This window comes from Lolium rigidum, chromosome 7 (assembly GCF_022539505.1).
Source record: "Lolium rigidum isolate FL_2022 chromosome 7, APGP_CSIRO_Lrig_0.1, whole genome shotgun sequence".
Lineage (NCBI taxonomy): Eukaryota > Viridiplantae > Streptophyta > Magnoliopsida > Poales > Poaceae > Lolium > Lolium rigidum.
The window spans coordinates 14,231,805-14,353,056 of NC_061514.1; the positions used below are offsets into that span (position 1 = coordinate 14,231,805).

The 121,252-nt window shown below is 42.8% G+C and overlaps 4 protein-coding genes, 1 long non-coding RNA gene and 2 pseudogenes across 5 annotated transcripts; all 7 read left to right on the plus strand.

Annotated features, from left to right (window-relative positions):
- Positions 1-12,485: 12,485 nt before the first annotated feature.
- On the plus strand, positions 12,486-15,938 carry LOC124678294. Its single transcript, XM_047214206.1, has 8 exons — positions 12,486-12,602; positions 14,220-14,287; positions 14,366-14,471; positions 14,552-14,656; positions 14,722-14,858; positions 14,951-15,184; positions 15,336-15,431; positions 15,523-15,938. The coding sequence occupies exons 2-8, from the start codon at positions 14,222-14,224 to the stop codon at positions 15,607-15,609; spliced, it is 831 nt and encodes a 276-aa protein (XP_047070162.1). The 5' UTR covers positions 12,486-12,602; positions 14,220-14,221; the 3' UTR covers positions 15,610-15,938.
- Positions 15,939-22,215: 6,277 nt separating this feature from the next.
- On the plus strand, positions 22,216-24,839 carry LOC124675813 (cell division protein FtsZ homolog 1, chloroplastic-like). The gene is made up of 6 exons (XM_047211886.1): positions 22,216-22,443; positions 22,578-22,677; positions 22,864-23,093; positions 23,713-23,880; positions 23,952-24,185; positions 24,363-24,839. Exons 1-6 carry the CDS (start codon positions 22,216-22,218, stop codon positions 24,609-24,611), a joined length of 1,209 nt encoding a protein of 402 aa, XP_047067842.1. The 3' UTR covers positions 24,612-24,839.
- Positions 24,840-29,316: 4,477 nt separating this feature from the next.
- Positions 29,317-30,760, plus strand: LOC124675814. Its single transcript, XR_006993430.1, has 2 exons — positions 29,317-29,422; positions 30,563-30,760. It is a non-coding gene; the product is annotated as an uncharacterized LOC124675814 (long non-coding RNA).
- Positions 30,761-36,518: 5,758 nt separating this feature from the next.
- LOC124670932 lies at positions 36,519-90,101 on the plus strand (annotated as a pseudogene).
- Positions 90,102-93,864: 3,763 nt separating this feature from the next.
- LOC124670933 lies at positions 93,865-94,970 on the plus strand (annotated as a pseudogene).
- A 12,816-nt stretch (positions 94,971-107,786) lies between these two features.
- LOC124670934 lies at positions 107,787-114,895 on the plus strand. Its single transcript, XM_047207390.1, has 4 exons — positions 107,787-107,844; positions 109,843-110,082; positions 110,168-110,241; positions 114,555-114,895. Exons 1-4 carry the CDS (start codon positions 107,787-107,789, stop codon positions 114,600-114,602), a joined length of 420 nt encoding a protein of 139 aa, XP_047063346.1. The 3' UTR covers positions 114,603-114,895.
- Positions 114,896-115,213: 318 nt separating this feature from the next.
- Positions 115,214-117,728, plus strand: LOC124673794 (beta-fructofuranosidase, insoluble isoenzyme 7-like). The gene is made up of 5 exons (XM_047209833.1): positions 115,214-115,439; positions 115,570-115,578; positions 115,837-117,115; positions 117,201-117,294; positions 117,370-117,728. The coding sequence occupies exons 1-5, from the start codon at positions 115,280-115,282 to the stop codon at positions 117,607-117,609; spliced, it is 1,782 nt and encodes a 593-aa protein (XP_047065789.1). The 5' UTR covers positions 115,214-115,279; the 3' UTR covers positions 117,610-117,728.
- Positions 117,729-121,252: the final 3,524 nt, after the last annotated feature.

Genomic DNA, 121,252 nt, shown 5'->3' on the forward strand with positions numbered 1-121,252 from the left:
GAGGGGGCCCATGGCGGCCCTCCTCGGCTCCCCCTTCGGCTCCCTTCGTCATCCGGAAAAATAGGATTTTTCATATAATTTCCGTCAACTCGTTGATCTTCCGAAATATTGCATTCTGACGGTGCTTTTTCCAGCAGAATCCTGGCTCCGGTGCACGATCCCCAAATAATCATGAAACATGCAAAATAGATGAAATAACATAAGTATCATCTCCAAATATGAAATATATCAATGAATAACAGCAATTATGATATAAAATAGTGATGCAAAATGGACGTATCAGAAGCTCTGAAGCCAAAGCAAGCAGCTGACAAGTAAACAGCCGTAGGCCGACCAAGAGGCGTCACCAGACAAGGGACACAGAGGGGAATGTCACGGCCTGAGCCAAAGAAGCTTTATAAAGTAGGCTTAGCTAGGCATAGATTCCCTTAGGGTTCCCCTTGTAAGCCACCTCTCCCCTATATAAGGAGAGGGGCATTCCCCTTGTGCGGGGACAGCGCCGTAGTCTATACCGTACACTTCATCTTCTACCTTCTATTCTTCTACCTCTGGCCATTGGCTAAGTTCAAACCTTGTAGCTCCCTGTTGAGATCATATACATACAGTATGCAGGAGTTATACGTCTCCAACGTATCTATAATTTCTTATGTTTCATGCTAGTATATGACAATACCTACATGTTTTATTCACACTTTATAATGTTTTTATGCATTTTCTGGGACTAACCTATTAACAAGATGCCACAGTGTCAGTTCTCGTTTTCTCGCTGTTTTTGATTTCAGAAAAGTTAGTTTACAAATATTCTCGGAATTGGACGAAACAAAAGCCCACGGCCCTATTTTCCACGGAGTGTTCCAGAAGTCCGAAGAAGAGTCGAGAAAGGCCAGCAGGGGGGCCACCCCATAGGGCGGCGCGACAGAGGGCCCCCCGCGCCGACATGTGGGGAGGGAGCCCCCTGGCTCCCCCGACGCTGCCCCTTCTCCTATTTATTCCTTCATCTCGGAAAACCCTAGTACCGGGAGCCAAAATACGAGAAAAGTTCCAGAGACGCCGCCGCCGTCAACCCCATCTCGAGGGGTTCTGAAGATCTCTTCCGGCACCCTGCCGGAGAGGGGAATCATCACCGGAGGGCTCTACATCCCCATGCCCGCCTCCGGACTGATGTGTGAGTAGTTCATCCTTGGACTATGGGTCCATAGCAGTAGCTAGATGGTTGTCTTCTCCTATTATGCCATCATGTTTAGATCTTGTGAGCTGCCTATCATGATCAAGATCATCTATTTGTAATGCTACATGTTGTGTTTGTTGGAATCCGATGAATATGGAATACTATATCAAGTTGATTATTGATCTATCATATATGTTATTTACGATCTTGCATGCTCTCCGTTGCTAGTAGAGGCTCTGGCCAAGTTGATACTTGTAACTCCAAGGGGGGGTATTTATGCTAGATAGTGGGTTCATGCCTCCATTGAATCCGGACAATGGATGAAAGTTCTAAGGTTGTGGATGTGCTGTTGCCACTAGGGATAAAACATCAATGCTTTGTCTAAGGATATTTGTATTGTTTACATTACGCACAGTACTTAATGCAATTGTCTGTTGTTTGCAACTTAATACTGGAAGGGGTTCGGATGCTAACCCGAAGGTGGACTTTTTAGTCATAGATGCATGCTCGATGGCGGTCTATGTTCTTTGTCGTAATGCCCTAAGTAAATCTCATAGTAGTCATCATGATATGTATGTGCATTGTTATGCCCTCTCTATTTGTCAATTGCCCAACTGTAATTTGTTTACCCAACACGTTATTTATCTTATTGGAGAGACACCACTAGTGAACTGTGGACCCCGATCCATTCTTTTACATCTGAAATACAACCTACTGCAATCATTGTTCTCTTTTGTTTTCTGCAAGCAAACATAATTTTCCACACCATACGTTTAATCCTTTGTTTTCAGCAAGCCGGTGAGATTGACAACCTCACTGTTAAGTTGGGGCAAAGTAGTTCGATTGTGTTGTGCAGGTTCCACGTTGGCGCCAGAATCTCTGATGTTGCGCCGTACTACACTCCTTCACCAACAACCTTCACGTGATCTTCATCTCCTACTGGTTTGATAACCTTGGTTTCTTACTGAGGGAAAACTCGCTGCTGTACTCATCATACCTTCCTCTTGGGGTTCCCAACGGACGTGTGCTTTACCGTCACAAGCAGCTACTTTTCTGGCGCCGTTGCCGGGGAGATCAAGACACGCTGTAAGGGGAGTCTCTCACACCCAATCTCTTTACTTTGTTTATTGTCTTGCTTTATTTTATTTTCTGTCTTGTTTGCTTTCTTTATATCAAAAACAAAAAAAATAGTTACTTGTTTTACTTTATTTAATTCGGTTTTGCTTTATTTATTTTTATTATTGCTAAAATGAATACTCCTGAGAACACTAAGTTGTGTGACTTCACTAGCACAAATAATAATGATTTCATATGCACTCCTATTGCTCCACTCGCTTCTACAGCAGAATTTTATGAAATTAAACCTGCCTTACTAAATCTTGTTATGAGAGAGCAATTTTCTGGTGTTAGTACTGATGATGCTGCTGCCCATCTTAATAATTTTGTTGAACTTTGTGAAATGCAAAAGTATAAGAATGTAGATGGGGATATTATAAAACTGAAAGTGTTTCCTTTCTCCTTGAGAGGAAGAGCTAAAGATTGGTTGCTATCTTTGCCTAAAAATAGTATTAGTTCATGGACTAAATGTAAAGATGCTTTCATTGGAAAATATTATCCTCCTCGCTAAAATTATATCTTTGAGAAGTAGCATTATGAACTTTAAGCAATTGGATAATGAACATGTTGCCCAAGCATGGGAGAGAATGAAATCTTTGGTAAAGAATTGCCCTACCTATGGACTAACTACTTGGATGATCATCCAAACCTTTTATGCAGGATTAAATTTTTCTTCAAGGAACTTATTGGATTCAGCTGCTGTAGGTACTTTTATGTCCATCACTTTGGGTGCTGCAACAAAGCTTCTTGATGATATGATGATCAACTACTCTGAATGGCACACTGAAAGGACTCCTCAAAGGTAAGAAGGTAAACTCTGTTGAAGAAACCTCTTCCTTGAGTGATAAGATTGATGTTATTATGTCTATGCTTGTTAATGATAGATCTCATGTTGATCCTAATAATGTTCCTTTAGCTTCATTGGTTGCTCAAGAGGAACATGTTTATGTGAACTTCATTAAAAATAATAATTTTAACAACAATTAATGCTTATAGGAATAATTTTGGTAACAACAACTATAGGCCATATCCTTCTAATAATGGTAATGGTTATGGTAATTCTTACAAAAATAGTAGGAGTGTACCCTCTGATCTTGAAGTCATGCTTAAAGAATTTATTAGTACACAAACTGCTCTTAACAAATCTGTTGAGAAAAAGCTTGGTAAAATTGATGTTCTTGCTTCTAAGGTTGATAGTCTTGCTCTTGATGTTGATCTTTTAAAACTGAAAGTTATGCCTAATGAAACTAAAGATATTAAGTCATTTGCTACAACAAATGCTATCCAAGTTCGAATTAATGACAATATTACAATGATGGCTGAATTGCATGCTAGGTGGGAAAGAGAAGGAAAAACTTGCTAAAGAGAATAATATAGCTAGAGTTTGGACTATTACCACCACTAGTAATGTTGATGCTTCACATGTTTCTAAACCTCCTACTATCAATGGTAAAATAATTGGTGTTGGCAATGTTTCTACTTCTACTACAAAGCGTGCAAAATTGTTGAAACTGTTTGTGATAAAAGTGCTGAAAATTTTCAAAGTGTTGGAGACAATGATCCCATTGCTTTAGATCATAATGGTTTTGATTTTGATAATTTTCATATTTATGAAGTTATTAAGTTATTGCAAAAACTTGCTACAAGTCCTAATGCTAGTGCTATAAACTTGGCCTTTACAAAACATATTACAAATGCTCTCATTAAAACTAGGGAAGAGGAATTAAAACTTGAAGCTTCTATCCCTAGGAAGTTGGAAGATGGTTGGGAGCCCATCATTAAAATGAAGGTCAATGATTTTGATTGTAATGCTTTATGTGATCTTGGTGCAAGTATTTCTGTTATGCCTAAGAAACTTTATGATATGCTTGACTTGCCTCCTTTGGAATATTGTTATTTGGATGTTAATCTTGCTGACAATTCTATAAAGAAACCTTTGGGGAGAATTGACAATATTCACATTACGGTTAACAATAACCTTGTCCCCGTTGATTTTGTTGTTTTGGATATTGAATGCAATGCTTCTTGTCCTATTGTTTTGGGAAGACCCTTTCTTCGAACCGTTGGTGCTATTATTGATATGAAAGAAGGAAATATTAAATATCAATTTCCTCTTAAAAAAAGTATGGAACACTTCCCTAGAAAGAGAATGAAGATGCCTTTTGATTCTATTATTAGAACAAATTATGATGTTGATGCTTCTTCTCTTGATGTTACTTGATTTTCACTTTCTGCCTAGCTGAAAGGCGTTAAAGAAAAGCGCTTATGGGAGACAACCCATTATTTTATTTATGCAATTTTTGTTTTATATTTGAGTCAAGGTGCTTGTTACTACTGTAGAAATACCTTTGTATCTTTATTTTATTGCATTGTTGTGCCAAGTAAAGTCTTTGATAGAAAGTTGATACTAGATTTGGATTTCTGCGCAGAAACAAATTTTTAGCTGTCACGAATTTGAGCTGTTCTCTCTGTAGAAAAATCTAAAAATCTTGAAAAACTTCATGAGTAATCCTCAGATATGTACGCAACTTTCATTCAACTGGAGCTTTTCCATCCGAGCATGTTAAATGCCTCGAAAAATTTGTCTTTACGGACTGTTCTGTTTTGACAGATTGTGCCTTTTATTTCGCATTGCCTCTTTTATCGTGTTTGAGTGGGTTTCTTTGCTCCATTAAATTTCAGTAACCTTGGGTAATGCCCGAAGTGTTGGGAATGATTGTGTCCTTGCTGAACATGTGAATTTTTGATTATGCACTAACCCTCTAATGAGATTGCTTTGAGTTTGGTGTGAAGGAAGTTTTCAAGGATCAAGAGAGGAGGATGATATAATATGATCAAGAAGAGTGAAAAGTCTAAGCTTGGGGATGCCCCATGGTTCATCCCTGCATATTTCGAGAAGACTCAAGCGTCTAAGCTTGGGGATGCCCAAGGCATCCCCTTCTTCATCAATAACTTATCAGGTCACCTCTAGTGAAAGTATATTTTAATTCCGTCACATCTTATGTGCTTTATTTGGAGCGTCTGTGTGCTTTTATTTTCGTTTTGTTATTTTCATTCTCTGAATAAATCGGATCCTAACATGCTTGTGTGGGAGAGAGACACGCTCCGCTTTTTCATTTGAACACTGGTGTTCTTCGTTTTACTTTTAATGTTCATGGCAAAAGCTGAAAGCCGCCGCGTTTATTGCTATTTGGTTGGAAACAAAAAATGCTTCATGTGGTAATTGGTATATTGTCTTGAATAATTTGATACTTGGCAATTGTTTTGAGCTCTCAAGTAGATCATGTTTAAGCTCTTGCATCATGTAGTTTAAACCTATTAGTGGAGAACTACTGTAGAACTTGTTGAAATTTGGTTTGCATGATTGGTCTCTCTAAGGTCTAGATATTTTCTGGTAAAAGTGTTTGAGCAACAAGGAAGACAGTGTAGAGTCTTATAATGCTTGCAATATGTTCTTATGTAATTTTTGTTGTACCGTTTCATACTTGTGTTTGCTTCAAACAACCTTGCTAGCCAAAGCCTTGTACTGAGAGGGAATGCTTCTCGTGCATCCAAAACCTTGAGCCAAAACCTATGCCATCTGTGTCCACCATAACTACCTACTATGTGGTATTTTTCTGCCATTCCAAGTAAATACTTCATGTGCTACCTTTAAACAATGGACGCGTCTAGCGGGCGGCCGCGTGCCTGTTAGTGCATCCGAGCGGGCAACTAAAAAAGCAAGCAGGTTAACTTTGCTAGTGTGAACGCCTTCCATAAATAGCTTTGCCAGTGTGAACGTCTCGCCATTTATGGTTATACATACAATGATCATAGCACATGCGATACGATGACATCATGCACATTAATTTTTCCTTTTCAAATGTTCAAAATCATATAACTTTTGCACCGGATGTCAAAATTGGGATCCGCTTTCACTTTTGAATTTCTTGCGGTGAGCTCTTCAAAACTAGATCTCATTTCTATGTATTTTGATGAAGTTTTTTTAAAGCAACTTCTACTTGCGACAAAGCAATTATAATGTGAGACGATGCAACTTTAGTGCGGGGCGAAGCAACTTTGCCGTACAAGTGTAAATCTACATTCAAAACGAAAGTTGCATCGCTGAACACCAAAGTTGCTCAGCCATCTATCAAAATTTATTCAGTGGGCACCAAAGTTGCTTCGCTGGACGCTAAAATTGGACCGTCACAAACAAAATTTGCTCTATCGAGTATCAAAGTTGCTCTGCAGGACACTAAATTTGCTCGATCGGGCGCCAAAGTTGCTCTACACGGTTCCAAAACTGCGTCGCCGAGCACTAATGTTGCTCTGCAGGGCACTTAAGTTGCTTCGTCACACATTGAAATTGCTCAGATGGAAACCAAAATTGTTGTCGGGCACAAAAGTTGTGCTTTCGTGTACCAAAAGAGTGTACATGTTCGTTGCACACCAAAGTTGCTTTTTCGCATACCAAAGTTGTTTTGCTGCACAATAAAGTTGCTCCGTCGCGCATCAAAATTGCTTGTAAAAAATTTCGTCAAAACATATGAAAATGTGGTCTAGTTTCGAAGCTCTCATCGTGGGGATTTTAGAAGTGAAAACGAATTGTAATTTCGCCGCACGGTTTAAAAGTTATAGCTTTTTTAAAAATGACACCTAATATTAGCTAGCCTACCATTACTGCTTTGATATCCGGATGCAACAACTGTCGTCTAGTGCATGTGCCCAGCAAGTCCGTCTGGCACGCGCCCGCTCTTAAGATTTCAGGTTAAACAATTCAAAACTTTATTACTCCTTATTTGTGTCAATGTTTTATAGCTCATGAGGAAGTATGTGGTGTTTTATCTTTCAATCTTGTTGGGCAGACTTTCACCAATGGACTAGTGGCACATCCGCTTATCCAATAATTTTGCAAAAAAGCCGGCAATGGGGTGCCCAGCCTCAATTAATTAACTTTCATTAATAATTCTCTTCACATGTTTTGCCCCGATTTATCAGTAAGCAACTTAATTTTGCAATAGACACTCCTCCATGGTATGTGAAATGTTGGAAGGCACCCGGGGATTCGGTTAGCCATGGCTTGTGAAAGCAAAAGGTTGGGAGTAGTGTCATCTATAAATAAAACTAAAATACATGTGTAAACAAAAGAGAAGAAGGATGATCTACCTTGCTGGTAGAGATAACATCCTTCATGGGAGCCGCTCTTTGAAAGTCTGTTTGACAAGGGGTTAGAGTGCCCACTACCATTGTTGACAACAACAAACACCTCTCAAAACTTTATTTTTATGCTCTCTTTATGATTTCAAAACTTGAAAAGCTCTAGCACATGATTTAATCCTCGCTTCCTCTCGCGAAGGGCCTTTCTTTTACTTTATGTTGAGTCAGTTTACCTACTTCTTTCTATCTTAGAAGCAAACACTTGTGTCAACTGTGTGCATTGATTCTTACATGCTTGCTTATTGCACTCATCATATTACTTTGTGTTGACAATTATCCATGAGATATACATGTTGAAAGTTGAAAGCAATTGCTGAAACTTAAATCTTCCTTTGTGTTGCTTCAAAACCTTTTATTAAGAATCTATTGCCTTATGAGTTAACTCTTATGCAAGACTTTTTGATGCTTATCTTGAAAGTACTATTCATGAAAAGTTTTTGCTATATGATTCAGTTGTTTAGTCATTATCTTTTTGTTAGCAAACTATAGACCATTGCTTTGAGTCACTTCATTCATCTCATATGCTTTACAATAGTATTGATCAAGATTATGTTGGTAGCATGTCACTTCAGAAATTATTATTTTTATCGTTTACCTACTCGAGGGCGAGTAGGAACTAAGCTTGGGGATGCTTGATACGTCTCCAACGTATCTATAATTTCTAATGTTCCATGCTAGTTTTATGACAATACCTACATGTTTTATTCACACTTTATAATGTTTTATGCATTTTCTAGGACTAACCTATTAACAAGATGCCACAGTGCCAGTTCCTGTTTTCTGCTGTTTTTGATTTCAAAAAAGTTAGTATACAAATATTATCGGAATTGGATGAAACAAAAGCCCACGGCCCTATTTTCCACGGAGTGTTCCAGAAGTCCGAAGAAGAGTCGAGGAAGGCCAGCATGGGGGCCACCCCATAGGGTGGCGCGGCAGAGGGCCCCCCGCGCCGACATGTGGGGAGGGAGCCCCCTGGCTCCCCTGACGCTGCCCCTTCGCCTATTTATTCCTTCATCTCGGAAAACCCTAGTACCGGGAGCCAAAATACGAGAAAAGTTCCAGAGACGCCGCCGCCGTCAACCCCATCTCGGAAGGTTCTGAAGATCGCCTCCGGCACCCTGCCGGAGAGGGGAATCATCACCGGAGGGCTCTACATCACCATGCCCGCCTCCGGACTGATGCGTGAGTAGTTCATCCTTGGACTATGGGTCCATAGCAGTAGCTAGATGGTTGTCTTCTCCTATTATGCCATCATGTTTAGATCTTGTGAGTTGCCTATCATGATCAAGATCATCTATTTGTAATGCTACATGTTGTGTTTGTTGGGATCCGATGAATATGGAATACTATGTCAAGTTGATTATTGATCTATCATATATGTTATTTATGATCTTGCATGCTCTCCGTTGCTAGTAGAGGCTCTGGACAAGTTGATATTTGTAAATCCAAGAGGGGGTATTTATGCTAGATAGTGGGTTCATGCCTCCATTGAATATGGGACAGTGACAGAAAGTTCTAAGGTTGTGGATGTGCTGTTGCCACTAGGGATAAAACATCAATGCTTTGTTTAAGGATATTTGTATTGTTTACATTACGCACAGTACTTAATGCAATTGTCTGTTGTTTGCAACTTAATACTGGAAGGGGTGCGGGTGCTAACCCGAAGGTGGACTTTTTAGGCATAGATGCATGCTGGATGGCGGTCTATGTTCTTTGTCGTAATGCCCTAAGTAAATCTCATAGTAGTCATCATGATATGTATGTGCATTGTTATGCCCTCTCTATTTGTCAATTGCCCAACTCGTAATTTGTTTACCCAACATGTTATTTATCTTATTGGAGAGACACCACTAGTGAACTCGTGGACCCCGGTCCATTCTTTTACATATGAAATACAACCTACTGCAATCATTGTTCTCTTTTGTTTTCTGCAAGCAAACATAATTTTCCACACCATACGTTTAATCCTTTGTTTTCAGCAAGCCGGTGAGATTAACAACCTCAGTGTTAAGTTGGGGCAAAGTAGTTTGATTGTGTTGTGCAGGTTCCACGTTGGCGCCGGAATCCCTGGTGTTGCGCCGCACTACACTCCTTTGATAACGCGTGAAGCACACGTCCGTTGGGAACCCCAAGAGGAAGGTGTGATGCGTACAGTAGCAAGTTTTCCCTCGATAAGAAACCAAGGTTATCGAACCGAGTAGGAGATGAAGGCCACGTGAAGGTTGTTGGTGAAGGAGTGTAGTGCGGCGCAACACCGGGGATTCCGGCGCCAACGTGGAACTCGCACAACACAATCAAAATACTTTGCCCCAACTTAACAATGAGGTTGTCAATCTCACCGGCTTGCAGTAAACAAATGATTAAACGTATGGTGTGGAGAATGATGTTTGCTTGCAAAGAACAACAGAGAACAATGATTGCGTAGATTGTATTTCGGATGTAAAAGAATGGACCGGGGTCCACAGTTCACTAGTGGTGTCTCTCCAATAAGATAAATAGCATGTTGGGTGAACAAATTACACTTGGGCAATTGACAAATAGAGAGGGCATAACAATGCACATACATATCATGATGACTACTATGAGATTTACTTAGGGCATTACGACAAAGAACATAGACCGCTATCCAACGATGCATCTATGCCTAAAAGTCCACCTTCGGGTTAGCATCCGCACCCTTCCGAACATTAAGTTGCAAACAATGTACAATTGCATTAAGTACCGTGCGTAATTTAAACAATACAAATATCTTTGGACAAAGCATTGATGTTTTATCCCTAGTGGCAACAACACATCCACAACCTTAGAACTTTCTCGTCATCGTCCCGCATTCAATGGAGGCATGAACCCACTATCGAGCATAAATACTCCCTCTTGGAGTCACAAGTATCAACTTGGCCGGAGCCTCTACTAGCAACGGAGAGCATGCAAGATCATAAACAACACATATATGATAGATCAATAATCAACTTGACATAGTATTCCATATTCATCGGATCCCAACAAACACAACATGTAGCATTACAAATAGATGATCTTGATCATGATAGGCAGCTCACAAGATCTAAACATGATAGCACAAGAGGAGAAGACAACCATCTAGCTACGCTATGGACCCATAGTCCAAGGATGAACTACTCACGCATCGGTCCGGAGGCGGGCATGGTGATGTAGAGCCTCCCGATGATGATTCCCCTCTCCACGAGGTGCCGGAGGCAATCTTCAGAACCTTCCGAGATGAGGTTGACGGCGGCAGCGTCTCTGGAACTTTTCTCGTATCGTGGCTCTCGGTACTAGGGTTTTCGCGACGGAAGGATTATATAGGCGAAAGGGCGGAGTCGGGGGACGCTCAAGGGGCCCACCCCATAAGGCGGCGCGGCCAGGGGTGGGGCCGCGCCCCCCTATGGTGTGGCCGCCTCGTCGACCCTCTTCGTCTCCTCTTCGGACTTCTGGAAGGCTTCATGGAAAATAAGACCGTGGGCTTTTGTTTCGTCCAATTCCGAGAATATTTCCTGTGTAGGATTTCTGAAACCAAAAACGACAGAAACGAGAACCGACGCTTCGGCATCTTGTTAATAGGTTAGTGTTGGAAAATGCATCAAAATGATATAAAGTGTATATAAAACATGTGAGTATTATCATAAAACTAGCATGGAACATAAGAAATTATAGATACGTTTGAGACGTATCATCCTTCACCAACAACCTTCACGTGATCTTCATCTCCTACTGGTTCGATAACCTTGGTTTTTTATTGAGGGAAAACTCGCTGCTGTACTCATCATACCTTCCTCTTGGGGTTCCCAACGGACGTGTGCTTTACCGCCACAAGCAATGAGTAGGGGTGTTACCTCCTCACGAGGGCCTTGAACCTGGGTAGATCGCCTTGTTCGTGTGGGTTCGTGTGTTTCTCTCCTTAATCCTCCCCTCCTCCGGTCCCCTCGGTACACATCGGCCCAAGTTAAGCCTACCCATGGTATCTGTTTGTTCACCACGACGATAAAAACACTCCTACTTGCATTAGTAGGTTTTGTATAAGTATACTCTAATAAAAGTAAACGAATTTTGCACTTGCAGTCATCAACATATCGTTCGTCGTACTCGCTTTGGTTGGAGTTGCAGCCGAGCATGGGCAGCCCGACCCAAAAATCCCGGGCCGGGCGGGGCTGGGCTTGCATGTCGGGCCTGTGGTTCAGGCCTGAATTTAGATCCTGGACATCAGGCCGGGCTAGGATCAGGCTTACGTAAAATAGGATTTACACCTAGTTCGGGCCGGACTTGCCGGGCAGGGTTGGGGCCTAATTTGCAAGCCCAAAGGTCGGGTCGGGCCGGGCTCAGGCCTGTAAATTTAGGTTCAGGCTTTTCTAGCCCGGCCCAAAACCCGGCCCGGCCCGAGGAATGCCTATGTGTAGTTGGAGTCACATGGGGCAACCAAAACATGATCAAATTGAAATTATGGGAGAACTTCGTTGGTATTTACAGGTTTAATGGTTTGGTACCTATTTTCCGGTGCTAAAAATAGAAAAAATTATGTTTGGAAGAAGAAAAGCTCAAAACTTGGAAGATTTGCTCTATTTTTTGAAAACTTTATTTTGTAATCGCTGGAAACAGCCCGTGTGTCTCTGCCATGTGGGCCCAGGTTTGCCACCCACCCGCCCTCTCCCGCCCACAATTTCGCCCCACCCGCCAAAACCCGCACCACCATCCGGCTACCACAGCCGCACACACGCAGCAGCCAACATTATCACGCCACGCGTCCAGTTTAACGCTGGCTGTCCTCCCCCACTACCATGGGTAGCTTCTCCGGTGCGCATAGTAATTCCCCGAGAACAAGCGGTGGGTGCCCAGGAAGGATCTGAACCGTCTATCTCAAAACTAACGGACAAGATCCGCGTGCTCGCGATGCGGAGGAGTGCCGAAGGCTACAGTCCCCGACCGACTTGCTCGCATTTGCAACTTGAAGGCGGAAACCCCCTCAATCTCGGCTCCTCCGCCTCGCATTCGTTTTTCACTTTTTTTCCATCCATATCTGGAAGGCGAGGAGGAGGAGAAGGGGGCAACCAGAGCGAGGCGACGGGCAGACGGAGAGGGCTCCCTATCCTCCGGCGAGCGCTGGAAGGTGAGCTCGAATCTGCTCGCCCTCCTACCGCTGGGTTCCCCGGCGTTTGATTCGATCTGGTGTGGGGTTTTGGCCTTTTGGGGATGTTCGTCGCCCGTACATGTGAGATTGGGTTCTGCGTAAGGCGCGTGTTTGAGTTTGAGGGTTTCCTGTCGCTCCGATTCAAGGCGGAGATGTCCGCGTGGTCGATCTCTGAGAGCGAACTCCGTGGGCCGTGTGGTCTTCTCGGTTTCACGGCGCGTTTTCGGTTCGATTCGGTACGTCTTTTGGGGTTCCGTGTAATGTACTAGGGGTTTATGGTTGCTCGGCTTGTAGGTCGTTTGCTTTCGATATGTTTCTACGGTCGATCTCTGAACCCGGTGCTTGCGCTCGATCGGTTCCATGGCTCCTGATTGTTTCGGTTGGGGGATTTGGGGGTTCTGCTAAAATATACGGTTCTGTGATATGGCAGACTCTGCTCCGAGACGATTGAGATGTGGTCGTGTGATTGGGCGCGCTCCTAGACGATTGAGACTGTCATGTGATTGGACGATATAATTCTATTTGTGTACTTAGTTCTTTTTTTTTTTCCCTTGGTGACCAGATGGTGTTTGGTTCATATATCGTGATCGAACTGCTTGTTCAACTGTGCATGCCATTTACAATTATTTCGGTTTTGCAAGGGGATTTCCTTTATTATTGCTGTAAGTTTTTTTCTAAAAATAGATGGGAACATTGGCTTGAATTTTCATTGTGTATTAATTTCATATTTCTTATGGATCATACTTGGGCGCAATTGATCACAGTGTTGTAATGCAAGTAGGGCCTTATGTTTCTTGGCTGGCTGTGCCCACCAAGTAATTTTCTGATGAGCGTGTGATCATAGAGAAAGCACTGGGATGGCTTCACAATTCTCCCGATGTGTCAATATTTCCGTTCTGTTCCATATAGGATTAGGCAGTAACTAATTGGGTATTTTTATGGAGTTACTTTGGAATTGTACTCTTGTTATTGAACAATTTTCTTATCGTCTTGTGCTCAAATCATGGGTGGAAGTCACTGGAAGTAGTTTTTGGGTGTGGGGAAGCTTCCAATCATTGGGTCTTAGCAGTGGCAGGTGAGGTGCGTTGATATATGTAGGGTTGTGTGTTTAGAAGAGGGGCACCCTTGGACCTGAATAGTAAATGTGCACCATCTAGACACTCCCTGGAAGTATCACTAAGCTGTATAACACTACCTTTCACAATTGATTGCATTAATGGTAATCGAGTAGTACCATGCATAATTCAACAATAAAATTTTGATGATGCTTTAACTTATTTATGTTGCTCCTGCCTCTTACGAGTTATTGAGTGATGTTTGAAATCCTATCTAGTGATCTGTAGACATTATCTGATAATACTTCTAGCGCATGAAGAAGTCATACTTTTTTTCTTTTGTAAAATTCTTGTTTGGTGGTGAATTTGTTGTAGCCATCTATCATATGCATGTAATCTCATCCAGGATGCCCTTTTTGGTTTTCTCAGTACTGCAACTAAACCTTATTTAGTTTCATTGCCAAGGCAAAGATTTGTTTTGCTCGTTTCACCACCTTGGTTAAATTTATTGATTTTGAGCGCAGTTCTCTTCTTTTCGCAGGTATGGAGCAAGAAGCACCTGTTGATCCGTTTTGGTGGGCTCTTCATGTACCCGAAAAAACAGGAATGGTGAGTATTTATTAGTTTAACTATCATCTTCTTTTTCCTGCACTTCATAGTTGCATTCCACTAATAGAACATTTTCAGGGCAAGACTTTGGCCCTTGTCTTACATTCCATGTTCCACTCAGCATCTGGCTTCGGGAATTTCATTGACAATATGCCACATGGGGATACCCAACATCCCTCCAAAGGTAATACTTTGGTGCTGAGGTTCTGTTTACATGAGGCGTTTCTGCCCCTGTTACTAATGCTAAATGTCTGTGCATTTCAGGTTTTGCTTGCTTCAAATGCATGCTGAAGGCAATGCACCTAGCTACTTATGTGGCAAAGAATGGTGATCAGATGATTGAGCTGTTTGTTGAGATATGTGACAGATGTAAGTTTCAGTCTCTTTGTTCTTTGTAGTATAGGATGCATGGTTGTCTGATTGTCTATCTTCAGGGTCTGTAGACGTGAACATAGAGAGTGAACTTGTGTGGTACTTGTTGACGGGATTTGAGACTTGGGCCAAAGAACATGGAGAGTCAGACTGTGAAAGCAATTTCTATAGATTGTTTCGCTTCGATACCCACGTCAAAGTAAGAAAAACTTTGTGTATTTCCATTTTAATGTTCTGGTTGTGAGAAATTCAGTTATCAGATTGCTCATTTCAATATTTATTTAATTGCAGTGGGGATGTTACCATTGCAAGGAGCACTTCAGCTCAAGCAGCTCACAATATTTGTTTGAGGTTGGTGGTAGAACCCTTCACTTGTACTTAACGCAACTGACTACCGAGATATGGAGAGCATGCAGCAAATGCAAAGTTGAGACTGGCTATGACCGTGTTAGCTTGGGTAGGCTTCCCCTTGCTTTGGTCTTTGCTAACGCTAGGTCTCCGTTGGTGAATCTGAAAATTGAAGAGGTGAGTCACAAGTCTTATGTTTCTCATTCAGCATTGTTTTTATACTGTATTTTTTTGTTGTAGAAAATAGCAACTAGCCTATATTTGTGAACTTGAGTTGTAACTTGGAACATTTCATAAATCTTGTCATTTGAACTTGTGATATATTCAGGCAGAATATGTGCTCAGCATCGTGATACCAAATGTCTTGAAGCTGGAGGCCTTTGTTTTATCACAGGAGGGAGGATGGCTTCAGATAAGTCTTAAGGTACATAGTCTCTTGATTGTAGTACTTCTCATAGCAAATCGGACGTTGACTTCGTTACTCTTACTCCTTATGTCTTAATAATGTGAACCAGGGAGCGCCTCAAATATCAAATTTGAGACCTGCACAAGTAGATTTCTTGGCTGGAGTGATGGACTACACCTTCTACTCCAAGATCTGAAATGTGCATCTATTAGCTTTCACTTGTTTCCCAGGACGTTGTTTGCTGGATGTTAATTTGGGGTCTGCCGGTCTGCTCCAGTCTTTATCTTAGGTTAGGTACCAGGCCGATGAAATGGTTTGGCCGGTGCGTTGTTACATTGATTTGTAGCTGGCTTTCCAGTAAACAGTTTCTTTTGCTTTCGAGCATTCTAAGACTCTTATCACTGCTGTTCAATAAATTGAACCAAGCACTTGTAACTACCATTGTCCCTTTCAAAACAACTGCTACCACTTACCATTTATTTACTTTGCTGCTTGCTTGCTTAGCTAGGCAGCAACGGAAGCTCTTACCTAGTTCATGATCTTGCTGGATGCACCCAGAACGTTGAATCTTGGCAAAAGCATCCTGTGTTTGTAGAAACAACCAAGTAAATAGACTCGTATATAGCTAGGCACGACCAAACCATAATACCCTAATCAGTTTATGCCGAAATTACCATTGTAGATGGGCTAATTTCCCTCACTTTCCTTGAATCGTTGGGCGACACGTCGGCCTCTTCACGATTGGTTCCTTATCTCCCCGTGGTTTGTGATAGCTTTGTGATATTTTGCCCGAATTCTATTAGCACCGGTTCAGCACATTGTTTCTGAACCGGTTTGTGATAGTATGTGCCAGAGCACGATCTGTCTTAGCCGGTGCCCACATTGTTTCTTCGTTGAATTCTTTTTTTTAAGAGCCACCACGTATTTCACTTTAATAGAAAAACAAGTTACATGAGTAAACAAAGGTGGAAACTACTAGACAGACTAGGAGTAAACCAATGTCATGAAAACTTTGCAGAAAAATCCTAAAAGATAGAAAAATACAAAATTATTCCTAGGATTTCCTGCACTCGTCGAAGCCAGCAGCCGCCGCCAAACTCCAACACCGCCTAGACGCGCGTTAGAAGAAATGCCGAGCCTCCACCATTGCCAGACCCAAGATAGCACCATCACTAACGAGGCTTTTTGTGAGTCGATGAACTGGCCCGTTGCATGCAGCGAGCCACATGTTGCTGTGGCATGTCAACCGGGATCGTCCCCATGCTATCTTGGACCAAGATCCACCGCATCCCATCGACGAAGTCGAAGAATAACGACATATCCACCACCTTCGGACAAACATCCTTGCTCCAGAGCATCCACCTCGCCCCGGCCCCCAGCGTCGCCGTGGATAACAACGAGCGGCAGCGACACGTCGAGAAACAGATCTCGCCAGATCTAAAGAAACATCGAAAAGACCACGCTGTCAATCTGAAGGATCGACAAGCACATGTTACCATCAACTCTGAGACGCTGGCGCTAAGGCCATCGCCGGTGTGGGCCACGTGATGCCCCTTTAGCACCGGTTGGTTAGCCGGTAAATATGGGCTTTACCAACCGGTGTTAAAACCCCGTTTTCCACTAGTGAGAGTAGAGTTGAGGTATACTTATTCGCAGTGGCGGAGCCAGGAACAAATTGGAGCCTGGGCGAACCGTAAACTAAGCCAAAAAGCGAGAATAGCAACCGGATATTTAGATATATTCATATACATAATCTAAGTATAAATACTAAATTTATTACTAAACATTCATAAATAGTTTATAAACATGGAATTGAAATCAAATACCCGCTCCATCCATCAAAGGATGTCTGAATTTTGTCAAAATTTGGTAGTAGCTCACTAACAATATGAGTCACAAATAAAATTGTTTTTATGCCGATGCTTAACAAAAAACCTAAATGGCATATGCAACATAAAAAGAAGTAAAACGAACTAGCAATTCATAGAGGTTCAATGACTTACTTTTTTTGAGTGTTCAAAGACTTACTCAGATTAGAATGGTGGCACATACCCTTCACATACTAATAACGTCTCGGCGAAATCTCTTTAAAATTCTTGAATGGTTGGCACATACTCACTACTAGGAAAAGGCCTATAGGTGGAGGCAAGTGGTGCCAGCGCACCACCTTGGACGTGCACCGGTGGAACATGTTGCCGGCGCACCAAATAAGAGCCGCGCCGGTGATGGAGGCTTACTGCCGGCGCACAAGCAAAAAAGATGCGCCGGCGATAAATTTCAAAGAGGACCAGACCAGGCCGGAAAAATCGAGCCCCTTACTGCCGGCGCACCACCATGTTGTTGCGCCGGTGGTAAGTTTCTTATTGCCGGCGCTGGAGTATAATGGTGCGCAATTCAAAAAATAAAATCCTTTGAACTGCCCATGTATTATGTAATCTAGCTTTCATCAAAATTGGAAAAAATGAATTTCGTTATATTATGCAAAATGGCGTCATCTTTCGGTAAAACGGGATTTCTGGTTGCATACGACCTCCGATGAAAAACTTTTTTATATCAAAATCGATCTACTCGAAATTTCCTATTCGAATTCAACTGCCTACGGCCGTTTGGAGAAAAAATGGATTCGTCAAATTCAAAACAGAAACAGGACTTTTTTCAGATTTAAGATTTGGGAGAAAAAAGAAAAAAATACCCCCGCGCACCACCCTACTTGGTGCGCCGGCAAGAACTCCACACTATATAGTCAAGCCGGCCCTCATCCCTCTTCTCCTTCCTCACTTCTTCCCCTTCTTCTCTTTCCCTCCTACTCTTCTCCTTGCAATACTCACGCCGACGGCCTCCGAAGACGACTACTACTCCGGTGACCTCCTCCTACTCCGGTGACCTCCTCCTACTCCGATGACCTCCACCTACTCCGGTGAACTCCTCCTCCTCCGGTAACCTCCTCCACCTCGGGACTCTACCTCCATCTCCGTCTTCTCCTTCTCCTCTTCCACCACCTTCACCTCCGGCCATCTTCTCCTCCTCCTCCTCCTCCTCCTCCTCCTCTTCCTAAACCACCACCACCTCCGGCCTCCTCCTCCTCCTCCTCCTCCTAAACTACCACCTCCGGCCTCATTCTCTCCCTCCTACACCGGTGCGGCAACGACGACACGGCAACGCACGGCCACTGTTTTTAAGGTCCCGAGCTAGATGAACCCGAGCTAGATCCAGATCTAGATCTAGATCTGGCTTTTTTTTTGAATTTCGAAAAAACATACCGCCGGCGCACTAGGCCTGGTTCGCCGGGGATAATTCATCTTACTGCTGGCGCACTCGGCCGGTGCGCCGGCGGTAACTCATTACCACCGGCGCGTTCCCACCGGCGGGCTCGTGGTGCGCCGGCAATAGCCGTTTTTGGTGCGCCGGCAATAAGGCTTTTCCTAGTAGTGACTGTTCATTCTCTGTGTTGGGGCTTTGCACTCATTCCAGGATCTAGGCTTGCTCAATCCTCTGGCCTGACCCTTAAACCAAATACCTCCTCAATTTCTAAAATTGAAGATTCAATAAATATATAAAATGATTCAACAACACAAACTACTTAAAAGTGGTCATCCTTTCTAAGAGTTCAGGTGGGTAAGTAGTAATGTAAAGATGAACAAACCTTTTTTTCCTCAGTTCGTAGATTGAAGTCAACCCTAGATCACAACTGCCGCTGCGACAGCTTCTAGGCAAGGAAGCCAGCGGGCGCCGCCGGTCACCGTCCCGTTCTGCAAGCTGCAGGTTGAAGCGGAATCTTAAGAGCCATGCCGCCGTCGGCCGTCGGCCGTCGACTGTGCACGCGTCGGCGTCGGCGTCGGCGCATGTTTGCTGCAGCCCCCGTACGCCTGGAGGAGTCAGGAGACGAACCACTGAATCACGAAACGATCGAACTGCCCTCGTGACTTTTGTTTTTTTGAGAATTCTGTTCGGACGTTGCCTAGGCCTGTTTGCCACTTGGGCTAGCTTCATGTGGGCTTATCTCATGCTAGCTATTTCATTGGGCTGGACAAGAAAATTGGAAAAGACCCATATCGGTGGACTCGTTGCCCGGGCAAACAGCATCCATCGCCTTATCCTCTCGCTAATGAACGCCTAATGACACGGTGTTTGCGCCCTTGCCGGACGAAGCCGAGCCCGGGCAGCTGCCCGGGCATGCCGGGCTGAAGCTCCGCCCATGCTTATTCGCTCGAGCGCCCCTTCCATCACCCAACAATACACCACAGCAACATGTGCTCCCCTGAGCAAGCCTCGACTGTTTCCATATAATCGGATTCAGCTATAATATTATTGCATCCCATTCTGTTTTGCAAGGTATAGTCCTTCTCTCATTGCCAAAGCTTCTGCCAACACAACTGTAGACACGCGAGGGAGATATTTAGTAGAAGCTGCTACGAAGTTTCCTTAAAAGTCAGGGAGAATGGCTCCCGTAGCTCCTGAACAAGTATCTTCGTGATGGCTAGTCTTTTTTTTTTTTTGCGATAATCGTGATGGCTAGTCTTAGCATGACTCCAATCGGGAACCGGATACAACCCAGAGAAAAAGCCTCCATGCAAGCGGCGAGGAGTATATGTAACGTACTACTAGAAAAGACTGAACTTTTTTTTTTGAGATCAGAAAAGACTGAACTTATTAGCCTGCTGAAGTCTCGATCACGTCCGAGTTGCCGCCTCTGCTCGCGGCTCTCCCGTGTGTGCTACTGGGCTCTCTAGCCTTGGCCGTATGAGGCCATCAGATTCAGTCGGAGGCCAATTAATCCAGTTAGCGGTCGTCGGATACTGCTCCATATCTTGCCGGTTGACCGACGCCGAAAGAACAACCCGTCGCTGGCGAATGCTTTATCTCATTGGTGAAGTAGAACATTTGGCGAATGCTTTCTCTCATTGGCAAAGTAGAACATTCGTTTTACGGGAATAATTGATCGATTGATTCTGTAGTATGGTCCTTTGAGGGTGCGGTGAATGAAAGGCTCATGAAGAAATGGTGTTGTTGCTAACGTTAGGCAGATTACTGCTCACCAAAAAATAAAAAATAAAATTCAAGCCAAGAAGACGACGAACACGTGAACATACGACATGTATTTCAGATCCTTCAAAAATAAAAATAAACATCGATGATGAGGAACACGCTATCAGATCGCATACAATTTCAGATGGCACGTAGACACCAGCTCCACACCTCTACCGTGTGGTTCTCATCGCCCTAGGGAGCAATTCATCTTAGTTTTGCTGTCACATAATCACTGTGAAGTGCAAGCTGAACCTGAACAAGGAACCCTGAGTTTTTTTTTTTAACTCATGTTATTATTCTGATGGAGTAGCAGCTTCCGGTTCTGATGGAGACAATTTAAACTGTTGATCTATCGAAAATGGTGAATGGAACCTGGGTGCGCGCGCACCCATTTACGAAAAGTTCAAAAAATGCTATTTAAAAGTTTCCAAAAAATGTGAAGTAAATTTTTGCATGTAGATATTATGTTGATACTTACTCATGTGTGTTTTCACGGAAAAATACCATTGTGTGTGACCTACACAAAAATGACAAAATGCAAATTCCTATTCCTGTGAATAGTACAAATTCCTGTTCACTATTCTCATTTGGACATTTTGTCATTTTTATACAGGCCACACACAATGGTATTTTTTCGTGAAAACTCACACGAGTAAGTATCAACATAATATGTACATGCAAAATTTTACTTCACATTTTTTGGAAACTTTTAAATAGCATTTTTTTGAACTTTTCCGTAAATGGATGCGCGCGTACCCAGGTTCCATTCCTCCGGGTCGGTTGATCTATGCACTTGACACATCTTTCCTCTTCGACGGAATGCAATCCGTTTTGTAAAATTTTCGTGTATATTTTTAATTCTGGCATGGTGTCATTCTATTTCTTTTCTACTTTAATAGAGAGGTGACTTCGTTTCACAAACTAAGTGGAATCCTGTGGCGTTAAGTATTAAAGAAATAACAAATGCGACTAGGATGCCGCAAGAGCGAGGACATCGTGAGACAACTAGAGGGTGCGAGGCATGGTCAATTGATCTCAGACTCCATAGAGTTGTACTCGGGGAGGAGGACGGCATTGGAGTGGCGGAGGGAGGGCGAAGATGACACAAATATGTCAACGTCGGCACGAATCTGGTGGGTACTCATGAACCCTATAACTTGATGGCCTTCAAATTTGTATTTCTAGTGCTACAAAAATTTCACAAATTTTATGCGGGTAGCGGCCGCAAGTATGTATGCTCGTGCCATTTTGCATACCTAAATTTGAAGGTATGTAGTCTAGGCAAAAATCATAAGTTTCAAACAAACAGTGAAAGTCGTTTCCCTCCCAAAATTTCTATGATTTAGTGGTCGGACAACTATATACCTTAGTAAGGAGTAAGTTTACCCATACCTAGAAATTCGCTTTACTTATTATTCCACATTTTCATGCTCTTTCGAACTTCTTTTTACACTGTATTAATCCCTCCGTTTGAAAATGTAAGATGTTGGAGCATTTTGTTTGATCCATCCACATTAGTTTGTATCTAGTCTACTTTGGTTCATTTACTTTAGCTTGTATCTAGTCTATTTACATTAATGCACAGAAGGGAGTAGAGGAAAGGAAAATAGCAGCCCAATCAGGAGGCAGATCGACATTGGGATATTGGGTCGAATTGGCAAACCGGCTCAGCAAAACCCTCCAAAACCCTAGAGCGAAGCAGCACACTACACACCAGATCCCCTCTGCTTTCCTCCCATCCCCATTCCCCCCGCACCCGCACCCGCAAGGCCAAATGGCGCCCTCCACCTCGTCGGCCGCCACGCTCCTCCACATCCCGGGCCTCCCTCCCCGCGGGCCCCAGCGCGGCGGGTGCTGGGGCCAGCCGCGGCGGCGCCACGCGGCCGTGCGGTGCAGCAGCTCCTTCTCGTTCGCGCCCGTGGAGACGGCCAGGATAAAGGTCGTGGGCGTCGGGGGCGGCGGCAACAACGCCGTCAACCGCATGATCGGCAGCGGCCTGCAGGTACTGCGCGCGCGGTGCCCCCCCGCCTTGCTTCGACCTGCCCTCCCTGAACCGGGGTTCCTTTCTCTGTCCTGCTCGGCGTGTAGATCCATTTCGTAGTCTGATTCGAAATTTTAACTGAATTATTATTTCAGGGTATCGAGTTCTATGCTATCAATACAGATTCCCAGGCTCTTGTGAACTCGCAAGCGCAACATCCTCTGCAAATTGGTGAACAGTTGACTCGTGGGCTGGGTAATACTCCCTCCCTGTTTTCTTCTGACTGAATGGTGTCTATACCAACGGTTTCCACGCAATGACACCACCTGCAGACTGATAAACACAACGAAAAATCAAACAGTTTACAGGGTGCAGACTGTAAATTCCATTGTAAATAGCACCTACACTAACTAGACTGCCTAACTATGCTTGTGCAAACAGGTACTGGTGGGAATCCTAATTTGGGAGAACAAGCTGCCGAGGAATCAAGGGAAGTGATCGCCAATGCCCTGATAGACTCGGACCTTGTCTTCATAACAGCTGGGATGGGAGGTGGTACTGGATCGGGTGCTGCTCCAGTTGTTGCCCAGATAGCAAAGGAAGCGGGTTATCTTACGGTTGGTGTTGTCACCTACCCATTCAGCTTCGAAGGACGCAAGCGCTCTCTGCAGGCATGTATTTGTACCTAAATATAAGGAGCTACATTCAACAATATTTGGTCATCTTGGTTTAGCTGAGGGTGTATTTATAGTTTAAGTTGGTGATTCATCATTCATCTATGGACTGTTAGGATAGCCACTGTAGCTCCTACAAGAGCTAGCATTACCTTGAGTCTTTTCATTTTCAGTTCCTAAACTAGTGCTGTCTGTTGTGCACTCTACTTCTGATGCCTGTTAACTATTTCCCAGCCATTTACCTGAGGGTGTATTTATAATCTAGACTGTTAGGACAGGCACTGTAGCTACAAGAGATTATCCTTGGTCGTATCGTTTTCAGTTCTTATACTAGTTGCGATGATATAATACTCATGTGATTGGTCTTAACTTAAACAAAGTTATGATTTATTCACTTCCCCTGATGTTGCTGTATACTGTTTGTCGCTATTTTCTTTATGGAAATATCCCAAAACGTATTTGATATGTTTACCGGTGATGATTTGCCTGATGTGAATTCATTTGAGTTTTGGACACTAAAGTTCTATGTGCAGCCTTTTTTATTTATTTTTTGACCACTCCTGCTTAAGTTCTTTCTGTTTTCTCTAGTTAATTTAATTTCTCGTCATCATTTCAGGCACTTGAAGCATTGGAGAAGCTGGAAAGGAGTGTCGACACACTAATTGTGATCCCAAATGATCGGTTATTAGATGTCGCTGATGAAAATATGCCCCTGCAAGACGCGTTTCTCCTTGCAGATGATGTCCTTCGTCAGGGTGTCCAAGGAATATCAGACATTATCACGGTGGGTTTTCCCCCTCCTTGTGTTGCAGTAACTAGTTGCAATGATATAATACTCATATAAGAACTTTGCAGATACCTGGGCTTGTGAATGTTGATTTTGCTGATGTGAAAGCTGTCATGAAAAATTCTGGAACTGCCATGCTCGGTGTTGGTGTTTCTTCCAGCAAAAACCGTGCACAAGAAGCTGCTGAGCAGGCAACTCTCGCCCCTTTGATTGGGTCATCCATCGAGGCAGCTACCGGTGTCGTGTACAACATCACTGGTGGGAAGGACATCACTTTGCAAGAAGTGAACAAAGTCTCTCAGGTGCGTAGGCTTCCTTCTTGTTATCTTAATGCTCGAATCATTTGAATGGCCTTTGAAGTATTCAGGAAGGTCATGTGAACATTGAGACTTCTTGTTTTCTGAAACTGAACATTGAGACAGTTGGTAGAACTAATACTTCAACAGTTTCGGCAGTAACCATTTCTTTACTTCCCGCAGATCGTGACAAGCTTGGCTGATCCTTCGGCGAACATAATCTTTGGTGCCGTTGTCGACGACCGTTATACCGGCGAGATCCACGTGACCATCATCGCAACAGGATTCCCGCAATCGTTCCAGAAATCTCTGTTGGCCGATCCGAAGGGAGCTCGGATACTGGAAGCAAAAGAGAAGGCTGCTAGCCTCGTATCAGCTGCCGTGCAACAACCGGCGGCCGTCCCAACATGGTCCCGGAGGCTCTTCTCCTGAGCACACGGGGCTGTGCATGGCATTAGAGACTAGCTGTTTTTTTTTTTGGATCTGTAAACACTCTGAGAACTAGTTTCATGTTGTGATTAGGTTGGCAGCCTCCGTTGTATGTATTGTTTAGACATTGGCTCGGCTGTTTCAGCACGGTCGGTTGTTTGTTTCGGCGACAGCTCTAAGAATGCTGGCTGTTCGTTGACTGATTGGTAACCCCATGCTTGTCCTGTTTAATTTTGTGGGTGTTTATGGGTGGTTGCAGATCAGTGGATTTATGTTTTCTTTTTCTGTCATCTCAATCGTGTGATCAGGAGCCGTGTTATGGTCTGCGAGGACAAGCACATCTACCTGCCTATCACTGATGACATTGCTATTGATAGTTTGACATGCACTAGATTTTGTCCATGTTGATCCTGCCCACGAAATATACTCTCCATGCATGCATCTGCAGCAAGTAACGAAAATAATATAACCTGCCTGATCGATCAGTGGGCGTCTGATCGACTTTTGTTGAGTAGAGATATATATATATAGAGAGAGAGGTCACCAGGTTTAGCACTAGGCGAGCATCTTTTCCTCCAACAAAAAGGAAGAAGTGGAAGCCGTGCGTGCTTTTTTTTTTTTTTTGAGACAAACCAGCTAAGCTTTATTGATTCATAACAAAGTTTACAGGGAAAATTTCTGAAACTGGTACACCAAGCCAAATATGGCGACCAACTGCATGCGATAACGAATACTTAGCTAGGTTGTGGGCTTCGAAATTCGAAGCTCTACCTTCGTGGACGAAGGTGCAGCTCTGGAGATTTGTTGAACGGGCCTTGATCTCCTCTACAATCATACTATAACTTCCCCTGGTACCTTCATTGATATCAACGACGACTGTTTTGCAATCTGATGCCACATGCACACGCTGCAATGTCAGGTCTTCTGATAACGCCAATGCCTCTCGACATGCCATTGCTTCCAGGCTCGGCGGGTCGTTCAATCCTGCGAAAACAACAACAGATGCTCCCAGGTATAGGCCACTGCTATCCCGGCATATCGCCGCCGCCACTGCCCTGTCTCCAGATCTTGACACTGCCGCATCACAGTTTATTTTCGCCATGCCTGTCGGTGGTGGGATCCACTCCGCCCTCTCCTTTCTCCTTGATTGTTGACCCACACTAGTGTTTTTTGAGGGTTTTGCAATTGCGTTCAACTCTGAAATGTAAGAGTTAATGAAGCCAAAAGTGGACAAAGGCGATTGGTAAATTTCTTCGTGGATTGCCTTCCTTCTTGCTGTCCAAATCGACCACAAAGTGATGGCTACCCTGATGAACTGATCATGTGGTAGGGTATCGATCATTTCAAACAGCCATAGTCTAGCATTGGGCTCTTCATTCATTGTCAGATGTTCGACAAGAGTTTCGTCTGTCAACGCCCAAACACACCGAGCCATACTGCAATCCATAAGTGAATGCCTCCAAGAATCAACATTGCCGCACAAAGAACAATTACTGTGTGTGGCCATATTGCGATGATCAAGAACATCCGCTGTTGGCAAAGATTGCTGAGCCGTGCGTGCTTCTAGTAGCTGCCGGTAGTATCAGCAGGCCCAGAAGCCCACTGGGTTACCCGGCATTTTCCACCTACACGCCTCTACACAGAATAAGAGGCACTTTAACATAGCTGAACATCCCGAGTTAGCCTTATAATTAATTAGTAAAACTCTAATCCTCTATCTCTATACATCCAATCTAAAATTCTTGCTCCGCCCCTGTAAGTTCCGTTTCCCCGCTAAAACATTTTTAATTTTCTTCTATGACTTCTTGGCTCAATCCTTGGCATTTTGAATATTCTTCTATAACTCCTAAAGCTTATCATTCAACTTCATGTTTACATCTGTAACACTTTGCAATTGCTTTTTGTTGTTCCTAACAATGTTCGAAACTTTCCCATTTAATATTTGAATCTGATAGTTCAGTTTCATGTTGTCAGCAGTACAAGCCAGGGGCACCCCCAACCTTGGACCAAGTTTTGAAGATTATTTCTTATTTGTATGTGATGTGGATTTTCTCGAGAATATATGTACGTGTCTAGAGTGGGGCTCGGCATACCGACAAGGTCTGTAGACCGTACGTAGACATTTTGTTAATGTTGTTCGCACAACGGCACAGATTCTTGTAAAACACACACACATGCCCGCGTGTGATCTTTTTTGGTAAATTAAATGTACGGAGTACATCCATGTCCCTCGATCCCTCCTAGAGAAAAATGGATAAATCAATTATTAGAGCATGTTCCGCACTCGCAAGCATAGCGAAAGCATCTACAATCTACATGCATGGAAGCAATTTTGGCAAACCATAAGTTTCCTCACCCTGTCACATACAATCCTACACGACTTATGGTCGCACTTTTCTTCCATGGTGATAACTGTATAGTTACACCGTGCTTCTGCCAAATCTGGAAAGAAAATGGAACCATGAAAAAATCTATCTACACTACTTAAAAAGCACGAATGTGTTCCTTATTCTGCCAATAGGTTTGCCCTTTCGTCGTTCCGGCTTCGTCCGCGCGAGCGTGCACTTGGGCCAAAGCCCAGCGAAACTCACTTCCTCCTTTCCCTCGTTCAGTCGTCACTCTGGCCGAGGAAACCCAGATCCTATCTTCCCCTTGATGATCGGCCCTGGATCCCAACACCACCACATCCCCTGCATGTGCCCCTTCACCTCCGCCGCCCCCCTGCCCGATAACCACACACGAACCATATTTTCATTGCTGGAATCAAGCCCCTCGACCGACCACGTTTGGTTCTGGCTCAAATTGAATCGAGGACCGCGCGGATCGGCCGGCAGGAGCCCTGGCGGAGTGGAGTGCAGCGCCACACGCGGACTGTTTTCCTTTGTGAGCAATTCAATTCTCCATCTCTGTAAGCTGCCATGGATCCATATCTCCACCGCCGCATGGATAGTCTCGATTGGGGATGTGGCGACATGGGGACGAGGGGCCGCAGGTTTGAATCGGGGGGCGAGCTCGTAGGTGCGGCGGCCTCGATTGGGCGGCGGCATGCGTGAATTAGCAGGAGGCGCAACAGATTTCAGGTCAGTAGCCACAGTCCACGACACCTCCCGATTTGGCTTTGACTCGAACTGCTTGCGAGAAGCCCTACCTGGTAGCCTGTCAATCTCTTGTCGTCCCTCTCTCTATATATATCTTCTGATTTACTACCATAAACAATACACTGCCTAAGTCCCCGGCCGGCCGGCGCGAATTCACTTCAAGTGAATGGCACTGCCTACGAGTGACCTCAGGTCAGAGTCTGAATTATTTTTAAGCACTCTGTATTTCGATGTGGTGATGAGAGTTACCAAGTCGACGTACTTCCCCTAAAGTATGAGATTACTTCTCATACACATTTACCTCACCTTGAACGCTTGGTTCTTTTCGTAAGTTCAGGAGATCTTAGTCAACAACGATTTGTATTGGTTGTACATTGATTATTGTATCTGTTGATATGTCTGCAGTCGACTTTCTCTTTTGCTTCTCTTGTATTGCAACTCCAATCCCAATTTTATAGTAGAGATGACACTGAATCAGTACACATTTGGGCCACCAGAAAATAACATCTGAATTTCTGCTACATAATTAACACAGGTTAATGAATAGATGCATCTTACAAGTAGTGATGGCTACAACATATGGTAACCATGTGAGCATATTGTCGAAGTGTTTTGTTTTAGTTTTTAAAACAATATTAGAGTTAAATAGAATAAGTAGCAAAGTAAATTGTTGTGTAGCATGCATCAATTTCTTAAATTCAATGGAAATATGTTGTTTTAGATGGGGTGATAGAATAGTACATGCTCTGAATTATTGTCCTTGCATAAATATTTGTTGCAATTATAGTAATTTTACTACTCCCTCCGTCCATAAGTAGATGTCTTAGATTTGACATCTATTTATGGACATACTAATACTATGCAACTCATGAAATATCTAGATTTTTTTGAGTAACCTAGAAGAGGCATCGCGTGGCTAATAACATTGTTGGGATTTTGGCCTGGCTCGTGAAAGTTTTACTTTTTCCTATGGATTCGCATATAGTGATTTGCTTGTTGCACTAATACTACTATTAGCTATTTCCCCGCATTACTAAAATGTTCCTATCTAATGGTTTTGTTTTGTTTGGTCTCATTTTCAGGTTCATTTCTTTGGAAAATTCTCGGATATGTGGTTCTTATATATTGGTTTGGGAAATCTACACCTGACATTTTGCAATGGCTAATGGTGAGGATAGTTTCTTCAATTTTATATCCCATTCCTTAGTACTTTAATATGTAACTAGCAAATGGGAGGGCATCAACTCTACTCACTCTTTGTAGAGAAGAATATCTTTGTCAATGTGTCAAAATTGATACGGAAATGCATTTCTTGATTCATGGGCATTCACTTTGACCACGGACAGTCGGATCAGCAGCAGGCCAGAGGCGGTTGCAGCAAGGGCGTCTGCGTGCCTGACCTATCTCTTAAAGTTTGCTCCATCTCGAATTCTCGATGCCTTGTATTACTTGATTTATTATGTAAGCATTTGTCTGTAATGTGTTGAGTACAATTATGTTGAATACATTTGCTCCAGGCAAGCTATAGTTTCTAAACTGGATTGGATCAGCGACCCTAGGGTCTGCTTGGAGTGTTAAAGGAGAAGAGATGGCGCGGACAAGGGGCCGGTCGATGCCGAGATAGACAAGGAGTGCAGGGTCGGCATGGAGCTGAACAACAAGGTCATGCTGCACAACTGTAGCCACACGATGTGCATCAAAGTGCTATCGTCAATGGTTAGAACCAGAACCGAATCGCTTTAATTTTTCTACCATGTTGAATCAGAGCACATATGTTTTGTTTAATGCGAGTTTTAAATGTAGCGTAGCCCATGCTTCATTTTGGTCATGTTAAGTGCTCAAAAGACTGGTTATGAAAGCGATTTCATGTGCTATTTTGTTACCATTCACCCATTTATTTTGCATTGGTTTTAAATTTTATCTTTTGAGATAGGAGCTAGGGAACTAATTCTGACGTGAAACCTGACTGACATGTATTAAATTGTATAAAAGAAAGAAGATAATGAAACCTATGATATTTCAGTGATACAAATTACAATGATTCTACGATGAACACGGTATCGATCATTTTAGATCTGTTGAAACACACATGCGTTTTTTCCATGATATAAATATCACTTGTTCTCTACTTTTGTCACTCAAATGTTCCCCAGACAAGTTCCTATTTCTGAAGAAAAAAATGTGGGGGTTCGGAATTAGTATTCAGAGTGAAATGTTCATATGATCATTAGATTCTACTAACGCTCTCTTACTTCTCTTAGGTAAAAAGTTGCTACAGGTTGAGGAACAAATGAATAATTATACGTTCACAATAAGGCATAGGCAATCTTATTGCAATAGGCATAACAAACAAGACTTGAGTTGATCTGTATTGCAAATATATCATCTTATTGGTTATCCGTTCATATATAGTTGCATTATACTTTTTCTTAGAGCATCCCCACTCGTTGGCGCTCCCCACGTCCAAATCCGGCGAAATTTTCGTCCGGATTGGAGGAAGATTTGGCGTGGGGAGGAGTAGTTTCCCAGTCGTGTGCTCCCCAAGCGGCGTTTCTCGGGAAAAAGAGGATGGCTCGGGGAATCCGGACGAAAGAGGAGACACGTGGGCGTGGGCGGTTGGTTTAGCTTCATCCGGAGTCCCCGGGAGACCCCCGGGAAACCGAGGATGGCATGGGGAGTCCGGACGAAAATAGGCTCAAATCCGGACCAAAACGAGGAACTCGGGGCCTGACTGGGCCGTTTTTCGCCGTCCGGATGAAAAAAAGTGGCCGTGGGGGGCTCTGTGGGGAGACGAGTGGAGATGCTCTTACTCCCTATAGTGGTTGATATATAGTCACTTGTGCCACACTTTTTCAGATTTCTAAAAGAAGTCTGTAAGGAGGAGAAATCACAGCTAGCATCAAGAAGATCCTAAATTGCTAATTATTTGATTTCATATTCAAGGTATGTATTTGTGGGATTTTGTATTTCATTTTTCTTGTGGGATGCTCCTCTGTCTGAAGTCACGTGTGAGTTTTCTGAAAGTTTATTAGAAAGATTTTTGGTGAAAGTTTATTTTTTTGACACCTTTACCATAAGGGAATCCCCTACAGTGTAATTTTCTATATATATGTCCCACAGACTCTACAGGGACAAAGCGTCCAAAAGTTTAAAAGTTTACACCAAGGTGTAAATAAATGAACAACGAAACACATTTAAACTAAACAAGAACAAACAACACCCAGTGAGCGTCCAAAAGTTTAAAAGTTTACAACAAGGCGTAAAAAAAAGAACAAGGAAACACATTTAAACTAAACAAGAACAAACAACACCCAGTCAATAAGTGGTTGAGTTGCCTTAATTTACTCTGAACTGATGCACCAGAAGATCGCTTTGAGAACCCCTTCTCCACCGAATAAACGAAGCTGGAATTTCTTGGAAGATAAGATCGTTCCGCATCTTCCAAATATTCCAAGACACACAAGCCACCACTTCCAAAAAACAGGGCCCTTGAATGGTATCCTTAGCCAGGCGAAACATGTCCGAAAAAGGTAAATTTGGGGACCATTGAATATTGACCGTATTTCAGCAATCAACAGCAAAATCACACTAAAAAACAGATGATTCCTCGTCTCAACATTTGTAGCATTGCAAAGAACACATTCCAGACCTGAATCCACTTTCCAATTCTTACGAAGCATGATATCGTGGGTGTTCATCCGATCATGCATTAGTAGCCAGAGGAAAACCTTGAGTTTAGGCAGAGCTTTAGAAGGCCAAATTGCATTAAGAGCTTCATGTACAGTAACTTTCCCAAACAGAAATTTATTAGTAGTTGGACGGAGTGTATTTAGCTCCCAACACAAGGACCCTCTGGTCCAACGCAGAACCATCAATGTTTGTTGTCTCCACAAGCTGGATCGCCTCATGGAGTTCTTGGAACTCTTCAACAGAGAGTGGTAGAGAGAAGCGAGAGGTAATATCCTCATTTGAAGCCAACAAGGCAATAGTGGTGAAAACTTTTAAACTACCTCCAATTCTATAAGTTTATTAGGAAGTTTTCTGACAAAAGTCAACTATAGCATGCTGTCATATATGTGGATAGACTATTGCTTGCTTGCTCTCATATATGAGCGAAATTGCTTGCTTGCTCTCCTATGCATTGTTGCCTATGGAGCTTAAATAATATGATGACAACTTTAAAACTATGGAAAAGCATTTTATTGATAAATTGTGAAATATATGTGAGAAGAATAATTTAACAAACTTATAATGCTTAGTGAACATGAATAGTTTTGTGCGGGTTCGCTTTACCCTCTTCTTCCTGCTCTGCTACTATTACCGATAGACAATGTCCATGATCTGTAAAATTTTGAACTGCAGTCCTACTTCCTTCGAGAATAGGTTCATCATATCATATCTAATGTTATCCCCTATAGTTAAGAATGAATTAGGTAACATGCTTTCACAGTAGATAAGAACTGAGTTGTAATTCTCAAGTACTTACCTCTGCTAGGAACTTCACTTAAATATTGCAGCTATTTGTTCGCCAAAAATAATTTAAGTTGCTCAAAAAACTGCAGCTGAGATGAAGATCAGCAGGATGGCTGCTACGGTCCCAGCTTGGTATTAGTTATTTCTAAAAAAGTATAAGTTTTTCCTAGATTCAAGTCCATCATGTCATATTTTACAGGTGTCAGCCAAACATAAATCAATTTAAATATGTTATTTTAACCATTTTTAGTGGCGCCACAAATGGGTAGGATGCACCACCTGAGAGGAAGCATTTGAACCAGAGCTCCTCATGACAGAGATGCATGGTCAGCAAAAAATGACGAGCAACATTCTCGTTTGGTGATATGCATTTCTTACAAGTGTAATAGTTGTGAGTTGAGCTACCATCTGATCCAGGTAAACAACATCTTCATCGAGTTACCTACTTTCAGTACGCTAATTGTTTTTGGTTGAACATTTGTAAAATATAACTTCTCTGGCAATTTGTCCTTGAATACAAAAAAAAAACTTATGCATGTGTAACTTTTTTGTACGAACTCTTTGACGATTATGCTTCAGATGAGTTTCTAAAATGTTCAGAGAAGCTGACTTTTTTTTGGGCACGCGGTTGTAATGAAGGGAATGAGTTTATTGAGGCCAAGAAGAAGAGTACAGATTGTAAGCTGCTCATGTGCACATCACGACAGTAGACAGGTAACCTCTCAATACATCTACAAATACTATTAGATATCTTTTATAGTTTTACATCTCCAGGTAATTTCAATGCACTTTCTACTAATACTTAAGAATGATGAAGTTGTATTTTCTCAAGTCTTGGTTTGTTGATTAGGCATATGGTTTCGGTCCAAATATAAGGAAATCCTAAAATTATTTTTTAGGTTCCTTTCCGCTTCAGCATCATAAAATTATTAGATTTATTTTTGAAATTGTGATGTAATTAGGAAAAAACAATACATTCTGTTTTATGGAGATAGTAACTAAGTTCATTTTCATAAATCCATATAATTAATTTTGATTTTTTAATGAAATTCATGGAAAACGAATAGCAAAAGAAGTAAGAAGGCGTGAGTCCATTTGTGATGATCCTAAGGAGAAGTAGTGCTTATTTTCTTCTATGTACTGTAAGTGAGGAAGGGCTTAGAGCTCCCGGTGTGGGCGATGATGACCAGATCTCGGTGTTGTTTCTCCTGCTTACAACGTTCCATTTCCCGTGGCTGATTGGCTGACTGCCAAAACAGGAGGTCGACAAGATTTGTGCCGCCGTATCACCGGTGTTTATTCATACAAGTGTGCTTCAGTTGATTATTGTGGACTGATAATGCTTCTATCATGTGTAGATTAGGCTACTGGAGTTCTAAATGCTATCGTCAAGTGATATTTTCATCTCCAGTTTGCATTTTGTCCCAAAATTTCATGTTTGTTCCCTTTTTTTCAGTTCCCTTCAGGCTTATATTAGGTAATACATCATCTTTTCTTACCCTTTCCACTAGAAGAATGATGAGGACCTCAATCTGCCGTTAAAAAAAGCAATGATTTGACAAAGATGCGCGGAGTCCAGACAAGATAGCAATGATGGTGCAAAAGGGAGTGCGGGGGAGCCAGGAACAACAAAATTAGGTAACTTCGCAATGGTAGTAGAGAAGATGTATTTGAGGGTGGAAAACAAGCGGCAATCAGAAAAAGAATTGGAGCACCCATGTACATAACAACATGCCATCAGAGAAAAAACTGGAGAAATATATGTATCCTTGTGTACATGATTTTTTTTTCCCGTGGCAACGCACGGGCATTTGTACTAGTATATAATTAAATTGTCATACATCACGCCCTGATCTGGGATTGATAAAAATATTAAGAACGTACACACACAACAATGGAAGGAATACTGAAGTACCTACAGGATGAAAACATGGCTAAGGAGACGGTCAAAAGAAGCATCACGGTTGTAGATCTCATCAACATCTTTGTCATATATATGGGGGGCTGATTGACAGGAAATGTAGTTCTCCTATATGGTTGGTTATTTTACTTGTGGGTTGTGAAAGAGAATGACCTCTTATAATGGATGTGACATGTATACTATAGGAATAGGTAGCAATTAAGGGAATTAATTTTGCTATATATATTGTTAAGGGCAGTCATAGATACGGAATATGTATTCCGGCCCAGCTCACTTCATGCAATCTATTTTATTTATAGAAGCCCATATATTAATTAGAGTAAACTTTCTCTTTCTTCGTGTTAGAGTAAAACAAGATAGGAATCGATTGAATGAATCTAGGGCTGCATTTCATCGATCAACATGGTATATATACAAGTGGAAGAGGTGCCTCAAGATGGCACCGACATGAGGAAGAGCTGAAGAGGCGTCTGTACGGAGAGTGGCGGATCCAGGATTGGATGAAGCCCCAGTCCAAAAACTAAACGCAAAAAAATCTAACAAAAAATCACAAACAAATTGGTACGATTTTTTTGGGGTGCAAATATGAACATATATATTCAAATCCACAGTTAATGGTTCAAGAAAGTAGATAAGAGATGATTAAAAACTAGAAATAGTAATACGAGGATACATAGTAGTACAAATCAATAGTTCAGTTTCTTCTAGCAACACATTTGATGTTTAGGCCGAACTCCTAAATAGGTGTCCTAAAACTGGGATCCGACAATAACATCCGTACGGAGTATGAGAAGAGTATTGGCATTGACAACATAATATGAAAGGTTGCCACTTTTGCTTCGGTTGAGTTGATTCAGTTTGGGTAGTTTCTTCGACCTGGGAACTTCTTCGGTTTAATAATTTACCTTTGTTGATTGGTTCAGCTTTAAAATCGCTGGATAAAATTTCTTCATCTTTTGTTTCTAAAACATGAAATTTATTACAACAAACTAATATTTAATCAATGAATCCGTTTAATTACAAATAAATCCAACCATCCAATTGAAATGGTGAAGAAATAAAGCCCTAGCTGAGGTAGCTAGGAGTCTGGAGGCGGCAGCCAAGCAGGCCAGTCCAGCACGGGTGGGCGGCGCCGCGCAGAGGACAGGCATGGAGAGACGAGGTCCGAGGAAGTGGGAAGGTCGGGGGACGGGTGCGGACTGCTGGTGTGGCGGCGCCGTCGCGATCTCCTGGTTTGGCGAGGAGACTAGTCGTCAACGAGAGGAGGCCGAAGGGATTTGCCGCAGTCAAACGAGGAAGGACCAAGCGGAGGCCACAGTGAGTTGGGCCAGACATGGGCTGCGCCCCAGGCCAAAATCTTTTTTTCATACATGGTAGGCCGAAAATATTACTGCCCCCCGGGCCATGGCCCTGGTTGCCTAGATCCGCGAAATTTTTTAAAAATATTTTTTTCGTTAATTTTATAAATAATACTCGATTTTGAATTTTTTTCAAAAATAGTACACCGTCGGGTTAGTGTTCCCCAATTAGTACTAATCGGATTCCCCAAACCGAAGGTGTATTATTTTTGAAAAAAAATAAAATCGAGTATTATTTGTAGAATTAATGGGAAAATGATATTATGAAATTTATTTTCGCTAGATCCGCCCCGGGGACACAGATGTCCATACGGGTTCTGCTAAAAAAAGATGTCCATACGGGTGAAGGGTTGCGACCATGTACGGCGCTTGGATAGAAATAAGTATAATATAATTCTAACACTTCCATGTTGCGGTGGAGTCGAACGGAGGAGAATCGGTGATCAATTTTCTTTGTGATGACCGCTCCTAGGTTCGACTCCATCTATGCATGAGGAAAGAAATAGTTTGTTCTAATTAATATATGAGCCCACGATATATGCAACAGGGTGCATGGAGTGAGCTGGACAAATATACATTTTATTTGCCGTATCTGAGTGACACTACGCTTGCCCTAAAGAAAAGATATGGTACATAATGAATGCACTTAATTGCTAAATACTTTAGCAAATCTTATAAATTCTATCGCATTAATTTCATTTTAATATTATAGAAATTAGTATTCATGTCACATCCATTATAAAAAGGTCTTCTCTTCCGCAACCCACAAGATTACCAACCATATACAAAATTTTCTATAGATCACCCACCACCCATATGACAAAGATGTTGATGAGATCTGCGGCCGTGATGCTTCTTTTGACCCTCACCTTCGTTATGCTTTCATCCGGTAGGTACTCAGTACTTCTTCCACTGTCGTGCACCTATGTTGCTTAATTATTTTTAGCAAAGCCTGGCCAGGAAATGTTGTACGACTATTTAGTTGTATATTCTTTATATGGTTCTATATATACATTTTGCAGATTTGGCGGAAGCATGGTGTAACGCTCGAATTATCCCCATGACAGAAAATTGCAATGACAAATCTTGTGGGATGGTGTGCCAGAAGGAGACGGAGCGTATGCCATGCCCAAAATGCGTCCATGTAAGCGGCACCACGTGCATTCACGATGCTTGCGACTGCGAAATATGCTCAAATAATTGATCTATCTATCTTTTCTAGTAGGGATCAAGGGACGTGTACGAATGCTTAATTTTTTAGAAAAGTTATATATAAAGCTTCCTTTGCAACAAATGAATAAATATATGGTTGTCCTCCATCAATATACTCTCTCCGTCCCGGTTTATAGGGCTTACTCGTATCCCAAGATCGTTAATTTAATAATATAATATAATATTTATGCTATACAAATTATACCATTAAAAAATATAACATCTAAACTTTCTAATGATATATATTTTGTGTTATATTGGTTAAATTTGCGATCTAGGGATACACGCACGACCCGTAAACCGGAACGGAGGTAGTACAACTCTTATGTCCTTAGAATTATTGTTTCCAACAATCCGGGCAGATAAGGTTAACAAAGATCCACCCATGGAACAGCTGGGCATGGGCATCCCGACCCGAAAATCCCGGGCCGGGCCGAGTCAGGCTTGCATGTCAGGTCGGGTTCGGGTCTGATTTTGGAGCCCGAACGTCGAGCCGGGCCGGACTCAGGCTTGCAGAAAACGTGATTTAAGCCTAGTTTGGGCCGGGCCGGGCTGGGCTTTTCTCTGCTCGGGCCGGGTTCAGACCCGATTTGTATGCCCGAAGGTCGGCTCGGGCCGGGCTCGGGTCTGGGAATTTAGGTTCGGGCTTTTTTGGGCTTGGCCCGAAACCCGGCCCGACACGAGGAATGCCCATGTGTTTTGTATGTAGGTCGAGTCCTAGGACATTTGGCGTGCGTGTGCAGGGTCCACCATGGTGATCCGTAGAAGGATGGACATTCGCATGTGACAGTTCGTCACTTTTTTTTGTGTGAATTCGGAACTTTATTGATTACTCGGTATGATTAAAATCACTCCTAAAAGTACTAGAAAGCGCCATGAATGAGTTGTTCCTAGAGTTAGCTAATTATTTAAAAAATTATACGATTTTTTATTCATTTCCACAAATAGTACATGATTATGGGATTTTACAAAAATCCTACAGCCTCGGCCACCAAGACGCCGACTAGAACCTATCGGCCATGGCGATACCGAGCATGCCCTTGTCGGCGTTGCTTAAGCTGACGGGCTTGTCGGCGGTCACATCGACTCACAAGTCCTCATCGTTGACGCCAACATGAACCTATCAGTGTTGGCGTGGCCATGGCCGACATGGTGCTCTTGGCGTGGGCAAGTGCGAAGTTGCATGATCAATGCAATATGTCAGTGGTTACCCTGATTTAATCAGTAGTGTGCACCCTAGAACCCCGCTTCAACAGTTCCCGCCACTTTCTCCCTCCATTTATTGTCCCGCCACCATTTGCCGCTATTTCTTGCCACATCTTCTATAAAATCAGGCGTCGAACCAGTGCTCCTACCCCTTCTCTTCCTCCCGCCAACTCTTATCCACCATGAGTGTGCCTAGCTCGTACCAAGGCTTTAGGCCGAGGAAGATGAAGGATGCAAGCTTTCACTCGGGTGCGAGAGAGGAGTGATAAGTGGAATTTATGTACACTTTATGCATAATTACCACTCGTCTCATGCTCAAGCTACAACTATGCCTATTATACATGATTATTGGTTTTGATTTATCTTCGTACGAGTTTTGCACAACTAGTAGTTTAGGTAGAATTTTATCACTTTTCCTTGTCTTTGATATGCGTAGGTGTTATGGAAGATTCAGGATAAACATAAGAAGAGGAGTAAAGAGGACATAATATGGAGGAGCTACATGTGCCAGACTTAGCCATTTGAGGAGTGGGAAAATGTGATTTTTTTCATCATCTCAAAATGAAGATCTAATACCATAGTATTGTAGCTCTCTTTCATACGAGTCCAATGAGTCAAAGGAAACACCTCAATCAGAATTTGTATGAGGAAATGGCAGCCAAAATACCAAAGCAATCAGAGAGTTTGACGACCATTGGTACGGTCACAACCTGGCCATACCACGGTTTCTAGGCGACATAAACCTTGCGAGCTTACGCGTCTCTTCACATAATCTACCCTGATTGTTCCTGGATCTTCCCTAGGTAATTAGGACGGTATAGGTGGCTATTGGGGACCCTCCTAGGCCTATATAAAGGAGGGGGGGCCAAGGGAGAGGCCATCACCCCATCCGCGCCATCACGGTGGAGCCCTGCCGCTCCACCACCTCCATTGATAGATCTTCAAGACCATCACCATCAAGGCATCTGAGGAAGAGGAGGAGAAGGGGTACACCGCCATCACAATTGGGCACCAACCCTTGGCTGCGTGCTCCGGCCATCATAGCCATCTCCATTAGTGCCTCCATCTCTCTCTCCATAGTTTGTGTATTTGTAAGATCGAACATGGTTTTGATATCAATAATATATTCATCTATGTTTTGTTGCTCATCCATGTGTGATTGATTGATTTGGTTCTAGGTTAAGGTACGATCTACTCCGCTAAGTTAGAATCTATGGTGATATAGTATTTATATACATGAGTTATAAAATGAGTTCACAAGATCCTTTGACCCGGAATTGTACTTTTGCCTTGCGAGTGACACACGAGAATTACATATAGCACACATAGTGTAACAACCCGGTAATCAAATGGGGAAAATTAATTTGTCTAAAGAATCTCTTGTAATAATGGATCATACATATATTCGTACGCCCATCTAGTACTAGTGAGATCGAAGCCTAGAAACCACATTTCATTTCATTCAGTCCTACAACCTACAATCTCTTAAAATTGAAATTATTGGTCTAGTTTAATTTCAGTACTTTGTTTAAATTGTTGTTCTTATCCACAACTAATTTATTTAACTCTCTTGTTGATTATAGTAGCTCCGTAGTAACTTGTAGAGTAGGCTACTTCCAAACCACAGTTTGGGTGTGAATATGGTTGCATTGAGAACGCAGTTGCGGGGTTGTGTAGTTTCCATCCTGCAAAGCTCCCATGAGATCGATCTTATAATAAATATTTTGCTGCTACAAGTATTGCAATAACCCTGTCTTGGTGCAGGAAACCGGTCATTAAATTGGCGTCGTTGCCGACGAGCAAAGCGCTTGATCATTATCTTCCCAATTACACATAGTTTATTAAAACTTTTGTATTAAATTGCTATTTGTATTACTGTATTCATTTATCTTCAAACAACTAAAAAATTATAAAACAAAAATTTAGTAAAACTTTTTCTACTAATCATGTCTTCCAAGATAACTATTTTTAACAAAAAATAGTGCTTGCAATGGAGGAGACAAGGGATAAAAATATTTCAGGTTTGAGAAAGAGTTATGCCACATTAAAAGGATCACTGATTTGGGTGGACAATTGTTTAACCATGCTAAGCGTCTCTTACATATTAGACTGTTTACTGGCGATCATTTGCCTGATGTGAATTTATTGATTTTTGGACACTAGAGTTCTGTTTGTAGACTTTTTTCTATCTATTTTGCGACAACTCCTTCTTAAGCTTTTCTGTTTTTTCTCTTCACCATTTCAGGCGCTCGAAGCATTGTAGAAGCTCGAAAGGAGTGTTGACACACTAATTGTGATCCCAAATAATCGGTTGTTAGTTGTTGCTGACGAAAATATGCCCTTGCAAGACGCGTTTCTCCTTGCAGATGATGTCCTTCGTCAGGGTGTCCAAGGAATATCAGACAATATCACGGTTGGTTTTCCCCTTCCTTGTGTTGCAGTAACCTATTTGTGATGATATAATACTATCGTGACAACTTTGCGGATACATGGGCTTGTGGATGTTGATTTTGCCGATGTGAAAGCTGTCATGAAAAATTCAGGAACTGCCACGCTCGGGGCTGGTGTTTCTTCCAGCAAAAACCGTGCACAAGAAGCTGCTGAGCAGGCAACTCTTGCCCCTTCGATTGGGTCATCCATCGAGGCAGCTACTGCTGTCGTGTACAATATCACTGGCGGGAAGGATTTTTTTTTTGAAAGGGGGGCAAAAGCTTTGCCCCAATCCATTAATTAAGAAGAGAATTGTCCAGTTAATTACCGGGAAACTGGACGAAAAGACCGTTACAACGACACCACCAACAGCCACAAACACCAGCAACACCAACAACACAAGAGACTACTCCCAAGCCAAGCAACTCCTACAACCATAAACTTTACAGACAAAATACATCCATCAACCAACTGCGGACTCGTTTCTTGTGGCGCCACTTTTACGCTTACGCTTTTGAGGTACTCTTTCACCTTCTGGATTTTGCCCCTCGAAGACTTATCCTCTAGGAGGCGAGCAATCTCCTTGCTAGATCCTGGACTAGCCGCCTCCAACCTAGCAAGAAGGTCACCAAGCTCCCTAGCAAAGAGCGCATCAGAGTTAGGTGCCAAAGCGCTTGACTTGATGACCTTATCACCACAACAGCTTGCCTCCACCGGTGGTGGTGTGGAAGCCACCTCCGAGGTCACAAGCGAGTCCACCTGCAAGTGAACCATCGATAGAGGAGGGGAGAGGCCCTCACACAGCTCCTGCAGGTCGGGCATGATCTGGATCACATGCATGATCACATCGATGTCCTCGCACTCAGAGCCAACTAGCACATCAGGTTGCGGCGACGGGGATGCCCGAGGGGAGAAACAACCAAAGAAGCATTCCTCCTCCCCAACCATATTCGACTCCACATGGGCCGTGTCATCAATGGCTTCATCACCAGTCTTTGACGCCACTGCAGCGACTGCATCATCATCAACAATCACATGCGACTCATGCTCAGAGGACTGATTGCGCGTAGTTAACACGTCCGTTGGGAACCCCAAGAGGAAGGCATGATGCGCACAGCAGCAAGTTTTCCCTCAGTAAGAAACCAAGGTTATCGAACCAGTAGGAGTCAAGAAGCACGTCGAAGGTTGATGGCGGCGGGATGTAGTGCGGCGCAACACCAGGGATTCCGGCGCCAACGTGGAACCTGCACAACACAACCAAAGTACTTTGCCCCAACGAAACAGGTGAGGTTGTCAATCTCACCGGCTTCTGCTGTAACAAAGGATTAGATGTATAGTGTGGATGATGATTGTTTGCGAGAAAACGAGTAGAACAAGTATTGCGGTAGATTGTATTCAATGTAAAAGAATGGACCGGGGTCCACAGTTCACTAGAGGTGTCTCTCCCATAAGATAAATAGCATGTTGGGTGAACAAATTACAGTTGGGCAATTGACAAATAGAGAGGGCATGACCATGCACATACATGATATGATGAGTATAGTGAGATTTAATTGGGCATTACGACAAAGTACATAGACCGCTATCCGGCATGCATCTATGCCTAAAAAGTCCACCTTCGAGGTTATCATCCGAACCCCTTCCGGTATTAAGTTGCAAACAACAGACAATTGCATTAAGTATGGTGCGTAATGTAATCAATAACTACATCCTCGGACATAGCATCAATGTTTTATCCCTAGTGACAATAGCACATCCACAACCTTAGAACTTTCAGTCACTGTCCCAGATTTAATGGAGGCATGAACCCACTATCGAGCATAAATACTCCCTCTTGGAGTTAAGAGTAAAAACTTGGCCAGAGCCTCTACTAATAACGGAGAGCATGCAAGATCATAAACAACACATAGGTAATAGATTGATAATCAACATAACATAGTATTCTCTATCCATCGGATCCCAACAAACACAACATATAGCATTACAGATAGATGATCTTGATCATGTTAGGCAGCTCACAAGATCCGACAATGAAGCACATAAGGAGAAGACGACCATCTAGCTACTGCTATGGACCCATATTCCAGGGGTGAACTACTCACTCATCACTCCGGAGGCGACCATGGCGGTGAAGAGTCCTCCGGGAGATGATTCCCCTCTCCGGCAGGGTGCCGGAGGCGATCTCCTGAATCCCCGAGATGGGATTGGCGGCGGCGGCGTCTCCGGAAGGTTTTCCATATCGTGGCTCTCGGTGCCGGGGGTTTCGCGACGAAGACTATATGTAGGCGGAAGGGGCGGGTAAAGGGGCGTCACGAGGGCCCCACACGCCAGGGCCGCGCGGCCAGCACCTGGGCCGCGCCGCCCTGTTGTGGCGGCGCCTCGTGGCCCCACTTCGTAAGTCCTCCGGTCTTCTGGAAGCTTCGTGTAAAAATAGGACTCTGGGCGTTGATTTCATCCAATTCCGAGAATATTTCCTTACTAGGATTTCTGAAACCAAAAACAGCAGAAAACATCAACTGGCTCTTCGGCATCTCGTTAATAGGTTAGTGCCGGAAAATGCATAAATATGACATAAAGTATGCATAAAACATGTAGATATCATCAATAATGTGGCATGGAACATAAGAAATTATCGATACGTCGGAGACGTATCAGCATCCCCAAGCTTAGTTCTGCTCGTCCCGAGCAGGTAAACGATAACAAAGATAATTTCCGGAGTGACATGCCATCATAACCTTGATCATACTATTGTAAGCATATGTAATGAATGCAGCGATCAAAACAATGGTAATGACATGAGTAAACAAATGAATCATAAAGCAAAGACTTTTCATGAATAGTACTTTCAAGACAAGCATCAATAAGTCTTGCATAAGAGTTAACTCACAAAGCAATAAATCAAAGTAAAGGTATTGAAGCAACACAAAGGAAGATTAAGTTTCAGCGGTTGCTTTCAACTTATAACATGTATATCTCATGGATATTGTCAATGTAAAGTAATATAACAAGTGCAATATGCAAGTATGTAGGAATCAATGCACGAGTTCACATAAGTGTTTGCTTCTTGAGGTGGAGAGAGAGATAGGTGAACTGACTCAACATAAAAGTAAAAGAAAGGCCCTTCGCGAGAGGAAGCATTGATTGCTATATTTGTGCTAGAGCTTTGGTTTTGAAAACAAGAAACAATTTTGTCAACGGTAGTAATAAAGCATATGTTTTATGTAAATTATATCTTACAAGTTGCAAGCCTCATGCATAGTATACTAATAGTGCCCGCACCTTTTCCTAATTAGCTTGGATTACCGGGATTGTCATCGCAATACACATGTTTTAACCAAGTGTCACAAAGGGGTACCTCTATGCCGCCTGTACAAAGGTCTAAGGAGAAAGCTCGCATTGGATTTCTCGCTTTTGATTATTCTCAACTTAGACATCCATACCGGGACAACATAGACAACGAGATAATGGACTCCTCTTTAATGCATAAGCATGTAGCAACAATTAATGTTCTCATATGAGATTGAGGATATATGTCCAAAAGCTGAAACTTCCGCCATGGATCATGGCTTTAGTTAGCGGCCCAATGTTCTTCTCTAACATTATGCATGCTCTAACCATTAAATGAGTGGTAAATCTCCCTTACTTCGAGACAAGACGAACATGCATAGCAACTCACATGATATTCAACAAAGAGTAGTTGATGGCGTCCCCAGGAACATGATTATCGCACAACAAGCAACTTAATAAGAGATAAAGTGCATAAGTACATATTCATTACCACAATAGTTTTTAAGCTATTTGTCCCATGAGCTATATATTGTAAAGATAAAGAATGGAAATTTTAAAGGTAGCACTCAAGCAATTTACTTTGGAATGGCGGAGAAATACCATGTAGTAGGTAGGTATGGTGGACACAAATGGCATAGTGGTTGGCTCAAGGATTCCCTCTCGATACAAGGTTTAGGCTAGCAAGGTTATTTGAAACAAACACAAGGATGAACCGGTGCAGCAAAACTTACATAAAAGACATATTGTAAACATTATAAGACTCTACACCGTCTTCCTTGTTGTTCAAACTCAATACTAGAAATTATCTAGACTTTAGAGAGACCAATTATGCAAACCAAATTTTAGCAAGCTCTATGTATTTCTTCATTAATAGGTGCAAAGTATATGATGCAAGAGCTTAAACATGAGCACAACAATTGCCAAGTATCAAATTATTCAAGACATTTTAGAATTACTACATGTAGCATTTCCCGATTCCAACCATATAACAATTTAACGAAGAAGATTTAACCTTCGCCATGAATACTATGAGTAAAGCCTAAGGACATATTTGTCCATATGCAACAGCGGAGCGTGTCTCTCTCCCACACAATGAATGCTAGGATCCATTTTATTCAAACAAAAACAAAAACAAAAACAAACCGACGCTCCAAGAAAAGCACATAAGATGTGATGGAATAAAAATATAGTTTCAGGGGAGGAACCTGATAATGTTGTCGATGAAGAAGGGGATGCCCAAGGCATCCCCAAGCTTAGACGCTTGAGTCTTCTTAAAATATGCAGGGGTGAACCACCGGGGCATCCCCAAGCTTAGAGCTTTCACTCTCCTTGATCATATTGTATCATCTCCCTCTCTTGATCCTTGAAAACTTCCTCCACACCAAACTCAAAACAACTCATTAGAGGGTTAGTGCACAATTAAAATTTACATGTTCAGAGGTGAAATAATCATTCTTAACACTTCGGACATTGCACAAAGCTACTGAAATTCAATGGAATAGAAAAATCCATCAAGCATAGCAAAACGAGGCAATGCGAAATAAAAGGCAGAATCTGTCAAAACAGAACAGTTCGTAAAGACGAATTTTATTGAGGCACCGAGACTTGCTCGGATGAAAATGCTCAAATTGAATGAAAGTTGCGTACATATCTGAGGATCACTCACGTAAATAGGCATAATTTTCTGAGTTACCTACGGATAATTAGGCCCAGATTCGTGACAGCAAAGAAATCTGTTTACTGCGCAGATAATCCAAATCTAGTATGAACCTTACTATCAACGACTTTACTTGGCACAACAATGCACAAAACTAAGATAAGAAGAGGTTGCTACAGTAGTAAACAACTTCCAAGACTAAAATATAAAATAAAAGTACTGTAGTAAAAATATGGGTTGTCTCCCATAAGCGCTTTTCTTTAACGCCTTTCAGCTAGGCGCAGAAAGTGTATATCAAGTATTATCAAGAGACGAAGTATCAACATTATTTTCACAATTTATCCCATTGGGTATCTTAGATGATCCCTTATCTATAGTGGTTTTAAGGGCTTTATCAATTTTAGGCCTATAATAGCTTTTTGGTTTAGGCCCCTTAGAGATATACATGAACCTTTGCTCCTTTCCCACATAAGCTTTCTCTCTAAACTTTATAGATGAAAAGGTTGAACCCAATGTTCCCATAGCCTCTTCAAGTTCACTAATCCTTTGGGTTTGATTATCATGAATAGCACAAGATTCTAAGATGGCGATTCTCTCATTAATTCCACCTAGAGATTTATCAAGTTTATCAGTGCTATCAAGTAATGCTCCCAAAGTAGTATCAATACTTGGAAGGTTTTGCTCTATGGTTTCCAACTTTTTCATGACATCTTCAAGAGAGGTTTCAATTTTAACTTCGTTAACAGGTGGTATTCCAAATAAACTCTCAATAATGCAACTAGCTTCTAAAACAGGAGCGCCTAGGAAGTTACCTCCCGCGAGACAATCAAGAACATACCTATTCCAGCTAGAGATACCAACATAAAAATTCTCGAGTAGGATAGTGGTGGAGTGTTTCTTAGTGCACCTATTATGGGCATCACTGATTCTATACCAAGCATCTTTTAAACATTCTCCCCCTTGTTGCTTAAACGAACGAACTTCAACTTCAGGATTACTCATTTTAGCAGTAGTAAATAAAGCAAACTAGATAAAATAAATGCAAGTAACTAATAATTTTTTTTTGTGTTTTTGATATAGAGTGCAAGACAGTAAATAAAGTAAAGCTAGCAACTAATTTTTTTGTGTTTTGATATAATGCAGCAAACAAGAAAGTAAATAAAATAAAGCAAGACAAAAACAAAGTAAAGAGATTGGATTGTGGAGACTCCCCTTGCAGCGTGTCTTGATCTCCCCGGCAACGGCGCCAGAAAAAGAGCTGGCGTGTAGTTGACGTGGGAGTTAGAAATCTTTGTGGTGTAGCTTTTCTTCGATCCCCAGCAACGGCGCCAGAAAAAGAGCTTGATTGCGCGTAGTTAACACGTCCGTTGGGAACCCCAAGAGGAAGGTATGATGCGCACAGCAGCAAGTTTTCCCTCAGTAAGAAACCAAGGTTATCGAACCAGTAGGAGTCAAGAAGCACGTCGAAGGTTGATGGCGGCGGGATGTAGTGCGGCGCAACACTAGGGATTCCGGCACCAACGTGGAACCTGCACAACACAACCAAAGTACTTTGCCCCAACGAAACAGTGAGGTTGTCAATGTCACCGGCTTGCTGTAACAAAGGATTAGATGTATAGTGTGGATGATGATTGTTTGCGAGAAAACAGTAGAACAAGTATTGCAGTAGATTGTATTCAATGTAAAAGAATGGACCGGGGTCCACAGTTCACTAGAGGTGTCTCTCCCATAAGATAAATAGCATGTTGGGTGAACAAATTACAGTTGGGCAATTGACAAATAGAGAGGGCATGACCATGAGTATAGTGAGATTTAATTGGGCATTACGACAAAGGACATAGACCGCTATCCAGCATGCATCTATGCCTAAAAAGTCCACCTTCAGGTTATCATCCGAACCCCTTCCAGTATTAAGTTGCAAACAACGAGACAATTGCATTAAGTATGGTGCGTAATGTAATCAATAACTACATCCTCGGACATAGCATCAATGTTTTATCCCTAGTGGCAACGAGCACATCCACAACCTTAGAACTTTACGTCACCGTCCCGATTTAATGCGGGCATGAACCCACTATCGAGCATAAATACTCCCTCTTGGAGTTAAGAGTAAAAACTTGGCCGAGCCTCTACTAATAACGGAGAGCATGCAAGATCATAAACAACACATAGGTAATAGATTGATAATCAACATAACATAGTATTCTCTATCCGTCGGATCCCGACAAACACAACATATAGAATTACAGATAGATGATCTTGATCATGTTAGGCAGCTCACAAGATCCGACAATGAAGCACATGAGGAGAAGACGACCATCTAGCTATCTGCTATGGACCCATAGTCCAGGGGTGAACTACTCACTCATCACTCCGGAGGCGACCATGGCGGTGAAGAGTCCTCCGGGAGATGATTCCCCTCTCCGGCAGGGTGCCGGAGGCGATCTCCCGAATCCCCCGAGATGGGATTGGCGGCGGCGGCGTCTCTGGAAGGTTTTCCGTATCGTGGCTCTCGGTACTGGGGGTTTCGCGACGAAGACTATATGTAGGCGGAAGGGCAGGTAAAGGGGCGTCACGAGGGCCCCACACGCCAGGGCCGCGCGGCCAGCACCTGGGCCGCGCCGCCCTGTTGTGGCGGCACCTCGTGGCCCCACTTCGTAAGTCCTCCGGTCTTCTGGAAGCTTCGTGTAAAAATAGGACCCTGGGCGTTGATTTCGTCCAATTCCGAGAATATTTCCTTACTAGGATTTCTGAAACCAAAAACAGCAGAAAACAACAACTGGCTCTTCGGCATCTCGTTAATAGGTTAGTGCCGGAAAATGCATAAATATGACATAAAGTATGCATAAAACATGTAGATATCATCAATAATGTGGCATGGAACATAAGAAATTATCGATACGTCGGAGACGTATCAAGGACTCACATGAAGCAAACAAGTCTGCATGCCCCACAGACTCGGTAACACGCACCAGTAAAAGCTTCAAATTAGTCACCTCATCACGCAAAGGATGAGCCACCTCTTCGACGCGGGCATCGACAAGCTGAACAAGCTCTGTGCGCAGCAAGGCAAACTGGGAATGCAAAGCAGAGTCCAAACTGTTGTTGGCATTAGAATCTTTGCAACACCGGGAAGGGGACCTAGGCGGTACCATCACACTCAACGACGAGCGGCCGACCACCTCAGCCCAACTGCGGGTCAGCGCAGGTTGACAAGGCTGGACAGATGGGGAGGAGCTCCTTTGGCCAAGAGCATGGGTGACCGGAGAACGATCTCTAGGGGCCGGAGAGCGAGCGCGGCAGAATCTTTCCCGATGCCCAGGGCGGCGGCAACGAATGCACCCGAAATAGTCACGACATGCGCCGACCTTGTGGCCATGCTCAAGGCAACGAAAACACCTTCCTCGAGCCCATCGCTTGAAGGCGAGGCTACGCTCGAGACCTTCCCTCGATGGCTCGGGGAAGCGCCCTGGCTGGAGCGGCGCCCCCGGTCCACATGCACCCAACCCTCCTTAGCAGTAGCGGCAGCAGAGAGGCCGCCGAATGCCAACGTTGAATAAGGACCAAGCAGAGGAGGATCCAACTTCTCAGACGCTATCTCCTCAAAGAGCACATCGTCGACACACTCCATCTTCTCTTGCGATTTCTCCCCATCGCGCACATCCTCGGTGCATTGAGCATCACCGGAGACACGACCTTCCGTCAGGAGCAACGACAAAGCTTGGGTAATCTTCTCAAGCAGCGGCATCGACAGGGACCCGAGCCCCTCAACCACCACGGCCGGGTCACGGAGCTCACCAGGAAGAGGGCGAGAAGCAGCAGGGTATGCCAATGCTGACTTCCTGAAACGACGTGCTCGACGCATCTGCCCACCAACGGCTGGGTCTGACCTGCGGCGAGCAAGGGCCGCCGCAGCAAGCACGGCGGCGGGCACCGGAGACAGGGAGGTTGTCCCGGCGGACGGGGCCCTCGGTGGTTGCAGCAGCATGCCAGCCGGCCAGACGAACGCGCCGTGAGCTCATCCAGGGCCGCCCATGGAGGTGGGCGCTGCGACAGCTTCGTCGCCAGACGATGCCCTATGCAGAACCGACGACGGCGACGAGGCAAACCAGAACCGCAGCAGCCCCTTCGATTCTCCACTCCCACTTTGCTGCGTCGGTAGGGGCTGGAGGAGGCGGGAGCTTCGGCAGGTGGACGGAGGCTCGCAGCTCAGGGGAGAGGATGGCCAGAAGCACCGCACGGAGCAGGAGCGGCCGCTTCGATTCCGGCGACGACGGGCTTTACCTTTGGACGGATGGAGAGAGGACGCCCAGAAGATGCCGGATCTGGTCGCGGTGGAGGTAGAGCTGGCCGGAGATGGGAGATCAAGGCGGCGGCGGAGAAACTTTCCCCGTCGCGACCATGGTCGCTCTTCTCTCAGCTCAGACGCGCCTATCTCGCAATATCATTCGCAGACCATCTGGCGGGAAGGATATCACTTGGCAAGAAGTGAACACAGTCTCTCAATTGCGTGTAGCCGCATAGGCCTCCTTACTCTGTGTGGTGACCCAGCATACCACTGCATGGTGTAGTATGCAAGTCTGATATAACACCAATGAAACACCGTTCCACTAGTATTATATCGCTCAGAGTGGTACAACAGAAACATATGCGGGTCCAAGGCATGTCTATAGAATTACAACATTGACTCTGTTACATAAGATCATCACAGCCTCCTACTTTACAATGAGGTAAAACTGCAAATAAACTCCAGAAGAACGACTCGTGGTCTAATCCTAACCCGAACTCTACTTGTAGAGTATTCAACTAGCTACAGAGGCTATGAGTAGATTCTAGCTAAATAGGAGCTAGGTTTAGGAAGCTAGTTCCCTTCTATAGCTAAACTAGGTTTCTCCTTGATGTATGTGGTATCTGGCTCTTCTGACAAGGTCCTGTCTCGTGAAGTAGTTGTTGACTCCTCGGCCTTCAAGTTGCACTGTAGATACTCCGTCGATGTCTCCATATCTAAGCAGGGGATTTAAGAGTGGGATGAGTACGAGCGTACTCAACAAGTTCATTATAGGAAAGAGGTGTTTAATGCACTAGCTACAGCATTAGACCAGAGAGTCTAATACCAATGCAAGTTTTCATAACCATTTCTTCAAAAGGTTGCTTTTATTCAGAAGAGCTATGTCCGTCAGCCTTCACCGGTTTACTAGAACTTCATGGAGCTCCTTTCCGGCCGCGTTCGCAGTTCCATATCCCGGAACAGGGAGTGACAGGTCACGGTTCTTTACACTCTGCAGAGGTGTGTTGCTTTACCCATAAGAGATCTTAACCTTGGTGCCAACCGAGTCTATAGTTCTCGTCCACACTTCCTTTGGTGTGAGGCCCGGTATAAGGTCTAGCCAATCATGTTCCTCCGCTACCTCGAACACCCACCCTTTGTTGCATACCCCGACCCTGGGTCCTCGTCGGTCCTCTTATACCACTTAAGGATGGACCCCGACCACGACAACAGTTTGGGATCGAACCAAACTCCTTCGCCGGTAGCTGCAACCCATCATAGACCGCAATACCGTGGGGACTTTAGGCTTCCCCACCCACCGCTTGCACTTCGAGCGACAAGTGTCTACGGACTATGCCGTGGGGACTTAAGGCTTCCCCAGCCAACCGCTTGCCCCGACAGTTACAAGTGTCTACGGTAAAGCGCATCCGTTGATGAACGAGAGGTGGAAACACTTTTGACTACTCCGTCCCACTCCGGATCTTATGGTTAACACGGATATTACGGCACAAGAATCACTGGCGACATTTGTTGTTTAATCCTAGATGGATATAAGCCCGTGCAATGGAACCTCCACCATATCAACACAATCCATGGTTCCATTGCCCACCACTTAGTCATATTCATAGTTATGAAAGTAGTGGTTTTGATTTTTTGTGCAATAGTGATAACCATAATAATTTGCAAGTAATTTGATAGAAATACTCAAATGACATGAGCAAGTGATGAACTTGCCTTTCTTGACTGCAAGATTATGCAGGCAAGGTCTTCGTTACGCAATAACTCCAAATTCTGAAATAGCATCATCGTCCGGTAAGGACGATGTTTAAAAGATTGGCAAGGATGCAATAATGCATAAGAATGAGATGCAATCGCTCTAAGCGTGGCCTAACCCCGATGATTTAGGATTAATGAGTGGTAATAATTGATTCAGGGTGTGTTGCACTTTTAGAGTGATTCACAAACAAGGTTCTTATTCGGGTGTGATTACTTGGTATCATGAACAGGGAGATAATAAAGCACGGTAATCAATTAAGCACACAAAGAATGATAATTGGCCTAATGTTAACATGTAAAGAACAGATTGTCATTTTTAGTACTATATGGCATGGTTAATGATTACTTGTTATATTCTTCAAAAGAATAACTTTTGAAGAACATGTTATTTAATATTGAACAAGTATGACAATTGGGTTTCTGGTTGGTTATAATTTATTCTGGTTTCAAGTAGTTTCTGGAGTAAGTATAAGATGGATCACAACATAGTTGGATTCATCAGCAACTAGGGCTTGTTAGGTTGAGATAAGCTTAGGCATCCTAAGCAATTCATTATACATGGTTGTTGTCAAGGTTGGTTTATCTTGCTAGTGATAGCTGGCTAGGGTTTATAGGTCCTTATAAGCAGGGTTGGTGATGATTCCCTCTTTGCTTCAAAAGAATAACTTTTGAAGAACATACTTCTTAAATAATAAGAAGTATATCAATTAGGGTTGAAGTGATCTAGGTTTTACTGTTGGTTCTATTAAGTAAGGAATGGTGGTTTCCTAAATAGGATGTTTAATAATTATCTCACACTAATAGGGTTTAGTGTGTATGGAATAGGATGCACAATATTGGCATGGTTGCTATTGGAGTTCATCACAATTGTGTGATGCTAAATAGGGCTAAATAATGATGATGGCTTTGGTAATAGGATCTAGGGTTTTCACTTAGTTGACCCTACTTGATTAGTTAGGTCTGATGAGGATGAACACATGGGATACCTATATATTAGTGATAGGTCTTCTACATTTTATGTGTCCAAGACAAGTATTTAGTTGCTACTATGGTTCTGTGATTTGTAATAAGGTATCATGATCACATGCTCTAACCTAGGGTTTAGGTTAGGAGCAATTTTAGGGTTCACATGTAATCATTGAACTAGGGTTCCTAGTTGAATTAGGGTTTTGGGTCTTCACATGAAATGATGAGGTTATCACTATGTTTTAATGGAACTAGGGTTTCCTAATTACCCTATAATTCTTGGATTAATAACTTCATTAATAAAGTTGAAGTTATTAATAACTTTGAAATTAAAATAATATTGGATTTGTCTTTTTATTATTTTTAAATAATTTAATAATTAGGGTAATTACTAATTAGGGTTTAAATCCTCCTATTAAGGATTTAATAAGTAAAAAGTAAAGGAAAATAAGTTTTAATGTTTTCCTTATTTAATTACTGGTTTTGATTTATTTTATGAAGTTTTACTAATTATAGAATATTAATTGAATTTAGAATTAAAGTTAAAGGCTTAAATAACAAGTATTAAATACTTGAATTTTTATTAAAAATAAAAATTTCATTTTATATTTTTATTGGATAGAGTTTTCTTTTCTAAGAATTTTAATATCTCATTTATATTTTTCTGACTTAAATTGGATTTTCTAAATTTATTTGAAGTTGCAGTAATTTACTGGTTTTAAATTTAAACAGAAAATAACTAGAGTTACACGGACAGGGCACCCACACGGTCCACGGCCGGTGGGCCGTGTCCACGCCGGCGGCCACGGTGGCGTCCGTGTGGCCACCCCGTGTGTCACCGGCGACCGCTGACGGCGATCGCCGGCGTTCCCGTGGTCCCGCGAGGGTGTGCTCGGTGCTTATCGGAAAGAGGACGCCGAGGCGAGGCTAGTGGTGGCAGCGCCGCCATCTAATGGTCGCCGGAGCTCGCACGCCGGCGAGGCCGAGCGGCAGATATCACGGGGCAACGATGCTACGCATGTTACGGGGCGTAATCGAGCGAACCAAGTACACCACGGAATTCAATAGCTCACCAGGAGTACGTAGCGCTTGACGGCGTGGTCGATGGAGGTCTGGCTCACCGGATTTCATGGCGCCGGCCGCCGGAGAGTTGAGCTTGGTGACGGCGCTACGGGCTGCCCCTGCTCGATTCCTTTTGCAGGAGGAGCAAGTCGAGCATGGCGGTTCTAACGGTGGTCATGGCGAGGCCTGGGGCTTCCCCAATCGACGACGACGGTCGACGTCCGGCTCAGGTAGGGTTTCCGATTGGGGAAAATTTAGCAGAGGAGGAAGAAAACCGAGGCTAGGCTCGTCCCGGGGCTTTTATACGGCGTCGGAGGGTGCCTCGTCACGTCGTCGAGGAAGGAGAGGGCGCCAGCGAGCGACGAAAAGGAGCACGCCTTCGTGCTGGCGTCCATGCGCGTCGAGAGGATGAGGACGACTTCCTCTCGTTGATTTTTCAACGAAGAGGTAAGTTGGGCCGGTAAGTGGGCTGCCCGGTGGGATGTGGTGCTTGGGCTGCGGTGGCCCATCCGGTAAGCCTCTCTTCTCTCTTTTTCTTTTCTCTTATTTTATTTTCTGGTTTGTATTTTCTATTTAATTCTGATTTGCATTTCCCTTTTGTTTTGCAGGATTTTAAATGTGTGAATCCCTTTGGAGTTTACAAAGATACTATTGTAAATATAAGAGCTTTAAAATATTTCATATGTGTAGTGACACCCTTGTTTATTAAATGTTAATAGAGATTGAAAATGGGCAATTATATAGTCCTAATTGCCAATATCAATTTAGGTAATCCAAACTATTTCTCAAGAGGTTCTTCTAAGTACCTATTGATAGTTAAGTTTTTATATTTATCTTTTGTTACATTGGATTAAACAATTTACAAGGCATAGCTTAATATCAAGTTTATTATTTGAGCATATGATCTCATAACATTATTTCATGTGCTCATGGTGGTTATTGATTTGGAGAATTGTTTAAGGTTATTTTAAAGTATTATTGTCATATTTTAAACCCTTAGTTTAATTGGTTAAGGTGGATCTCATTTCTCTCATGAGACTTCTATTTATATGGAAACACTAGTTAGTTGCACCCACATAGGCATGGCTTGTGAGATATGTTAATTTGCTATCTTGTTTCATTTCAGAGTTGGTTAAATAGTTCCCTTGCTCATATCTGAGCTTAAGCATGGTTTTAGGATTATACTAGCAATCCCCATGTGATGCACAAACTAGGGTTGAGATATAATGCTAGGTTGTAGATATGAGATGACACCATATCGCATGTGCTAGGGTTTATGATCCCTACACAATTTATAATGATCAAGATTTGGCTTCCTAAGTTATTGCTAGAATTGTTTGGATATGGTTATACCAATTACCCCTCTCACTTCAGAAGGTCTTAGATTATAACCTATGGTTCTACTCAAGGAATGATGATGTGAGTGACTAAATATGTGGTTTGCCTAAGAATTCTACCTTGCTCTCTTCTCTAGCTTGTTCTTCAGGAATTCTGATAAACCTGCATCTTGTGGCATGCCTCCACCTCCTAGCTGCTTCATCTTGATCCTAACTATTTTATGGGGTGGCTCAATGTGTTGGTTTTTCTTGCATCATGGTGCAAGATGATGGAATGAATGAGGTAGAGGGTTCCTTTTATAGGCTTAGGCATGCTCTAATAGCTTGACACATAAGTGGATGACTCTTGTTTTAATTTGATGAGTAAGGTGCTTGGTTGTCATGCTCTCATCCATAGCAATCCTTTGAGCATGAGGTGGCATAGCTTAGGATTCAAGTCATGTTGATATTTTCATACTATGTGGCATGGGTATTATCCTCTCATGTGATTTATTTTTGGATAGCCAAGTGGCTTTTGCTACTAAATATCTTGTGAATGATCTCATGATTATGGGTGAGTCACTATATCATATGTGATTGTATTTATATTATAATTGGGGTCAAAATATCAAGAATAAGAAGTATACCCCAATTTTGAATGATGATGTTTGATTTCACCAAGGCATGATCATATGAGTTTCAAAGTACTCATATCTTATTTTATTCAAATAGTTGGAACTATAATTCGTAATGTAAACGAATTTAGTTTTGTGATATTCTACATATTTAATAAGTTATGATTGCAATAAGAATGTGTGGCTTTTATGCACTTAGGTCCTTGGGTTTTTCTATATTTGGTATTTAGTTTTAAAGTGAATTCAATTGTACCTCAAGGTAGTTGCTTAACTTTTAAGTGTTAATAATTTAGAGTTTGCTTCTTATCTCTTTGTTGGTTATATACCTCTCCCATCTCTAGGGTTTAATGATAAGCCTTTGTTGGGGTTAAGTTCAAGAGTTTAATTCAAGAATACCATGAGGTTCATGGTAGGAATATTTATTTGTTAAAGACATGGAAAAGTTAAGTGAAGAATGGTTTCTCCATTTATGGTTACTTGATTCCTAATTGAATAGATGTTCTTATGTTATGTCAAGGAATACCATGTTATGATCTTTTATGAGATCAAGCAATTGATCATTGAGTAAAGTGTTGTTGTGTTAATTTTAGTTCCATTTGATCTAACCCCTTAGATCAAATCATCTCTACCCAAAACAAAGTTTTGGCAAAGTCACATTGAGGTTTATAGCGCTTGACTTGATGAGCTACTTCAATTCCACCAAGGTCAAGTGAAACTTCAGTTACTGTGACTGTTTTACTTTAAAGCGCGAAAATTCCCCGGATTTGCTATGCATGAATGCAATGCACACATCTCGTTTCCTCTATTTTTGTAACCCCATTACCCGGGATATTACAGTCTCTACCCCTTAAACTAAACTTCGTCCTCGAAGTTTGATATCTCTCACGTTTCGGAGTGTGGATCTGACTTGTGCAGACAACTTCTTTTCTCGAACTCCGTGGTGATCTCACTGGATATAATTGAATATATCTCTTGTCCAGATTCTTCCTGGAATCCATTAGAGTTTGTCTCTCGAACATTAGTTTCTAACTCCAGCTTCTATGATTTTCTTCCGGGAATCTAATAATACTTGTCTCTGAACCATGGTTCTTACTTTGATTCATTGATTTCTTCCAACTATTATAATCTTGTTTCCTATCTCATTGAAGATCCAATGATTGGGACTTCTTCTTGTCCTGACAGTCTTAATTGAGGACTAATTGGATAACAATCTCCTATTTGAAAAAAATAGGTCTTTGTTATCCCTTACTACCAAAACTTCAATATTGGGACTTAGTAAGGTACTTACCATGGAAATGATTTTAACAGTTTCTTTTACTAAGAAGGTTAGACTCATTTAGCCTATCCAATCAGGGTTTATAGATGATACCTATAACTATTTTGGGTTATTTAGGTTCCATGAAAGGAATCATTCTATTAGTATGTGGTTTTGGTATGGTCAATTTCCTTCGGTCTTTGGCCTTCTTGGGCTGTATTTGGTCTATGGTAATTTCTTCGTCCAACTTCTTTATGCTTAACTTACTTGAGCTTTCGTACTTCTGAGTAAATACTACTCACTCTCTCAAGTTATAGTCCACTTCTTACTTCCTCGAGGTATAAACCTCGGCTTCTGGTCTGTCATACTTCTGGAAGTAGTGTTCAACAATCTTATGAAAATAAGATCGAACTTCCACTCAGTTCAGACCTTCATCAACTATCTTGCTCAAAATATTGAGTTATTGTACATCCAACTCAATGTTTACTCTACCCCTTAGAGTTTTCTTATGGTCTTCAACTCCTTTTCTTCCAATCATTGGACTTATGGTTAGAATATTGGTCTGGGTCTAGCTTATGGTTTCTACTTCATCTAAGGTCTCGTGAAGAATCTATATGGTGTATCCACTCAATTGTGGACACCCATTGTGAATCCTTCAACTAAATGATTATAAGTTATAATTATTTGGCTGACAGGATTTTTATTTGTTCACATACTTTTGTTACAACTAATTAAATCGTGGACTATTTGTAATACCAACCGATACCACTCGTGGTTATTATACCAACTCGTGGCTATTTGATATCTAAAAATGTACTCTATTATAGATTTTGATCAACTGTATGAGACATCTTCTACTCTATCTCGCAGAATTGATCCTATACCAATTGTGGTCTTCTCGATATCGACTATGGTCTTCTTATGTCTCGCTATGATTTCATATATCACCTTCCTTCATTCAGGGTTTATTTTGCAAGAAAACCACTAGCTGACACTATGATTATAGTATCCTAAGTGATTTCCCATGCATTCCCTCTTCCATAATGACTATAGTTCTACTTCTACTACTCCACAGTCATCATATTTCTCACCTTCATGCTTCCTATGTACTAAAGTACTTCTCTGTTGAGGTAAAGCATGAATTTTTTATTGGTACTTCCTTCTGAATATTGTGGTTGCTTCCCACAACTTTGTTTCCTTTATCTGATGAGCCTTCATTCTTTCTCCAGATTCTTCAAAATTCGTCACTTCCTCACACGAATACCATTACCCTCTAGATCTATAGCATTAAGTAAGGACTTGATATTGCAACATGCATTTGCATATCAAAGTCAAACTTCATGTATGGATCTAGTCAAACAATGAAAATCCAATAAAATCCAAGAAGATTCAGCTTTGTGCATATAATACACACCATCATAAGCCTGAATATAATAGTTGAGTAAGACATCTCTAAACAACAGGCTCTGATGTGTAGTATATGACACCACATAATATGAGTTTGTATCGTGATACTTAGCACGACTATTGGGGACTCTACTATTTGTCTCAACATTTACCTTAATTGCACAATTGCAATGAGATAAACTTGAAACAAAGTGGTTTGGGATGGTTAAAGTTAACCTAATTTTCTTTGGAAGTACTAACAAAGTGTTATACAATATATAAGTGTTATTGAGGACTAGTTCCTATGATATGTCTAGGTTCTAACATTGCTACTCTAAACACATAACTATGAAAATATAGCTCTTATACTTCCAAGTGTTTATACTATCACGAGACTATGGACATGATGTGCTTGGCACACTTCCCATATTTTTGGAACATAATTCTTTCACTATTGTTTAGCACTTGGCTTCTTATTGTACTCCTCCAAAATACTTATAATGTTCTATTCCATCACATAATGATTCTCAAGTGAATCATATATGATTAACAACTCTACCATGTAAGTAATCATATTTTATTCATATCTCTCTTCCTTATCTCCCATGATTGACTCATCATGGTCTATACTACCTCACATGACTCATAGTTCTCACTTGTTATCAATTGTTTTACAAGTTGAGATATTTTACTTACTCATTACTTAGCTTGGTCTACATTCTCTATTAGGGTATCTTAATTATCTACATCACTTGTTATTACTTCTAGTGCAGTGTCTGAGTAATTCTTATTTAACTATAACATGTGTTGGTACACATCTTCCAATAGGATATCTTCCTTATGGTTGTATCCTTTCTTTGGACTACCATGTATTGTATACCAACTGTGATCTACTCATCTATTGTTTTAAGGGCCTATTGATGTGCTACATGTTTAAGATTAGCTAACTAACTTCACTAAGGAAAGATAGATAAGAAAGGTTGACTCAAGTGTGTCAGGATTATTCTCAAGTGAATACCCATCTCAAGTCATAAAAATATTTGGTTCACCTAAGACAACTTCCTATAGACACTACCAATCCTATAGGTCTCCTTTAAAGGGTTTTAATCCTAGGTCAAAGCATTTGCTCTGATACCAACTGTGGTGACCCAGCATACCACCGCATGGTGTAGTATGCAAGTCCGATATAACACCAATGAAACACCGTTCCACTAGTATTATATCGCTCGAGTGGTACAACGAAACATATGCGGGTCCAAGGCATGTCTATAGAATTACAACATTGACTCGTTACATAAGATCATCACAGACCTCCTACTTTACAATGAGGTAAAACTGCAAATAAACTCCAGAAGAACGACTCGTGGTCTAATCCTAACCCGAACTCTACTTGTAGAGTATTCAACTAGCTACAGAGGCTATGAGTAGATTCTAGCTAAATAGGAGCTAGGTTTAGGAAGCTAGTTCCCTTCTATAGCTAAACTAGGTTTCTCCTTGATGTATGTGGTATCTGGCTCTTCTGACAAGGTCCTGTCTCGTGAAGTAGTTGTTGACTCCTCGGCCTTCAAGTTGCACTGTAGATACTCCGTCGATGTCTCCATATCTAAGCAGGGGATTTAAGAGTGGGATGAGTACGAGCGTACTCAACAAGTTCATTATAGGAAAGAGGTGTTTAATGCACTAGCTACAGCATTAGACCAGAAAGTCTAATACCAATGCAAGTTTTCATAACCATTTCTTCAAAAGGTTGCTTTTATTCGTAAGAGCTATGTCCGTCACCTTCACCGGTTTACTAGAACTTCATGGAGCTCCTTTCCGGCCGCGTTCGCAGCTCCATATCCCGGAACGTGGAGTGACAGGTCACGGTTCTTTACACTCGCAGAGGTGTGTTGCTTTACCCATAAGAGATCTTAACCTTGGTGCCAACCGAGTCTATAGTTCTCGTCCACACTTCCTTTGGTGTGAGGCCCGGTATAAGGTCTAGCCAATCATGTTCCTCCGCTACCTCGAACACCCACCCTTTGTTGCATACCCCGACCCTGGGTCCTCGTCGGTCCTCTTATACCACTTAAGGATGGACCCCGACCACGACAACCGCTTGGGATCGAACCAAACTCCTTCGCCGTAGCCGCAACCCATCATAGACCGCAATACCGTGGGGACTTTAGGCTTCCCCAGCCCACCGCTTGCACTTCGAGCGACAAGTGTCTACGGACTATGCCGTGGGGACTTAAGGCTTCCCAGCCAACCGCTTGCCCCGACAGCTACAAGTGTCTACTGTAAAGCGCATCCGTTGATGAACGAGAGGTGGAAACACTTTTGACTACTCCGTCCCACTCCGGATCTTATGGTTAACACGGATATTACGGCACAAGAATCACGGGCGACATTTGTTGTTTAATCCTAGATGGATATAAGCCCGTGCAATGGAACCTCCACCATATCAACACAATCCATGGTTCCATTGCCCACCACTTAGTCATATTCATAGTTATGAAAGTAGTGGTTTTGATTTTTTGTGCAATAGTGATAACCATAATAATTTGCAAGTAATTTGATAGAAATACTCAAATGACATGAGCAAGTGATGAACTTGCCTTTCTTGACCGCAAGATTATGCGGCAAGGTCTTCGTTACGCAATAACTCCAAATTCTGAAATAGCATCATCGTCCGGTAAGGACGATGTTTAAAAGATTGGCAAGGATGCAATAATGCATAAGAATGAGATGCAATCGCTCTAAGCGTGGCCTAACCCCGATGATTTAGGATTAATGAGTGGTAATAATTGATTCAGGGTGTGTTGCACTTTTAGAGTGATTCACAAACAAGGTTCTTATTCAGGTGTGATTACTTGGTATCATGAACAGGGAGATAATAAAGCACAGTAATCAATTAAGCACACAAAGAATGATAATTGGCCTAATGTTAACATGTAAAGAACAGTTGTCATTTTTAGTACTATATGGCATGGTTAATGATTACTTGTTATATTCTTCAAAAGAATAACTTTTGAAGAACATGTTATTTAATATTGAACAAGTATGACAATTGGGTTTCTGGTTGGTTATAATTTATTCTGGTTTCAAGTAGTTTCTGGAGTAAGTATAAGATGGATCACAACATAGTTGGATTCATCAAGCAACTAGGGCTTGTTAGGTTGAGATAAGCTTAGGCATCCTAAGCAATTCATTATACATGGTTGTTGTCAAGGTTGGTTTATCTTGCTAGTGATAGTCGGCTAGGGTTTATAGGTCCTTATAAGCAGTGGTTGGTGATGATTCCCTCTTTGCTTCAAAAGAATAACTTTTGAAGAACATACTTCTTAAATAATAAGAAGTATATCAATTAGGGTTGAAGTGATCTAGGTTTTACTGTTGGTTCTATTAAGTAAGGAATGGTGGTTTCCTAAATAGGATGTTTAATAATTATCTCACACTAATAGGGTTTAGTGTGTATGGAATAGGATGCACAATATTGGCATGGTTGCTATTGGAGTTCATCACAATTGTGTGATGCTAAATAGGGCTAAATAATGATGATGGCTTTGGTAATAGGATCTAGGGTTTTCACTTAGTTGACCCTACTTGATTAGTTAGGTCTGATGAGGATGAACACATGGGATACCTATATATTAGTGATAGGTCTTCTACATTTTATGTGTCCAAGACAAGTATTTAGTTGCTACTATGGTTCTGTGATTTGTAATAAGGTATCATGATCACATGCTCTAACCTAGGGTTTAGGTTAGGAGCAATTTTAGGGTTCACATGTAATCATTGAACTAGGGTTCCTAGTTGAATTAGGGTTTTGGGTCTTCACATGAAATGATGAGGTTATCACTATGTTTTAATGGAACTAGGGTTTCCTAATTACCCTATAATTCTTGGATTAATAACTTCATTAATAAAGTTGAAGTTATTAATAACTTTGAAATTAAAATAATATTGGATTTGTCTTTTTATTATTTTTAAATAATTTAATAATTAGGGTAATTACTAATTAGGGTTTAAATCCTCCTATTAAGGATTTAATAAGTAAAAAGTAAAGGAAAATAAGTTTTAATGTTTTCCTTATTTAATTACTGGTTTTGATTTATTTTATGAAGTTTTACTAATTATAGAATATTAATTGAATTTAGAATTAAAGTTAAAGGCTTAAATAACAAGTATTAAATACTTGAATTTTTATTAAAAATAAAAATTTCATTTTATATTTTTATTGGATAGAGTTTTCTTTTCTAAGAATTTTAATATCTCATTTATATTTTTCTCGACTTAAATTGGATTTTCTAAATTTATTTGAAGTTGCGTAATTTCATCGGTTTTAAATTTAAACAGAAAATAACTAGAGTTACACGGACAGTGGCACCCACACAGTCCCCGATCGGTGGGCCGTGTCCACGCCGGCGGCCACGGTGGCGTCCGGTGGCCACCCCGTGTGTCACCGGCGACCGCGTGACGGCGATCGCCGGCGTTCCCGTGGTCCCGCGAGGGTGTGCTGGTGCTTACTGGAAAGAGGACGCCGAGGCGAGGCTAGTGGTGGCAGCGCCGCCATCTAATGGTCGCCGGAGCTCGCACGCCGGCGAGGCCGAGCGGCAGATATCACGGGGCAACGATGCTACGCATGTTACGGGGCGTAATCGAGCGAACCAAGTACACCACGGAATTCAATAGCTCACCAGGAGTACGTAGCGCTTGACGGCGTGGTCGATGGAGGTCTGGCTCACCGGATTTCATGGCGCCGGCCGCCGGAGAGTTGAGCTTGGTGACGGCGCTACGGGCTGCCCCTGCTCGATTCCTTTTGCAGGAGGAGCAAGTCGAGCATGGCGGTTCTAACGGTGGTCATGGCGAGGCCTGGGGCTTCCCCAATCGACGACGACGGTCGACGTCCGGCTCAGGTAGGGTTTCCGATTGGGGAAAATTTAGCAGAGGAGGAAGAAAACCGAGGCTAGGCTCGTCCCGGGGCTTTTATACGGCGTCGGAGGGTGCCTCGTCACGTCGTCGAGGAAGGAGAGGGCGCCAGCGAGCGACGAAAAGGAGCACGCCTTCGTGCTGGCGTCCATGCGCGTCGAGAGGATGAGGACGACTTCCTCTCGTTGATTTTTCAACGAAGAGGTAAGTTGGGCTGGTAAGTGGGCTGCCTGGTGGGATGTGGTGCTGGGCTGCGGTGGCCCATCCGGTAAGCCTCTCTTCTCTCTTTTTCTTTTCTCTTATTTTATTTTCTGGTTTGTATTTTCTATTTAATTCTGATTTGCATTTCCCTTTTGTTTTGCAGGATTTTAAATGTGTGAATCCCTTTGGAGTTTACAAAGATACTATTGTAAATATAAGAGCTTTAAAATATTTCATATGTGTAGTGACACCCTTGTTTATTAAATGTTAATAGAGATTGAAAATGGGCAATTATATAGTCCTAATTGCCAATATCAATTTAGGTAATCCAAACTATTTCTCAAGAGGTTCTTCTAAGTACCTATTGATAGTTAAGTTTTTATATTTATCTTTTGTTACATTGGATTAAACAATTTACAAGGCATAGCTTAATATCAAGTTTATTATTTGAGCATATGATCTCATAACATTATTTCATGTGCTCATGGTGGTTATTGATTTGGAGAATTGTTTAAGGTTATTTTAAAGTATTATTGTCATATTTTAAACCCTTAGTTTAATTGGTTAAGGTGGATCTCATTTCTCTCATGAGACTTCTATTTATATGGAAACACTAGTTAGTTGCACCCACATAGGCATGGCTTGTGAGATATGTTAATTTGCTATCTTGTTTCATTTCGGAGTTGGTTAAATAGTTCCCTTGCTCATATCCGAGCTTAAGCATGGTTTTAGGATTATACTAGCAATCCCCATGTGATGCACAAACTAGGGTTGAGATATAATGCTAGGTTGTAGATATGAGATGACACCATATCGCATGTGCTAGGGTTTATGATCCCTACACAATTTATAATGATCAAGATTTGGCTTCCTAAGTTATTGCTAGAATTGTTTGGATATGGTTATACCAATTACCCCTCTCACTTCATAAGGTCTTAGATTATAATCTATGGTTATACTCAAGGAATGATGATGTGAGTGACTAAATATGTGGTTTGCCTAAGAATTCTACCTTGCTCTCTTCTCTAGCTTGTTCTTCAGGAATTCTGATAAACCTGCATCTTGTGGCATGCCTCCACCTCCTAGCTGCTTCATCTTGATCCTAACTATTTTATGGGGTGGCTCAATGTGTTGGTTTTTCTTGCATCATGGTGCAAGATGATGGAATGAATGAGGTAGAGGGTTCCTTTTATAGGCTTAGGCATGCTCTAATAGCTTGACACATAAGTGGATGACTCTTGTTTTAATTTGATGAGTAAGGTGCTTGGTTGTCATGCTCTCATCCATAGCAATCCTTTGAGCATGAGGTGGCATAGCTTAGGATTCAAGTCATGTTGATATTTTCATACTATGTGGCATGGGTATTATCCTCTCATGTGATTTATTTTTGGATAGCCAAGTGGCTTTTGCTACTAAATATCTTGTGAATGATCTCATGATTATGGGTGAGTCACTATATCATATGTGATTGTATTTATATTATAATTGGGGTCAAAATATCAAGAATAAGAAGTATACCCCAATTTTGAATGATGATGTTTGATTTCACCAAGGCATGATCATATGAGTTTCAAAGTACTCATATCTTATTTTATTCAAATAGTTGGAACTATAATTCGTAATGTAAACGAATTTAGTTTTGTGATATTCTACATATTTAATAAGTTATGATTGCAATAAGAATGTGTGGCTTTTATGCACTTAGGTCCTTGGGTTTTTCTATATTTGGTATTTAGTTTTAAAGTGAATTCAATTGTACCTCAAGGTAGTTGCTTAACTTTTAAGTGTTAATAATTTAGAGTTTGCTTCTTATCTCTTTGTTGGTTATATACCTCTCCCATCTCTAGGGTTTAATGATAAGCCTTTGTTGGGGTTAAGTTCAAGAGTTTAATTCAAGAATACCATGAGGTTCATGGTAGGAATATTTATTTGTTAAAGACATGGAAAAGTTAAGTGAAGAATGGTTTCTCCATTTATGGTTACTTGATTCCTAATTGAATAGATGTTCTTATGTTATGTCAAGGAATACCATGTTATGATCTTTTATGAGATCAAGCAATTGATCATTGAGTAAAGTGTTGTTGTGTTAATTTTAGTTCCATTTGATCTAACCCCTTAGATCAAATCATCTCTACCCAAAACAAAGTTTTGGCAAAGTCACATTGAGGTTTATAGCGCTTGACTTGATGAGCTACTTCAATTCCACCAAGGTCAAGTGAAACTTCGCTCATCGTGACTCGTTTTACTTTAAAGCGCGAAAATTCCCCAGATTTTCTATGCATGAATGCAATGCACACATCTGTTTCCTCTATTTTTGTAACCCCATTACCTGGGATATTACACTCTGTTAGGGCATCTCCAGCGGCGCGACGCAAACGGACGCTGAGCGACCGTTTGCGTCCGTGCGGACCGGAAATGCGTCTGGCACCACCTCCAGCGGGGCTACGCAAAGTGACCGGGCCGTCCGTGGAGACGCAAACCTGGCCCAAATATGCGCCAGGTTTGCGTCTCCGCGGACGCTCGGCGATCGCGCGGAGCGTCCGCTCGTTTCCCCACGGACCCTCATGGCAGCGACCTAGGTTCGATCGGCCTCGAATTCACAACGCGCGGATGTCTACGCACGCTTCTATTCCTGTAGACAGTGTTGGGCCTCCAAGAGCAGAGGTTTGTAGAACAGCAGCAAGTTTCCCTTAAGTGAATCACCCAAGGTTTATCGAACTCAGGAGGTAGAGGTCAAAGATATCCCTCTCAAGCAACCCTGCAATCACGATACAAGAAGTCTCTTGTGTCCCCAACACACCTAATACACTTGTCATATGTATAGGTGCACTAGTTCGGCGAAGAGATAGTGAAATACAAGTAGTATGGATGTATATGAGTGGTAATAGCAATCTGAATAAAATATGGCAGCGAGTAAACATGCAACTGTAACAAGTAAATAAACGGAGTTTCGATGCTTAGAAACAAGGCCTAGGGATCATACTTTCACTAGTGGACACTCTCAACATTGCAATCATAATTGAATATAAATATAAGCACTTCACTATGCTATTCTGAATTACTCTCTAGCAAGATAACGAACACTAATTCATCATGTAGGCAAACCTTAAAGATGTATTCCCAAGTACTAATAAACACCCCACGCTGTCACTATGAGCATTCATAGGAGGTACGAACACACCACAATTTCATAGAGACATCCAACTCAAATCATAACTCAGTGAATAAGTATTCTGTGAAATATAGCCTAAGAGACCCACACGGTGCACACACTGTCACCTTTACACACGTGGGACACACTGCCGAAGTGCCAGTTCCTGTTTTCTGGTGTTTCGCCAATCCGTATCGAAGATTTAGGTCGAGGAGGCTTAAATAGGCGAAGATGCGGAGTCGGAAGGGCCACGGGGGACCCACACAGTAGGGGGGCGCGCCCCCCTGTCGCCGCGCCGCCAGGGCGCGTGGGGCCCCTGGGCCTCCCCTCTGGTCCCTCTCCGGTGTTCTGGAAGCTTCGTGGAATTATAAGATCGTGGGCCTTGATTTCGTCCAATTCCGAGAATATTTGCTTACTAGGATTTCTGAAACCAAAAACAGCAGAAAACAGGAACTGGCACTTCGGCATCTCGTCAATAGGTTAGTCCCGGAAAATGCATAATAATGACATATAATGTGTATAAAACATGTGAGTATCATCATAAAAGTAGCATGGAACATAAGAAATTATAGATACGTTTGGGATGTATCAAGGATCCCCAAGCTTAGTTCCTACTCGCCCTCGAGTAGGTAAACGATAACAAAGATAATTTCTGAAGTGACATGCTACTTACATAATCTTGATCATACTATTGTAAAGCATATGAGATGAATGCAGCGATTCAAAGCAATGGTGAAGATAATGAGTAAACAAATGAATCATATAGCAAAGACTTTTCATGAATAATACTTTCAAGACAAGCATCAATAAGACTTGCATAAGAGTTACTCATAAAGCAATATATTCTTAGTAGAAAGCTTTGAAGCAACACAAAGGAAGATATAAGTTTCAGCGGTTGCTTTCAACTTCAAAATATATATCTCATGGATAATTGTCAACACAAAGTAATATAACAAGTGCAATAGGTAAACATGTAAGAATCAATGCACACAGCTTGACACAAGTGTTTGCTTCGGGATAGAAAGAATAGGTAAACCGACTCAACAATAAAGTAAAAGATAGGCCCTTCGCAGAGGGAAGCATGGATTACTATATTTGTGCTAGAGCTTTTCATTTTGAAAACAAGAAACAATTTTGTCAACGGTAGTAATAAAGCATATGTGTTATGTATAAGATATCCTATAAGTTGCAAGCCTAATGCATAGTACACCAATAGTGCTCGCACCTTGTCCTAATTAGCTTGGATTAACATGGATTATCATTGCATAGCATATGTTTCAACCAAGTGTCACAAAGGGGTACCTCTATGCCGCTCGTACAAAGGTCTAAGGAGAAAGCTCGCATTGGATTTCTCGCTTTTGATTATTCTCAACTTAGACATCCATACCGGGACAACATAGACAACAGATAATGGACTCGTCTTTAATGCATAAGCATTCAACAACAGTTAAAATTCTCATAAGAGATTGAGAATTAATTGTCCAAACTGAAACTTCCACCATGAATCATGGCTTTAGTTAGCGGCCCAATGTTCTTCTCTAACAATATGCATACTCAAACCATTTGATCATGAAAATCGCCCTTACTTCAGACAAGACGAACATGCATAGCAACTCACATGATATTCAACAAAGGTGTAAGTTGATGGCATCCCCAGAAACATGGTTACTGCTCAACAAGCAACTTATTAAGAAATAAGACACATAAGTACATACTCTTCACCACAATAGTTTTTAAGGCTATTTTCCCATGAGCTATATATTGCAAAGACAAAGAATAGAATTTTAAAGGTAGCACTCAAGTAATGTACTTTGGAATGGCAGAGAAATACCATGTACTAGGTAGGTATGGTGGACACAAATGGCATAGTTTTTGGCTCAAGGATTTGGATGCACGAGAAGAATTCCTCTCAATACAAGGCTAGGCTAGCAAGGTTGTTTGAAGCAAACTCAAGTATAAAAGGTGCAGCAAAGCTCACATATGAACATATTGTAAGTATTATAAGACTTTACATCGTCTCCTTGTTGTTCAAACACCTTAACCAGAAAATATTTAGACTCTAGAGAAATCAATCATGCAAACCAAATTTTAACAAGCTCTATGTAGTTCTTCATTAATGGGTGCAAAGTACATGATGCAAGAGCTTAAACATGATCTATATGAGCACAACAATTGCCAAGTATCACATTATTCAAGACATTATACCATTTACCACATGCAGCATTTTCTGTTTCCAACCATATAACAATGAATGAAGTAGTTCAACCTTCGCAATGAACATTAGAGATAAAGCTAAGAACATATGTGTTCATACGAAACAGCGGAGCGTGTCTCTCTCCCAATCAAGGAATGCTAGGATCCGATTTTATTCAAACAAAAACAAAAATAAAAACACACAGACGCTCCAAGTAAAGCACATAAGATGTGACCGAATAAACATATAGTTTCAATAGAAGAACCTGATAAGTTGATGAAGAAGGGGATGCCTTGGGCATCCCCAAGCTTAGACGCTTGAGTCTTCTTGAAATTTGCAGGGATGAACCACGGGGCATCCCCAAGCTTAGACTTTTCACTCTTCTTGATCATATATCATCCTCCTCTCTTGATCCTTGAAAACTTCCTTCACACCAAACTTCTCATAAACTTCATTAGAAGGGTTAGTACTCAAAAAACTTTAATCCACCTTGGCCCTGTAGTGACACATTGCAAGAACTCAATAAAACATTATCTACAGCTCTCCACGTCTAGAAAGCCTCACATAAAGTCCACAAGAGACAATGCAAAAAAACAGAGACATAATCTGTCAAAACAGAACAGCCAGTAAACACGAATTTTTAAGAGGTACTTCCGTTGCTCAAATCAGAAAACTCAAAACTAATGAAAGTTGCGTACATATCTGAGGATCACTCATGTAAATTGGCAGATTTTTCTGAGTTACCTACAGAGAATCATACCCAGATTCGTGACAGCAAGAAATCTGTTTCTGCGCAGAAATCCAAATCTAGCATCACCCTTCTATTAGAGACTTCACTTGGCACAACATTGCAATAAAATAAGATAAGGAGAGGTTGCTACAGTACTAACAACTTTCAAAACACAACAAAACTGTAGCAAAATAAACACATGGGTTATCTCCCAAGAAGTGCTTTCTTTATAGCCGTTAAGATGGGCTCAGTAATTTTAATGATGCACTCGCAAGAAATAAGAGTTGAAGCAAAAGAGAGCATCAAAAAGCAAGTTCAAAACACATTTAAGTCTAACCCACTTCCTATGCATAGGAATCTTGTACACAAATGAATTCATGAAGAACAAAGTGACAAGCATGGGAAGATAAAACACGAGTAACTTCAAGATTCTCAACATAGAGAGGGGAAACTTAATATTATTAAGATGCTTATAACCATGTTTCCCTCTCTCATAATAGCTTTCAGTAGCATCATTGATGAAATCCACAATATAACCATCACTTAAAACATTCTTATCATGGTTCATATGCATAAAGGTATCATTAATTTTAGCATAAGAAAAACTCTTCTCATTAATAGTAATTGGAGCAGGATCATTATCAAGAATTTGAACATGGTAAACAAGTTGCATACTAAGGGAATGATTTTTAGTGATCCCACCATAACTATGACAAGTTTCATAAGGATAATTATAACATGTGTCATAGCATTCTTTATAATAATCATCAAAGATCGGAGGCATAGTGTCATCATAAGAAATAGAATAATTATCTTTCACAGTATGTTCATCTGTGACCATACCATCATTGTTACTAGAAGGAGATGTATCAAACATATAATGATCAGTAGAAAAAGGATTTTCAAACACCTCATCCCCAAGCTTAGAGCTTTCTATATCATTATGGGAGGAAGCATGGATAGTACCGATACTATGGCAATTATTAACATCATCATTTTCAGAATTAGTTTCCCCAGAGATTTCCAATATCAAAAGTAGTATGCTCTTTCAAATCATGATCACTAATGTAGGTAAAGGGCATAAGAAGATCATTGTATTCAGATTCATTATCATAATAATCATCAGGAGCAACATACTTACGGTTGACGAGGGAACACCTCGGCAATGCCTACGTATTGTAGACTAGGGTTTCGGGAGAGCGACGATGGAGATTCCGGGGACGAGATTAGGCACACGACGTACCCAGCTTCGGGTCCCCTCGGTGGAGGATCCCTACGTGCTGCTAGCAATCCAAGTATATGATCATAGATGTGTGTACGAGGTGCCGCCATAGGCGGAGCTATGTTGTCTATATTTTGTCTATTTGTTGTCCTCCTTATTTTGGGTGCCCTGGCTAGCTTTATATATGCAACCAGCCTAGGGTTTTACAAGAGTCCTAGTCGACTACTTCTTCGGGTTGCCTTGTTGTGCCTTCTCCATATTGAGTCTTCTCCATATTGGGCCGAGCCGGTATGCTAATAATGGGTACCCGAAGGGTATGCCCATGTCGTAGCCCCGAGTTTATAGGGAAGTCGAAGACTTGCGTAGAAACTCCAAGCATAACCATCTCCGGAGTCGAAGAAAATACAAGGCGAGGTCCATGTCGTAGATCATGTGTAGCGTAGATGATGTCGACGATTCTTGAAATTATCGGGTGCGCGTCAGCGCTCCCGATGGGAGTAGCCCCCGAGTCTATGGGCAAGTGCTTGCACTTGGGCATAGACTCAAGTTGTACTACTCGATGAAGAACTTAACTATATTTCTGTAGGACTCGATGAAATCCATGTGCTCCCGATGGGAGTAGGCTCCACTCGAGTCGTAGAATCGAGTTGAGTCTGCAACCCTTGATTGTCATAGATGCTGTCGAAGTTATTTTTCTATCGGGTGCGCGACCAGCGCTCCCGATGGGAGTAGCCCCCGAGGCTACAGCCAAGTGTTTGCACTTGGGTGTAGGCTCAACTTGCTTGTAATTGACTCCACAATTTTTCCTCTTTCTTATCGGGAGGGTGAACAATACTCTCGATAAGAGTAGCCCCGATCCTATGAGCAGGTGCTTGCACCTAGGCATAGGCTCAAGTTGTACTACTCGATAAACAACTTGGCGCAGCCCCTCTTTTATCGACTCCGGGCCGTTGCTATTTTTATTTGACATCCATATCTATATTGTACAGGGATAATGGTAATTGGGGCTAGTTCATCTGACGGATCAGGTACTAGTTAACTGCTCTAGTGGCAATCCGCAAAAACCTACTTCAAGATCACGTCCCTGGACATGATCTCGGGATACCGGTGTAAACTTCGACAGTGCCGCTTAAGGTCTTACCATTCTGTCGAGTCCCGGTCATATTTATCGGGTACCTAACGCGTCCGTTAGGATTTTTCTTCGTATCCGTTGATACGGATAAAAGTAGCAGAGCGCAGTCTTCGGCGATGCCACGCCCAGCAGAACGGATCTGGGGTCTTACCTTCGCAAATTTGCGGCATTCAGAAATTGATCGCAACTTTGGCGTTCTGAGAATATATTGTCGAGTGCCTTGTTCGGCTGATGCAATGACCCATTTTGCGGGTTCTTCTATATTTTTCTCTCGGGCTTGATGAGACAACCGAATATATTGGTTCTTCTATATTGTCGTCAGGCACATCGCCGATGCTCTTGCTCAGAACAAATGACGAGTCAATGGACCCAAAGATTTGTCCATCCTCTTTTTTTTTTCCTCCCTTTTTTTTCTACTCCTCTCTTCTTTTTTTTTTAATTTCTCCTTGATGATAATTTCGTCGAGTTCCTCCCTCAGGAAAATTTCTTCGGGACCTATTTGAGGACAATTCTTCGGCACCTCCTTGAGTATAATTCTTCGGCACCTCCTTGAGGATAATTCTTCGGCACCTCCTTGAGGATAATTCTTCGGCACCTCCTTGAGGATAATTCTTCGGCACCTCCTTGAATAAAATTTCATCGGGTTCTCTTTTGAAGAAAATTTCATCGGGTTCTCTCACGATTTTATCGGGTTCCTCCCTAAAGAAGATTTCATCAGGTGCTCTTTTGATTTCATCGACCTGAGATGTAAAGTGAAGAAGCATGGCGCAGCCCCCGAGTGTCGGGTGCGGCGAAAGTAAATGATAATCAATTTTATGCAAATCAAAGGAACACTTAGCTTATTGGGCACGACAGAGTCGGCGTGATGAAGTCTTTGAGTGCGGAGAATAAGTCGAGCCGAAGTAGAAACCACCAAATAGTGAAAGTAAATGCCGCCATATTGTTGATGAAGAAATAGCCGAGCCCCTGAGCGCTGCTGGGGTGATGTCATGATTTTTGTTTAGACGCCGTGTCACAGTTGTTACTCGGGGCGAAGTCGTTGTCGAGCCCCCTAGTATTATCCGTGTCGCCGAAAGAAGGCCATTAAGGATGAAATACTGAAGATGAAGTCCGAGATGAAGTACTTGAGATGAATCCGCGTTGAAGATTACGCCATTAACCATGAATCATATATTGAAGATGAATCCGCTGATATTATAAAGGATGAATCCATTGACCCGAAGAAAATAAATCCAGTCATAACCGTAGAAGATGAATCCAAGATAACCATATAAGATGAATCCATTGACCCGAAGAAAATATTTCCAATAATAACCATAGAAGATGAATCCAAGATGACCATATAAGATGAATCCATTGATCCGAAGAAAATAGTTCTAGTAATAACCATAGAAGATGAATCCATTGTCCCGGAAACGCATCGGGTAATATTGTATAAGAGTGAACCAATAATAGCCCAAAGAAAACCGATCCAGTAATCCGAAGAAAATAAATCCACTGAACCGGAGAAGATAAAGCCACTAAGTCAAAGAAAATAATTCCACTTAGCCGAAGAAAATAATTCCACTGAGCCGGAGAAGATATATCCAGAGCCGAAGAAAAGAAATTCACCAAATAACCGAATATATTTGTGGTAACAAAGTAATGGCACAACCCCTGGTGTTGGGTTAATTTGCTCCGATGATGTAATGGTGCAGCCCCCGAGTATTCCAGCGTGACGAAAGTAAATAATAATTAACTTTTGAAAGAGGAACACTTAGCTTTATTATTGTGTGCGGCGGAGCCAACGTGAAAGCAGGTCGTGTGGCAGATGCGGTCGATGAAGTTGCACGGCGTCTGACCGGAAGTAGTTGATGAAGAGGGCGCAATCGAAATAGTTTCGTCACCAAAGATAGTCCATATGGCGGGCGCAGTCGAAATAGTTACGCGGCCAGAAATAGTTGATGAAGAAGACGGGCGAGCACCCGAATATATCGGGTTCGCGATGTCGGGTCTATGGCCGGCGAACCCCCGAGTAAGACGAGTATGCTATGGCGGGCACGGTCGACGGAGCAGAGCAGTCGAAGCTTTGTTTCAATCTGCAGTTATATTGGGACGCAAAAACCTGCGCGCAAATAATAGTACGAGCCAAAAAAATATTTGGCCAAATAAATCTTGCGAGTAAAAATTAACTGAAAGTATAACACCTGATATTTTTGTGTTAGATGGCGAAAATCATGACAGTAGGTTCACGACAGGCGAGCCCCAAGTATGGCAACTGTACGCGGCCAAGTAGCTGAGATTTTATTCGGGTACGTCTTTCTTGCTCATGGCGTGAAATAGCAAACCGGTCATTATTAAATATCGATTGGACTGATTCCTGTCACGATTAGGTGAATAGCATGAACCAAATCCAAGGGTATCAGTTAACATGAGTAATTTAAGAAGTAATGAAACTTAGCTTTTCTCTGCTTGGAGTAGACAACTTGAATTTATATGTCCACATATGAATGCATGACGTGTATAGTTGCTGCATCTTGAATATTAATCCCAGGGCAGAACTTGTTCTGAATTCTTCACGCCAGAGCACCTTGAAGATGGAGAAAACGGGACATGTCCCTGCCTCCTCTTTACTGGGGCAAGTTCCGAGGCCTGCTATACGAGATTGATCATCTGTTTCCTTCTTTTATCCTGACAGATTGATTGGCTGTCTCCTTCCTTTATCCCTGCATGTACCGATGCCAATATACTCGGCAGGAACTGACTTAGACCGGAACAAGATAGGGTTGCCTGTACTTGGATCCGATACTTTGTCTTGAAGACGGTTGTCGATAATCAGGGTGATGCTGATTGACTTTCGGGATCTTGCGATTTCGAAGATAGGATAAACCGGTCGGCAAATACTGCGGATCCGGCCGATCATGCACACGTTAGTGCTGCTTCCAGCCACCATGAAAATATTTCCTTGATGACGAAGTCGCTGGATGTTGACGAAGATGACGATGATGGATCCCGCCCGGATCACAAAATCCAGCCGACGCAGATCCCCACAGACGGCGCCAATTGACGAGGGAACACCTCGGCAATGCCTACGTATTGTAGACTAGGGTTTCGGGAGAGCGACGATGGAGATTCCGGGGACGAGATTAGGCACACGACGTACCCAGCTTCGGGTCCCCTCGGTGGAGGATCCCTACGTGCTGCTAGCAATCCAGTATATGATCATAGATGTGTGTACAGGGTGCCGCCATAGGCGGAGCTATGTTGTCTATATTTTGTCTATTTGTTGTCCTCCTTATTTTGGGTGCCCTGGCTAGCTTTATATATGCAACCAGCCTAGGGTTTTACAAGAGTCCTAGTCGACTACTTCTTCGGGTTGCCTTGTTGTGCCTTCTCCATATTGAGTCTTCTCCATATTGGGCCGAGCCGGGTATGCTAATAATGGGTACCCGAAGGGTATGCCCATGTCAACGGTTACCTGTCGTTATCTCATACACGCGGGGATATGCCGTTACCTCTTTCTCTTTATTCCCCTTCTTCTTCTTCTTCTTCCTTTCCTCGTTCCCTTCTTTAGCGGGGAGAGGCTTGATGAGGGGCTCCTCCACATAACCTGATTTATTTCCAGAAACAATAGAAGAAACTTGGGAGGATTCCTCCTTTTCATTAATAAGTTCAAAACACACAGCGGTCCTATCATATTTTGGCAAAGTGTCCTCTTCTAAAATATTTTGTATGTAAGTATTTGTATGGCAATTATCAATGCAATAAGAAAGACACCCATGCAGGACATCATCAATATCAAGATCACTCATATGTAACAAAGAGATTTTTCTTGATAACTCTTCACACCACAAAAATAAAGTAAGTTCATCATGCTTGATTAAGAGTAATTTCATCATCACAATACAAATTTGCAGCACTCATGGGGTGCGAATTATCATAGGAGGAGCATTGAAAATTAAAATGACCCACTTCATGACAAAGTTCACAAATAAAAGGATAGGCTGGCACAAACTTTTTTACCAAGATCATCTAGAGCCCTAGACCACTTTCTAGTTTTTTCATTAATATGGTGGATACAATATTCATCTTCGATTTGATTAATTCCACAAGGTCTATGCATTCCACAAAAATTAACATGCTTATAGAAAATAGCATTCTTAGGAGTTTGAGCACTGTTTATTGCAATCATTAACAACAATTTCATCCTTCATGCAAGCATCTTTAAAAGGTTCATGATACTTATCAAAATTCTTCTTAGGCAATTCAAAATGAGAGGCAAAAGCTTTATAAAGATTTGCAACAACTTGAGAGTCAAGACCATAAGTAGCACTCATATTTCGAATTTTATCGGTATCCATAAAAGTTTCAATGCATTCATAATCATAATTTATACCTGACTCTTTACCTTTGTTGTTCTCCCATCCTTCGAGTATTCTCCTGAATCCGATCAAGAAGGTCCCTTTTAAACTCTTCTTCATTGCGTGTAAATGATCCAGAACAAGTAGTATCCAGCAAGGTTTTATCCTGAAAAGAAAGTCTTGCATAGAAATTATCAATGATGATATTACCAGGAAGCTCATGAATGGGGCCTTTGAGCATTAAAGTCTTCAATCTTCCCCATGCTTGGGCAATACTCTCTCCATCATGAGGCCAGAAATTATATATGCGGTTCCGGTCTTTGTGAATTTCACTTGGAGGATAGAATTTAGAGTAAAATAGAGGCACAATATCCATCCAATCAAGAGAATCCCCATTCTTCAGCAATTTATACCAATGCGCCGCTGATACGCGTACAACACGCGTCTGTTGGGAACCCCAAGAGGAAGGTGTGATGCGTACAGCGGCAAGTTTTCCCTCAGAAAGAAACCAAGGTTTATCGAACCAGGAGGAGCCAAGAAGCACGTTGAAGGTTGATGGCAGCGGGATGTAGTGCGGCGCAACACCAGGGATTCCGGCGCCAACGTGGAACCTGCACAACACAACCAAAGTACTTTGCCCCAACGAAACAGTGAGGTTGTCAATCTCACCGGCTTGCTGTAACAAAGGATTAGATGTATAGTGTGGATGATGATTGTTTGCGAGAAAACAGTAGAACAAGTAATGCGATGAGATTGTATTCAATGTAAAAGAATGGACCGGGGTCCACGAGTTCACTAGAGGTGTCTCTCCCATAAGATAAACAGCATGTTGGGTGAACAAATTACGGTCGGGCAATTGACAAATAGAGAGAGCATGACAATGCACATACATGATATGATAAGTATTGTGAGATTTAATTGGGCATTACGACAAAATACATAGACCGCTATCCGGCATGCATCTATGCCTAAAAAGTCCACCTTCGAGGTTATCATCCGAACCCCTTCCGGTATTAAGTTGCAAACAACGGACAATTGCATTAAGTATGGTGCGTAATGTAATCAATAACTACATCCTCGGACATAGCATCAATGTTTTATCCCTAGTGGCAACAGCACATCCACAACCTTAGAACTTTACATCACTTGTCCCAGATTTAATGGAGGCATGAACCCACTATCGAGCATAAATACTCCCTCTTGGAGTTAAGAGCAAAAACTTGGCCGAGCCTCTACTAATAACGGAGAGCATGCAAGATCATAAACAACACATAGGTAATAGATTGATAATCAACATAACATAGTATTCTCTATCCATCGGATCCCGACAAACACAACATATAGAATTACAGATAGATGATCTTGATCATGTTAGGCAGCTCACAAGATCCGACAATGAAGCACATGAGGAGAAGACGACCATCTAGCTACTGCTATGGACCCATAGTCCAGGGGTGAACTACTCACTCATCACTCCGGTGGCGACCATGGCGGTGAAGAGTCCTCCGGGAGATGATTCCCCTCTCCGGCAGGGTGCCGGAGGCGATCTCCTGAATCCCCAGAGATGGGATTGGCGGCGGCGGCGTCTCTGGAAGGTTTTCCGTATCGTGGCTCTCGGTACTGGGGGTTTCGCGACGAAGACTATATGTAGGCGGAAGGGCAGGTAAAGGGGCGTCACGAGGGGCCCACACAACAGGGCCGCGCGGCCAAGACCTGGGCCGCGCCGCCCTGTGGTGTCGCCACCTCGTGGCCCCACTTCGACTCTCCCTCGGTCTTCTGGAAGCTTCGTGGCAAAATAGGACCCTGGGCGTTGATTTCGTCCAATTCCGAGAATATTTCCTTACTAGGATTTCGAAACCAAAACAGCGAGAAAACGAGCAAGCGGCTCTTCGGCATCTCGTTAATAGGTTAGTGCCGGAAAATGCATAAATACGACATATAATGTGTACAAAACATGTAGATATCATCAATAATGTGGCATGGAACATAAGAAATTATCGATACGTCGGAGACGTATCAGCATCCCCAAGCTTAGTTCCTGCTCGTCCCGAGCGAGTAAACGATAACAAAGATAATTTACGGAGTGACATGCCATCATAACCTTGATCATACTATTGTAAGCATATGTAATGAATGCAGCGATCAAAACAATGGTAATGACATGAGTAAACAAATGAATCATAAAGCAAAGACTTTTCATGAATAGTACTTTCAAGACAAGCATCAATAAGTCTTGCATAAGAGTTAACTCATAAAGCAATAAATCAAAGTAAAGGTATTGAAGCAACACAAAGGAAGATTGAAGTTTCAGCGGTTGCTTTCAACTTGTAACATGTATATCTCATGGATATTGTCAATGTAAAGTAATATAACAAATGCAATATGCAAGTATGTAGGAATCAATGCACAGTTCACATAAGTGTTTGCTTCTTGAGGTGGAGAGAAATAGGTGAAGCTGACTCAACATAAAAGTAAAAGAAAGGCCCTTCGCGAGGGAAGCATTGATTGCTATATTTGTGCTAGAGCTTTGGTTTTGAAAACAAGAAACAATTTTGTCAACGGCAGTAATAAAGCATATGTATCATGTAAATTATATCTTACAAGTTGCAAGCCTCATGCATAGTATACTAATAGTGCCCGCACCTTGTCCTAATTAGCTCGGATTACCGGGATTATCGCAATACACATGTTTTGACCAAGTGTCACAAAGGGGTACCTCCATGCCGCTCGTACAAAGGTCTAAGGAGAAAGCTCGCATTTGGATTTCTCGCTTTTGATTATTCTCAACTTAGACATCCATACCGGGACAACATAGACAACATATAATGGACTCCTCTTTAATGCATAAGCATGTAGCAACAATTAATGTTCTCATATGAGATTGAGGATATATGTCCAAAACTGAAACTTCCACCATGATTCATGGCTTTAGTTAGCGGCCCAATGTTCTTCTCTAACAATATGCATGCTCTAACCATTAAATGAGTGGTAAATCTCCCTTACTTCAGACAAGACGGACATGCATAGAAACTCACATGATATTCAACAAAGAGTAGTTGATGGCGTCCCCAGGAACATGGTTATCGCACAACAAACAACTTAATAAGAGATAAAGTGCATAAGTACATATTCAATACCACAATAGTTTTTAGGCTATTTGTCCCATGAGCTATATATTGCAAACGTAAAGAATAGAAATTTAAAGGTAGCACTCAAGCAATTTACTTTGGAATGGCGGAGAAATACCATGTAGTAGGTAGGTATGGTGGACACAAATGGCATAGTGGTTGGCTCAAAGATTTTGGATGCATGAGAAGTATTCCCTCTCGATACAAGGTTTAGGCTAACAAGGTTATTTGAAACAAACACAAGGATGAACCGGTGCAGCAAAACTCACATAAAAGACATGTTGTAAACATTATAAGACTCTACACTGTCTTCCTTGTTGTTCAAAACTCAATACTAGAAATTATCTAGACTTTAGAGAGACCAAATATGCAAACCAAATTTTAGCAAGCTCTTTGTATTTCTTCATTAATGAGTGCAAAGTATATGATGCAAGAGCTTAAACATGAACACAACAATTGCCAAGTATCAAATTATTCAAGACATTTTTAGAATTACTACATGTAGCATTTCCCAATTCCAACCATATAACAATTTAACGAAGAAGATTCAACCTTCGCCATGAATACTATGAGTAAAGTCTAAGGACATATTTGTCCATATGCAACAGCGGAGCGTGTCTCTCTCCCACACAATGAATGCTAGGATCCATTTTATTCAAACAAAAACAAAAACAAAAACAAACCGACGCTCCAAGCAAAGCACATAAGATGTGATGGAATAAAAATATAGTTTCTGGGGAGGAACCTGATAATGTTGTCGATGAAGAAGGGGATGCCTTGGGCATCCCAAAGCTTAGACGCTTGAGTCTTCTTAAAATATGCAGGGGTGAACCACCGGGCATCCCCAAGCTTAGAGCTTTCACTCTCCTTGATCATATCGTATCATCTCCCTCTCTTGATCCTTGAAAACTTCCTCCACACCAAACTCGAAACAACTCATTAGAGGGTTAGTGCACAATAAAAATTCACATGTTCAGAGGTGACATAATCATTCTTAACACTTCTGGACATTGCACAAAGCTACTGGACATTAATGGAATAAAGAAATTCATCCATCATAGCAAAAGAGGCAATGCGAAATAAAAGGCGAGAATCTGTCAAAACAGAACGGTCCGTAAAGATGGATTTTATTGAGGCACCAGACTTGCTCAAATGAAAATGCCCAAATTGAATGAAAGTTGCATACATATCTGAGAATCACGCACGTAAATTGGCATATTTTTATGAGCTACCTACAGAGAGGCAGGTCGAAATTCGTGACGACAAAGAAATGCTGTTTACTGCGCGATAATCCAAATCTAGTATGAACCTTACTATCAACGACTTTACTTGGCACAACAATGCACAAAACTAAGATAAGGAGACGTTGCTACAGTAGTAAACAACTTCCAGGACTCAAATATAAAATAAAAATACTGTAGTAAAAACATGGGTTGTCTCCCATAAGCGCTTTTCTTTAACGCCTTTCAGCTAGGCGCAGAAAGTGTATATCAAGTATTATCAAGAGACGAAGTATCAACATCATAATTTGTTCTAATAATAGAATCAAAAGGTAACTTCATTCTCTTTCTAGGGAAGTTTTCCATACCTTTCTTGAGAGGAAATTGATATTTAATATTACCTTCCTTCATATCAATGATAGCTCCAACAGTTCGAAGAAAAGGTCTTCCCAATATAATGGGACAAGATGCATTGCATTCAATATCCAAGACAACAAAATCAACGGGGCCAAGGTTATTGTTAACGGTAATGCGACTATTATCAATTCTCCCCAAAGGTTTCTTTATAGCATTATCAACAAGATTAACATCCAAATAACAATTTTTCAATGGTGGCAAGTCAAGCATATCATAAATTTTCTTAGGCATAACGGAAATACTTGCACCAAGATCACATAAAGCATTACAATCAAAGTCATTGACCTTCATCTTAATGATGGGCTCCCAACCATCCTCTAGCTTTCTAGGAATAGAAGTTTCAAGTTTTAGTTTCTCTTCTCTAGCTTTTATGAGAGCATTTGTAATATGTTTTGTGAAAGCCAAGTTTATAGCACTAGCATTAGGACTCTTAGCAAGTTTTTGTAAGAACTTTATAACTTCAGAGATGTGGCAATCATCAAAATCCAAACCATTATAATCTAAAGCAATGGGATCATCATCCCCAATGTTGGAAAAAATTTCAGCAGTTTTATCACAGGCAGTTTCAGCAGTTTTAGCAGTTTCCGGCAGTTTTGCACGCTTTGCACTAGAAGTAGTAACATTGCCAACACCAATTATTTTACCATTTATAGTAGGAGGTGCAGCAACATGTGGAGCATTAACATTACTAGTGGTGGTAATAGTCCAAACTTTAGCTACATTTTTCTCTTTAGCTAGTTTTTCATTTTCTTCTCTTTCCCACCTAGCATGCAATTCGTCCATCAATCTTATATTCTCATTAATTCTAACTTGGATGACATTTGCTGTAGTAACAATTTTATTTTCAATATCCTTATTAGGCATAACTTTCGATTTCAAAAGATCAACATTAGAGGCAATACTATCAACCTTAGAAGCGAGAATATCAATTTTATTGAGCTTTTCCTCAACAGTTTTGTTAAAAGCAGTTTGTGTACTAATAAATTCTTTAAGCATAGCTTCAAGTACAGGGGGTGTGTTCCTATTATTGTTGTAAGAATTCCCATAAGAATTACCATAACCGTTACCATTGTTATAAGGATATGGCCTATAGTTATTACTAGAATTGTTCCGATAAGCATTGTTGTTGAAATTATTATTTTTAATGTAGTTTACATCAACATGTTCTTCTTGAGCAACCAATGAAGCTAACGGAACATTATTAGGATCAACATTAGTCCTATCATTCACAAGCATAGACATAATAGCATCAATCTTATCACTCAAGGAAGGGGTTTCTTCGACAGAATTTACCTTCTTACCTTGTGGAGCTCTTTCCGTGTGCCATTCAGAGTAATTAATCATCATATTATCAAGGAGCTTTGTTGCTTCACCAAGAGTGATGGACATAAAAGTACCTCCAGCAGCTGAATCCAATAGGTTCCGCGAAGAAAAGTTCCCCTGCATAAAAGGTTTGGATGATCATCCAAGTAGTCAGTCCATGGGTTGGGCAATTTTTAACCAAAGATTTCATTCTTTCCCAAGCTTGTGCAACATGCTCATTATCTAATTGTTTAAAATTCATTATGCTACTCCTCAAAGATATAATTTTAGCAGGGGATAATATCTACCGAGTAAAAGCATCCTTGCATTTAGTCCATGAATCAATACTATTCTTAGGCGAGAGATAGCAACCAATCTTTAGCTCTTCCTCTTAATGAGAAAGGAAACAATTTTAATTTTATAATGTCACCATCTACATCTTTATACTTTTGCATTTCACACAATTCAACAAAATTATTGAGATGGGCAGCAACATCATCGGAACTAACACCGGAAAATTGCTCTCTCATAACAAGATTCGAGTAAAGCGAGGTTTAATTTCAAAGAATTCTGCTGTAGTAGCGGAGTGGAGCAATAGGTGTGCATAAGAAATCATTATTATTTGTGGTTGTGAAGTCACACAACTTAGTATTTTCAGGAGTGGCCATTTTAGCAGTAGTAAATAAAGCAAACTAGATAAAGTAAATGCAAGTAACTAATTTTTTTTGTGTTTTTGATATAGAGTGCAAGACAGTAAATAAAGTAAAGCTAGCAACTAATTTTTTTGTGTTTTGATATAATGCAGCAAACAAGAAAGTAAATAAAATAAAGCAAGACAAAAACAAAGTAAAGAGATTGGATTGTGGAGACTCCCCTTGCAGCGTGTCTTGATGTCCCCGGCAACGGCGCCAGAAAAAGTGCTTGATACGCGTACAACACGCGTCCGTTGGGAACCCCAAGAGGAAGGTGTGATGCGTACAGCGGCAAGTTTTCCCTCAGAAAGAAACCAAGGTTTATCGAACCAGGAGGAGCCAAGAAGCACGTTGAAGGTTGATGGCAGCGGGATGTAGTGCGGCGCAACACCGGGGATTCCGGCGCCAACGTGGAACCTGCACAACACAACCAAAGTACTTTGCCCCAACGAAACGAGTGAGGTTGTCAATCTCACCGGCTTGCTGTAACAAAGGATTAGATGTATAGTGTGGATGATGATTGTTTGCGAGAAAACGAGTAGAACAAGTATTGCGGTAGATTGTATTCAATGTAAAAGAACGGACCGGGGTCCACGGTTCACTAGAGGTGTCTCTCCCATAAGATAAACAGCATGTTGGGTGAACAAATTACGGTCGGGCAATTGACAAATAGAGAGAGCATGACAATGCACATACATGATATGATAAGTATTGTGAGATTTAATTGGGCATTACGACAAAGTACATAGACCGCTATCCGAGCATGCATCTATGCCTAAAAAGTCCACCTTCGAGGTTATCATCCGAACCCCTTCCGGTATTAAGTTGCAAACAACGAGACAATTGCATTAAGTATGGTGCGTAATGTAATCAATAACTACATCCTCGGACATAGCATCAATGTTTTATCCCTAGTGGCAACAGCACATCCACAACCTTAGAACTTTCGTCACTCGTCCCAGATTTAATGGAGGCATGAACCCACTATCGAGCATAAATACTCCCTCTTGGAGTTAAGAGCAAAAACTTGGCCAGAGCCTCTACTAATAACGAAGAGCATGCAAGATCATAAACAACACATAGGTAATAGATTGATAATCAACATAACATAGTATTCTCTATCCATCGGATCCCGACAAACACAACATATAGAATTACGAGATAGATGATCTTGATCATGTTAGGCAGCTCACAAGATCCGACAATGAAGCACAAGAGGAGAAGACGACCATCTAGCTACTGCTATGGACCCATAGTCCGGGGGTGAACTACTCACTCATCACTCCGGAGGCGACCATGGCGGTGAAGAGTCCTCCGGGAGATGATTCCCCTCTCCGGCAGGGTGCCGGAGGCGATCTCCTGAATCCTCCGAGATGGGATTGGCGGCGGCGGCGTCTCTGGAAGGTTTTCCTTATCGTGGCTCTCGGTACTGGGGGTTTCGCGACGAAGACTATATGTAGGCGGAAGGGCAGGTAAAGGGGCGTCACGAGGGGCCCACACAACAGGGCCGCGCGGCCAAGACCTGGGCCGCGCGGCCAAGACCTGGGCCGCGCCGCCCTGTGGTGTCGCCACCTCGTGGCCCCACTTCGACTCTCCCTCGGTCTTCTGGAAGCTTCGTGGCAAAATAGGACCCTGGGCGTTGATTTCGTCCAATTCCGAGAATATTTCCTTACTATGATTTCTGAAACCAAAAACAGCAGAAAACAACAACTGGCTCTTCGGCATCTCGTTAATAGGTTAGTGCCGGAAAATGCATAAATACGACATATAATGTGTACAAAACATGTAGATATCATCAATAATGTGGCATGGAACATAAGAAATTATCGATACGTCGGAGACGTATCAGCCGCTTTACCAGACAGCGATATAGAGAATAGTTTCTTCCTAACTTCATCCATAGAGATACCTGCACACTTGAATAACCCGCATAATTCATGCAAAAACAGTAAATGATCTCCAGGATGGACAGTTCCATCTCCTTCATAGCGGTTATCCATAACATGTTCAATAATTTTCATAGGTATTTTATATGAAACACTTTCAGCAGGTGGATTTAAAATATCAGAAGCATCATTAGAGTTATCGCATACGGGAGATAAAGCATTATCAGAGCAAAATATTTCTCCCAAAGCTGACGAGCAAAAAAGATTATTTTTATGTAAACTAGCTTCCCCAAGCTTAGACTTTTCCATAGCATTAGCAGTAATTGCATTCATACTAATAGCATTGCTACTATCATGCAGATAAGGTTCCATAGGTTTTTTAATTTTCGCATCAAACAATTCATATCTTAACTCAGGAAATAGATTAAAAAGCTCATTGTTGTTTTCCATTATGCCTAACTAGTGAAAAAAAAACAAGAAACAAAAAGATGCAATTGCAGGATCTAAAGGAAATAGCTTCGAGCACTCACACACCGGCAACAAAACTAGGAAATAGCTTAGTCGTCGGAGGATGTGAATACCTTTTACCTTACCTCCCCGGCAACGGCGCCAGAAAATAGCTTGATGTCTACGCACGCTTCTATTCCACGTAGACAGTGTTGGGCCTCCAAGAGCGAGAGGTTTGTAGAACGGCGGCAAGTTTCCCTTAAGTGAATCACCCAAGGTTTATCGAACTCGGGGAGGTAGAGGTCAAAGATATCCCTCTCAAGCAACCCCGCAATCACGATACAAGAAGTCTCTTGTGTCCCCAACACACCCAATACACTTGTCAGATGTATAGGTGCACTAGTTCGGCGAAGAGATAGTGAAATACAAGTAGTATGGATGTATATGAGTGGTAATAACAATCTGAATAAAATATGGCAGCGAGTAAACATGCAACAGAACAGTAAATAAACGGAGTTTCGATGCTTAAAAACAAGGCCTAGGGATCATACTTTCACTAGTGGACACTCTCAACATTGCAATCATAATTGAATATAAATATAAGCACTTCACTATGCTATTCTGAATTACTCTCTGGCAAGATAACGAACACTAATTCATCATGTAGGCAAACCTTAAAGATGTATTCCCAAGTACTAATAAACACCCCACGTTGTCATTGTGAGCATTCATAGGAGGTACTAACACATCACAATTTCATAGAGACATCCAACTCAAATCATAACTCGGTGAATAAGTATTACGTGAAATATAGCCTAAGAGACCCACATGGTGCACACACTCGTCACCTTTACACACGTGGGACAAGGAGTCTCCGGAGATCACATAAGTAAAATCCACTTGAATAACATAACGACATCTAGATTACAAGCTCATCATATGGATCTCAATCATGTAAGGCAGCTCATGAGATCATTGTATTGAAGTACATGGAGAGAGAGATTAACCACATAGCTACCGGTACAGCCCTTAGCCTCAATGGAGAACTACTCCCTCCTCATGGGAGACAGCAGCGGTGATGAAGATGGCGGTGGTGTCGATGGAGATGACTCCGGGGGCAATTCCCCGTCCCGGCAGGGTGCCGGAACAGAGACTTCTGTCCCCCGAATTGGAGTTTCGCGATGGCGGCGGCTCTGGAAGGTTTTCTGGTGTTTCGTCAATCCGTATCGAAGATTTAGGTCGAGGAGGCTTAAATAGGCGAAGAGGCGGAGTCGGAAGGGCCACGGGGGACCCACACAGTAGGGGGGTGCGCCCCCCTGTGGCCGCGCCGCCATGGCGTGTGGGGCCCCTGGGCCTCCCCTCTGGTCCCTCTCCGGTGTTCTGGAAGCTTCGTGGAATTATAAGATCGTGGGCCTTGATTTCGTCCAATTCTGAGAATATTTCCTTACTAGGATTTCTGAAACCAAAAACAGCAGAAAACAGGAACTGGCACTTCGGCATCTCGTCAATAGGTTAGTCCCGGAAAATGCATAATAATGACATATAATGTGTATAAAACATGTGAGTATCATCATAAAAGTAGCATGGAACATAAGAAATTATAGATACGTTTGGGACGTATCACGCGCCGGTGTGGCAACCGCGGCGATCAGTGGAGCGCCGAACCGCCGCGGAAGAGCAACCGCCGGCCTCTTCGTTATACGCGTCGCCGTTAATCCGCGCACATTATAACCCCCGCGTCTACGGTAATTCAAGTTCAACCGCCTCCTTCTTCTTCCTCTTCTTCTTCTTCTCCAACACCGGCTCGCCATGAGCGACTACACGCTGCCGTCCAACTCGGAGAGCGAGGGCAAGTCACCCGGATTTCTGCATTGGTGGGAATCCCCTGCGAAGCCAAGTGATCCGGGCTCCACGCCCAGCGACCCTGCCTCCATGCCGAGTGAGGACGGAGGCGGCAATGGCAGCGAAGGCCAGGAGGAGGACGGAGGCGGCGCTGCCAGCGACGCCGAGGACGAGGAGGAGGGCCAGGAGGAGGAGGAGGACTCCGACAGCAAGTTCACCCGGTTGGAGGCGCAGGAAGCGGCGGACGACAAGGCGGTGGCAAGGAAGAAGTCCAGGGCGCTGGCGCGGGCGGCGCGTCCTCGTCCGTTCACCGACAACGACGACGAAGACGCCATTTCTTCCAGTTTCAACTCCTCGACGGGCGCGTCGTCCTCCAGTTCCGACGAGGAGGTGATAAGCAAGAGGCGCAGGAGTTTCGACGACGAAGCAGGGCCTTCTAACAAGAAGGCCAAAAAATAGTTTTAGTTTATATGTTTATAATTTTCTTCTTCTTTGAATGTTAAATATGTTTAAATCTAGTCGATTGAAGTATCCGGTTAATTGTTTAGGCTATAATCTATTCGATTCGACCAACGTGACATCATTGAGTACAACTTTTTCGCGTTTAAAACTTGATCATTCAACAAAACTGAAAAGAAGTAGCACCAAAAAAAAACACTTGCGTGTCCAAAATGCGTCGGACCGCTGGAGGTAGCCCCCGACGCAAACGAACATTTCACCCCTCGCGGTCATTTTGGCGTCCGCCAGGCGACGCAAACGGATGCGAGCGGACAATTTGGACGTCTGAAATGCGTCGTGCCGCTGGAGATGCCCTTATCTTAATGATCGAGTCATTTGATCGGCCTTTGAAGTATTCAGGAAGGTCATGTGAACGAACATTAGACTACTCATATTAACTAAGGTACTCCCCCCCTCGTTTGGGCGCAATCGCATTAGTTACCGTTTAATTAGGGAACATGACTGTATATCCCCGGGGGATCCCGTCGTTCGGTCCTCCGCCTCCTTATGCCGACACGTGTCCAACGTGGGCCACACATAACCACTCAAAGTCAACCTTATCTTCCTGGCAAATGTTCTCTCTCGTCCCCTACTTTTTCTCTGTTTCTTCGCCCGTCGCAACCATGGAGAAGAGCCACGCGCCACCGTCGTGCCCACGCAACGTCACCACGTGACCTCCTCTTCCACCTAGACGGCCACCACCTCGCGCAGCGGGGAACCCTAGGGCCGGCGACCTCCGATTGCACCTCGTCGGGAGCCCCCCGCTTCTAGCTCCACTTCGCCGGCTCCACTGCACCGCCCTGTTCCCCGATGGTCGGCGCCGACCTCCACCGGCCGAGCTCCCCCTGGCCCGCGGACATCCTCGACGCGTGCCCGCACAGCCGCCGACCTCCGGTCGTGGATGCGGTGGTGCTGCCACAGGGGCGACAACAAATGTCATGTCCTCTACCTTCTCTAGTTTCCCTGCTTTTTAATCTGACCATGGTTCTTCTCTGTCCATCTTTTTTCTTTTTTCCTGTAATGCTACAATTGTTCTGAGGTTTATGCTGATATAGTATAAATTATTTTGCTACAATTGTTCCGAGGTTATGCTAATATAGTATACATTATTTGCTACAATGTCTCCGGCGATGTCTTCAGCAAATAAAGTTTTGCTACATTTGACGCAAGTTCTTTGTTCTGATTCGGGAGACGGACGGATTTGAAAGTACCTAGGCGGGCCAGCAGGAACAAATAAAATGGCACATATTTTTGCTAGGTTTGGTTGCATAATCAAAATATCTGAGTAGAAATGATCTGATTTATGCATTATGGGTGTTAGAAATGGATTCCTTGCATTTTTTTAATAAATTTAGACATATTATTAATATTATATGGAGTTATAGAATTAAAGTTATGAATTTCCAAAGTTTACATTATTAATAGAAGTAATTTTAATCGTTTGCATATTTTAATTATCTAAAATAGTGATACAAGTTTATATATTTGAGATATTAAAACATTTCTGAGCACTTTTCATATTATAACTTTTTCCATTTAAATTAGTATTCAAAAGCTATGAAAGTTTCAAAAAGTTTACATTTGAAATATTCAGACATTTCTAAGCACTTTTCATGTTATAAGTTTTTCCATTTAAATTGGTATTCAAAAGTTATGAAGATTTTAAAAAGTTTATATTTGAAATATTCAAACATTTCTAAGCACTTTTCATATTATAAGTTTTTTCATTTGAATTAGTATTCAAAAGTTATGAAGGTTTTAAAAAGATTATATTTGAAATATTCAAACATTACTGAGCACTTTTCATATTAAAAGTTTTTCGATTTGAATTAGTATTTAAAAGTTATGAAGGTTTGAAAAATAAATATGTGATTATTTGAAAAATAAATAGGTGATTATCTGAAAACTGCGAGACACGAGGGACCCGTGCGTAATTTGCCTTTAAAACTTAAGGACATATCTACAAAATGACGGACAATGTGGTGGGGCCCGCACGCCATTAACGACGGACAACGGCTATTAATTCGTGTTCAATTCAGGATTAGTGCTATCTAAGATAACCTCCACCAAATGTGGTAGTTCTATGGGACTGAAACGAAAAGTGGCAGTTTTTCGAAATTTTGCATAGAAAGTGATAGTTCTACGATATATACTCCTTTGCAAGAAGTGAACAAAGTCTAGGCTTCCTTCTTGTTATTTTAGTGCTCGGATCATTTGAATGGCCTTTGAAGTATTCAGGAAGGTCATGTGAACATTGAGACGTCTTGTTTTCCGAAACTCAACATTGAGACAGTTGGTAGAACTAATACTTCGAACAATTTCGGCAGTAACCATTTCTTTACTTCCCCCAGATTGTGACAAGCTTGGCTGATCCTTCGGCAAACATAATCTTCGGTGCCGTCGTCGACGACCGTTATACCGGCGAGATCCACGTGACCATCATCGCAACAGGATTCCCGCAATCGTTCCAGAAATCTCTGTTGGCCGATCCGAAGGGAGCTCGGATACTGGAAGCAAAAGAGAAGGCTGCTAGCCTCGTATCAGCTGCCGTGCAACAACCGGCGGCCGTCCCAGCATGGTCCCGGAGGCTCTTCTCCTGAGCACACAGGGCTGCGCATGTCATTAGAGACTAGCTGTTTTTTTTGGATCTGTAAAACACTGATAACTAGTTTCACGTTGTGATTAGGTTGGCAGCCTCCGGTGTATGTATTGTTTAGACATTGGCCTGGCTGTTTCAGCATGGTTGGTTGTTTGTTTCGGCGACAGCTCTAAGAATGCTGGCTGTTCGTTGGCTGATTGGTAACCCCATGCTTGTCCTGTTTAATTTTGCGGGTGTTGATGGGTGGTTGCAGATCAGTGGATTTTTGTTTTTTTATCTGTCATCTCAATCGTGTGATCAGGGGCCGTGTTATGGTCTGCGAGGATATGCACGTCTACCTGCCTATCACTGATGACATTGCTATTGATAATTTGACATGCACTAGGATGGAAAACTTTGTAGTATGATGGTTTCGTTTAATGAAATCGGGGATGATCCCTTTTATCTAAATAGAAAGCTTGAAGGTTTTTCTGTTCGCATGCCTTGTTACTTGCATATCTGAGCTGAAGGTTTTCCTGTTATGCAAATATTTGCCAACCTGAATCATGTTAATTCGAAATTCAACAAGATGCATCTAGAGGGTAGTGCTCAGAGTACTAGTTCTACTTCAGGGCTTATGTTCAGGTTTTAGGAGAGGAGAGCTAGACCCAGGAAGCCATCACTTCATTTCCCTTTGTTGTGTTAGCAATGGTCCATCTCTGCAATTCTTATAATACTTCAGGCCACGCTTCCCTCTCCTCCTACTCGTAATACACTTCGGTCGGGACATTCATGGCCGCTGCCTTCAGCTCCCAGGCGTCGAGCTTGGGCACCTTGATAACACTAGTACCATTTTTGAAAATCAACATGCGGATGTTGGTCGTCTTGGCATGCTCTGGGTACACCCGTGCAGTGATGACCATTCGGCCCCCACCGTCGTAGCTCTCAACTACCCAGTGGTCAACCTGTTACATGATCAGTTGAATACAAGTTCTCACTCGAGTTCTCCGTGCAAAAAAGTATCTGAATAATCTACTATATGTGACTAACAACTCACTAGTGTCCTGAGCGAGATGCTCCTGTCCTTCTAGGGTGGGAGGGAGGGGGGCGATGGCCCCCCTAATCTAAAAAATTCCTTAAAGATATCTATTTATGCTAAATTTGTATATCTTACTTAAAGTTTAAGCATGATTGGTGTTCTAGGCCCCTTAACAATCTCAGTCAAGCTTCATCACTCGGTCACACAAAAAAAACTAAAAAAAAAATTATTATTCAGCAAGATAAATATTAGGGTAATGCAATAATAAACTAAATAATATTTACATTTGAAAGATCCATGGTCTTCAGAATCTGCTTCAGACTCTGCTAGCATGCAGAGGGAGGAGGTAGTGAGGAGAGGGAAGAGGTGTACGGCGACGACAGCGCATGTGGCGACATGGAGCGCGGCCTTGGCTGTCTGGCCAACTGCGGGTGTGCAGTGTGCTGAGGCTGCAGCTCGGTAATATCGAAATATATAGTGGCTGGCCAGTTGGGTCTCTGCTCTATTGGCTTCAGCAAGCGGCGTCGGTCTTACCCCAAGATTTTTGGCGCCGTAAGCCCGTAACAGACCTGCTTCCGAGGAAACAAGGCACTAGATCTTTTTTTTGAAAGCAAATCTATCTATACTAGCCAAGTGCCCGCGCGTTGCTGCTGAGTTAAAAAAAATGTTGCACATACTCGACCTTTTTGTAACTATCTATTTAATCCACCTTTTATATACCATATCATGCACATATTATCAAGCATACATAAGTGCGAAAATACAATGTTGCATTTTTTTCTTCTTTACTCTTACATTCCTCCTCGAGCTTGTCTCTGTCTTTATCACTACCATATGCACTTGTAAGCTGGAATCAGTCTTAATGTTCCATATCAGATTTCTGTGCTTTAATTTAATGCGACACTTACATGTTGTATGGTTGCAAAAAAAATCTTGTCTTACTATTGTATATTATTATATACGAGGACATGTGGCAATACCAACATTTGCCTCGGTGGGTTGTGATAAACTGAAAATAGATGGCAGAAATTCAATTCGGCTCCCGGGTGCATATGCCCTCTATCAAAAAATTATATTTTGAAATGTTGAAAAATTTTGACAAAAAATTCTACATGTACATCTCCACAATATACGTACGTTTGTCAAGTTTCGCGAGGAACCAATATGTTTTGTGGTCTGTGTAAAAAAGAGAAAATTTATCTCCTGAAAAGCCTTATTTTCAGCATTGAATTTTGTCTTTTTTACACACGTCACGTCACACGACAAGTTGGATTTTTATGAAACAACTTTGTGAGCGTGTAGCACGTGAAGATGTACGTTCGAATTTTTCGTTTCAATTTTTTGAAATTTCAAATGTATGTAACATGCATTTCAAAATAAAGGGAGCATATGCTCCCATGTGCCAAAACACCATTCCCTCCCTTTTATTGGGTTACATGGCTAGTATGTTTGATCTAAAAGCAACCACGTGGGGCCCAATTGGCCTTCAGTTGCAGCTGGCGTGATCAGCCATGCAAGCACAGGAGCACAGACAACACCCGCGCTGAAGGTATTATGCTCCAAATTCAGACATCCCTTGATTTTATTTTGACAATAAAAAAAACAGGTACTTGATCCACACCAAATATCAAGATGGTGAATTTAATGGATGGAGCTAAAATCCGGGTTTAGTTGTGAATTAGCATATTTGAGCAACCAACAATGCATCGACGACAAGCTATCATCATCAATTAAAAATTTAAAACAAAACACAAACACGGGTCAGCCAAAGGATAACGTATGAAAGCTGAAAGAATCACCTAATGTCAAATTTTTTGAATAAAGCAAAAGAGATTATGCCACATATTATGAAGATTAAGGAGTGATTACTGTTTCTTCTGGTGTCATAGCTGCAGAGAGAAGTGCGGATGGAGTGATTGCAGAGCAGGTACGCGAACAGTGCGGACGAAGAGTTCCAGCCAGCGCAAATTTGATATGTTTACCGGTGATGATTTGCCTGATGTGAGTTCATTGGGGTGTGCTCCGGTGTTCCCCTGAGCTCCACGGTTCTAAGAAGTTGGAGCTGCTCCAGCTTTTGGTATAATTACGTGAAGTTAAATTCGTGAAATATAAAAATGCAGATCACATTGGAACGCACCGCGTGATCGTTTAAATCTTTGGCTGGAAGTCCATCTGGTTCGTGGCGAAGTATTTCCTGGCGGTGGAGTTGGTCTGGCCACGACGGTGAGGATGACTATGGCGGCGGCGCTAAACCACCCGGCACTACCGTGACGTTCCCAAACACCGGGTAATTAGACTCACTCAAGAGAGGAGACGGATTTAAAAAGTTTACTGCAAGCTGCTCTAGCTTTTGGTACGCAAACATAAAAAATACGGAGCACCGTAATTTACATCTGACTGCTACTGATTTGACTTCATCGTAACGTGATTTAAATTTGTCGCCATGGACTCCAGCGAACGAGCCGACGTACCTTCAGCTGAAGTTAAACTTGTCTGATTCGTTCTCGCCGTCGCGCAAATCGAGTTGTAGCTCACTGCCGTCACCGCTAGAAGCTTGCTGTCGCCGCCACTACATCGCACGCCGCCTCACCCACGACGAAGTTGGTTGAGGCGGCCACAACAAGTTACTGGCGGCGGCAACAAGCTACAACTCAATTTGCGCGGCAGCAAGAATGATACAGATAAGTTTGACTCCGGCTGAAGGTAAGTTCATTCGTTTGCCGACGGCCTTGATTCGGTGGTGGTAGGCGTGAATCATTCTGCGGTGAAGTCAAATCGGGAGAGTCTGGACATTGGAAAACATGCCCGAGAGATGAGGGGAGGAAAGATAAAACGTGCGTAACATTTTGGTCACTTATCGGGATGTAAATAAACAACCAATCCATGTTTTTGTGTTCTGCGGAACCAACTCCACGTGTTTGTACCAAAAGCTGAAGCAACTACACGTATTTGTATCAAAAGCTGGAGCAACTCCACGGATTAAAACAAAAAACCTGGAGCGGCTCCAATTTTTTAGAACCATGGAGCTGAAGGGGGGGACACCGGAGCAATCACGGAGTTCATTTGATTTTTGGACACTAAAGTTCTATGTGCAGCCCTTTTTATTTATTTTGTGACCACTCCTGCTTAAGTTCTTTCTGTTTTCTCTAGTTAATTTAGTTTCTCGTCATCATTTCAGGCACTCGAAGCATTGGAGAAGCTGGAAAGGAGTGTCGACACACTAATTGTGATCCCAAATGATCGGTTATTAGATGTCGCTGATGAAAATATGCCCCTGCAAGACGCGTTTCTCCTTGCAGATGATGTCTTTCGTCAGGGTGTCCAAGGAATATCAGACATTATCACGGTGGGTTTTCCCCTTCCGCTGCCTTAACCTAATCGTGATGATATAATACTCATGTGAGAACTTTGCAGATACCTGGGCTTGTGAATGTTGATTTTGCTGATGTGAAAGCTGTCATGAAAAATTCTGGAACTGCCGTGCACAAGAAGCTGCTGAGCAGGCAACTCTCGCCCCTTTGATTGGGTCATCCATCGAGGCAGCTACTGGTGTCGTGTACAACATCACTGGTGGGAAGGACATCACTTTGCAAGAAGTGAACAAAGTCTCTCAGGTGCGTAGGCTTCCTTCTTGTTATCTTAATGCTCGAATCATTTGAATGGCCTTTGAAGTATTCAGGAAGGTCATGTGAACATTGAGACGTCTTGTTTTCCGAAACTCAACATTGAGACAGTTGTTAGAACTAATAATTCGTACAGTTTCGTAGTAACCATTTCTTTACTTCCCGCAGATCGTTACAAGCTTGGCTGATCCTTCGGCGAACATAATCTTCGGTGCCGTTGTCGACGACCGTTATACCGGCGAGATCCACGTGACCATCATCGCAACAGGATTCCCGCAATCGTTCCAGAAATCTCTGTTGGCCGATCCGAAGGGAGCTCGGATACTGGAAGCAAAAGAGAAGGCTGCTAGCCTCGTATCAGCTGCCGTGCAACAACCGGCGGCCGTCCCAACATGGTCCCGGAGGCTCTTCTCCTGAGCACACAGGGCTGCGCATGACATTAGAGCATGTCTAACAAGCCCCGTATTTCGCTGCCTCGTATAAGTCTCTTATTTCGCCCCGTATCGAAAAACTGCTCCATTTCGAGCCATTCCGTCTAGCAGACCCCGTATTTCGCCCCGATTTTCAAAAATAAAAACCTCGGGAAGTTCATCTTCATTGATCATACTAGGGATCATACATACATATTGATCATACTACGGATCATACTACATCTAAACCTACGTCTACTCGTCAAGGATGACGTAGGGGATGAAGGCGATCCTCGCCGCCTCCTCCCGCGCCTCCCGCGCCTCGAACTCCTGGACGGCGGCGATGGCCGCCGCCTCCTCCTCTGCCTCCGCCCGAGCTTGCTCGGCGGCATCCGCCTCGGATAAGGCGACCGCACGGCGGTAGGCCGCCTCCTCTTCCGCCGCCTCCTCTTCCTCCTCGCCGCCTCCGCTTCCTCCGCCGCCGCCGCCGCCGATGGTCGCCCTCCATGCCGCCAACGCCGCGCGGTCGCGCTGCCACCGCGCGCGCCATTTCTCGAACGCTTCGCCGCTCATCGGCTTGAGCGGCGGGTCCTCGCTTGTACCACCGCCCACCCGCGGCGTACTCCCGAGCGCCTCCGGCACGTACAGCCGCCGGCGTACTTGCGGAGCCGCGCGACGGCTCCCGGCGGCGGAAAGCTTGCACTTCAGCCGCCACGCTTCCTCTACGGTGTCCGGCGAGCGGGATCGCTTCGATCCGCTCGCCGGCGAGGCCCTACTGCGGCGGCGGGAGTCCATCCTAACTTGGGGGTGGAATGCGGCGCGGTGGAGCGGCTAATTGCTCGCCGGAGCAGGAGGAGGAGGCGGCGGCGCGCGGCGGAGCTAGGGTTGCGAGTGAGGGGTTAACCCCTCACTCGCACCTGCGCCCACTATATGTACGGGGCGACGGGGCCGATTTCCTGGGCCCCGTATTCCGCCGAAACGGGGCGGCCCGAATACGGGGCCTGCTAGACGGCCCAAACCGCGCCTGCCCCGTATGTCGCCGGAATTTTACGGGGTGGGCGGGTTATACGGGGCCTGTTAGACATGCTCTTAGAGACTAGCTGTTCCTTTTGGATCTGTAAAACTAGTTTTACGTTGTGATTAGGTTGGCAGCCTCCGGTGTATGTATTGTTTAGACATTGGCCTGGCTGTTTCAGCATGGTTGGTTGTTTGTTTCGGCGACAGCTCTAAGAATGCTGGCTGTTCGTTGGCTGATTGGTAACCCCATGCTTGTCCTGTTTAATTTTGTGGGTGTTGATGGGTGGTTGCAGATCAGTGGATTTTTGTTTTTTTTATCTGTCATCTCAATCGTGTGATCAGGGGCCGTGTTATGGTCTGCGAGGATATGCACGTCTACCTGCCTATCACTGATGACATTGCTATTGATAATTTGACATGCACTAGGATGGAAAACTATGTAGTATGATGGTTTCGTTTAATGAAATCGGGGATGATCCCTTTATCTAAAAAGAAAGCTTGAAGGTTTTGCTGTTCACATGCCTTGTTACTTGCATATCTGAGCTAAAGGTTTTCCTGTTATGCAAATATTTGCCAACCTGAATCATGTTAAATCGAAATTCAACAAGATGCATCTAGAGGGTAGTGCTCAGAGTACTAGTTCTACTTCAGGGCTTATGTTCAGGTTTTAGGAGAGGAGAGCTAGACCCAGGAAGCCATCACTTTATTTCCCTTTGTTGTGTCAGCAATGGTCCATCTCTGCAATTCTTATAATAGTTCAGGCCACCCTTCGGTCTCCTCCTAATACACTTCGGTCGGGACATTCATGGCCGTTGCCTTCAGCTCCCAGGCCTCGAGCTTGGGCACCTTGATAACACTAGTACCATTGTTGAAAATCAACATGCGGCTGTTGGTCGTCTTGGCATGCTCTGGGTACACCCGAGCAGTGATGACCATTTGGCCGCCGCCGCGGTAGCTCTCCACTACCGAGTGGTCAACCTGTTACATGATCAGTTGAACACAAGTTCTCACTCGAGTTCTCCGTCCAAATAAGTATATGAATAATCTACTGTATGTGACTAATTAACAGCTCACCAGTGTCCTGAGCGAAATGCTCCTGTCCTTCTCGATGTCGAGGTCCATAGGGAGGCTTGTACACGTCGACCCTGGTAGTCGATCTGCCCAAGTTTGCAGGAAGATTGTTAGTATTATGATTTTGCTGCACATGCTTAGGTTTTGAAGTGAGGGTGCTCTGCTCTTCCTTTACCTTCCGAGGTCCGTGAACATTAGCACCTTATGCTTGCCCTCGTGCCTGAACACCCTAAAATAAATTTTTTAGAGAAAAAGGGGCATGCCCCCGGCTCCAAATATATTGAAACCAGATATAGCAGTTTACAGCATTCAGAGGTTTTAAAACCTTACAAACCAAGTTCTACTCGTAGACCCATACTTAAACAGCACAACGACAAAGCACAAGAGAGCCAACAAATTACATCTAACCAACAGAAGACACCAGGCAAAGTCACTGGCGACCCATGACCTGAAAACATGCCCCATCCCCCACCAGGACCAGATCATTTGCTTCAAGAGTCCTTGCCAGATCTTCCGCAGTCATAAGCATTGGGCCAAACCCCCTTGAATTGTTCCTGTCACAAACCTCCAGAGTAGTTCTTGCCTTCTTCTGTGGAATCACCCAGGATCCGGCCACAATATCATTGGTGGCAATCTGGCCACTCCTTCCAACTTGTTCATCATACATATCAGCCCTTCTTTTTCCACTTCCTTCGACGAGAATCTTCCACCGAGCACAGTTGTTTAGCAAGCGTCTCCACAGAGCCTGCATGCCAAACCATTGCACCCGATTGAACACATGGTCATTTCTGGTAATCCAGATAGTCCTCAAAATAGCAGCAAAAATCAAATTGCATATCTTATTTTTCTTTCTATCAGCCCACAGGGCAGCAACATCATGCATATCTGAGATATTCAACTTTAAACCTAGGGCATCCAAAACCCCTCTCCAAAAGTTAGCAGCAACAACACACTCAAAAAACAGATGTTGACATGACTCTAGTTCATTGCAAAACACACAAGTCAGATCATCAATACTTTGTCTTTTAACCAGGTTATCTCTAGTGAGAAGCTTATTATGTGAAAGCAACCAGAGAAAAAAATGAATTTTCGGGGGCACTTTGATTTTCCACACACAATGTATATCAATAGTTTGAATCCCTCCAAAATTAACCACAGCATATAAGGATTTAACACTATAGACCCCATTTGCTGCCCACTTCCAGATCAAACAATCCTTAGAATCATCTAACTCGGAGAGTTTGAGCAATTTGCTGAATCTCAAACCATTGCAACATAAGTTTGTGGTCAAAACACCTTCTAAAGGTCATTTTCAGAGAAACACCATCCCAAATATCAGCAATGGTTTTATTTTGTTCATTTAACAGGAAATACACTTCCCAGAATTGAATAGCTAGAGAGCAAGACCCAAACCAGTGGTCTTCCCAGAACTTAATAGTTCTACCATTACCAACTTTCCACATATAACCCATCTTCGCAGCCTTGGCAGCCCATAACACCCCTTTCCAAAAAGGAGAGGCCCCAATATCAGAACACGAAAAAATATTAGGATTATTCACATTATACTTGCTATCAACTATCTGTCTCCAAATTTTGTTATCATCCAAATGGTATCTTTTAATCCAGGAAGCTAGAAGGCAAATATTCATCTCTGATAAGTCAGGGATGCCCAACCCTCCATACTCCTTTTTCCTAGTGACCAAACCCCAATTAGCTAAGTGGTACTTATGGTGCCCCTCATAATTATCCCACAGACAGTGAGCCATCAGAGAGTTAATCAGAGTAATAGCCCACTTAGGGAATTTGATCACACTAAGCAGATAAATTGGAATACTGGCCAAAACACTTCTAACCAGCTCTAGTTTGGCAGCATGATTTAGAAGTTTACCTCTCCAGCCAGCAGCTTTCTTAATAATTTTATCAACAACAGGTTGAATATCCTCTTTTTTAAGCTTACAGTAATGCAGAGGGACCCCTAAATACTGCAAGGGAAACTCACCCAACTTGCAACTCAAAGATTGAGCAAAAAGTTGTGCATCACTTTCAAGCACATTAATAGGAACTAGATCACACTTATGAAAATTGATCCTCATCCCAGACATATGCTCAAAACAAGCTAAAATCCACTTTAAATTGATGGCAGAAGATAGCCTTTTTTCAAGGAAGAGTAAAGTATCATCAGCATATTGCATACTGATAATACCCCCCCTCCCCATGCCTTGCATAAGCCCAGCTATTTTTCCACCAGAAGCAGCTTTGTATAGAATTTTAGTAAAAACATCATCCATAAAATTAAAAAGAATAGGTGATATAGGATCACCCTGTCTTACACCCCTACTAGTAAGGAAAAAATTGCTATTGCAATCATTAATCCTCACACCCACAGAAACCATTATATAATAAACCTTCAATGATTCTCATCCACTTGGGGCAAAAACCCCTCATCCTCATAACTCTTAGCAGAAAATCTCTATCAACTCTATCATAAGCCTTTTCATAGTCAAGTTTAAAAATAAAACCACTATTTTCACTATGAACAGCATCATGAATTACTTCATGGGCAGAAACCACACTCTCAAGTATGAATCTCCCCTTAATAAAAGCAGTCTGATTAGGAGAAATAAGTTTCTCACTCACCACACCCAATCTATTAGTAGCACATTTAGAGAAAATTTTGAAACTACAATTAGTCAAGGCAATAGGTCTGAATTTCTGTATAGTTACAGCATCAGTTTCCTTAGGAATCAAAGTCAACAGAGAAAAATTTAGTCTAAAAAGATCAAGTTTTCCTTCATTCCAATCCTTAACCATATCCATGAAGTCAGCTCTAATGAGCTCCCAAAAATGTTGATAAAATAAGAAAGAAAAACCATCGGGACCAGGAGCACCTTCAAGATAAGAGCCAAAAATAGCTTCCTTTACCTCTTTCTCAGAAAAAGGAGCATCAAGCATATCATTATGATTCTGTGACACCATATCATCTGGGTCCCAGAAATCATCTACTATATTAACATCAAGACAAGACTCTTTACAAAACAAAGTCTTATAATAGTTAACAGCAATGTCCAGCATACCTTTGTTGTCATCAACCATACCCTCATCTCCTTGTAATTGACAGATTTGTTTTTTCCTTCTTCTCTGATTGGCTACAGAATGGAAATAAGAAGTGTTACGATCTCCTTCCAAAATATATCTTTCCCTAGATCTTTGTCTAGCTTTAATTTCCTCATTACTCCAAATCTTGGTAAGCTCAATAGAAATATCTTTCATCCTTTTTTTAGAAACAGGAGAAAGACACTGTGTTTCAGCAATAATATCAAGCAGATCATATTCAGCAACCAACTTTTGTTTATTCTTTCTTTGAGCAGATTCAATATTAGCAGCCCAACCTTTTAACCCTTTCCTGCTATTTCTAATTTTAAAATTCCATCTGTCAATAGGTTTATGAAGATGACAAGGTGCTTGCCAAAATTTGGCAACCACCTGATCAAAACCCTCAATGTTAAGCCACCACTTCTCAAATCTAAATTGCTTATTAACAGGAACTTTCAAAACCCCAGTGTCCACAATCAAAGGAGTATGATCACTCCCAACCCTAGCTTTTGAGGTTAAGCTACTAGCAGGGAAGAGAGAATCCCAGCAAGTAGTCACAAACACTCTATCAAGAAAAGCCATAACCAGATTATCTTGGTTATTAGCCCAAGAAAATTGTCTACTAGGATTTTTAATTTCCATCAAATTAAATTTATTAACCCAATCATTAAAGAGATTGGCCCGATGTTGGTTGATGTTTCCAAGTGCTTTTCTCACACTTTTCTCTAATGAGATTGAAATCACCCCCAACCAGGGTAGGACCATTCCAACAAGCCATAATATTATGCATTTCATTGATAAAGTCTAACTTATACTCCTCATAAGCAGATCCATACACAGCAATCACTCTCCAAATGACATTGTCTTTTTTTGCTTTAATATGAACAGATACACAAAAAGAAAGAATATCCCATTTAATAATATCAAACAAATCAATATTAATACCAACAAGGATCCCTCCAGCAGTTTTCACAGCTGGCAACCAATTCCAGGTAAACTTCTCTCCTGGATCTAATTGTTTAAGCTGAATGCTAGAGAAGTCCTCCTTTTTAGACTCAGAAAAACAAATTATATCTAGACATGTCTCTCTAATGAGATCATGTACTCTGATTAGCTTATCAGGTCTATTAAGATCTTTAGGATTTCATATTAGAGCTACTACCATATTTAAAAATCAGTTTTCTTCTACCTTTCTTCTTACTGTGGACTAATGTCCAAGGTTCATCCTCATCAGGTACATCACTAATGTGATCTTCCTGATCAGAGACAAACTCACCCTCATCATCAAAACCAACCCTCAGTTCATCCACAGATAGACTAATGTCATTGGGGAGAAAACTCTCAGGATTGGAATTATGGAAATCTATAAGCCTATTGGTTTCAACTTTTTTAATTTCATTAATAACAGAATCAACATCTAGACTTTTGTGACCCAGACTAATGCCAGCAGTTTTTGCAGTGTCATATAAAGATGGATTATCAAGAGAAGCAAAAGAATTTGAGAAGCCATGTATTCTATTACCTTTAGGAATCTCCAAATTTTTAGCCTTCTTTAGATCTTGAGCTCTCTCTATAGCAGACTTACCATCCCTTGGAATCCTGGAGCTCATCCTTGTAGCTTGAACAGGTCCCCAGTTCTTCTTTTCTTTCCAAGCCATAGGAGGCATCACAGGAGCAGGATTGTTGAGCACAAAACTATCCTTCTTCTGGATCTCATCAACACCTTCCTCCTCACTCTCATCATCAAAGTGCTGGAGAAGATTCTTTCCAATATTTTCCTCAGCTCCCCTTAGTACTAAAGCATTACTGACTTGTACAATTGACTCTTTCCCAAGGACTTTCTCCTGCACAGATACTTCCAGCTTCTGATGAACATCAGAATGTACTTCATTTCTCCCACCAGGAGGCATTGAAGACTCTGTCTCCATCTTGTTACTAGCTCCATTATTTTTGTCCTTGTCCAAGCTCTTAAAGTCATCACCAATTTCCTCATCATCATTCACTGTGTCACCTTTATTGCCCAGACCAGGATCTTCATCATCATCATCATCCACATCAATAGCTTCTCCCTCACTCTCTACCACAAAATTGACCAGATAAAAGCATTGCTCCATCTCAAACAGCTTGTTGGTTGGGATCTTGGACTTGTCTCTCACAGCCACCTTAACCCTGACCTCCTCATAGAAACTTCTGAATATGCCATGCCAGTCAATATTAACAAGCACACCCAGAGATGTTGAGATTTGGCAGACAGCTTTTCCGTGTCAACCACTTAGCAGGGATACCATAGATCTTGACCCAAATTTCTTGAAACTCCTCAAAAGGCTCAGCTTCACCCTCCCAGTTCTCAAAGTAGATCACCACCCCATCTTTTTTTAGATTGATGGAGGGGTATTCCACCAAGTCTTTAATTCTTTTACTAGGAGGAAACCTCACTAAGAACTTCTTGGGGCCAATCCGTCCGATCCGCCAAAACCAATTTGCCTTCCACATATCAATGAAACATTTCTCAAGGTCACCAGCTGATATTTCACCTTCCTTGACCACCACCACACCAACATTATCCATGTTCAGCCATTGCACAGCTTCTGGACCCTCCACTTCCACATGGAAGAAACCCAGCCCTGGATTTGCACTCCCCCAATATTGGGCTGTTGGAAGAAGGGAGTACCACATAAGGCAATTGTCCATATGGTGCCCGGTCTTGCTCGCGGATAAAACACCTTTTGATCCTAGTGCACGAGACCCACATAATGTCCCGGCTCTCCACGAGTTGTAGCAAGTTACAGACTTGAATTTTGGATCCAGAATAGGTCCAGGACCACCCAGCACAGATATCTGAAGATTAGTACCTACTTTCTCTCCACTCTGTCTTGACCCATCAGAAACAGGATTCTTCTGAGTCTTCTTCTTGTTCTTCCCAGCCCCAGAGCCTTGTGGTTGCTGCAAAGGAACCATGCTGGCACTACTCCCCGACTCGTTTGATTGCGGGATGTTTTGTGGAATCCCTTGCGGGACCATCATCATTGGATTGAAACCGAGGTTGAGGGATCCGCCGACCGCCGAAGAACTGAGGCCACTGATTCATCGGCATGTTCCACATGTGTGGCTGAAGCATCGGGAACATACCTTGCCCAGCCCCCAATTGTTGCATCATCTGTGGAGGAAACTCTGATTTGACCACCACAGGCTCTTTGACAGCACCTGCAGAAGGAGCAGCCGATGAGGTCGCCGCCGCTGCGGTGGGAGCACGTCCACCAGCAGACCCACGACCAGTCCCCCCACCAAATCTGCCCGCACCTCGACCACCACCCGCCATTGAGACCACCTCGACGAAAGATCTCTTCCCCTCAGCCGCACCCCAGAGATCGGAGAACTTGATAACTGTTGCTCTGGGTAGAAATCCACGTCCAGCCGGATAGCAATCGGCAGGTGTGAAGGATCCGTTTTGAACTAGCTCTCTCTCGACCCGCGACCAAGGTCGAGGCACTAGGCGAAAACCTAGATCCGACCAGGAGATCCTTGGCCGACACTGCCGGCGCACCCACAGATATACCTCTAGTTGGAGACGTATTCCCAAAAGACGTAATCCCTGAAGAAATATGAACGGACTGATTTCGCCTGGGAGAATCCAACCGACGGCCACCAATCGCAGCCACCAACGAGTCACTGCGCAATGGGGCCCGCCCTCGCTCAAACCATCCAAATTTCCCCACCCTCTCCGGCGAACAATACCTCGTCGGAGAAGGATTCCCGCTCCCGATCTTCGCCCCTGCGTCGCCAGTCCTCCGCCGAACCTCGACGACCTGCAACGATAGCAGATCTCGGAGCTCCTTGCAGCAGCACCGGGGACGACCTCACCGGCGAGATCTGGAACGAGGCTCTCACGGCTTCAAATTTTCCAGCTCCTCCAGCCCTTGCTCCGCCAATTGACGCCGCGGGTCTTCGGGATCCATCGACTTGACCATCGCCGGCGCCGCGGCCACCTCGCTCCTCGAGCCCTCGTCCGGAGATTTGCGGCCTCCACCCTTTTTCCATCTCGCTCCACCGCCCACTCCGAACCGAGGCTGATCCGAAGGATTAGGAGCTTTCGTCCCGGAATCGCCATCCTCCGCCCCTCCGCCATCTTCGCTTCCTCTTCTGCGCTTCTTCGCTTCCTCCTCCCTCCGCCTTCTCTCCTCTCCCCACCGCATCTCCTCGGCGAACGACGGGAAACCCGCGATCCACTTCGAGCTGGACATCTCCCTTCGCCGTGCGTACCGGTGAATACCAGCACCTACGAGCGCTCAAAGTAGAGGTAGGGGAGGCGGCGGAGGAGATGGTGGTGGCGACGGTGGTGGTGGTGGATGTGGCGGTGGTGGTGGTGGTGGACGGGCTCGGTCGCCGGGGAGTCGCCAGGACTTTTTTTTTTGAGTGGAAAGGTAGTCGTCGGCTAGGCAAACCCAAGTTGACACAGTGAAAGTTGAAGGAGGCCAGGACAATAAGCTCAAATGGGCCGACACCGCCTGGTACGGACGCACCTTTCTCCCCGCACAGGCTCTGCGGGTCTAGAAGCTGTCCGGGTTCGAGGTACTCGGTGCCTCCTTTCATCAGATCGGTCTTTTGGTTAAACTGGCTAGCGCATCAATCCTATATAGTATCAGAGCCAAGAGGTCTTGAGTTCAAGACCCTGCTCGCGCAGTATAAAAAAACAAAAAAAAAATCTGCGGCCTGCACCAAACCCACGCTAAGGACTAAAATAGCCTAGACGTGAGGAGGAGTGTTGAATATAAATAAACTGCCTAGTCTCTTTCCATCAGTTCAGACTTTTAATTCAATTGGCTAGTGCAGCAATCTTTCATGGTATCAGAGCCAAGAGGTCTCAAGTTCAAGACCCTGCTCACGCAGTTTTAAAAACAAAAGAAAAAACATTCCGCGGGGCCCGCACCGAACTCATGCTAAGGACTAAAATATCCTAGACGTGAGGGGGAGTGTTGAATATAAATAAACTGCCTAGTCTCTTTCCATCAGTTCGGACTTTTGGTTCAGTTGGCAAGTGCAGCAATCTTTCATGGTATCGGAGCCAAGAGGTCTCAAGTTCAAGATCCTGCTCACGCAGTTTTAAAAATAAAAAGAAAAAAAATCTGCGGCCTGCACCAAACCCACGCTAAGGACTAAAATAGACTAGCCGTGAGGGGGAGTGTTGAATATAAATACACTACCTAGTCTTTCCATCAGTTCGGACTTTTGGTTCAATTGGCTAGTATAGCAATCTTTCAATGTCGACACCGAACTTAGCATAAGAAGTTTTTGGCATGTATCCTAGGAGAGTAGGAGGTCGGCTGCAAATGGAGAATGCTATCTAATTGGAACTTAGCATAAGAAGTTGTACTTGGCATGTATCCTAGGAAAGTAGGAGGTCGGCTGAAAAGGGAGGATGCTGTCTAATTGATCCATCCAGACCTTCTAGAGGAAAAAAAAATGCCACGGTCCGCTGTACAGTTTGGGCACTTCATATAGATAGAAAAAATCTGGGGCCTAACACTTGCATTCTGCAGACAAGCACAATTCGACTCCATGTCAGCATTAACATATTTTGGTCGGCGAAAATAATCTGACTTGACAGTCAGACTTCGCAGGTGTATACCACTTGGCAATCCCTTGCTAATTTTGTTTTGTCTTGGAAGCTCCATGATTTTATTCATTGGAAACTCATAACAGGGAGTTGCGTCAAAGGAACTACTCTGAGGTTTGTGAGAGCTGCCGGAATGGGACAGACTTTTGTGGACCTGTGGGCTATGGCTGCTGCTGATCAACAAAGGTTACGGTTCAGATCAGAATTACTCCCCCCGTTTCATATTTTTTGTCTCAAATTTTGCAAAAATAATTATGAACGGAGGAAGTATATTTCTCGGCGTGGTCGCTCATTAGCAACAGATCCCAGGATATGTGCTGGGCAAGGAAAGCTCGTCACGTTAGTACATTATTACTCCTTCAGCATCTCGATAAAAGTCACCATAACAAGCTCGATTTGAACCTATCAGGAGCTCGGCTGCGTAAGGAGAATTCCTTCTAATTGTCCATGGGTCAACGGATCTTATGTCCAAGACGCGGAATTTGTTTAACACCCGTCTCCTTGTGTCACTTTCTCCCTCCCTGTGCATTGTGCATTTTTTTCTCATAACAGTCAATTTGTAAGTGTGCATGTTCTCTTGTTGATAAAATCCATGTTACAACTTCTTAGAAATGATCTGGCAAGACAAATATAGTGGAAAAGTTGTCAATGTCAATGTTACAATCTGTCCCCTTGATGTGGAGAAAAAGCATGCCTAAGCAGCCCAACATATTTTTCTTCTTGTTTCCTGTTCGTAGAAGGCTCCTGAATTGGTCGCAATAAACTTAGCGACCGAGAGAAGACTTACGGGATTATTGGTCTAGGTGTGTTCTCCTAATAAGAGAGCATGTTGTTAGTTTATTGTTGGACCAAAAAAAAGTGGAAATCATATTTCACAAAGACGATAATATTAGCTTTTATCAAATAATGGTAAGCACACTTGGAAATTTCTTTGTTAGTAAATTCATAGGATTTCCTTTTCCAGTTTCTGGGGTAAATGAACTTTTGCACTTAAAATTCCTATATTTTATATAATATCCTCTTGATCTGAATTTGTCCTAAAATTGTGGTAGCAATTTTGTGTTAGTTGAGGAAGTATTGATTGCGATGAAGTAGATCACATTTCGAACCCGAAAACCAATTTCCTTTTGGGTGGTGGCTTGCCATAAAACCCGACATATCAGATCTTCAAATGAAATTTTAATTTTTTGAAAAATTCTTGGTCATGAACGAAACTACGGGTGATCGGAATCTTGATCTTAAAAGCTCAAATCCAGCATTCAACGCACATGGGCAGCATTACTTGCGTATGAAATGGCCTCGTGTACTAACATGGCCTCGTGTACTAACAAAGACTATAACAAGTAGACAATCGTTTTATAGAAGTCCGAATGCTTTGTACCCTGTTGAATAGCATGTTCATACAAGACATGGCCCATGTGATATCCAAATGCCACTTGTAGTTGAGATTAAGAATAGTGCCACCTATGAAATAAAACCGAGCTCCACCAACATTAACAACTCCTAAAATAACTCATCAACTGATATGGATCCAACTCAGATGGCCACGTCGATTTTGACAAAATTAACCTAAATCTGGAAAGATCACACAAAATAACTTTGTTTCGAAAAGATTTCACAAAATAACCTTTTGCTCAGCTCCGCACAAGATGGATCCATGCTCAGTAGCACGGCTCCGTCCCATGTGGAGCCAAGATGAGAAGCATGGCGCCGTTGCAGGTGGAGCCAAACTCAATAGCACGGCTCCGTCCAGGGTGGAGCCAAGCTCATAAGCACAACGCCGTCTCAGACGGAGCCAAGCTCAGTAGCACGACTCCGTTTCAGGTGGAGCCAAACTCAGTAGCATGGCTCCGTCCCAGGTGGAGCCATGGTCCTTAGCTGTTTTCTAACAACAATTGAGAGTGGTTCATGCATCTACTGAGGACTAAGTTTATTGAGCTCAATAGCGAGGTTTGCATCATCTCGGACCACCACCAAGGGATACTCAAGATAGTTATTTTATATTTCGTGCTTGTTTATGTGTGCAAAATTTTCACCGGTGGGCGCTTAAACCCCTATTGCGACAGAAAGTCACCCTACAATCTAACCTTGTCAGAAAAGACTTTGAGTCACTGATGCGCGCGAAAATCGTCAGAAGTAAGGCGCTCTGCTGGCAGTACTTATTAGGCGCATGTAAGCAATTTTGTGGTGCCTTCAGATACTCGCCGAGTTATTATACTGTTGGTTGGTTAATAAGCGTCTCCGTTAGTTCGTTCTGATTTTCTAGAGAGTCTGGACGTCTTTCGGTTCGAGGTTGTGACTACAACCTGATGCTCGTTGGTACTAGATCACATCCATGAACTCAAACTATTAAGGAAGCACATTGCAAAGAGAAGTAGACTAATATAGCAAGGATTAGATTGTAGAGCGCCTTACTTCTGACGAGTTTCGCGCGCATCAGTGACTCAAAGTCTTTTCTGACAAGGTTAGATTGTAGGGTGACTTTCTGTCGCAGTAGGGGTTTAAGCGCCCACCGGTGACAATTTTGCACACATAAACAAGCACGAAATAGAAAATAACTGTCTTGAGTATCCTTGTTGGTGGTTCGAGATGATGCAAACCTCGCTATTGAGCTCAATAAACTTAGTCCTCAGTAGATGCATGAACCACTCTCAATTGTTGTTAGAAAACGGCTAAGGACCATGGCTCCACCTGGGACGGAGCCATGCTACTGAGTTTGGCTCCACCTGAAATGGAGTCGTGCTACTGAGTTTGGCTCCGCCTGAGACGGCGTTGTGCTTATGAGCTTGGCTCCACCCTGGACGGAGCCGTGCTATTGAGTTTCGCTCCACATGCAACGGCGCCATGCTTCTCATCTTGGCTCCACATGGGACGGAGCCGTGCTACTGAGCATGGCTCCATCTTGTGCGGAGCCGAGCAAAAGGTTATTTTGTGAAATCTTTTCGAAACCAAGTTATTTTGTGTGATCTTTCCAGATTTAGGTTAATTTTGTTAAAATCGACGATGGCCACCTGCATAAACAACCATATGGACATTTAATTAGCATGCTATCATTGAACCAACATTTATTTCACAAAGACCGAATTGTTATACTGGTCATATGACTAGAACTAGAAGCACCCTCGTATATCTCACCATTGTTAACACATCACAGGACAACTTTGATACTTCAGACTATATTGTTGTTTCTTCCGTTTAGAATTATGCCTGAAAATTCAACCAATAAAAGGATATAACAATAAACTAACAACATGCTCTCGTATTTGGAGAACACGGAGAACACGCCTAGACTAATAATCTCTCTTAAGTCTTCTCTCGGTCCCTAAGTTTATTGCAAGTTTAAGAATTGGTGCCATGTTATTGATTGTGTTTGTTACTACCATATGCAATCTCATATGCACATAATGCATTCCTTGGATGCACATGGAACAAAGGAATCAAGTTTGTAAGGTCTAGATTATGTTCATCTATAGTCGTGTTTCATAGCTAGGATTATTTTTGGTATAGTTCATCTGAAGATCTGATCCCACATCATTTCTCAAGAAGTCCAGCATCCAAGGACAAATCGGAAACCAGGTTCAGGAATGTTCTTGGTCCTGCAAATTTTGTTTTGGACCAACCATAAATTGGTAACATGCTAATAGTAAAAGAAATGTCCATAGGTTCGCTATTGCAGTTTCTATCGAGAGTTGTTAAGTTTAGTGAATCCCACTTTTAATAATCTACAAATGACACTTGGCTAGCAATCACACGATCTTAACATGTGCCTCGCTAGCGATGGAAACGTCGCCTCCCACTGAATGCATATTCCACCTTTATAAGACACATATATATCAAATCTGGGGTTTGAACTCTGGTGGGCTGGGGATATAACCACTTTCCTAACCACCCAACCTCAGATCGATACAGAAACTTCTTGCTATTAAAGTCATCACAAGTTGTTTTTTTTTCTCCAGGAGAGCATGAATCCAGAATGACAGTAAATAATTCAGACAACAGCATCGTCATGTCACGCTTGAAGAAATCATGTCACAGATCTGTTTAGCAAAACCCCTTTTTTTAAAAAAAAAACTAGCAAAAACAGTTGCCACCTTTTTTTCGAGTTCATGCAGTGTAAAGTTTGGGCCCATTCTTCCAGATGAAGCCCGTTCCAACATTCAACACAAACAGATCAAAGCCCATTACTCTGTCTGCGGCCGTGCACGAAAGAAAGGAAGGGGAAAAGCCCACGACAGGACTCGGGAGGAGGAAGGAAGGAGAAGAAGACGGCAAACATGGCGGCGGCTCATGCGGCAGCGGCGTCCCCCACCCACCGCGCCTCCGTTCAGGCGACGTCGACCCCGCCGTACCCCAGCGCGGCCCGGATCGCCGACTCCTCCTGCTTCCCCCAGTACACCGCCTCCCTCAAGTGTACGCGTCCATCCTCGCTCGCCCTAATACTCCTGATTCCATGCGCGTATGGTGGATCCCTGATTAAGTTCTCATGTATTTCCAGGTTTGGAGACCAGCCAAGACAAGAGCAAGTGCCAGCAGCAGTTCGACGATTACAAGGAGTGCAAGAAGAAAGAGGTTTCCTTTTCCCCCCTCTAGAATTTTCTGTTCAAGAGGACCTATAGCTTATCCCGGGCAGCAAGTGCCAAACTTGAAGTTGAAACTTGTCTTTTGCTGGACTTTGCTTCCCTGAACTTGCCTATTATAACAGAAACTAACGCACCTCCTAGTTACGTTTTTGTTTGCCCAACTGCTCTCATCACTTCTGGTACAACATGAACGAGACTTCTCGTGCAGAAATCAGTGATTATGTGAACACTAAAAGAGATTGTTCTAACATGATTTAGAGTGAGCAACAAGTGCATAAGAAGTAACGTTAGCATCCACATACAGAAATCAGTGATAAGGAATTGCAAACTACACTCTGCTGAGTTCATAACTAAAGTGTGGACATGCACATTCAAGGCATATATTGACTTGAACGAAAATACTTCCTGCTTTCAGTGATTCCTTTCCTGGTCAGTGAGCTGGTATACATTATCGTTTAGAAGTCTAGCGTTAGTTGTCACCATAGTTCAGTTATGTGCACATCAGATGATCTACTTCTCGATTACAGAAACAAGACTCCAGGGTGAACCCAGTAGCTACATTCGAGTGGACCTATAGCTTATCTGGGACAGCAAGTGTCAAATTTGAACTTAAAACTTGTCTGTAGTGGACTTTAATTCCTTGAAGTTGCCCTTTAAAGCAAAAATTACTGCACCTCCTTGTCAACTTTTTGTTCGCCCAACTGCTCTAAGCACTTTTGGTACAAGCATGGATGAGACTTCTCGCACATAAATCATCGATTATGTAAACACTATAAAAGGGCATTGTTCAAACATGGTTTAGAGTAAGTAATAAGTGCATAAGCAGCAACTTGAACATCCACATACAGACAGGCATTGTGATATGGAATGCCAACTTCATTCTACTGAGTTCATAACTGTGTGCGTGGACATACACACAGACATGTATAATGTATTGAAACTTGAAAGAAAGTATGTCCTTCTTTTAGTACTTCCTTTCTCGGTCTATGAGCTGCAATACAACATCCTTGAGAAGTCTGGCCTTGGGAATGTGCTCACATTCCACTGTCAGTAACCTGTTTTCGTTTGTCACTATAGTTCAGTTATGTGCACATCAGATGAGCCGTCCGGATTACAGAAACAAGCCTCCAGGGTGAACGGTAGCTACCTTCAAGTTTCTTGGTGCACTTGCTGATGTTTGTTCAGAGAGGTCATATAGGTTAGTTTGGACAGCAAGTCCCAACCTGAAGTCGAAACATATCTTCTAATTACTTGAAGTTCTCTTTTAAAACAAAGATTAGTGCACCTCCTTGTCAAATTTTGTTTGCCCAACTGCTCTAAGCACTTCTGATACAACATGAACAAAGACTTGTCGTGCTCCATAATAGTGGAGAAATCATCTTCAAGTCATTTATGAGTTACAGCCTTATAGCAACTAACAAGTGCATAAGCAGTAATGTTAACATTCACATACTGAAAGGGCATCGTGACATGGAAAGCCAACACTCTACTGAGTTCATAACTATGAGTGAGCATACACATACAAAACATATGGAAACTTGAAAGTGCTTCCTGCTTTTGTTTGTATTCCCTTCTTGGTCAGTGAATTGGTATATGGTCCTTCAGAAGCCTGGCATTTGGAATCTGCTTATCTCACATTGTCAGTAAATTGCTCTTTACCACTATGGTTTCAGTCATGTGCACATCAGATGATATCTTTTGGATTACAGAAACAAGCCTCCAGGGTGAACCGAGTAGCTACTTTTGAGTGTTCTGTTGAAATTTTATAACGGTGTGCTGTATGATATCTGGCCAGGCCTGCTAGTACCACCTTTTGCTGATGTGGCCAGTCTTTCCACTGTCGATGCTCTTTTGATTTTTCTCACACCTTGATGTGGCCAGCCGAAATTCTTCATTATATAAAAATAGGACACGATAAATGAGGTGGGGTATACTGTCCATCTGATTTTAGCATTACTTCTTGCTCCTTGAGAACTAACTTTTGGTCACACCACATAAGTAAATGAGGTGAGGTATACTGTCCATCTGATTTTAGCATTACTTCTTGCTCCTTGAGAACTAACTTTTGGTCACACCACTTAAGTTAATGAGGTGAGGTATACTGTCCATCTGATTTTAGCATTACTTCTTGCTCCTTGAGAACTAACTTTTGGTCACACCACTTAAGTTAATGAGGTGAGGTATACTGTCCATCTGATTTTACCATTACTTCTTGCTCCTTGAGAACTAACTTTTGGTCCACATAAGTAAAAGGTTTATTGTCCTTCAATATGTATTACCATGGTCTGCTCTGAAGTCTAAATTCTTCACTTTGTTTTTCTGAATATGTTCCTATGTTCCTATGATCCTTAACTTGTATTATTAATCTTCTACCTTGTCATTTGAACCTTCCATGGTGCTTCCGAGTTATCCTTTGCATCCCTTTTGTACATCTTTAGCATGTCTGATAAGATCTCAACCTGGAAAGTTCGGGATATAAATAAGAGCCAAGTAATAGAATGTATTAAAGTAATATTGGCATTTCAATAAGGTTTGCATGGAAATTTCTCAGTACTTAGCAAATCTGCGTTTAGGGGTGGAAATTTCTGAGTCTCTTAGCGAATCTACATGCTTGGAAATTAGCATCGTCAAAACTCGAGCTGAGCCTGGCTTGGCTTAGCACTGACTTCCTATAAATTAGGCTCGTGACTCGGCTCAGTAGGCCCAGGGCTCGGCTTGGACGGCTCGAGAGACGGCCGCCAGGGCCCAGCCCAACTAACACAACAGCTAGCCCCAATTCGGTATCAATCCTCTTCTGTGTTTCCATATCGATCCCCTTCCGTCCTGACTCCTCGCTTGGTTAGTGCCTTCCACCGCCAGCCGCCGCCACCGACACCGGCCACCGCCACTACCCCGACGCCTGCAGTCCCGCCCCCACCCAGCCAAAGCTCCCGCTGCTCCTGGTTCTTGAGATGCGCGTGGCTACTATTAGTCTCGTGCTGCTAACCATCCGCCGCCCGTGCACTGACTGTGCAGCAGGGAGCAGGATGCTCGCCTGCTCCTCTTCGGATCTTCCCCAATCCCCACGGAGGATGTGCACAAGAACATCTGTCGAGAAGTTCACACCCATGGCGTGTCAGCTCTGCTAGGCACCAGTATCTTACCCATGTAAAAATGAGTTTTTTTTTTGCTTGGTTGCTTCCATAGTTCAAGTCCTATATGCAGCATTAGGTTCAGTCCGATTGAGATTCATGACCTGACGGCCTCTACATGTTTCCATCCTTGATACAGCCAAGCTAATATTAATTTCCGTGCTAAGTCCGCCTGGTACAGCCAACTAGGCGTGCTAATGTATGAAATATTCAAATCTGAACTGTTATACATAATTCGTTACAGTATCATGTAATCATGCATCTCTTTTTGCTGCACACATATCTGAATTTATGGGTAGGCAAAAAACTACTGTACTTCTCATGCATGTTTGGGAAGATGGGCATGGGCCTGTGTTATGGATCAGTTCATGCCTATACCATGTTATATATAATTATCAATTGTTTATTATAGTTGTGAATGGTTAGACTTTTAGGACTTGCCATCCACTATTGAAGCAGAAGCATTGGACACTAACTGTGCCAACCTAACACGGCAAACAATTTAATTTAAATAAAATGATAGCTTTCACTGTTATTCGTGGCCAGCTCATTCATGGCCAGTTCAGTTTCATAAAGTAACTGTTCTCTTGGACATAGGTCAAGTTAAACTTTATACTCAGATCTTAAGAAATCTGTAGGCTGGTTAATTCAAAATCATGTGCAAACTTGTCTTGAAAACACTTCTACAATATGTGCAGGTAAAATTGTCTAATAGTTTTATTTTGGGGACTTGTTAGACTATGTTATGGATCTATTCATGCTTTTATATAGTTGCCAATTATTGATTATAATTGTAAATTGTAGCATTTTTAGCAAAGGTCATGCTGTTTATTTTTTCACCAAGCCTTTGAGCTGGCTTGTGAGCTTTACCAAGAAGACTTGTCTGACCTCTGAGCCGACACCAAGCCGAGTCTTGAGCTTTGTCTCCACCTTTATCTAAATGATATACCTTTTATTCAAAGACCAAATAGATTTCAGGTTACCTGATCTATTGTTCAGAACTAACATCTATCCAAAAAATTGTTGTAAACAGTAGTTTTTGCTCGTATATAAATAATACCGAGCAGTTCTCTACATGTTAGATCGCTGCTGCCTTTTATTTCCTTCTTTTGAGTTCAGAACTAACATCTATCCAAAAAAAGTTGACGTTACTTTATTTCATTGTTGACAGAGGGAGGCTCGGCTTGAACGAAACCGGAGCCGGACATTATTTGGGTGAAAATTGGAGGAGCACTGTGCAGTGAACCGAAGAGTTAATGTTGGCGAAACCATGAAGTGTTTGATCTCCTGATGTTACTTTTAAGTTATTGAAGTTAGAAAATAGTCGAGCACTCTGGGTTCAGAGAAATGTAAGAACAAGATGGCACTAGAAAATCTCTACAATAAATTGCTACTCCCAGAAACAACTGTACATCGAAAGCCTGAAACCGCGTTGTCTTGACGTGGAGTCGTGATGTTTGTATTTCGATGATGTTTGTTGATTCTCTGGTATATATATTTAATTCTAACGAACGTGTAAGAGATTATATACAAAATAGCTGGTGAGAATTCTTCTGATTGCGAAGTTTCGTGGAACAGAGAGGATGGTTGGTGGTTGATCTGTTACATCGATGTAAGCTACTTCTCAGTTAAGCATCTCATCTGATTAGCACTTTGTCCTTGTCAGCTGGTGGTAAGCATCGTCAGGCAGAAATAAAAAAAAAAAAGCTTGAAAGACTTTCCACTGGACGCAGGTCCTATTAACTTGAATTAAACTTTTTGAGACTAGGACGGCAAAGTAATTTGTTTGATATCTTCTGCCATTATTAACCAGATTGAGGAACTAGATTATTGTCCAGTCTCATTGACTTGCATTAAACTTTGCGATCTGGGCGGCTATAACTGCGCCCTGATCGAATGCCTTCTGCAATTTGCATATCGGCCAGCCCATCCATCAGTACCTTTGCCCCCTCTTGGTCTTCCTCTCCGATTCCGATTTGCACCATGAATGGAATCGAGCACCCGGGCAATGGCCGGACCGCCTACCACTTCCAACCGGCGAAGCATTGGCAGAATGGTATGTCCTCCTTGCGACTTATCGTTTGGTCCATTCACTTGATTTCGTAAGTAATTTTAACCATTTTGTGATCCTCGTTTGCATCCCTTGATTTGAACGAACGCATGATGGATGGACGGAAACACAACAGATCCCAATGGTACGCGTGTTTTCTCTTCCTTCTCCGTCACTTTTTTCAACTAATTTGTCTTAAGGCCAGTTCTTCGACTTTAGATATAAAATAAACGGACCATTCAGTTGTGTTGAGCATCATGAGTTTGGACTAAAATAAGGAACATATAATCTGTTTATCAGATGTTGTTTTAGTCATGCTCAATCTTGGTTACTGAAAGATCAATGGCAGACTGACATAGCTACTGAGAGTGAGACTGACAGTTGTTTTCCGTTACGGTGGCAGGGCCAATGTACCACAACGGCTTGTACCACTTCTTCTACCAGTACAATCCCCACGGCCCGACCTGGGATGTCGGCAAGTTATCATGGGGCCACTCCGTCTCCGGCGATCTCGTGAACTGGGCCGCGCTCGACAATGCGCTCGACCCCACCGACCCATTCGACGCCAATGGCTGCTGGTCGGGCTCCGCCACCATCCTCCCCGGTGGCCGCCCGGCAATCCTCTACACCGGCATCGACGCCGACAAGGTGCAGGTGCAGAACGTGGCGTTCGCCAAGGACCCCTCCGACCCGCTCCTCCGCGAGTGGGAGAAGCCCAGCTGCAACCCGGTGATCCCGTACCCCGCCGACGTGACGGGCAACAACTTCCGTGATCCGACGGAGGCGTGGCGCGGCCGCGACGGCCTGTGGCGGGTCGGCGTCGTCGCCGAGGTCAACGGCGTGGGTTCCCTGCTGGTGTACCGGAGCGCGGACTTCCTCCGCTGGGAGCGCAACGCCGCGCCGATGCACGCCAGCTCGCGGGACGTGCCCGTGCTGGAGTGCCCGGACCTGTTCCCGGTGGCGGCGGGGCCCGGCGCGACGGAGGGGCTCGAGACATCGGCACCGAGCGGCGCCGGGGTGAGGCATGTGCTCAAGCTCACGGACTTCGCCAAGGAGGACCACTACATGGTTGGGTTTTACGACGACGCGGCGGACACGTTCGTGCCGGCGGAGCCCGAGCGCGGCGACGACCCCGAGAACTGGCGCCGGCTCGACCACGGCCACCTGTACGCGTCCAAGTCCTTCTACGACGCGCGCAACAAGCGGCGCGTGCTGTGGGCGTGGGTGGACGAGACCGACGGCGGCGGCGTCGCCAGGGGCTGGGCCGGCATCCAGGCGTTCCCGAGGGCGATGTGGCTGGACGCCGACGGGAAGCGGCTGGTGCAGTGGCCCGTGGAGGAGATCGAGACGCTGCGGAGGAAGCGGGTCGGCCTGCAGTGGGCGACGGACGTGGAGGCCGGCGGCAGGAAGGAGATCGCCGGCATCGTGAGCTCGCAGGCGGACGTGGAGGTCGTGTTCGAGGTCCCGAACCTGGAGGACGCCGAGACGTTGGACCCCGAGTGGCTGCTGGATCCGAAAGGGCTGTGCGCGGCCAAGGGCGCGTCCGTGCACGGCGGCGTCGGCCCGTTCGGGCTGCTCGTCTTGGCCTCCGGTGATGACCTCAAGGAGCACACTGCTGTCTTCTTCAGGGTGTTCAAGCACGATAGCAAGTACAAGGTTCTCATGTGCACCGACCTCACAAAGTAAGTATCCTTCACGCTTTTCTGAATCTAGAGAGGAAAGATCACGATGTCTGAACATTTGATTCCAAACATGGAAAATGCACAGGTCCTCCACGAAAGCAGGGGCACACAAGCCATCCTACGGAGCATTTCTCGATGTCGATGTAGAGAAGGACAGGTTCCTATCTCTCAGAACACTGGTGAGTGGCACAAACATGTCTCGTTTTGTGCGAATAAGCAGAGATAACTGACACGTCGTGTACTAACAAATGCAGATCGATCACACGGTGGTGGAGAGCTTCGGCGACGGCGGGAGGACCTGCATGACGGCCCGCGTGTACCCCGAGCACGCGGCGACGGGAAGCAGCCGACTGTACGTGTTCAACAACGGCACTGGCGCTGTAAAGGTGTCCAAGCTTGAGGCCTGGGAGCTGGCGACGGCGGCCGTGAATGGCAGAGCCGGCGGTTCGCTTGCACCCGTCGTCCAGGCATCCGACCATAAAGTGGCCTTGTAGGGAATGCCCGGGCTGCTCAGATACGCGATCCCACGTTGATTTATGTTTGCTCGTTGGGTTATGACTTCGGGTGGAAATTCCAAACATTGGTCATTGAAAAAACATTGTGATACGTACACGCCGATATATACTGTTAAATACGGAAAATGCATCCATGCTCACCCAGTCACCCATGACATTCTAGAAAAATTGCAATTCAAAAAAAGGCAAACAAAAACCGATTTTTTTTGGGAACCAAGATGAAGAAATTATGTACTCGTATAAAAATGTTTGGGCTCGAAAGGATTCCCATGGTATCCTAGAAAAAATAAAGACAGGATCGAGCAAGCCCCATGTCCATGTACGGTTCATGCTATATTCGTCATGAATTTTCATTAGATATCATGGAAATTATTTTGAGCCCAAACAATTTTACACGAGTACAATACTTAATCATCTTTTGCTTTCAAGAGGATTCAATTATTTTAATTTTTAAAATTACCACGAATTTTGAATTTATGAGGTGCATAGTACCCATGTGCCAAAAATTGGCGTCCGTTAAATACAAACTAATAATATATAAATATCGAAACTTATTAATGCATTATATGTATTCTTTTATGAAACCAACATTAGATACTTGGCACAGCTCGAAAGAACGCTTTATTGATTTATGATGTCGTAACATGTTGTAGAAGGGGTTTGGCTGGTTGGTGGGGCTTGGGGCCATACCCCCCCCCCCCGCGCACCCCTACAAAGTATGCCGATTGATCCTCAAATTGTTAAAAACTGACACCAGCAAGATCTTCTGGGCCACTTCGTCTCCGGTGAGTCGGCACCTCGTGAGCTGCCTTGTCCTCTACAATGGGCTTGGCCGCACCTTCCCGTTCAACGCCAATGGATGTTTCTCGGGCTCCACCACCGTCCTCTCCGGCGGCCGCCCGGCCATCCTCTACACCGGCATCGACGTAGACATGGTGCAGGTGCAGAACGTGGCGTTCGCAAAGGACCCCTCCGTCGTTGAGGTATCAGACTGTAAGGCCTTGTTTACTCCTAAAGTATTTCCAAACCCCTACGGTTGGAGATGGGATGGGATTTGGTGAACCCCTTCCTTTCATCCAATCCCCACGTTTTCCTATAGTATATCCCACATTTCCCCCAATCACTCTAATTACTTTGATTTTTAGGAATGGTAGGGGATTGTGGTGTATTAAGCTTGATAATAAAAATTGTAACTTTATCTATGCATGGACAGAGTCACTCAAGTAAAAATCCAACCTTTGCACTAAATATACGGATGTCTTGACAATAATCATTTCAAAAGCAATTATAACATTTAATTTTTGCACCACAAGCCAAATTAATACATAAATTTCAGCTTGATGTCATGGGAAAGACATCAAACACAATTGCCTTTGTCCAGCTCTTGGCGGATGATTTCATCAACATCAACCTGTTATACAAGACAGCTACTGAAAGTTAGGAGCTTCTTCAGCTTGTACCTCAACTGATAGCATTAACTTGCAAGTGATACTGAAAGCAATTAATCTTAGACACAGTCTTCATGTAGGATGACTTCATGTTACCAATTTATGCGTTGACTTTGTAAATGGGGACATCTCTATTAGACACAGTCTAACAATCTCAACAAATATTGCACATAGTCTTAGTCATCAACCATCAGTGAGCTAGTTCAAGCAAACGAAGGATGGCCTAGGCCTTTGATGAAATCAAGGTTGAGTTCGTGCAGGCCATTGCAGCGACCATACACGACTAAGGCGAGGTACCCGAAAGGTTAAAAAAAAAATCACAAGACTATATATAAAACTATGCTGACAAGCTAGCAGATCAACAAATAACCAACAGAAATAGTTTCTAATGATATGACTATGCTGAATGCAAGATCCACACAGAGAAGAAAATTTCAGTTCAAAATTTTATACATGTTAGATTAATAAAATGTAATAGCATCAGGTCAGTCATCGCTGGTTACGGAGTACAGAAGAGCAGCATATGCAATAGCACTTGATGGATTAAACACTGGTGGAAAAAGGGGCTTTGGTCGCGGTTGGCAACTGCCATTAGTCGCGGTGGCCCAACCGCGACCAAAGTAGCGCGACTAAAGGCCCCCCCTTTAGTCGCGGTTCCTTACGAACCGCGACTAAAGGCCCATCCACGTGGGCCGCAGGCAGCGCTGGGCGGAGGACCTTAGTCGCGGTTCTTCCGGCCAACCGCGACTAAAGGCCTCCGCAGGTTTAGGGTTTAGCCCCCCTCCCCTAAATCTGGTTTCTTTTTAATTTGTATTATTTTATTTCTTTTGGGTTTTAATTTTGAAGGAGTTTCACATATTCTACGGTACCGTATACATACATGCATATGAATGTACAATTTCAAACAAATTTGAAATTAGAACCAAAAAGAATTCAAGAGGAATATACAATATATATTCAATATCGGATGACCATATACAATATATATTCAATATCGGATGACCATATACAATTTTGAACAAGTTAGTTACAAATTCCGGTGCACATAAAGATCTACGTCATCGTAATAGTGTTCTCCTCTAGGATCGATGACTTCCCTCGCCAACCATCCAGCCTAGTTCCTCTTGAAGTGGTCGGAAGCGAGCTTCCGGACTAAGCTGTCTTCCGGAGGTTATTCCTCAGGATGTTGTTCTCACACGTCTGGTCCCGCTCATTGCGTATCTCCGGATCCTCTCACAAACATAGTATCCACATAGATTGGTCCCCGGTGGTCGAGTATTCTCAATACTGTCAGACTCGCCATTTTAAAATGTAGCTCTTTTTTGAATTCACCGACCTTGGTATCTACGAACCGTCTCCAAACCCTACGAGGCAAAGAAAATTAAATAAACAAGAGAGTTATTAATTAGTTACTTGATATTAGGAAATGATGAACGAAATAGGCCGATCGATATAGAGCGCAAATGAATGAAAATAATTACTTTTGCATCATTTTTCTCATGTCGCCCCAAAGCGCCGGATCCATATTCAGAGAGTCGTGGACGAGAACCGAGGAGGTCTGAACTTTAATTACCATAAGAATCCAGATGGAACTCGCGGACACGATACATGCACAATCATGCATAACTCATCGATTAGCCACATACCATGCATGGAGTAAACAAAAGAGAATGTGCTCAAGACAGTAAACACTCACCCAAAATGGTAAGGAAATAGAATATCACTTTTCTCTTGCTGTTTTCTAATAAACCGCCACAGTCTTCCTCCACGTCGGCGGGGTGGTGTTCTAACACATATGAATTAACGATGTGTGGGTCAATGAACCCAACATCATGGATGTTCCTTATTCGCATTTCCCGCTTCTTCATTCCGCATAATATATAGCGTACACAACAAGATAGTTAGGACAATATATATATATATATATATATATATATATATATATATATAGTGCGTGCAATGAACGAGATGGGGTAGAAATTAATAAATCACTTACGTAACGTAGCAACCGATGATAGATTTGTCGAGCTCGCGCAGATTGAACAGAACTGGAACAATTCACTCGTAGGAATTTGTACCCGAGTAACGTTTGAAGTGATGCACATATTTAACTTCCGCATAGATATAGTCTTTGGCGTTTTCATGTTTTATGTAACCCTTGTACCAATTTAGCG

Bases quoted from the DNA above. Each gene is read 5' to 3' on its own strand.
- LOC124678294 (XM_047214206.1), top strand. From the start codon at position 14,222: ATGGAGCAAGAAGCACCTGTTGATCCGTTTTGGTGGGCTCTTCATGTA. The intron at 14,472-14,551 runs GTAATACTTTGG...TGTGCATTTCAG, and splicing joins TACCCAACATCCCTCCAAAG to GTTTTGCTTGCTTCAAATGC. The intron at 14,657-14,721 runs GTAAGTTTCAGT...GTCTATCTTCAG, and splicing joins TGTTGAGATATGTGACAGAT to GGTCTGTAGACGTGAACATA.
- LOC124675813 (XM_047211886.1), top strand. From the start codon at position 22,216: ATGGCGCCCTCCACCTCGTCGGCCGCCACGCTCCTCCACATCCCGGGC. The intron at 22,444-22,577 runs GTACTGCGCGCG...TTATTATTTCAG, and splicing joins TGATCGGCAGCGGCCTGCAG to GGTATCGAGTTCTATGCTAT. The intron at 24,186-24,362 runs GTGCGTAGGCTT...TACTTCCCGCAG, and splicing joins AAGTGAACAAAGTCTCTCAG to ATCGTGACAAGCTTGGCTGA.
- LOC124670934 (XM_047207390.1), top strand. From the start codon at position 107,787: ATGCGCGCGAAAATCGTCAGAAGTAAGGCGCTCTGCTGGCAGTACTTA. The intron at 107,845-109,842 runs GTAAGCAATTTT...CAACACAAACAG, and splicing joins GCAGTACTTATTAGGCGCAT to ATCAAAGCCCATTACTCTGT. The intron at 110,242-114,554 runs GTTTCCTTTTCC...CATTGTTGACAG, and splicing joins AGGAGTGCAAGAAGAAAGAG to AGGGAGGCTCGGCTTGAACG.
- LOC124673794 (XM_047209833.1), top strand. From the start codon at position 115,280: ATGCCTTCTGCAATTTGCATATCGGCCAGCCCATCCATCAGTACCTTT. The intron at 117,116-117,200 runs GTAAGTATCCTT...GAAAATGCACAG, and splicing joins ATGTGCACCGACCTCACAAA to GTCCTCCACGAAAGCAGGGG. The intron at 117,295-117,369 runs GTGAGTGGCACA...TAACAAATGCAG, and splicing joins TCCTATCTCTCAGAACACTG to ATCGATCACACGGTGGTGGA.